The 125,303-nt window shown below is 50.5% G+C and overlaps 1 protein-coding gene across 6 annotated transcripts; it reads left to right on the top strand.

The window, feature by feature from the left end:
* Positions 1-58,715: 58,715 nt before the first annotated feature.
* KCNJ12 (potassium inwardly rectifying channel subfamily J member 12) lies at positions 58,716-111,753 on the top strand. 6 transcript variants are annotated; one of them, XM_081030179.1, is made up of 4 exons: positions 58,716-59,247; positions 92,423-92,544; positions 99,565-100,945; positions 107,906-111,753. In XM_081030179.1, the coding sequence occupies exon 3, from the start codon at positions 99,621-99,623 to the stop codon at positions 100,905-100,907; it is 1,287 nt and encodes a 428-aa protein (XP_080886305.1). In that variant the 5' UTR covers positions 58,716-59,247; positions 92,423-92,544; positions 99,565-99,620; the 3' UTR covers positions 100,908-100,945; positions 107,906-111,753. The 6 variants fall into 6 exon arrangements, with proteins under 6 accessions (XP_080886305.1, XP_080886308.1, XP_080886303.1 ...); XM_081030182.1 differs by lacking the exon at positions 92,423-92,544; XM_081030177.1 differs by lacking the exon at positions 107,906-111,753 and having other exon boundaries at positions 99,565-104,496.
* The last annotated feature ends 13,550 nt before the right edge of the window (positions 111,754-125,303 follow it).

Below are 125,303 nucleotides of genomic sequence, written 5' to 3'. Positions count from 1 at the left end.
CAAACAGCCCTCAATCTGGGACAGGCCTCTGCCTGTTAACACTTCTGCAGCACAGCATTTAACAATTTCAAGGCGCTTTTCTGCCCGCCCCTTCCTCCACGATGACGACTTGTTCTCTCCTCCGGGCCTTTGCACCGACTGTACCGTGTGCGTGGAAACCCCTTCCGCACCATTCCTGGTCTCCCATGGCACCTTCTCAGGGAGGCCACCCCCGCACACCTGGGCCAGCCAGTCTAGCCAGTCTATCAGCTTTATCTGGGCAGATTTCATCTGCCACTATTGTGTCCCCAATGCCGACACCTAGTAAGTGCTCAGTCAACATTTGGTCAATGAAAACACGAATGAATGAATCCCGAAGCCGCCTGTGTGTGTGGGTGTGCGCGTGCGCGGATTGGCGCGCGTGCGAGTGTGTGTGCGCGCGCGCGCGCGGGGCTGTCCTCGAGCTCGCGCGCTCAGGGCAGGCGGAACCTGAGCCCCGGGGCGCGGCCCCAGTCGTGCCTCGTGCAGCCACCAGGCGGCGGCAGAATCCCGACTTTGACCCTCTGGCCCGAGGCTGTGGCCTTCGAGGGCTCCCTCCGCCAGCTCTCTGCCCCCAGGACCCCAGAGCGGGCAGGGTCCCCAGGTGAGCCAGGGGCCTGCGCTGGGATTCCGACCCGCTCAGCTCAGCTCAGCTCTCTGCCCTTGCACCGTCAGCTGACTGGCCCACCTGTGCGCGTCCTCCCCACCCCACGTCCATGCGTAGGCCCTGTTGGGCTGATGCAGGGTGACAGGGCGGGAGTTCTCATGCACAGATTTTCATGGGTGCACAGCCTTCTAGAGCTGGCAAATAACTCTACAGTGTACAAAAGACTGCAGTTTGCAAAGCCCTCTACAGAATACAAAGCACGTTATCGTTTACCAAATAGTTTACTTTGCCAAGCAATGGCCAGATTAGAAAGCACCTTAGGGTTTGCAGATTCTTCACATTAGTTCAAACACTAGTTGTTTGCAGGTTCAGTGACTATTTCATAGACCCTTACAGCTATTTACAAAGGTTGTCCAGACATCCAAGTCGGGGAAGCAGTGCGCAGATTGCTTTGACGTTTACACAGTACCTGTTCAGTCCTGTCCCTTGACAGTTTATGCAACTAATGACCTCAGTGAAGGCTCCCCACCATGCGCCTTGTCCAAGTAGCAGGGCCCTCTTACCTGTCCCCAGGCTGTGAGGTGGAAGTCACAGGCACAGGGGCTGGACCGAGCCCTTTGCCAAGGCCAGGTGTCTCCATTGCCCTCCTGGCAGCAGGAGTTAGGCAGCCACATGGCCCAGACCAGGGCTAAGGAGTCTTTTCTGGACTAACAACGGGGCAGGGGCACGTGGACTTTCTGTTTCAGTTACGGTTGTGAGAACCTCCTCATCAGGCAACGTAAACAATGCAACATTCAGGCCCAGTCTTGAGTTGGGAGGCAGCCCCTACGGGAGGATTTGGTGAATTGCCTTCTGGGGGCCAGGGAATGCAGCCTCCTTGTTAAACATCAGCTCAGTCTCTCCTCTCCTCAGGATTGTGCTGTGGCTCCTAGCTTCCCCAGTCCACGCCTCCCAATGGCCCATAATGCCCACACCAGCGGGCCCACCTGGACTGCCCTCCCAGTCCTCTCCTAGTTGCTCCCTGAGCTTCAGCCCCTCGTGCTCCAACACATCAAGCCCAGACCCGCCTCAGGGCCTTTACACTTGCTGTCCTCTCTGCCCAGAATGTCTCCCCTGGGATGTTCTGCTGTCTGGTTCAGACATCTGTGCTCAGACACCACCTCCTCACAGAGGCCTCCCTCACCTCCCATCACTCTATCCCCTCACTGTGCTGTATTTCCTTCAGATTTATTTTGTAAACAATAATATAAATGGAGCCACTTCAAAATGGGGACAGCGCTGCCATGCCAGAGGAACCGCCTTGCATGTCTTATGCCTCAAATTTTGGAATGTTAAAAACAGGGCAAAATAACCTTTGGACTGGGCCGAAGCAGCCTTGCTTCCCAAAAAACTGCAAAGATAACAAAAAAGCAGATATGACTATAGGACTGATGACTACCGGAATGAAAATTAAAAACATTGTTTAGAATTAGCATCACTATGTTATGTTGTCTGCTCCAATAGAAATGCCTTATTTCTAGTGATGTAATTGTTCCTTTTCCCTTTCTCATATATACCCACTGCTTTTTCTCCTAATCAGAACATTAGTTGGGCTTCTGCCTGAATCAGTGCTTCCTGAATAGCTATTCTTATTGATCTCAATAAATGCTTGTTGCCTCTCACTTTGAAAGGCCCCTTTTATTTTTAGGTTAGCAATTTATTCACACTGTTGTCCGCTGTCCACCTCCCCCACTAGATTGGGAGCTCTTCTAGGATCAGGATAAGTCTGTTTTGCTCAGAGCCTGACACAGAGGGTGCCATACTTGGGAAATGGCAAGCACAGGGAAGGTGCCCTCCAGCCCCAAGACCAAGTCCTGAACCAGGGCAGTGGGGTCCAGGGAGCTGGGTCTGCTTACCGTGCCAAGGTTTGGGCCACATTAAAGTGTATTCCCCAGCTCCCTTTTTAAAGCCTGTCCAGTAATTCTGGCCCAGGGAAGGGGAAGGGGCCAGCAAGTGTCTTCACCGGCTTTATCTCCGGCTGTGTGAGTAGGGGCAGTGACTGAACTGGCAGGGCTGGTGTCATCTCCTCTCCCAGCAGAGACTTAACAGCACCTGGCTCGGCCTCCATCTAATGCACAGATCCCTTCCCAGCCACCAGGGGCTGCAGAGTTTACACATGAGGCGCTCACGTCACAGGCCTCAGGGAGTAGAACCAGGACAAGAAGAATCTCTGATTCCTCCAGGAATCGCGTCTCAACGGAAATGAGCTCCCCATCGGGGTAGGTGTGCAAGCAGAGGCTGCAGCCCCTGGTGGGGTGTGGCTGGGAAGGGATCTGTGCATTAGATGGAGGCCGAGCCAGATGCTGTTAAGTCTCTGCTGGGAGAGGAGATGACACCAGCCCTGCCAGTTCAGTCACTGAACTGGCCCCTTCCCCCTTCCCTGGGCCAGAATTACTGGACAGGCTTTAAAAAGGGAGCTGGGAAGTAAACATTAATCTCAGTTCCTGGGACTGCTGTGAAATCTGCAGGCACACAAGTGAGCCTTGCCCTCAGACACAGAGCAAGGCTACCCCACGTCTGGGAGATTAGAGCACGTAGTCATTCAGTTCCTGGCTTTGGTGCTGCTCGCTGTGTGGCCTTGAGCTGGTCGCCTCCCTTCTCTGAGTGCACAGTCCCTAGTCAGTACAATGAGGGGTTTGCCTTGTTCCTGGAGAATCTTCCCAGGACTGTTGCTGAGTAAACATAACTGCAGCCCCCCACCTGCCCTCTTGGAATGTTCTAAATGCTCATTTCTTTGCCTCTTGTGAAAGCCATTGTGAATCCTTTTGGAAACCAGGTGTACACAAACATCAGCTGTCTTGTGTTTGTCATAGCTTGTCTATCCTCGTGCCCAGGGAAGTCAGGCTCTCCTGGAAGTTGCAAAGGCTCGGCCAGGGTCCAGCCCTGCCCAAGTGTCATGCAGGGTCTCAGCTCCCGCTCCCTGCACAAGAACGCAGGACATGGTGAGGCCAAAAAGGAACACCCACGGAGCCATAGATGGGGGAGTCATACCACTATATTCTCGAGGCGGCTGCGTTGAAGACACAGGAAGCAGGAGCCACACGATCCACAATCCACTGTCCGTTTCTCTGCCTGCCAACCAACCAGCGCAGCCACAGCAGTTACATCAGTGGCTAGTTGGCTCACTGGTTACAGCTGATGACCATCTACTACCCGAGCCAGCACCTTTCCACATGAGGCCGAGAGCCTGGAAACTGCTTTCTGGGACTCCGTCCCCACACCAAGGCAACCCAGACAGTGAGGCAGAGCCAAGTGAGCCCAGGAGTCCCAGGAGTCCTGCCACACTCCCCACCCCCCGCCCAGGCTTCACCCACCCCAGTGAGCCACCTGCTAAGCCTGGTTTAGCGGCATCCACCCCCTCCAGCCTTGCAGAAGCTGTGGACTGCTCTATTCCTGTCCTGGACCGGCCTTGTGGTGGGTCTTGTGTGGGAGGAGGCTTGGGAGGCAGCAGCAACTGTGATCTCTGGTTGGGGAACCCAGGAAGCTCTTCCTTCCCCAGCTCCCTAAACTTCCACAGTTCCCGATGCCCAGGGATCCAGGGAAAGGAGAGCCAGCATGGATTCTCTACAGCAGAGCCTTGTCTAGATTGTTCTCTACGAGGCGTGGCACGTGGGAGCACCTACTGTGTGCCGGGCAGCTTCTAGAACTGGAGCTCCAGCAGGAGTGACACAGACCGGGGCCTGCCCTGGCAGGTGTGAGGGCATCAGGCGCAGCAGCAGCAGACTCACAGATGCTTCAGGAAGCGTCCTCTACTTTTTTTCATTACCACTCCCTAAGGAGAAACATTGAATTAAATCAGCGAATTAATTAAATTATTTCAATTAATTAAACTTAATTACACTTATTTAAATTTAATTTCTTCTTAGTGAGAGTTACAATACAAAGGGATACGATTTTGTCGTGTAGTGCCACAAATAATTGTACCATCTACGTTTTTTTCACTCTCCCGAGAACCCACTTTTGCCTCCCTTGAATATGGATGGCTAAGAAAATTATAAACGACTCAGTGCTGTGAAAGAAAAGGGGGCATATGAGAGTGGGATCCTTACTGGATGCTGGTCATGGGAGACAGCCCATAGCTCCAGAAGGTTTCATGTAAGGGGGGAGGGCAGCAGCTGGAAGAGTAGAAATTAAGTAGATGAGGAGTGGAGAGCATGCCAGGGACCGCCTATGCAAAGGCCCTGAGGCAGGAGGGGAATTGGTGCCACTGAAGAGAATATCAGGGTTTGGGGGGCACATCACACGGGGCCCTGCAGGCCATGTAAAGACTCTGGACTTTATTTTCAGGGCAAAAGAGACATCACTGGAGGGTAGATGTAATCTGATTTACATTAACAACGGCAGTAACAGGATCACCTTTCTGAAATGTTCTTGCTCTGCCAGGTTGCCTTGCTGCTTCAAAGCCCCGTTCCACACCCCCACCTACATGAAGGTTTATTTACCCCCACCTCAGCTCTTGGGTCAGACAGCTTTGATTGAACTCTGTCACCCTTTGAAGATGTCACACCACCTCTCTGACACTGTTTCCTCATCTGCACATCAGGGGTACTACCACCGAACTTGCAGGACCACGGCTGATTTCAATAAAACCCTGGAGGGCACAAAGGCCTATTATAAGCCTGGTACACAGTAGGTGCTCAGTTAATAAACATGTCCCTCTGGTTCCTGTCCTCCACCCCCACCTCCTCTTGGGATGCCCAGTACCAGAGAGTGATGGGTGAGCATTAGGCACTGTGTTCCTCAGGTTCCAAAGTCATTCTCCTTCTTAGACAGTTATCTTTTTTTTAAATGTGTTTTTTTAAATTGGGGAACAGTGTGTTTCTCCAGGGCCCATCAGCTCCAAGTCGCTGTCCTTCAGTCCAGTTGTGGAGGGCGCAGCTCAGCTCCAGGTCCAGTCACTGGTTTCAATCTTTAGTTGCAGGGGCACAGCCCACCATTCACGTGGGAATCAAACCGGCAACACTGTTATTCATAGCTCCGCTCTAACCAACTGAGCCATCTGGCCGCCCCAAAGACAGTATCTTGAAACCCAAACCTCACTACCTGTGTCCCCCTAGGAGGCACATCTGTGGCAGAGATAGGCTTGCCTTTTAAACCTGCCCTGGGACTAAGATTTCACGGGCTGCTGGGGCAGGTGGGAACAGGCCTGCCCATCTTGGGGTCCCGGGACCCCGGACTAGAGCAAGGGCAGAGCCGGTACCCGACCCTCTGTTGAAGTACACTTGGTCCCCTCTGTCTGTGGGTGACCTTCAGAAAGTCACCAGTTCTTTCAGGGCTCAGTTTGGTTAGCTGTGAAATGGAGTGGAGAGCCACCGCTCACCCCAGCCTGCCTCCTTGATTGATCTCAGTGACTCTCAATGAGAAAAGCTTGGGGAAGGGGGACAATTGGGCTCAGAACTACTAGAGCAGTCACTAACAGATACTATATACAATGTCAGAGGGGTAGATTGGGGGGCGTCACTTTGTGAGGGGTGTAAATGCATAACTATTACGTTGTTTTATCCACCTGAAACTAATAAAAAACATATTGATAACCTAAAAAAATAAAATAAAATCAAAGGGCCTTTCAAAGTGAGAGGCAACAAGACTTTATTTGAAATCAAAAAATGCTATTCGGGAGGCACTGATTCAGGTAGAAGCCCACACAGTTGCGATGGGTATTTGTGAGTAATGGAAGGGGAACAACTACATCAATCGAAGGAAAGCATTTCCATTGAGGCAGATAACATAACAGTGATATTAATTCTAAACAATGTTTTAACATTTCAGTCTGGTAGTCATCAGTCCAGTAGTCATAATAACTACTTTCTTGTTATCTTTGCAGCTTTTTGGGAAACAAGGCTGCTTAGGCCCAGTCCAAAGGTTATTTTGCCCTGTTTTTAACATTCCAAGGTTTGAGGCATAAGACATGCAAGGCGGTTCCTCTAGCATGGCAGCTCCGCCTCCATTTTGAGGTGGCTCCTTTTATATTATTATTTAGAATGTCTTGCGCTTTCTGGTCTTTCTGCCAGAAATTCCCTCTAGAATTTTTGGTTGCAAGCAACAGAAGTGACTGTGTCCATTGTAGGTGAAAGGGGGATTTCTTGGCTCACTCTCAGGGCTTACACAGTGGACAGGAGAACTCTCAGGGGCTGAGGAGGCTAGAGAGGCCTGGGCATCCCCGCTAATCTGGTCAGGACTTGGCTGTGGCCCGTGCCCCAGATCTTAGGTTTAAGAGTCCCAGGCAGGAGTGGCCTGTTGACCAAACCAAAGTCTGGTTCGTTCAGCATCTTTAGTGGGAAATAGGACCATCCATCTGGGATTCTACACAGGACACTGGCTCCCAAATAAGAAGAGGTTTGGGTGTTGTGCAGACACCCTATGTGGGGACAGAGCCAGGAGAGCAGTTTCCAGGCTCTCGGCCTCACATAGAAAGGTGCTGGCTCGGGTAGTAAATGGCCATTAACTGTGATCAGATGGCCATCAGCTGTGGCTAGTTGGCCGTCAGCTGTAACCCGTAAGCCATTGCCAGGGTTACAGGAGTGAAACGTGGAGTTGGAGGCTATATCCAACAACAGGGAATTCTCTTGGTGAAGAATAGCACATTATGACAATTGAATGCTAAGCAGCCATCAAAATGGTGATTATTGGACAGACTTAATGTGTGGGAACCGAGGATGTACGTCTGTATGTTTGGCACGATTCCAGTTTTGCAAACATGTGGAAAGTGAGTGGAACCCAGTTATCAGCCTCGTGGGACACCCATTAATATTTTAAATTCAAATGTCCTGACCCGTTATGGGGGAAATATGACTTTCTCAAAGTCCCTCCGGACACCCGCAGGAGGCTGATGGTCCCTGAAGCCCCACTTGCTCCAGTGCCCTGTGCCTCTCACATTCTGTTTGGCTTTGTCTTTTGCAGCCATCCCCACTGCCTACCTGGCCAGCCTCCCGTGGACACACGGCTCCTTTTCCTTGATCTGCAACCCTCTCCACGTTGTGTTTCATAGTAAGGGTCTCCTCATTACAGGCCTCCCTGGCCACGTTTTGTCTCTTCCTCCCTAGCTTCTTTCTCCAGAATGCTCTGGTGTACCGCACGTCTCCAGAAAACTCCACAGCGTCCCACAGCTCCCCGACTGGAGGCCCCTTACACACTCAGAATCCTCAGCATATCTGCTTAAACAAAGACCGTTCTCTCTGGAAGAAGAATTTTGTTCCAGCTTTAAAGTACTATTTTGCCCTTATTTTGGGTCGGAATTGGTAGATTTCTCCCATTTCCACCTCAACCCACCTACAATCATAAAGCCTCTGGCATTTAGGCAGGCACCTGGCTGCCTGTATAAACACTACATTTTCCAGCCTCCCTTGCAGCTGTGGATGACCATGTGACTGAAGCATGGCCAGTGGGATGTGAACCCAGACTGCTTCTGGGTTATGCCCTTTATGGGAACCTCACACCTAATGCCCCTCCTCTGTGTTCTCGGCTGACATCTTAAGCCTATTTCAGAGGACCTCCCTTAGGCCTGCTTCACCCCGTACAACAGAGTTGGAGTGCCTGGGAGATGATACCCGTATCCCTGGGCACTGCCAGCCACTCTGCGATAGCACAAAAGCCCAGCTCCTTGCCTTAAGAGCACAAGTTCAGAGGTGTAATCTCCACACTGGAGCTCCCAGGGGTCCAGCCTCGGCCAGGACCAAAATGCATGCTTGCTGGGCTTCTGTTGCTGTCTCCTGTTTCTCTTGCTTCCTTACTGGTTGCTGCCAGGGAACTTCCTTCCTGAAGCACCCATACTTCGATCCTTGCCTCAGGCTCTGCTTGTGGGAGAATCTGACGTAAGACAACTTGCTGGCACTGGACGTCATGGGTGCATTTTAATAGAGCAAGTTTAGTGGGTAGGATCTTAGGTTTGGCTGCTTATTAAAAACAACGACAAAAAGAAAACAAGTTGATGATTGTTTAAACCAGACTGATGACTATTTCTCTCTCTCCTGTAACCATTTGAGGCTCAGTGGTCTATAGCAACTTGAAAGTCAGTTTAGTTAGATATACCATTCTTGGCTCATGCTGTCCTCCCTTAGAATGTAAACATGCTTCTGTTCCTTCTGGCAGGAAGTGTTGATGCAGATAAGTCTGATGCCAGCCTGATGTTCCGGTTAAGTGCCTTTGTCTTTTTTGCCCGGATTCCCAAAGGCATCCACAGACTATGTCTTAGAATATGTCTATGTGATGGATATTCTGGGTCAGTTTTTCCAAGAACCCAACATTGTTTCCAGTTATTTATTTCAGGGAAGTGTTTTTTTTCTTTTTTGTTTTTTTCATTTATAGTGGTTAGCTTCTGACTGATTCCCTAGATTGGTTTCCTTCTTCAGTGACTTCTGTTATACATATTTAGCTCTTTTTGCCTGCTCTCTACATAGTGACTTTTTCTTGAATCTTATTTATCGCTTTCATTTCTTCGTTTGTTTATAAATCTCCCACCATTTTATCTTCTGATTCTCTTAGGCATCATCTGTTGTGATTATTTGCTCTTGTGTTCCTTCTAGTTTAGTCTTCAATCTTTAGTGAGTTTTTTCTTTTATTTCTGATTCTTTCCTAAGTTCTAGCACACCTATTCTGAGGTCTCTCATTTTAATTTGTTATTCTTTTGTATCTTTTATTGCTTTCTTAATTTCTGTTGAGGGATTTTTGAATATTAGGATACAGGTTTTATGTTTTGGGGCATGATTCTGTAGGCATATATTTCTGGAATGCCTTCATTATCTGTAGGGACATTGCTCCTTATTCTAATTTTTTCCTATGATACCTTTGTATGGGATTTTAACTACAATCTCTTTCTGATGCTCTTTTTTTTTCCAACAAGACTTTATTGGGGAACAGTGTGTACTTCCAGGACTTTATTCCAACTCAAGTTGTTGTCCTTTCAATCTCAGTTGTGGAGGGTGCCATTCAGCTTCAAGTTGTTGTCCTTTCAGTCTTAGTTGTGGAGGGCGCAACTCAGCTGCAGGTCCAGGTCCAGTTGCCGTTGCTAGTTACAGGGGGCACAGCCCACCATCCCTTGCGGGAGTCGAACTGGCAACCTTGTGGTTGAGAGGATGTGCTCCAACCAACTGAGCCATCCCGGAGCTCAGCGGCAGCTCAACTCAAGGTGCTGTGTTCAATCTTAGTTGCAAGGGGCGCTGCCCACCATCCCTTGCGGGACTCAAGGAATTGAACTGGCAACCTTGTGGTTGAGAGCCCACTGGCCCATGTGAGAATGGAACCGGCAACCTTCGGAGTTAGGAGCGTGGAGCTCTAACCGCCTAAGCCACAGGGCCGGCCCCTGATGCTCATTTTTATACAAAATGAATTTTCTGAACTTTCAAGAGGAGGGGTGGGTCAGAATCACTTTTTAAGCTTCATGGCTCGAGAGTTCCTTCTTCTGTTGTTTTTAATGAAATGTTAAAAGAAAAATACAAGGTCTTGTATCACCTCTTCCGTTTTATCTAGACCCTCTCGTCTTTCCCTCTTTTCCCTTTCCTGTTCCTCCTTCTCTTCCTCCTTCTTCTCATTCTTCTTCTCCTTCTCTCTCTCTGTGCTCTTTCTTTTGTTTCTCTTTTTTGATCCCTATAGTCAATTTGGATTTTACTCTGAGCAAATCCTCGACAGTGTGGGGACCTGCCCTGGAAGGGAGCTTTCTTTGATGAGTATTGAGAGTTCATAGGGCCAGCACTGTTCCCACCCCTTCAGACCTTTCCATGGGCCCCTTGCAATCACCTACACCTGGGAGTGTATAGTAAGTCCTTCCAGTTTCCACAATAAATGTCACTTCCAGGCTGAAGCAGCTAAAACCTGGTGTGTGCGCTTCCTCCAGCTTTCTTTCATAGCTGTGGTCACCTTGAATGACATAGCTGCATCTGAGATGGAGGGGCCTGGACCCCCGAATCCTGGATTCCCCATCAATCCGTATCAGACTTAATGTGAGCAAACAGTAAACTTCTAGAGTGTAAGCCATTGAATTTTGGGGGCTTATTAACACAGCCTGTCCTACTTTGACTCATACAGAAATTGGTATGAAAGAGAAATTCTGCCATTACTAAGCCCTGAAATAGGTGACACTGGCTTAGTAGTATAGGGACAGGTGGCAAGGAAACCAATATGAGAGACTGGAAAGACAGAGATCATGTAACACAGAGGCAAACCATTTTGCAAACCTGTCTCCCATGACAATTTGGATGACAAACCAAGTGACTCCTTAATTTATCATTCTAGAGGAGGAAGTTGGAAAAGAATGTTACCAGAGAGTGGGCTGTTCTCGGAGTTGTGTCCATGTTCTTGGTGTCTCAAGCAAAGAATTGAACCAGACACAGAAATAAAGTGATGAAAGAATAGTTTTTTAGAAGAGATCGTGCACTCCAAAGAAATAGGAGCAGACCCAAGCAGCAGAGAATGGCTCAAGGGCCATTATTAGAAGAGAGCGTGCACTCCAAAGGGTTTGGAGCGGGCCCTGAGCCAAGGCAAGGCTCAAGAGGCTCAAAAGGCCCAGACTTGAGAGGACTTGGAGTTTTTACCTTTTTTCTCTAGAATGGGTTGTTCCTTTCTGGGCGTGAGACCACTTGATTGACACCTGTAATTGACAAGCGGCTATTTACAGTGCAGGTGTGAATGGCCGGTTTAATCTAATTGAGTATTTTGTACCCATTTATTCCTCATAGGGGTAGATAATTACAATGAAAAGGGGAAGTTTTGGGCAGTGGCATTCTGTGGATTATGCAGGAATGCAGAGACCTGATGCCTATCTCTAACTGCCTGCTTTGTTTTCCCCTTGAGAGACATGATCCCCATAAAATCTCTATGGGAAGTTGAGGGACAGGAGGTCTTTTCTTCTGTATCTGCTTCCTGCTGGACAGGGGCGTAGAGCTGTCCCTACCTATTGGGAGATTCATGGAACTCTCGCCCTATCTGATCTCAGATGAGAGGACGGGGTCTCGAGATCCGCCTGGAAAATCGCATTGGCTTCTTTGGTTGCGACTGGCAATCTTGCTGGGGTATCCTCTGCATCCCCAAGGGCCTTGAATGAGAAAAAATAGATTTTAATTAATAAATCCATTAGCTCTGTAGAGCCTGTGGCCATTCAACCAGTCATTCAGGTGTTGTTAATTGTCCAGGAGTTAGGCCTGGAATGGATAGGAGAGAACATTAGGCTTCAATGACTACAATCAACAAGTTTGAATCACAAGTTTTAGGGTAATTATCTAAAGCAGGGGTCGGAGATTTCTATGATTTAGGTTAAAAATAATCTGTTATTTATGATTAAGAAACTAATGGAGTTAAAACACTAAAAGAAAACTTAGAGTTTCTGTAGCAAGAAGCCCTTTCATTTGGCCCCTATCAAGATGTTGGTAATGTGTCTTCACTACGGTTGGCTGCATTTGTGAAGGATTACAAGACAGAAATCAGCTCAAAAGAATGGAAAGGAGTTCAGATAAGTCAGAAGTTCAAGACAGAGCAGGGCTGAAACACTCAGCTGCTTCTGGATTCCTAACAGCTTGAGATGATATTTAAAAAGCTTTGGGCCAGAAACTGAGCAACAGCTCTCACGGGAGTAAGGTGCCTGAAGATAGATATAAGGTTAAGGGCGTGGCTTCCCACCTATTGTTTCAGTTAGTTTCCATCATTAAATTGAGAGAAAGCGGCCCACCCGTGATAAAGCAAAGGCAAATAGTAAGAACGCTCTCTTGTAAAGAAATTTGAATGCAGTAACCGGTGAATAAAACAGACCTGAGGCAAATAGATCAGATGCCTGCTAGGTTATTAAAGAGAATGTAATTCCAATGAAATCCACGCCTGGCCTACAAAATCCTTTGATGATTTGAGACTTTAAATGGAATGAAATGACATTCAAGGCTTCACCCCTTCTAGGAGACAGGAAATGGGCTGAGAAAGTGAGTAGGCTCACTTGAGATATGGCCCAGAAGGAAAATAAAAGGGGGAGGGGAAAAAGCACACCTACAAAAGGCCGTGTGAGGGGCCGTAGAGGACACTGTTCTGGGAGTTTTGATTAGAGAGAGTACTCAGGGCCGAATTCAAATCCCTTCTTACCCTCCAAGTGGGGGCGGCGCAAAGTGTACCTGGTGGGTTCTCAAGATTGCTATGAATTTTGAAATTCTAGATGTTTTTTATTTGGAAATCTAGATAAATTTGAAGTGTCTTGATGGGTTCCAAATGGGAATCCTTCTTATGGTTATCTCTGTTCTTTCACCATCTCACTGAACTCCTCTGGGGATACAGTCGGCTGCTTCTCTGCTGCCTGGCTCCGCCCCCAGCTCAACGCCACTACAGCAACAGCAGAGGCGGAAAAGCCTCAAGAGGGCAGCTCCTCCGGAGCACCAGGCCGCCAGGACTCCGTGAGCGGCGCTCAAGCTCCTGTCTCCGCCTCGACACCCTCTTTTACGTCATCTCTTCTTTTGCCTAACCTGATGGTCCAGCAGTCAATGTAAGAAAGAAGGCCTCCACTGACCTTACACCATGTGACATCCCACAGGCAGGCTCCCTCCCTCCAGATCGGGGCCATTTGCTCCCTTGTCCCCACTCCTAGTTGGCGCCATCAATTTTCGAGAAGCCCAGAGTGGAGCCATACATCCCTCAACTTTAAAGCACCTCATTATGGGCCACAGCCTTTATCCGCCTGTGGGCCAGCGCTAAACAACCAGGCGGTTCGCCCACGGATTTGGGTAGATGCCCACCAGAGGCCCGGGCTGGGCAGCCCAGGTAAGCGCAACTAACCCTGGCACGCCGTGTCCCCTTACTCACCCGGAACCGGTGGCACAGTCTCCGTGGCCCAAGATTTCTAAGGGACGCCCTGGACCAAGTTGTGGGAGATGAATTGCAAGGGGACGCCTTTCTGTTGTTCTTCCTCCGTTCCACATGGGCAATCAGCCCCATGCGCCTTCACCCCGCTGGATTACATCTTGAAACAAATTTGACCCTCAGACTCTGAAAAAACGGCACCTGGTCTTTTGTTCTGAGGTTTGGCCGCAATACAAGTTAGAAGATAGGGAAACTTGGCCTCCTGAGGGAAATGACAACTATGATACTATCTTACAGTTAGATTTATTTTATAAAAGGCATGGCCAGATGTGCCAGGTTTTCTAGAAACCTTCTTTGGGGACATAAAAAAGGGAACTAATTCAGGGGGCGGAAAAAGGAGCTCCACCCATCTCCTAATCCACCTATAAACAGAAATGTCTGAGGCTGAAGTAACAGAAGGAAAAAAAGTGGCACTTTTAAAACCAAGCCTAATTCTCAAGCCACACCCCTCCCCCTTACTCCACTGCTCTAAATCCTGCAGGGACCACCCGCCGTGGGATTCATTGTTTAAGAGAAATAACCTTCAGACTGCAGTTCCAGACTTATTCTAAATAAGCCTACTTTTTAAAATCCTATTAACAGATAAATTTTTTTCAGTAATAATATAGTGTGGAGGTTTGGACGAGGTTTCTCACCATCTGTTGGTAACTCAAAATTTCAATTTTACTAAGTTGTGTTAAATGATAAAAATTATTAAATATGTAGGTATTTCAAAATAAAATGCTGAGATGTTAATTATTAGGTAGGTCTAAGTTCATCTATTTCTGGCTTCTTTTTACAGGAATGTTAAGAGATAAATTAAGATCTGTTAGTAAATATATCTTGTATTTTATTACAAAAGCCTACGCTTTTGAAGGTTGCCAAATATATTCCTGGATTTGCCCCAGGCATATCACTTCTTTAGTGAAAGTTTTTAAGCAAGGTCTGCTCACTGTTTCTGTGCTTCTAGGTTAGCACACTTTGAAATAAGCATAACCACCCTTAAAAGAGCACGTAATCTTGTTAATTATCCTGTAATCCAATCCCTGCCTTGTTCTCCCACCTCCGTGTAATCTTTTTTACCTTCCCTCTTTAATTTCAGATGCATAAAAGAAACTGCAAAACTGTTGTTCTCCAGAGCATTTGAGATCTTGCTCCCAGGAATATGTCATCAGTTTGGCTCAAATAAACTTTTATAAAAATTCTCTACAGGTTTGGATGTTTCTTAAATTGACAACTGTAAAATAAAGCAAGGAAATGATGAACACAGCATTCTGAAAGGTAGTTTCTTCTACAGGAGGAATAGGATGAAAGTGAGCAGGGACATTTAGAATTTCAAATATATTGTATGCTCTATTTCTGCAGGTGAGTGGCGGGCCTAGCATTCTGGTTTAAACTCTCACACAATCATTTTATACACACTTTTGTACGTATATACTCCATATAGCATTTAAAATATTTTTAATTGTGGTAAAATATACATAACCAAGTTTACCTTCATAACAATTTTTAAGTGTATGGTTCAGTGATGTTGAATACATTCACCTTGTTGTGCTATCATCACCACCATCCATCTCCAGATATTTTTTCTTTGTAAATCTGAAAGCCTGCGCCCATTCAACACTAACTCCCCGTTTCACACCCCTTCCCAGCCCCTGGCAACCACTATTCTACTTTCTGTCTTGATAAACATGAACTGACATCTTAAAATGCTTAACCATAGAGTTGGAAGGACTGTGGGTGGAGCTGGGCCCCTTGTTAATTCTAGTCTTGACTTCCTGTTGAACGTTATGGTAACTTCCAGGGGAGGGATGCAAATACAGGGGGAAGCCATATTGGTCGCCAGCGAGTATGTGTACACACACACCTTGGTAGCTTTGTTTCTTTTTCTTCTCAAAACCACTCTTTTGGTGGATTACCTAGAGAATTATTTGTCCAATCGACAGTCTCCATAAGTGTAATCATTTTGTGACTAGTTTATTTCACTTAGCATAATGTTCTTAAGGTTCATCCATATTGTAACATGTCAATGTTACAGAATTTCCTTCCTTTTTAAGGCTGAATAATATTCCATTGTACGTGTATGCCCTATTTTGTTTACCCATTTAACCATGCATGAACTCCACATAGAATTTTTTTTTAAATAAATTAAAATGTCAACTCTTTGCTTCTACATTTGACTCTAATTTACTAGGATGTCTTTGGTTTTATGGTGTGAGGTAGGAGTAGGCAGCCTACTTGGAATTTTGGAATTTCTCCACTTCTGAGAACTGTGAGAAACTCACTCCTTCATTTCATAACCTGTAGTGTAAACTTACACGTGTGTAGGGCATGGTGGGGATGCTAAAATGAAGCATCTATTCTTTATATATTCACCAACGATAACTTGAGTACCTGCTACTTATCAAGCACTTTTGTAGGGTCTGGGAGTACAGCTCCATGACAATGGATACGGACTCTGCCCTCACTTTGCCAGTGACTGCTGCCAAGTGCTAGAAGGCAGGGATCAATTTGGAATTACAGGAGGGAGTGGTCACTTCTGGCTTTGTAGGGGATCTTAAGAGAAGCCTTCTAAGGGAAGGTGGCCCTTGATCGGTGCCCTAAAACATGGATGGAATTTTGAAAGAGGTGAGAAGAGAGACATTTCACTTAGAGGGAGCAATTTACTCAGAGCCCTGAAAGTTGCATGCAGGTGTCAATTAGAAAGCGTGCAGCTGTAGGTGACAGAAATTCCCAACGACAGTGGTTTGAATAATAAAGACATTGAATTAACTCATATAAAGAAAAGTTCAGAGTCAGCTAGTTCCACAGCTCAATGGAGTCCCAGGTTCCTTCCATTCTTCTGTTTTGCCTCCTTCAGTGTGCGGGCTTTTGTTCTTAGGCTTATTGCCTTGTAGCTACGGGATGGCTGAGTCAGCTCCAACCATCACATCCTTTTACTACCGCCTTCAAAGACTGGAGGCAAGTGAGGTAGCCACTGTGTAAAAAGTTTACTCCTCCCATGTCTATCTCTTTACACCAGGAAGAGCATCTTTCTCAGCTTTCCCTATGTCTCACTGTTCAGAAGTCACATGACAACAACAGACTAATGTGAATAGCAATAGGGAATGAAATTCCATGACTGGTTTACACCAATCAGGATTGTGGGGACAGAGCCAGGAGTGCAGTTTCCAGGCTCTCGCGCTCACGTGGAAAAGTACTGGCTCAGGTAGTACATGGCCATCAACCGTGATTGGATGGCCATCAGCTGTGGCTAGTTGGCCGTCAGATGTAACGAGGGAGCCATTGGCCACTAATATAACTGCTGTGGCTACGCTAGCAGCAAATGGGGGCTAGCAAGAAGATGGTGGCCGCCAAGCGCTAATTGCAGTTCGCACAGCAGAGTGCGGGTTGCGGATTGCAGAGAAGTGGACAGCAACTTGTGGGTAGTGTAGCTCCTGCTTCCTGTGTCTCCAACCCAGCCACCAGCAAGACTATAGTAGTCTGACTCCCCTACCTATGGCTCTGTGGGTGTTCCTTTTTGGCCTCACCATGTCCTGCATTCTTATGTTGGGAGTGGGACCAGAGACCCCGCATGACATCCTGCATAACAAGGATTTATGCTCTAGAGCTGAGCTGTTAAGAAAACTTTCTACACTGATGGAAAATGTCTAGATCTGTGCTGTCCAATATGTTAGCCACTAGCCACGTGTGGCTATTGAGCACTTGAACTTTACATAGCCAGCAAGACTGCGGTACTGAATTTGTATGGAATTTAACATTAATTCATTTACATTTAAATAGTTACATGTGGCTGGAGCCTACTGTAATGAATAGCACAGCTCCAGAGGCTGGGCACTTTGCTTTTGGATGAATAAGGTCTGGCTTTGGTGCTTTGGGGAGAAGGGAGATGGCTGGTGAGAGGGTAACCAAGAGGCCTGCCGGGGGCGGCGCCTGTAAATAGATGAAGATCCAGGTATGTGGCGGGGGAAGGGAGGGCAGGTGGGAAAGAGGCATTAAGGGGGCCTTTTGACCTCAGACATTTCTGGTTCTTTCCCTGGGTGGGCAGCTGGAGGGAACTCACCGCATGAGTGGACTGGTGTGCTGAGCTCACCACTTCCAAGGCTTTCAGCCCCACCTGGAGCTCTGGGAAGCATAGCTTCTCCAGCATCTCCGAGGACTCTCTGGCTTTGATTTCTGCTTCTGCTAAGTGTTCCAACTCCTCTTCAGGTCTCTCCAGCTGAAGGCCCCCTACTCCAGAGCATGGAGGAACTGACACAGAGCACAATTCCTAGTGTCCTTTATCCTCTCCTGAATCACACTCTTAACTTGCCCTCACCCCTCAGACCAGGGTGTTGGTACTGGAGGAGCCAATTACAGATGTGTCATCATGGAAAATCGCACATGAGCCTTCAGGGAGGGGTGCCGCTAGCCCATTTCACAGTTGAGAAAAGTGAGGGCGTCCTGCTGGGCGGGAAGATGGGATGTGCCTCTGGTCTGGCTCACCCCGAGCAGCACCGTCTCCTGTGAGGCCTCTGGAGTCAGAGCTGGCAGCAGCTGCAGCCATAACTCAGGAAAAGTCAATGGAAACATCATTTGGGTGTATTTTTAACCTTGTTGGCTGTGAGTTGAGAGGAAGGCACTGGTCTGTGCCGTTAGTGAGGATAGATGGGCAAGGTAGGGGGCAGAGCATCTGGGTGACCAGGTCTTTTGGAGGTGTTGGGGTGGGCAATGTGCCAGGACTTGAGGATGGGAAACAGGCTCAGAGGACACTGACGTGGCCAAGATCATACAGTGTGTGTTCAAGCAGAGGAGGGCAGGGCTGGGAGTCGAAGGACCACCAGACTCCAGTGCCCTCCTGCCTTGCTGGGGGAAGCACTTGGGCTCAAGAGCGAGGACTCGTCTCAAATCCTGGCTTCACTCTGCCCAATGGTATGACTCGGCACCTCTCTGCCTCCGTTTCCTTATCTATAAAATGGTATCACAACACTACCTCATGTAGTGGGCATGAGCCCCGCCACTGCCCACGGCAAACCTCAGAAACAATTGTAACATTTGTGTGGCCTGCTCTGTTCTAAGTATAATCCGTACCAGCCCACAATGAATCTCTGCAGCGATTGCATAGGCAGCAGCTATCTGAGCAGTGAGTACCCTGCACAAGGTCTCACACACTGGAATGGTGCAGAGTAAAGACCTGAACCCAGGCAGTCTTGCTCCATGGCTTAGGCTCAGAACTGTTGCCCTTCAGACAAGGCTGGTTCTATGGCTGTTACTGGCAGTGCCGTTTTTCTTATCCCCCAATGACGGCTCATTCATGGCTACCACTCTCTGCTGAGGCCCCAACTCCCCACCCCCTCATCCTGGTGGTCTCTGCCTCTGCTCCTTGTAGACTTCCTTTCCTGCTTATAATCTCGGGAGGGTCTGAGTTTGGCTATCCATTCGTTTGTTCACTTACTTATCTGAGATATACTGGCCAGCCCCACTGTGAGCAGACCCCCTGTGGACGCAGCACTGAACACGATCTGCCTCTGAGGAGCTCAATCTGTCGGGGCGAACAGACATCCAAGAAGCAAACAAGCATAATTACAGTCATAAGAGGCGCTCATGGAGAAGAATGAGGGCAGGCGTTAGCTTTTCCAACATTTGGCTGAGCTGACAGGAAGCCGCTCAGAGGAGGTGACATAAAGTTGAAACTTGAATAATGAGAAGGAGCCAGACGTGCAGGGAGCTGGGGGGACAGCGATCCTGATAGGAAAATGTGCAAAGGGATTGTGGGGAGGTACAAGTGAGGTCTGTTGGAGGAATGGAGAGAGAGCAGGGTGGCTGGCGAGAGCAGGCCACTGGGACATCCAGGCCAGCAGGGCTACCCGGCTTGGCTGTGCACTGGGGGAGCAGCACAGAGCTTTGTGTTCTGGCCAGAGGAAGCACTGATGCCCGCTTTCCAATTGCTCATTTGGCTGGACCTGGCCCTCCCTGCACAGTCTTTATGGGGTCAGAGGGAGGCCCGGGCCTTTACAAATCCCCACGTGGAGTGTCAGAGACCCCTCATCCCCAGTAGCCCTGACATTGGGGAAGTCTTCCCCCACGCCCTCCTGTGGTTCAGAGTCACCACGTGAACCCAGAATGGTGACGGGTCTTGCCCAAGGCAACATGACTAGTGAGGGGCAAAGCCAGGATTCAACCAGGACCTGAAAATCTCTGAGCCCAGTGTTTCTTCCTTGACACCAGTGATTGTTAAATGAACTAATTTGTCAACTTTCCCCCCCAAGATTCAGCTTACACAAAGTGCATGTACCTAAATACAGCTCAACTCATGTTGACATGTGTGCCCCCATGTGGTTACTACCCAGCTCAGGAAATAGAGCAACACCTCCACGGGCAGCACCATTTGGGCCACTATCACCCAGAATCGTGTGGCCTGTCCTTGAACTTCACGTCGGTGGACTTGGACAGTATGTGCCCTTTTGCATATGGCTTCCCTCACTGAGAATAATATCTGCGTGGTTCATCCGCAGTACGGCTTCCTCTGCAGCTTGTCCTCTTCCTAGCTGTGTTGTATTCCATGGCACAAATGAACACAATGTGTTTATCGTTTCTCCTTTTAATGGCTTGCTCCAGTTTAGAACTATCCTAAGTAAAGCTGCAAGAACACTCTGTTATCTTCTGGGGGACACGTATCCTTTGAGTTCACACCCAGGGCTGAACTTGCTTAGTCATAGTTTCTGTGTATCTCTAGTAGATACTATTAGACTGCTTTCCAAAGTGGTTGTCCTACTTATACTCTTACATGGAAGTTAACAAGCCCTTTGAAAGGAAAAAAACAAAACAAAACAAAAATTTGCCCATGAGTCCTGATATATAGAACAGATTGGAAGCTAGGTTCCAGATTCAAAGCAGGGAGAGAGCCTACACCTCACCCCCCACTCACCCTGTGCCACTGTAGATCCTAGAGTGCTCTGGAACCAAGTTTAAAAACCCTTGTTCTACCCCAGCCAATCCGAGCCCTGCTGGCCAGTGGGAAGCTAAGCCAGTTCTGAGTCCTCCTCCTCGCCTCCTTTTCATTACCATTCAGAGCACAGCCAACTTTGGGACAGAGCAGAAGCCTCCTCATGGCCCCCAAAGCTGGTAAGGAGGAGGCTGATGCGGGCCCTCTCACTCCCTCTGGCAGGGGCCTGGCTGCCCGCTTGATCAATGAGCAGCCAGTGCAAAAATGTCAGGAGCACTTAGAAGGCACCCTCGGCATGAGCTTTATCTGCAACAATATATCTTTATTAATGGTGCTTTTAATAACGCAAGCCAAACTGCTGGCAGAGACCGTCACGGCCACCCATCTCTTAGCTGTGCACTCACTGCTGCTGCATCCCTGGATTTCCTCTGGAGGGGAGAGTGGGGAGGATGGCCCTTTGCAGATGGAGATGAGGCCCGTTGAAACTTCAATCTCCTCACCTGTAAAATGGTGTGTATTCATTAGCTATTGCACTGTAACAAACATCCCTGAAACTCAAGGATATAAAACAATAAATTTTACTTAGCTCACAATTCTTTGAGTTGGTGCCTTGGGTTGGGCTCAGCCTTTCTCTACTGGACTTGCTCACTGTCTGCGACCTCAGCTGGGATAGGTGGGCCTTGCTCTCCAAGAGGTCTCTCACTCTCCAGCAGGCCAGCCATGTTAGTTGTCAGGCAGGGTCTCTGGTCCCGCTCCCCGCATAAGAACGCAGGACATGGTGAGGCCAAAAAGGAACACCCACGGAGCCATGGATGGGGGAGTCACACCACTATAGTCTCACTGGCGGCTGGGTTGGAGACACAGGAAGCAGGCTCCACACGATGCACAATCTGCCGTCAGCTTCTCTGCCAACCAACCCACCAACCAACCCCAGTAGCGTAGCCATGGCAGTTATATCAGTGGCTAATGGCTAACCGGTAACAGCTGATGGCCATCTAGTCACAGCTGATGGCCATCTACTACCCGAGCCAGCACCTTTCCACATGAGGCCCAGAGCCTGGAAACTGCTCCCTGGGGCTTTGTCCCCACATTACTCCATGTGGCAGTTGGATGGGTCTGCAGCACAACAGTGGAAGCTGCAAGGCTTCTTGAGACCTAGTCTCAGGCCTGGCCCAGTGTGGGGACAGAGCCCCTGAAAGCAGTTTCCAGGCTCTCGGCTTCACATAAAACGGTGCTGGCTCGGGTAGTAAATGGCCATCAACTGTGATCAGATGGCCATCAGCTGTGGCTAGTTGGCCGTCAGCTGTAACCCGTAAGCCTTTGGCCACTAATATAACGGCCGTGGCTACGCTAGCAAGAAATGGGGGCTGGAAAGAAGATGGTGGCAGAGCCTGCAAGTGGAGCAGTGAGGGTTGTGAACAGTGTGGCTCCTGCTTCCTGTGTCTCCAACCCAGCCGCCCGCGAGACCATAGTGGTGTGACTCCCCTCCTTATGGCTCCGTGGGTGTTCCTTTTTGGCCTCACTATGTCCTGCATTCTTATGTGGGGAACAGGACTAGAGACCCCACAGGAGACCACGCATGACACATGGCATAGTCAGCAGGATACGGTGCTGGCCAGAGCTCCCCGAAGGGCCGTGGAGCAGTTTGTGCATGAGTCTGAGGAAGACCAGGAGGAGCAGCTCCCGGAGAGCTGGACCCCCGTAGAGGGGTGGGAAGACATGGACGGTTCCCCAACCAGCAGAGGCCGGAGAAAGTGAAGGTCGTTGCGGCCCTGTGGGCTGGGAAGTGCTTGCTGAGGCAGCCCGGATGCAGGACTTGTAGTCCCAGGAGGAAACACTTGCTGAGTCCTCCGTGGGAGCTGAGGGTGAGGTCAAGGTCGTCCCTCACCCCCAGGACAGCCCTGGAGAATGACTATGGACTATGGGGAATTGCCTTCTATCCCTGATTTAATGGACCGCTTGACAGTTTGCTTGGGAACATACCACCAGGTAGTGGGACTGGCGGATGTTTGCTTTTGTGTCTTGACCGGCCACCATCGAGAATATGTAAGCACCTTGACTGTGAGCCACTGTTGTTCCAGCAGGGTACTCTGAGAGGCCCAGAGAGAGAGTGGCAGTGCCCTGAGAGGCCCTGGCTGAGTCCAGGAAGTCTGGCTGTGTCCAGAGAGAGTGGCAGTGCCCTGAGAGGCCCTGGCTGTGTCCAGGAAGTCTGGCTGTGTCCAGAGAGAGTGGCAGTGCCCTGAGAGGCCCTGGCTGTGTCCAGGAAGTCTGGCTGTGTCCAGAGAGAGTGGCAGTGCCCTGAGAGGCCCTGGCTGTGTCCAGGAAGTCTGGCTGTGTCCAGAGAGAGTGGCAGTGCCCTGAGAGGCCTTGGCTGTGTCCAGGAAGTCTGGCTGTGTCCAGAGAGAGTGGCAGTGCCCTGAGAGGCCCTGGCTGTGCCCAGAGAGATTGGTGGTACCCTAAGAAGCCCAGGAAGTCTGGCTGTGCCCAGAAGTACTGGTGGTGCCCTGAGAAACAGTGGCTGTGCCCGGGGAGACAGGTGGTACCCTAAGAAGTCCAGGAAGTCTGACTGTGCCCAGAAGTACTGGTGGTGCCCTGAGAAACTCTGGCTGTGCCCAAAGAACCTGGCTGTGTCCAGGATATTGCATTCACCTCCAGGCTCCTCGCACAGAGCCCCTCGCGGAAGACGCTTGTGGCATAGATTGTGAGGCGAGACCCTGTAGGGGTGAAGTGTGGGGATAGAGCCCCAGAAAGCAGTTTCCAGGCTCTCGGCCTCACATAGAAAGATGCTGGCTCAGGTAGTAAATGGCCATCAACTATGATCGGATGGCCATCAGCTGTAACCTGTAAGCCATTGGCCACTAATATAACTGCCGTGGCTACGCTAGCAGAAAAAATGGGTCTAGCAAGAGCGGATTGCAGAGAGGCAGATGCCGCCGGTGAGAATACAGTGAGATGACTCCCCTTCTTATGGCTCCGTGGGTGTTTTTTTTTGGCCTCACCATGTCCTGCGTTCTTATGTGGAGAGCGGGAGCAGAGACCCTGCAGGAAACCCCGCAGGAAACCCTGCACAACAAATGGTGCAGCAAGCAGGGTCTCCCGCATGACACCCAGCACTGCTTTTGCCTTATCCCATTGGCATCGCAAATCACTTTTTTCACCTATCCTAGACCAACTGGCTTTGAACTGGTGATTCGGTAGGTAAGACATTCCCAGGTGAGCCCATGATGCTCCCAGGTCCCAACATGTAGGTGTGTGCGCAGATGTGCTTAGGGAGGCAGAAGGCAGGGGCTCGGGCATGGAGGCTGGGCCAGACCCACTTGGAGCCTCCAAAATACAGGCAGTAAGAGGGTCTGTAGGAGGCACAATGGCCTGGGGCCCTGGCCAGCCCCTACCCTGCCTGCTTTGCTGCTGAGCTCTCTGGCTGCCTCACAACCTTCCTTTCCTTTCTGATGTGTTTGTCGTGTGTCAGTCAGAAAAAAGGGAGGCGCACCCGTCAATTGCTCCTTGTCACCTGGGGAGGAAAGTTCAATCTAAGGAGAAATACAAGGCCCTGTTTCCCAGGCTGGGGCCTGCCCCAGGGGCAGCCTTGGATTCCTGCTGACATCTCCTGGATGGTGGGGACCATGACAGCACCAGCAGCAATAATAGTAACAACATTGTTTGCTAGGCACTATCCTGGGCTTACCTCCTTTCATTCTCACGACAACATCCCAGGGTTGGTGCTATTAAGCCTGTTTTACGGATGAGGAAGTGGAGGCACAGAAAGGTGAGCGGCTTGCCCAAGGTCGCACAATGAGTCAAGGCAGGGAGCTGGAAATTCTGACTGCAGAGACCCGGATTGTTCCCGCTAAGCTGACCAGCCTCAAGAGCTCAGACGTCGGCCTCTGTGGGTCCCAGCCAGCTTCTTTGTCTGTGGCATGGCACAGAATATCCACAACCACCTCTGATGTGGGGCTGCTGTCACCTGCCATCTCAGAGATGGGGGAACTGGGGCACAGAGAGGTGCAGCAACCCACACAAGGTCACATAGATGGTAAGTGGCAGAGCCCAGGAATCAGTCCTTAGCAGTTGGAACTCTGTATAGTCCTGAATCTGAGCTGCCATGCTGGGAACGTTCCAGGTTCCAGGGCATGTGGCCAGATGCTGCTTGAGGAGTAGGGCTCCAAGGGACAAGTGAGGCCATCTTTCCTTTTAGGGAAGGTCCACTCTCCAAATCTTTGCTTCCTGGGGGTCCCCTTTGACCTGGCTATGGTAAATGCTTTGGCACATAGGAAACTGTGGGCAAGAACAGAGGAGCCTGACCTGGCTCTAATCCATCTGCTCTGAGGGGCCCTGGCTGTCTGGAAATCCTGTCCTCCAGTCTGGGGTCTCTAGGTAATGTGGGGTCTTAGAGACCCCTTAATTTATAGCAACAGCAGAAACAATAACATGGTTCTCATTTCTTGAGACTTTCCTAATCGCCAGGTGCTGCCCTAAGAGTTTTGCACATGTGCCTCACTTCATCCTAGAAGCAAAAGCTGTGACTGCTCTCACTTTATAGAGGAGTAAACAGAGGCACAGAGAGGGTTAAGGACTCACCTACCCAGTTAGCTAGGGAAGGGGCCAAGGATTACTCTAGAATCTTGCTCTCTTCACCTCAGACCCTGCTGGGTAAACTGAGGCCGCTGGTGTCCCACCACTTGAAGAGAAGAGAGAGAACCCAAGAACCGCAGGTGACAACGATGATCAAGGGATGAGGAAGGGGACCCCACGTCACGGGCAGTTCCTTTGTCTCCCCAGGCCTCAGTCTCCCCATCTGAAAGACGAGGTGTTAACAGCAGCCATGTCAGAGGAACAGATTGAGAATGAAGTGAGTTGCCGTGGAAGAAGTAAGCACTCAGGACAGCCGGATGGCCTGGTTTTAAGAATAACTGCCATGGCCGGGGTGCAAGGCGTGTGAATTCTCCCTGCAGCCTGGTGAGCTGTCTGGTACACTCTCCTCAGGTTACAGCCCTTCTCACAGAGGCATGGGGTTAAGGAGATGTCCTGAGGTTCCTGAGTGGGGACCACGGGCTGTAGGTGCAGGTGGTGGTGCCCAGCAGAGTTCCATGGGGACATGGACTGGTCCCCCCACTGCAGCCTTGCCATAGGGGACAGCCAGGACTGGGTGTCCGGCACTCATCCACTGGGGCCATCACCAGTGTCTGAGTATCCTGTCACCACACTTCCTGGCCTCAGCCAGATCTGGCCAGCCTGGTGGGGAGTGGACGTTTTGCCTTGGACACTTTAGGGTGCCTCCCTGGTGGCAAGTGTGTCTGCCCAGCAGTGACTTGCTCTGTTTCCAGATGAAGGGGCCCCCTTCATGTTTCACTGACCAAAAACTTTACAACGATGATAAATGCTTGCATGGCCCTTACATTGTGCTGGGATTGATCTAAATGCTATGTCTACTCACAACCATGTGGAGCAGGAAAAGGTCAACCCATTCTGCAGATGGGAAAATTGAGCTGGGAGGCAAAGTTCCACAGCTGGTGAGAAGCAGGGCTGGGCCTTGAACCTGGGTAGGGGTCACAGAGGTCGCACCTTAACCCCCACCCTACGGGGTGGGCAATTTTATTATGCATTTATTATTGGGGAAACTGAGGTTGTGTGTGTGTGTGTGTCTATCTGTCTTCCCCAAGGCCACCCAGCCAGGAAGGGGTAAAGCTGTGATTTGAACCCAGGCTTTCTAGCCACAGAAGCTGTGGAAGTCAGCATGACAACATAAGTCTCACCATGGTCTCTCGGAGACCCTTGCCTACACCCTGCTGAACCCACTCTCTGGTGCCCAGCCAGTCCCTCTCTAGTAGGTCCCCTCCATCTCAGCTCTACTGGCCACTTCGCACATTTATCTCAGGCCCAGGCCAGTGTGTGTGACTTTTGGTGGAGGGTGACGAGGCCTTGGTGTGCCCATCAGGGAAATGGCCTTGCAGCCCCTATCTTGCAGCCTCACTAGGGGAAGGGCTAGGGGAAGATGGGGATGTCCAGGTAGGCTCACGTGGCACTCCAGGCTCCTAGACCCCTCCACGGCCCCTGCCTAATGCTCTTGGGCCGATCTTGGAAATCTTCATGGGGCTGCCAGGGCTCTCTGGGGACCCCGGCACAGCCTCGCACCCTGGATTTGGAAACTCACCTGGCCCTTATGGGATGTAGTGAGAGGCCCTTCCCATCTTCCAACACCCTTGTCTGCAGAACCTGCTCCCCACCTCAGGTCCTTCTCTTCCCTTTGAACTGTCTGTCGTGCTGTGGAGGAAGCTATTCATAGCCAAGATGATGCAAAATTTATAAAGTGTGGCTGGTTGGGCTGAATCCACCCCTGGCATAGGCCACGCTACCCACCCCTCCTCCCACTCCGGGCAGCTCTTCCTGTGTGTGCGCATGTGCACGTGTATGTGTGTGAGGACCAGCTCCCTCCCCTGCCCTCTCCCTCAGCCTCCTTTCTTCCTGTCCTCCCCTCTTCCTGCCTACCAGCCTGAGTTTCCACTCCTGGGGGGACCTGGGCTTAGCACAGCCAGTCTATTTAGGATGGAGGGGCCATGGCCTGTGGCATCACATTCCAGCCCGCAGCACTCATGACCCCTCTGTTCCTTCACCTGAAGGAAGGGTTGTTGTCGGAATTAGACCCGACGAGAATCCACTCTGTAGAGCCAGGCACTGCTCTAATTGACTCATTCAGTCCTCACAACACCCTGCTTATTATCCGTAGTGTATAGATGGGGAAATTGAGGCACAGAGAGGCCAGCTGAAGCAACCAAATCCTGAGGGGGGAGTTGGGAAGTGGTGAAGCTGGGATTTGAAGCCTGTGCTGTGGCTTAATCTCCACTGCTGATCCAGTGCGCAGCGCTGCCTCCCTCTCCAGCACGCCCCTTGACTGCCTTCCCTTGGACATCCCAGACGCAGAAAGGCTCTGCGGCTAGAAGCTTCATAGAAGATTGATGTCCATCCCCTCCCCAGATGGGTGGGCAAAGCCCAGGGAAAAGAGCCAAGGACACAAAGAGACGGCCGGCCACTCTGGTTCAGCTCTGGGCCGTGGGGGTGGAGGCCATGGCCGCAGAGGTGGTGTAGGACAGCTCCGGAGCCTCAGCCCCCCTGGCAGCCAGGCTTCCCATCTCGACTTCCTGCGCTTCCCGTGGCTCCTGTTCGTGGTGGCTGCAGATTCTTCAAGAGAAGAAGACTGACAATGCCTGGTGTTTCGTTCGGCCAGGCGAGCCTGCTTCTGGCCCCCTCACACACTCGCTCAGTCTCAGGAGCCCCAGAGCCGGCACTCTCTTTATCCCCACTTCATAGATGGGAAAACCGGGGTTCAGAGAAGGAAAGGGATGTGCTCTAGATCCCACGTCAGGCAGGTGGCCGAGGAGGCATTTGCACCCAGGCGGCTGGCTCACTATGTCAGCTGCTGTGTTTGCCATGGTCCTGCTGTGTCCCCGTGCTTCATACCCGCTTTTATTGGGGTAAAATTCGCATACCATAAAATGACCCGTTTTAAAGTGTACAATTCAGTGGCATTGAATTCGTTTGCAGTGTTGTGTAAATATCTCTGCTCTTTAGTTCCAGAACATTTTCATCACCCCAGAGGAACACTTTGCACTCATTTGCAGTCGCTCCCCTTCCCCTCCCCCAGCAGCCCCTGGCAACCTGTAGTCTACTTTCTGTTTTTGTGAATTTGCCTCGTCTGGACATTCCATATGAGTGGCGTCATATGGTGTTTGGCTTTTTGTGTCTCACTTATTTCACCGAGCACGATGTCCTCAAAGTTCATCCATGTTGGAGCGTGTGTCATAACTTCATTTCTTTTTATGGCTGAGTAATACTCCATGTGTGAATGGACCCCAGCTGTTTATCCATCATCTGTGGATCCACACTGGGTTGTTCTTCCTCTGGCCATTATGAATAGTGCAGTTATCACCTTTCATGCACTACTTTTATGTAAACACCGGTTTCAGTTCTTTTGGCAGAGACTTTGGAGGGGAATTACTGGGCCATATACAGGCCCTGGTGTTTCAAGGATTTGTTTCCTTGCTGGTGAGGCATTGATCATAGTCTTCATGATTAGCACCCCTCCTTTGTCAGATGGAAGCATTCTCCTCCCCTCTGCTCCCCTCAGTGATCTGACCTGCATGTGTCTTCCCTTCTGGGCACGAGCCCTCTGTCTGTCCCCTCAAGGCTACACTTTGCTCCTTCCCTCCCTTATTTCTGGGGGCTCTGGCCAGGGGCCCAAGACGGGGAAATCAAGACCCACAAGGGAAAGGGGCCGGGCCCAGAGAGAAGGAGCTGAGACTGCACTTGAGCCCAGGCCCATGGGACCTTGCACTGTTTCTGCCTGTGTCGTATGGAACATTACCCCTGGAGAAAGCCAAGCAACAGGGCACTCATATCCCATCGTCTTGGGGTTTCAGCTTTCCAGGAAGATCTTGGGCAGGATGTGACACTTTTATGTGAAAACAAACCTCAGCTAGATTCTGCATCAGAATGGTAACCTCACATGAATTTTTCACCCTCAGTCAGAGGTGTCCAAGAGATGTCCTGGCTTGGATGGGCATGGACGCGCCAGGGACCCACTCCTCTGGAGCTCCTGGATGTTCAATGGTGGGGATGTGATCGAAACTCCCAGACAGCCTCCTCAGGACATGCATTTGGGAGGGGGCTTTGCTGTCCCCCTGCTCTCCCAAAGAGAGGCAGCAACCTCCCGCTGCTACCAGGCTGCCTCTCTGAAGTCCCAAGGCAGCAGGGAAAGGAACCTGCCAGGCAAGAGCACAGCCCTTCTGCAGCCGGCTCTGGCATTGAGTGGGACTGTGGCATGTATTTTAGTTCCTTCAGGGGCCCTGACTCCACTCATTTTGCAGCCCTCTGCCTCCCCTTCTGAGCAGCAGTGGACACTTCATAAATATTGAAATGATCCATGGATATGTCCCCCGTGGGCTCCCACAAGTGCTCCTGAAACAGTGGTGTTTGCCACTCGGCTCACTGTGCAAGTGAGGAAAACTGAGGCCTCCAGTGGAATTGGGCTTATCCCAAGTTACCCACTGAGTCTGTGGGGGTTGGGAATGGGTCAGGAACCAGCTCCTCTGACTCCTGCCCCAGGCATAAGTTGGCCTCCTTACAGTAGCCCTGGGCCTGATGCCAACATGTGCTCAGGTTCTGGGCCCTCAATGTCCCTTTGGCCATGAGCACCTGCCCCCAAGTCAGTCCTCTCTGAGTGCCTCAGAATTCTGGGGAGGAGATGAACCACCCATTCCCCAATGTTTCCTGTATGTCTACCCCATGCTAGGTAGTCCTGGTGCACCCAGGGATGTATGAGACAGGGACCCTGACCTCATGGAGCTGAAGTTCCCATCAGGGAAACAGACTCTGCTAAAATGCCAGGTGGAAGGAAGCGCTGTGAAGAAAAAAGAATGCAGGGAAATGGGAAGGAAAACGTCAGGGAAGGCCTCTTGGAGGGGATAATATTTGAGCAGACACCTGAATACAGTGAGGGAGTAAGCTGTGAAATGTCTGGAGGAAGAACTTTCCAGGCAGAAGAGCAGCAAGTGCAAAGGCCCTGAGGTCTGCATGTGCTTGGCACAGTTGAGGAAGTTGCCTAAGAACTGGCAGGGATCACAGACTTGGTCCAGCCTGCAGACACCTTCAGTCTGGCCTTCATAGAATTAGTTCTCCTGATGGTTTTAAAATTTTGAATCAGTGGCTAACATTTTAAAATCTGATATTTTTTGTACCCATGAACAATCCAGATTTCCAGCCTCTCAAGAAATCAAAGCTCTGACAACAATGAGCCCTCGTTTTGGAAATCTGGAGTCAGACAGCATCCACCCCTTTGCCTCGCATTTCTTCTCACTACGAGTCCTACAGGATTTGCATTGGTGGCCCCTGCCAAGGGTCATTTGTGCATACCACAGGATAGCGGCACAGATCACTTGGGCATCTTTGCTTCTCTATATTTTATCTGGAGAAAAAAACTGGTAACTGAAGAATTGCAGCACTGCTGCCACCAAATAAGGCAGGACTGAGAGGTCACACAATGTCATTTTCCTAGTTCTCTCCAGTTCTGGCAGTTCACAGCAATTTTCCCACCTGTGGAAAGTCAGGAGGTACACTTGCTCCTTACTGTGTCTGTGCTGCCCTAACTGTAAAATCTTGGGCAGGTCATCTTGTCACTTAGTTAAGTTATTCCACTTCTCTGTACCGGTTTCCTTGCCTGGGAAATGGAGGGAGATAAACACTGACCTGTCTAGCTCAGGACAGAAATAGGAGAAGTCAGGGTCTTTGATCCTTTAGGGCCAACGATCTTATATATTTTCCATTTAGTGTCAAAGAGAGAAGATTTGGGGATATGCCGACCTTTAGGTTTAAGCCAAAGCCCTGGTATTCATGGTCCAGAGATCTGGAATCAAATACACCCTGTATGCTTCCTTTCCTTCTTCCCTTCCAGCCTGGCCTTTATCTCCCATTTATTGTTCAACACATATCTTTGAGCACCTGTTACATGTCATGGCCCTGATGGAAGTCGAGCTGTGGCCCCCTCTCTCACCCGCCTGGAGCTTGCAGGCTGGGAAGGGGGTGTGCGCCCCCTCCCGCTCTATCTTGGGTGACATCTCCAGCTGCCCTTTTCCATGGCCTCAGCTGGGGCGGTTTCCTACTGGTGTCGATCGCTGGTACTCACCCTGCGCCTTTACCCCCCACATAACCAGTTCCCTAGCATCAATTCTCTCTGAGAGACCTGGAAGGGCTCTGTTTCCTGGCTGGATCCTGCCCGCTTCACCTGGCCTACATCCTGGCCACACAAACTAGAACAGTCTGGCTCTGAGTCTCTTTCCTCACCAGAATCGTGAGTGTACCGAGGATGAGGAATGGCTGCTTCCTTCCTAGGTCAGCAGAGTCCAGGAATGACATGGAGTAACACTTACACGTTGTAACCATTTCCATCTCACAGTTACCTCAGGAGTCGGGCACTTTATAAGCCCTTGCTGCGTTTTAATAGGTAAGTAAACTGAGGCACATGCTCTTTGCCTGCACACTTAGCTCTTAGTGTGCAGGCTTACTACGCTGCTTGCACAGCTGGGCATGGAGGAGGCATTGGCACAGGATTTCTTGCATGGATGGATGGATGGATGGATGGATGGATGGATGGATGGATGGATAAAGGAAGGAAGGAAGGAAGGAAGGAAGGAAGGAAGGAAGGAAGGAAGGAAGGAAGGAAGGAAGGAAGGAGAGAAGCAGGACTGTGTGTCTGTTTGGAGAGTGAGTGGGAGCAAGGCTCAAGTCCCTGGCTTGCTGGGGATTTGCCCACTATTGCCCGGCCCCTGATCCATGGCAGAGCACCCTGCACGGCCTAGGTTAGGCTGGAGCCTTTGGATTGGGACAGAGATCAGGAGCAGCCAGAGAACTGAGCCGGGTGCATGTGCTTGAGGCTTGTCCTCGCAGCTCCCACCTGGAGCAGCGGGGGCCCAGAGACAGGCGTGAGCTGGTCCCACAGAGAGACGGTGTTGTGCGGGGGACCCTGCTCGCTGCGCCATTTGTCGTGTGAGGCAGCCTGTGTGGTCTCTGCTCCCGCTCCCCACATAAGAACGCAGGATGTGGTGAGGCCAAAAAGGAACACCCACGGAGCCATAGGTAGGGGAGTCACATCACTATAGTCTCACTGGAGGCTGGAGCCACACGACGTGTGACCTGCTGTCCGCTTCTCTGCCTGCCAACCCACCGACTGACCAACCAGCGCAGCCGTGGCAGTTATACCAGTGGCTGATTGGCTCACTGGCTACAGCTGATGGCCATCTACTACCGGAGCCAGCACCTTTCCTTGTGAGGCCAACAGCCTGGAAACTGCTCTCTGGGGCTCTGTCCCCACAGACGGTGACAGGGCTGGGACAAGGGCAGGTTTCCACCTCCTTTCCACCAACCTGCTGGGAAAGGCTTGTTTCTGTCCTAAGGATGAAGATTGGTACCCCTCAGACTGCCTGCCACTGCCATCTCCCCAGCCCAGAACCCCTCTGCCCTTGCTCCACTGCGGCCTTCTCCCCTCCTTGAATACCCCTGCCTCCTTCTAGCAACAGGCTTTTGCCCTTGCTCTTTGGCCCAGGTTGGGACACCCCTCTCCCAACTCCTACTCAAGCTTTAGGTTTCAGGACAGATGTTACCTCTTTGAGGGGGTCCTCCCCGATCCCTCAGTGTGCTTAAGGCACTCACCTTCGGGGGCTCACCCATCAGCACTCTTGCCACCGAATGTGATTATACACCTGCACCCGTCCTGGGACCAGGCCCCCTTGTTCACCACAGTGCCTGACGCAGGGGCCTTGACTTGACGTACGTTAGGTGCTCAGTAAGTATTGAGGAATGAATGAAACCTACCAGGTACTAGGCACTGGGACAAACAGCTCCTAAGTGCTCTAATTAATCCCATTTTGCAGATGAGGTGACCGAGGTTCAGGGAGGCTCACAGACCTGCCTAAGGAAGTACAGCTGGAAAGTGGTAGAGGTCAAGGTGGAGCTGCTGCATTGCCATGACACCACAGGCCACTGAAGGGGGAGGGTGAGAATGAAGACTCTGTGGTGGTTTGGGGCCCAACTTCCAGGCCTGAGGGCTGGGTTTTCTCTCTTTCTGTCCTGTTGGCATCTCCTATCTGGTGATGTCACCACAGTGCCAGAGCCCTGCATGTTGGAGCAGAGAGGGGCCTTCAATGGTCCTACCATTTGAGGGGTGACCCCACCTTAGAGAGGAGAGAACCCAGGTTCCAGGAGGACACCTGACTGTCTCAAGGCTGACAAGTGAGAAGGTCAGGGCTACAGACATCAGCTGCGAGGGCTTGGGCTTCGAAAGACCTCTGATGATGTCACATCTGATGATGTCATTTCATGTCACTTCTGGAGTGGGTGGAGCCAGGGTAAGTCCGTTTTGAAGAGCCAGCCCCCGCCACCCCCCACCCTGCTCTGAGCATGGCCCCCGAGCCTGGGCCTGGCCTCCTGGTGGCCACTCAGTGCTACACCATGTGAGCAGGGCACATCCTGCTCAAGAAGATGCGCTTGCATGTTGAGGCCCAGCAGACATCTCTTCAGGTCCTAGTGTCTAGAACTGGAGTATGTGCCCACCTAGCAGCAAGAGAGGCTGGGAGGGGTTCCGTGACCCTCCAGTCTCTGGAGCAGAGAAAACTGGCTCTGCCACCAGGGCCTGCTTCGATCTCTTTCTCTTGTTCCCTCGGTAGCAGATGTGATGGGCTCTGGTCCCAGACCTAGGACTCATCTTAATTCTTGTTCATAGAGACTCAGAGCCCTTATACCACTCAGGCCTGACTTATTTAAGAACCAGGCTGTTCTTAGGGCCCGGGCTTTGGGGGAGTTCAGAGGTCTGTTTTGTAGCTTAATCTCTGCATCCCAGGGCCTGTGGGTGAGTCTGGCAGGGCCTTCTCACAAAGGCAGCTCCAGGAATCTGGAAAGGTCCCGGCCTGTGGGCTCTTGGGGTCCCGTTACTCACTCAGAGAAAGCTGCCAACAGGCTGAGCCACTGGCCTGCAGTCACACAAGACCTGTCCTTGCTGTGCATCGTTTCCAGGCCCCTCCCAGGCCCTTGCTCCTTTTCTTTCCTCCTCTTTTCCCAGAAGCTTGGAACTTGGGGACTAAATGGGGACCTGAGGGCTCAAATTAAATGTGCCATTCTGCCTGTGGTCATATGGGATCTTGCCCGAGGTCACACAGCAATGAGCAGCAGGTGGGACTCCAAGCCAATGAGCCCATTGCCTCCGCTGGGCTGAGTCCTCAAGGGCTCCGTGCAGCGCCCTGTCTGTGGAAGGAGGGGTGCAGTGCAGTGTGTGGGGTGACTAGCTTTTCAAAGCCCCTGGTTCTATCCCTCATCGGTCTCCTGCTGTGGGTGTGAGACTGGGAAATCTGACGGGCCTGTGAGGGGGCAGCGAATGAGTCGACTGGATGGCTCCAGGCTTGGCAGCCTGGAGGGTGGGCCGTAGTAGGGCCTGAGCTGGCTCCATCCCCGATGCCGAGTCCCATGGTGGGCACTGGGATGATCAGACGACCTTGTCCTGGAGTAGCCAGTAGGGAGGATCCTCGCAGGACCGCACACAGACACTCCTAACCACAGCACACGTCGCCTGGGCTGTGTGGGGGCAATCTTAGGGCTGCCATTGGGTCTCCAGTACAACCTGGCAGGTCAGTGACGTAGGGTAGGGTAGAGACGTAGGGTATACGTCTCTTCATCCCACCAGTAATATACATTCTCAAAAACACAGAGAAAGCAAAGAGATCAAAAACCTGGCCCAGGGATAAGCTTTGCTAACATCTGAGATGTTGCTCTTCACACACTTGTCTACACATTAAACACATCCTACGATTCTTCTTCTGCAATACCTGCCATCTGCTTTCCTGGTCACTGGCTGTGTGGGGCGCCTTGTGAGCCATTGGGTCCTTCTGTGTGGATGGCTGTCTCACCGCACACGTTGCTGGACACTACCTACTCTTGCTGGGCATTGGGCCCTTTCCACCACTTAGACATTAAAACAGTGCTGCTGCGGCAGCCCTGAGGTTACAGTCTCCATGTACCCTAATTATTTCTGGAGGGTTTGTGCACTGCTGTAAATTTCCTGGGTCAGTGGGTCAGCAGGCTTCATTTTTATATTGAATTTGTAATGGACACACTGTGCACAGAGCATTAGGGTATAGCGTGGATATCTCTTGCTCTTCTCTGTCCCCCAGGTACTGGGTTTCTTGTGTGTCCTTCCAGAGGCTTCCAGACATACACAGCATTGGAACAAAATCTTTTGTGTACGTGGTTCTTGTTTTGCACAGAAAATGTAGCATGTGTGAATGCTGTTCTATGCATGTCTCCTTTTTTTTTTTAAACTCGATAACCTTGGAAGTTCTTATGTCAGGGGAGATTGAGCTACTTTATTCTTTTTCTCCCCTCTGTAACACCCTATGGTAGGATACCACTGAGGTTCACTGCAGCAGTGCCCCACGGGAGGCGTCCTGGAATCTGCACTTTTGCTCTTGCGAACAGTGAGTGTCCTTGCTCAGGTGTCACTTCATGTGCACGCAAGGATATCCAGGAGCTAAAGTCTTCAGTGGACCTGAGGATCAGTAATTTCTGACAAGTTTGCCCAAATGGTGCTCCGTTGTGGTTGTCAGGCACGTGACAGTGTGCTAGGCTGGGGTCTTTGACAGTCTGATGCTGAAAATGGCAGGTATATCGAATTTGGTTTGCACTTTTTAGAGCTGGCAAAGGGAGGGAGGCAGTCAGCCGTCAGGAGCAGGATAGTGACCATGCTCAGGGTGGGTAAGGGACCCCGTATGTCCCACGTACATGTCGAGGGACAATCTTTCAGGCAAAACTTCCTGAAAGATTGACTTCAGTGGCGCCGTGAGATGGGTGAAGAATTTCCTCAGGTGAGAAAGAGAAGGAAGGGCACTCAGGCAGGTGAAACAGGACAGGCAAAGGCAAGGAGGTGTGAACGTCAGGGTGGGTTCAGAAAGCACTAAGGGTCATCGGCTGGGCAAGAGGGGACAAGAACAGGCCATCTTGCCAAGATCCTCAGTTTGTCCTCTGGGTGATGGGGAGCCAAGTCAGGAGAAGGAGAAGGGAGGACTTGGGGAGAAGGTGAGCAAGGGTGACCCTAACAAGCGAGGCCTATCCCCCTTAGCAAATAATGAACCCAAAATGGAGCGAAGGCCGATATTTTATTCATGGCCACGCAGAGCCATCAATTACCGGTTCCTGCCACCCAGCCCAGCACCGCCTCCATCATCCTGCCATCCCAGGCTATTTTGGGCTTGGGCTTGGCCTCGACTCCCTGTCATCCAGCTCCCTCTCCCTGCCTGGGGTGGGGGGCACTTGTCCTGGCTTGGAGCGACAGGCCAGAAGCCACAGGTCCATTCCCGCTGAGGTCCAGAGAGGTGCAATGGCATGATGAGCCTCCCACCACTGAGACCAGGGCTTTCATTCCCCCCACGCAGCCCCTACGGCAGGTAGGGGGATGTCATTCCCACTTGACCCATGGAGGACCACAGGTGCCAGGTGACAGCCCAGATCACACAGTGAGCCAAGACCAAGCCAAAGCTGGAGCTGCTTCCCAGCTGTCAGCGCTTTTCCTAGGCTCTCTGTGCACACCAAGCTGCTTCTGGGAAATGGGCATTCCAGGTCCCCACTCGAGCCCATCTTCAGTGCTATTCTCTCACTCATTCCACAAACACCCTGGAGGTCTCCTCTGTGCCCGCCCCAGGCTAGCCACTGAGGCCACTGAGAGGGGCAGCTCCAGGGCCCTGCTGGGACCTGAGAATGTCCCACCCGTCCCTTGCTGCTCACCACAGTTGGTGTATCCTAGGACCCCCAAGGGAGGGGTGAGCAGCCCCCAAGCCCCAGAACCTCAGGGGTCCTGGCAGAGCTCCCTCAGAGGACTAATTAGAAGCCCCAGGCTCAGAGAAAAAGGAAATCCACCCAAGGTCACACAGCACGGCACTGATGGAGGGGGGAGCAGTAGAGGGAAGGAACACATATTAATTTAATATTACTCTGTGCCTGTGGCTTTCCTGCTGCTCGATTTGCCGCACCTCAGTTAATCCTCAAGACAACTCCAGGTAGTCTTGGTGATGAGACTGAGCCAGCTCCCCAAAGGAGCGAGACCCCACCTGGGGATCCTTCCCTAAGACCAGGGCACCCCAGCCCCCAAGCCATGGGCTGAGGGGAGCCAGAAAATCAAGGAAACACATGCCCGTGGTACCAAGCATCTCCTCCTGCTGCTTGGAGAGGCGGAGTGGGCACAGCAGCAGCGGGAGTGCATGGAGCCACTGCATCACTCGGGCCTGCAGGCTCCTCAAAGGGGGGTCCCCGGGGCTCCCAGGGTGGCTGGGGCACTTACTACACACCAGGGGTAGGCCCATCACATCCCCACTTTTCTGAGGAGAAGCCCGAGGCTTGAGCTGTGGGCTTCCTGGCAAGCCCTCCCCAGGTGGTCTCAGAGATGGCGGCAAGCACTGAGCTGCCTCATTGGTCCCGGAGCTGTGCTCCAGAAGGCCAGTGTGGCTGGAGTGCAGTGGACGACGGACAGGGCTGCGAGGTAGCCAAAGGGCTCGGCTGGATCGTCAGGGTCTTATTGCAGGGCCCCAGCTGTACACAAGCTCCTGTGTGACCCCAGGTAGAGGGCAGGAAGGGTCCACCTCCTGCTGACGCCCCCTTATCATACTAGTCCAGAGGTAGCATGGGTGGCCAGGAACTTAGACGAGCCCCTCAAGACTCCATGCCCTCTGAACTTGTTCCATGAGGATGTGTCACTGTGTCATTTGGGTGAACAGCACTGAAGCTCCCTGCTAGGCTCTGCAGGGCTGTGCCGGGTACCCAGTGGGCTCCTATCTTCAGTCCCAGGAATCTGAGAGGAGACTCAGGGTGTCTGGGGGAGAATAGGGGTGCAAATTCCTCTCTGTTTCAGTCATCAAAATCCTCCCTAAAGGGCTTAGGGGGAGGGCCCTCAGGGATGCCCCTGCCTCCATGCCCCTATCAAAGCACACTCTGCTTTCTGCACCCCTACTCACTCCATGTGCCACTGGCCCAAGGTGACTCTTCGTGTAGCACTGCCTCATCCCGGCCTTCTGGGCTTAGGATCGCGAAGGAGCAGTCCTGTCTCCCCCCACCCATCTCCTGCTCCAGAAGGTGATGAGCCAGCCAGCAGAGGTTAAAAGCTGGAGTCACATCTGACACACTGTTTTGGCCCTGCCACCCACTAGCAGAGGGACAACCTCTCTAAGCCTGTTTCCTCATCTTTAAAGTGGAGCTGGGGCGTTGACTGGGGTGAGGAGCTGTGTGTGAGGCATGTGCTGGGCACCTGTGTCCTCTCCCTGGGTTCCATCTGCCAGGGCCCCACGCTGGTCAGGCAGGCTCACGTCCCTGGGCCTCCAGTGGTGCCCTCTCCACACTGGCCGGGCTGGAGGCCTCCGCCTCCAACCCCACTCGTCTTCTCTGACCCCTGGCCACCTGGCAGCCAGGACAGCCTTGGCCAGTGGCCTGGTCCCTATCTAGTCACTGGGCAGCCTGGGTCCTGGCCACCCTCCGCAGAGACCCTCCTGGATTTTCAGGACCTTCTGATCCCCTACACTCACCCAAGTCTAGACCTGGAGGGCCGGATTCTCCCCATGGGATGCCTGGATCTCTGTGGGGCCCCTGGGGAACAGTTGTCATGTCTCTGCTTGCACTCATCCGCCAACAGGGAGCCCGCTGCCACAACATAAGCAAACAGCACGTTTTGGGGCCAAGTTCTGTTCCAAGCCCTTTGCTCACAGCCAGTCTGAGCCAGTGCGGCCTCACATGCTGGAGATTATATCTAGACCCTTGTGTGTTGGTGGGTCCTTCCCTCCACCAGCCCCCTCCCTCAACCACAGCCTCCACGACCTGTCACAGGGCTCCGCTCCCACTGGAGGTGCCCATGTTGTGGTTTGGGTTGTCACAGAAACCCCACGGGGGCCCCATTTTCCAGATATGAGCCTGGAGGCCAAGACCTGGCTCAAGGTCTCCTGACTGGGGGGACCTGCTTGGGGCCAGGTGTGTGAGACTTAAGTCCACCCTGGGCTCTCCAGGGGCTGTGCAACCCCAACCTCCACTCCCTCCACACTCAACCTTATGGATGCATTTACAGATGACAAAGCTGAGGTTCAGAAGGTGAAGAGGGAGCCTGAGGGCCAAGGAAGAAAAAGCAAAGCTGGCGGAGTGACCGCTGTGTCTCTTCCACAGTCCAGGGGCTTGGGCTATTCCTCCTACCTAGACTGTCCTGGCTTTGTGACTGTGGGCGGGCCCACTGCCCCACCCTCTCTGGACAGCAGGGACTAGAGGGGGCCTTGCAGGGGCTGTTGAGAAAGCCAAGTGTCATACAGAGAGAGCAGACCATAGGCCCAGCACACGTGTGTGCAGATGGACCCTGATGCCCAGGAGCAGCTGATGGATGATGTCATGGTCTCCACCACCACTTCCACTGACCAGGGAAAATGGGGAGATCACCAGGGACAGGCTTGTAGGCAGGAGGTCAACGCCAATGCTGAGGCTCTACCCTGAGGCTTCCCCCTCTGAGCCTCAGTCTTCCCATCTGTGAAAGGAGTATATTCTCACAGCTGATATGGGGTGAGCATGCCAGGCCTACGTGATCACCCCAGCACCCTGTGTCCTGCTTCTTTCCTTCCTGACCCTGAGCACTGCCTGAGTCGTCCCACTTTCCATGGATGCACTGGCACATTTATCAGTTGTCTTCCCTACTGGAATGTCACCTCAAGGAGAACAGGAACATCACCTGACTTGGCTCACCTTTCCAGTGCCCATAATATCTGCTGGCACATGGTAGGTGCTTAAGGGGAGAAGACGAAGGAAGAGCATTATTGAATGAATGAATTTGATGAATGAATGATTGTCAGTTCCCCACTCACTGACTTTTGTCCCCCTAAACCCATTCTGTGTCAGTCTTCCCTATTCTATGACACTTATTGGGCACCCACGGTGTGCCAGGCCCTGTGTAAGGAGCTCGGGACCTAGTGCTGACAGAACAATGACCCTGCCCTTATGGAGTTGACATTCGAGGTGGGAGATTGGTAAATATCAGGCAGCAATAGGTGCATTGGAAAAATAAGGTGGGGAAGAGGGGCCCGTACTGCTGGGGGACAGGGGCTGCACTTTTAAATCCAGTGGTCCAAGCATGCCTCCCTGAGAAGGTGAGAACTGAGCGAAGACTTGAAATGGGTGAAGGATTAAACAAGAAGTCATTTGAGAAAGAGCGTTCCTGGCAGAGGGAACAGCAAGTGCAAAGACCCCGAGGTGGGACTGTTTCTGGCATTTTTTCCTCAGGAAGTGGCAATTCCTTACTTTCCCTCATTCCCACACCCAGCCCCTCCAGTAAATCCTGCAGCGCATACCTGCTGAATTCCTAATCCGACCACTTCCTCTGCCTCCACTGTGACCATCATTGCTCAACTGGACTAGAGTAGTGGCTGCTTCATGGCCTCCCTGGGCCACATTTTCCCATCTAACATCCACCGTGCATAGCAACTGGGGGATAGTTTAAAGCACGGAACAGACCATATCTGCAGGTACTGTGGAAAAGTGTTTTGGTTACACTTGGAGTTACAATAGGACCCAGCAATCTCACTCCTGGGTATAGTCCCAAGAGAAATGAAAAGAGCCGTCCAAAAAAGCAGAGGGTCACATGCTCGTATAGCAATATTCAGTCACCACAAGTAGGAAACAACCCTAATGTCTACCAATGGATGTGTGGATAAACAAACTATGGTTTTTTATTCTAATACAATAGAATACTATTCAGCCATAAAAGTGAATAAAGTTCTGACACATGCTACCACATGGGCAAACCTTAAAGACATTATGCGAAGCCAAGACAGCCAGACACAAAAGATCACATACCATATGATTTCATTTATACATAATGTGCAGAATAGGCAAATTCACAGAGACAGAAATTAGATCAGTAGTTGCCACGGGCTGGGATGGAGGGGAGTTGGGAGTGACTAATGGGAGTGGGTTTTATTTTGAGATGATGAAAACATTTCAGTTCACTCGTTCACACATCCATCCATCCATCCATCCAACTATCCATTCATCCATCCAAATATCCATCCATCCATCCAACTATCCATCCATCCATCCATCCACCTATCTATTCTTCCACAAACATATCCATCATCAATCATTCATCCACCCATTCATTCATCCCTCTCAACCCACCTGCTTACCCATCCAATTGTCCGTCCTTCCCATACGTACTCTCACCTGTCTGTTTACTCATCCATCTGTCCACACATCCATCTGTTTTCTTTCTTCATCATGCACTGCATCTGTCTCTGCATTCATCTCTCATCTCCAGAGATTTTTCTAGCATCTGACTCCAACCTGCTTGGCACAAATACCCTCTTCACCTCCTAATGCTGACTGATCCAAACCTAAATTTCAAATTCAGTGGGGTTTCAAGGCCCTGCAAAGCGCTTGTTTCTCCTCTTACTTTTTCCACTGTTGATCCTAGAAGTTAGTGGGCCCTGTGCCTACTGTGCCCAGTGGGTGAGCTATCCCCAGCTTTCCCCCTCTGGCCTGGGTTGGAAGCTGTTCCTGAGGGTGTGTGACTGGAGTCTTATAGCCCAGAGAGGAGAGGGAAGCATGATCACAGGGTCTGTAAGGGAGGAGATGAATAGGAACAGATTGATGCGCTGGGCCTCAGTTTCCCTACCTGTGATGAGGGGATGAAGGGTGATGACCTCCCTCAACATTCTTAGGCACTCCCTCCGCTGCCTAAGTGCCATCGTGGAGAGGGATTGCTTTGCTCTTCCCTTCCTTCCCTGACACTTATCCACTTAACAGCCCTGAGGACCTTGGTCCAGGAAGGGAAGGCCTGCTGCAGGAGGGGCATCCGTTAACAGCCCTTGGGGAATCAGGGGTCACCAGATTGCAGCTGTAAGGCCATTAGCAGTCCATTAGCCACACACCCCCTCCCCCCAACCCCCCACTTTACCTCAGGACCTGTCCTGTACTTCCTGGCAGAGCTTCTGGCCCCTCACACCAATCCCAGCGGCCTCAGAGGCCCCCATCAATTGTCAAGTCAGCTGGTACCTCATCAGAGCTGTGGAGGACAAAGGTGAGGCAGAGCCTGGCATGTGGGACGCCATTGCTGGACCCACTAAGCAGGTGGTGAGGGCAGGTAGAGAGGTATGTCCCGTGGGGCAGCAACTTAGCATGAAGTTCCCTCTGTCCCTTTGTCAAATAGGAGTAGTGAACCGTTTTCTGCTTTCTCGCCCCAGCTTCTGTGAAGTACGTTTCACTCAAGAGGAGCTGTGCCAGGTCAGTCAGCCAATGAACAAAGATCCATTGAGCTAACAAACATCAGAACTTGGGCAGGAGGGCACAGATTTAGACTCTCCTACCTGGAGAATTCATTCGCTCACCAACAAATATTTACTGAGCACCCACTCTGTGCCATGCCCTGGGACACAGCAGTGAAAGAGGCAAGCATCCAGTGGGGGAGATGGAAAACGAATATGTGAAGAAATTAATTTGACAATTTCCTAAAGGATAGTACCATGCAAGGGATAAAGCCCAGTTATGTGAGGCGAAGGTGGGGTTGCCACTGGAGAGCGGGAGAGAGAGCTGGGAGAGGGTATGGGGAGGGAATAGGGGACCCAAGGAGTTTGGATTCTTCTTGTTATGCAAAGGACAGCTGTTGGAGGGACATGACTTGGCTCAAATTTCACAGAATTCCTCTAGCTGTGCTTGGGGTGGAAAGGGGGCAGCAGGGAGGCCGGTGAAGAGGCTACTACATGTGTCCAGGCGAGCCAGATGATGGCTCTAACCCGGCTAGGAGAGTGGAGAGTTGGGGATGAATGTGGATTTGCTTGGAGTCTGAGTCACCAGGAATTAGAATCCTCATGAATCTTAGAATTAGACTCCCCTAATTAGAACTAGACTGAGAAGAATTGGAATCCTGGCATGAGAAGCTGGCAGGAAGCTCAGGGGAACCTGATCCATCTCCAATGGTCTCAACAAACCAGCCCCACCTCAGCCTCTGCCTGAAAGAGCGCCTGCCCCCCCAAATATACCAGTGGTCCTAAAAGGCCAGCTGCTGAAAGACTACATCCTCCAGCGTCCCTCCAAGCAAGGGCAGCCACGTGACCTAGTCTGTCCCTTGCTAAGGGTTTCACAATATTACTTCATTTGCTTCTCAAGACCTGATGAAACATATGCCATTATTCTCCCCATTTCACAGATGAAGAAACTGAGGCTCAGAGAGGGACGAGATCCTACCTCCCCTCAGGGCCTGGCCTTGGGGTGGATAGAGCCGTAGAGGAGGGGGAAGGTCTAGCAGAAAGAGCAGCGCCTGGTACAGTATTTTCAGCTGGCTGCCTGCCCTGCCTACCAGGGGAGGGGAATCAAAGACGGTCTTCATGGGAGGATGATCGTAAAGGGATGTCTTAATTGGAATTCTCAAGGAGAAAAACTGTTACAAGTGCTCAATGATTGTATAATGAGCTCACCAGTGTGAGGAGAGTCACAAACATTTGCAAAGCTGAAATGTGTGTGTGTGGTGCTGACGTTGGGGGTAGGCGGAGGGTTGGAGGTTCTTTTTCCTGGTTGTGAGGAGTCTGTTCAATGTCTGTGCCAGGAAGGTCCTTTTGCCTCACAATTCACTCACCTGATGAGCCACTGCTGGAGGAATTTCAGGCATTGTGCAGGACTCTTTGGTGAGGATTCGGAAGCTCCTTGCCCCTACTAGATGGAAAAGGGGCACAGATGTAGGGAGTTGGGCTATTGCAAGTGGGGAAAGAGAGACACCTTGGAAGGACAGACCCACATTTATCTGTCTGGGTCACTACCAACTCAACACCCTCTGTGTCTCCTCATCACCCTCCCATAACTTCCCAGCTCTGCTGGCCTAGGCGGTCCTCTGTGACTTGCCCTGCTGACCCCCCTCAGGCCCACTCTCATTCTAAACCAGGTTTGACAGGTTCCTGCCTGCAGGCCTTTGCACGTGCAGATGTTGTTGCCTGGACCACCACCTGTGTTTTGTTCACCGCTGAAGAACTTTATGTGGTCTTTCAGGGCCTGGATCGACTTTCTCCTCGGTAAACCATCTAGTGTATCTCACCTGCCTCAGGCAGTCCCTAGTCTGTCCTTAGTTACCTTGGTCAAATCAGCCCCAGTTAGCTCAACTATTCAATGGGGGTCGGAGTGAAATTTAGGAATTTTGAACTGCCAGAGCTGGGAGGGACCAGGATCCCCCCCACACAGAGAAAAGCCATAGGCCTGGAGAATTTTTCCACAGAGGGTCTGACAGAGATGAGACACTCCCACAGAGTCTGGCCCTTGGCAGGTGTGTGGGCCAGCGAGCAAAGCAGACATTACTGTTACCATTTGACATTTAAGAATTTTAATTTCAAACTAATTTTTTTAAACATGATTTTGTCTTCACAAGTATATCTGAAAATGGACAGTGGCTGGGAAATGGGAACCAGATTGCTGGGGGCTCTCAGGAGCTGGCCCCAGAGGCCCCCACCACCCCATCTGTGAAATGGAGATGCTGATTGTCCTGGTGGATCTGGGCTGTGCTCCCATCTCAGAGACCCAGTGATCCTGACAGTGGCTGTAATGGCCTGGGGGAGGGGGTGGCTGGAAGCAGTCTTTCCTGGGGCCCTTCCTAACATCCCACCCTGGCCCAGGATCAGGAGTCTGGACGCGCTGTGTAGCAGTAGGAAAGGAGCAGGCACAGGAGCCTGCAGAGGTAGGAAGGCTGTCCTGAGCCCCACGTTAGCTAAGGGCTGCAGTGGGAGGCTGCCGGGGGCCCCCACAGCCTGAAGCCCTGGGACAGTGTCCCAGACTACAGGTGGGCAGTGGTGACCTTAGAGGTCAGGGAAGAAAGGAAGGGAGAGGAGGAAGAGCAGAGACTCCTAGCCTCTGTCCTCATTCATTCATTTACTCATTTATTCATTTATTCCTTTGTTCATTTATTCTCTTGTTCACATCACCCTCTTCTTCCCTCCCTTCTTTAATTCAATAAAAAGGCTCCCAGCTCCTACTATGTGCCAGACTGCACGTTGAATGCTGGGGACAACGGGACAGACATGGGCTCTGCACTTAGGCTCTTCCAGTCAGGATGGGGAGGCAGACACCTTCCAGGATCTGTGCGTGAGAAGCCACCATTACAGCCATCAGCCATCCTGAGGGGCTTGGGGGAAGAGTAGCTTTGCCAGTCAGGCTCACTTATCTGCTCCAGAGGCCTCTTCTGCCTCCCTTTTGAAACTTAAGTCAGCTTAGGTCACCCTACTGCTCTAAACCTTCCCTTGGCTCCCCGCTCCCTCGGAGACCAAGGCAAAGGTTTCCTAAGGCCTCAAGGCTCCGTATTGACCAAAGCCCCCATGCCCTTGCCCATACTCCCTCTGCTGAGCCAAATGGGCTTCAGCTGGAACTCACCAGACAAGTCCTACCTCAGGACCTTTGCACATGCTATTCTCTCTGCCTGAGCTGCTCGTCCTCCAGATGTCCTCATGGCTCCTCCAGCACCTCCTTCAGGCCTTTCTCAATGAAAACTTCTGTGGCCCAACCTAAAATTGCAAAGCCCCCAACTCTGCTTTATTTTTCTCCGTAACACTTGGCATTCTGATTCCTCACTCAGCTTGTTTATTCCCTGCCTCCTGACAAGGGCAGGGATTCTGTCTTTCTTGTTCATTGCTTTGTTCCCAGCAGCTGGCACAATACCTGGCACACAGTGGGTATCCAACAAATATTACTTGAATGATTCATTTATTGATTGATCGGTTGGTTGGATGTCTACAGTTACCCTGCTCCAGTCTGGAGTTGGCTGGAGAGGAGAGTAAAGGCTGAGGATGGGCGGCTCTCCTTCCTCCTCCTCTGCACTACTCCTCCACCATGTAAGCCCCAAGGCCTCTGCAGGGTCCGATATAAAGGATGAAGAATGAGCTAAGTTTGAAGTTTGGGTCTGACTCTGTCAGCAGTGGTAGGAAGAGAGGGTTTGTACTGGGAAGGTTGGGGTGAGATGCTAGAAAAATCTCTGGCTATGAGAGATGAGTGAGAAAGCTGATGCTATAAATGATGAAGAAAGGAAACAGATGGATACACAGATGAATGAGAGGGCAGTTGCATGGAAGGAAGACGGATGGATGGATGGATGGATGGATGGATGGATGGATGGATGGATAGATGAATGAGTGGGTGGTTGGATGACTAGATGAGTAAGTGGATGAATAGACAGATGGGTAGATGAATAAATGGGTTGATGGATAGATGGATAGATGGGTAAATGAATGAATGGTCAATTAATGGGTGCTCAGATGGGTGGACGGATGGCCAGGATGATGATGATGATGATGATGATGATGATGATTAAAAGCACCTATTATTTATTGAATTTATCCCGTGTGCTCTGCCTGCACTTCACATACTCAACCTAATTTAATTCCCATTATAATCTTATGAGGGAGGGATTTATGTCCCCATTGTACAGATGGAAAAACTGAGTCTCAGATATGAAATGACTTACTAAGGCCCACAGCTGAGGAGAGGTTGAGACCAGATTTGTACCCCAGTAAACTTAGCCTTCAAGGTTGCCTTGCTCTTCAGGACTGAGTGCCCACCACATGAGTGGTCACCTTTTGGGGGCAGGCAATCTATTTTGGCATCTCCAAAGCTCCCACCAGTTGGCCTCTGCAGGAGGAGGTCTCTGTCAACATCTATTGGCTCCAACCTGATGTTTATGGCTACATTCAGCCCCAGAGTCGTGAGACTGTGGGAGCAGCTCACCCATAATCCTCCACACTACACTGTTACCGGGTGGCCCCCCCCACGGGGGAGGGGGTGTGGGTGGGAGAGCAGCTGACATGATTCACTGCAGACAAAGAGAGCCCCATGATTCTCAGGGTTTGTGCTCTAGCCGTCCCCTCAGACCTGGGGCTCACTGCTCTGAGCCTCGGTGCCCAAACGGTAAACGGGTGTCCTGATGTCCAGCTGGCCCACTGGATGCTGGGAAGGCACAGAGAGATGATGAATGCAAAGCGCTTGACATGTAGTAAGTACTCAGCTTCTACTGACGATGACTCCAACCAGCTCTGCCATGTCCTCGCAGGAGGTCCTGGGCAAATCGATTCTCTCTGAACCTTAGTCCTCTCCTCTTAGAAATTGGGAAATGCACACGGGCCAGCCAGTGAGCTGCGCCCTCCACCACTAGATTAAAGACAACGAGCTGCCACTGGGTGGCTGGTAGGTGGCCGGATGGCTCAGTTGGTTAGACCACGAGCTCTTGTCAACAGGGTTGCCGGTTTGATTCCCGCATGGGATGGTGGGCTGTGCCCCCTGCAACTAAGGTCAAGGGACGGAGACTTGACTTGGATCTGATGGGCCCTGGAGGGGCAATATTCCCCAATATTCCCTAATGAAAAAATTTAAAATGGGGGGGGAAATAAAATTGGGAAATGGATGCCTACCTTGAAGTTTTGTTAAGATTCTATTCTTTAAACAAAGCCTTATTTTTTCCCAGGCATATTCTAGGTGCTAGGGATACAGCAGTGAATAAAACAGACAAGCATTCCTGCCTTTGGGAAAGACAATAAACATAAATGAATAAATTACACACCATATTATGTGAGGATAAGTGATATAGAAAAAAATAAAGCAGAGGAAGGGATGATGGAGTAGGGAGGGGTACTATTTTAAATACAGTATCCAAAAAGGCATATCCCCAAGAAGAGACATTGACAGAGACTTGAGGTTGGCGAAAAGTGAGCCATGCAGAAGAGGGCGGAAGAGCATTGTGGCAAAGGGAGTAGCAAGTGCAAAGGCCCTGGTGTGGGCAGGACCTGGTGTTCTAGAGGAATAGCAAGGAAGTGTGAGGAGAGGGATAGGAAATAAGATCAGAGAGGTAATGAAGGCCTTGAGTCTGTGACTGAGCTGGGAGTCATGGATGGGTTCGGAGCAGAGGGTTTTCACAAATGCTTAAGTTGTGATGTAAGAGGAAAGGGCTGCATCTCTCCAGTGGAGCAGCCTTTCTCCTTGGCCCTTCAGGGGCTCAGCCCTTGCCTTCCCCGCCCTCTGCTCCTCTCTGTGGAGGCTCCAGGGAGCTGGTGGCTGCCCCAGACCAAGCCCCAAGCACAGGCCGGAATTAGGAACACAACGGCTTGGGGGTCCAGGCTGGGAGACAGCCCCAGACCTGAGACTCCAAACCAGGGCTCCCGGCTCCAAACATAGGAAGCTGTAGTTGGGAAGGAAGGCATGTGCCAGAAAATGGCACCAAGCCCACATTATCGCCAATGTCACCTCTAGAAACTTTATCTTTTCTATTTGGAAAGTTTGTGGTCCAAGTCTTCCCATGGCAGAAACCCCTAAGGATGTTTGTAGCACAGCCAGACATAAACTGAACTTGTTTCAAAAGCAAAATGATAAATATCCTAGTCAACCTTCCCCAAATGATGCTGGGGGGTGGGAGTGTGTTTCTGAATTTCAGAGTCCCTGAGATTGGTGAGGCTGAAAGGGGCCCCTCCCTGGGTCAGGGAGCCCAGTGTTAAGGGCAGTACCGGCCGTGCCCTTCATGAGCTATGTGATGACAGCCCTAAATTCCCCATCTTCCTTCCCTCCCTGCACCCATTTTGTGGCTAAGCCCTGGCTCTGCCAAAGGCCCAGGAGCGATCCCAGGACAGTGTGCCCCGGCTCTGGCACTGACCTTGTGGCTGTTCCTGGAGGGGCCTGATCTCTGCACACTCCCTCCATCCCCCCAACACACCACACAAGCTGACTAGAGTCCCCATCCAGACATTCCAGGCCTGCTGCTCTGGGACGGAAGGGTCTTGGCTATTTGCACATCTCTTGTGATATGGCGCTCACTGCCTCCCAGGGCAGCCATGTCTGGGTTTGAGCTGCTCGAATCTTAGGAAAGGTCGTTCTTTCTTCTGCACTAGTGCAGAGAGACTGAGCTTTGGCCTCCAAGAGTCCTCAGTTCCATTGGCCACACACACCCCAGTTCTCAACACCAGCCTGTGTGCTCACTGCCCTTTCTGCTCCCATTCTGACTGTAGTGCTGGACCCTTATGCACCAGAGAACTTGGGGGAACTTAAATTCTGAAAGTACTTTCCTCTGCAAAGGGAGCACCATGCAGTGGTTAGGAGTATTACTCAGGAGTTGACCACTTCATGGCTGTGTGCCCTTGGACTTAACGTCTCCGTGCCTCTATTTCCCTCATCTGTCAAACAGCAAAACGTTCTAATTAGGGGAATGGAGATGTGGGTGGAGAGGCTGCCTGAGGAATTGGGTGCATTGGTCCCAGGGATGATCTAAAACACCCTGAGGTCTTCAGCCTTCGCCAAGAAGCAGGATATTCTGTGGCCCCGTTTCTGCCAAGCTGCCAACTTTGGAGCTTTGAGGAGGGGCTACTTTCTTCATGTGTCCCCCATTTGAGAGCCCCTTATTGAGAACAATCCTGCACCCTCAGCTCTCACCTCCTGTCTTGTACTCCCAGCTCTTCTTGTCACTCCTCCCCTTCCTCATCTTTCGAGCGCCAGTGTCAGGGGTTGGAGATGTGGGCTTGCAGGGGCGTCTGGATTGGCCAGAGGCTTAGCCAGGGTGCTGGAGAGGGATTGACCTGCAGCTGGTGGTGAGAGGTCTCTCCAGGCAGACTTGGAAATCAATGCTCCTGGAGTGAAGGCATAAAGCCTCCCCAGGGTACGAGGGGGGCAAAGGCACCCCCAACCACAACGCCTTGCCTGGCTGCCCCCGGCAAGGGCTCAGACCTCCCCATCTTGGTGTGATGCCTCTGAAGGGTCATAGACCTCCTGGAGCTTGTGCAGATGGATGTGCAAGATCCAGAGCAAGGCAGGTGCTGTGGAGACAGGCCCAGGACTGGAGCTGTGCGTCTTGGCAGGAGGGGACCGACCGTAGGTCAGTGGGTCCGGCACCGTCATGGTGCCATCCTACTGGCCCTTTCCTGTGCCTCAGACCCCTCCTTAGAATTCTGATCTTGTATGCATCGAATAGCACATAGGACTCCAAAGGGGTCAGTTATCACAATTGTTAAAAAACACATTTGTGATAAGGTGGAATACATGCTTCTCTATGGATGCATTGGTGATAAGGTTGAATGACAGATTTAATCCCAATCATAACTTCAGGCCAGAAATGAATACAAATGACATTTGGAGAGCGGCTGCAACTATAGGAGTGGGATATGAGCACATTTGTGACTTTTCTTGGCGCCAAAGTCCCAGGAACTACTGATGATACCAGGGTTTGCTGCCTCGATTCACAATTGAAGGAAACACTAAATTCCAGCTGGAAGTTAGTGAAAATAATGATATTATCCCCATTCAAATATGTGGACCCTGAGTCTCATTCCACATTTCCCCTGCTCTTGCGCTCCCTGACAAGAACAGCAAGAGCAGGGACACTAGTAACGCCACATTCCATGACTAATGGTGACAAAGAATGGTTGCTGGTCTTTGTGGAGGTCTTGCATTGTGCCAGACACTGGGTGAGTGCTTTTCCCCTACCTGAGCCTCACCACAGCCCTGCAGTGTAGGTACCAGGGTAGTCCCCATTGTGCACAGGAATAAACTGAGGCACAGAGAGATTAAGTAACTTGCCCCAGGCACACAGCTTGGGTGTTGGTGTCAGGGTTTGAACCCAAGTCTGTCTGACCCCAGATCCTGTGTTCTTACCCTTCCTCCCACTAGAATGCCTGGCACACAAATGGGGTTTAATAGATATATGGCCCATTTAAAGGGTCATTGCTGAATCCTCTTCATTCACAAAGGGACATTCTCTGGGGCTGGGCTGGGTTCTGTGGATTTGCAATTGATTCTATATTTATCATCCCCTTCCTTAGGCAGGTTAATGGATTTTAAATGGAGTCAATACTAATTGCCCCTGTGCTGTAGATGGGCCATCCTGAGGGTAGAGTTTGCTTCAGCTCTGGGACCCAATTCCTTACCACAGACGAGCACTGAACCTGGGGTGAGGACTGAAATAGGCAGAGATGCAAATAGGGAGGGCGCTCTGGCTGGCTAAGGGAACAGACCAGGCAAAGCCATGGTCATATGGACCGTATAGCCCTACTGAGGGAGCTGCAGGGCCCCTCCTGCCCGTGAGTTCTCCTGGTCCGCAGCACAGAGCTACGCTCGCCCCGAGGAGCTTCTGTGAGAGTCAGGTCACCACAGAGTGTTTATTAATCACCACAGGCAGGATGGGGGTGGGCAGCTCCACAGGGAGTCCAGAGCGGGAGGGGAAGCTCCGGACAGGCAGTGGGGGCTGGGGCTTTCTGGACCAGCCTCCCAGTCTCCCTCTTCTGTCAGCTTTGGGTTATTTTAAAAATTAATTAATGTTGGGGACACGTGGAATCCTTGAACACGGTATAAAGATACAAACAGCTCACCTCCCTCCTGCTTCCCCCAACCTTCCAGTTCTCCTCCTGGTAGCAAGTGTCCATTGTCTCTTTCCAGAACATTCTACCAAAAGCACATAGATGCGTGCTTATGCATATCCCACTTTATAAAAAAAAAATCCCAGTGATGGCCTCCAGTACCCTCTCTTCATTCAACAAATATTTATTGACCACCTACTAAGTGTTATCACGTGCCCAGCCAGATCAGACCCCTGTTCTCAGGGAGTGTGGGTCCTCACTGTCTCACAGATGCACTGGCGTATGTAGGTGCTGCGCTCACCTTCCCCGGGAATGCTGGGCAGGTTGTTACTATTACAAAGTGAGTAGCTGGATGTATGTCTTGCTCCCAGTGTGCGAGCATCTCGTGGGGTAAATTCCTAGACCTAGAATCCCCAGGGTAAAGAGACGAGTCTTCTTAACTTGGCCAGCTGTCACCAGATTGTGGTTGAAAGTTCAGCATTTAGATGTGGCCAGGGAGGTGATCCAGGCTGGGGGTGGCACGTGCTTGGGGAGGGGGACCAGAGATGCCACCTTAGCCCTACAGGAGCCCTTAGTCTGAGGAAAGGCAGGGTTGGAGAGGGACAGTGACTCCGGAGAGCTGTGATGGGGCAGTGCGGGAGGCTGTGGTGCCCCGAGTAGTGCACCCAGCCTGGGAGCGGGGACATTCAGGGAGGTTCCAGAAGCAGGCTTCTTCATTGAGCGCCCGCTGCGCATCTGTCCCGCGCCCGGCCCACATGCCAGCCGTTCCTCTGTGCAATGTCCACGCCCAGGGCCTCCTAGGAAATGGCCACTGTATTAGGGGAGCAGCATACCTGTTCTACAGCTGATGAAACTGAGGCCTGGGCAGAAAGCAAGAGCCGAGGCTTCTGAAATCTAGTCTTCTTCCTCCCTGCTCCAGTCCCTGAGAATGGCCCAGTCTGTGGGCATTCCTATAAATAGGAGTTTCTGCCATGATTCCTAGGAATGGGCCTCAGGAAACCAGGAAGCCTTGTCCACCCTGTCTCCAGGCTGTTACGCTTTATTACATTGACAGGATAACTTGACTTAAAAAATTGCTTTATTGTGCAAACTTCAAAAGCCATGAAGCTGTAGGACGCGCCCAAGTGTAACATGCGCCCATACTCTCATTCCTCACAACCCATCAAGCAGAGGACTAGGAGGAAGCCTGAGCTCCTACCGAAGTCTCCATTGGCTGGGTGAGTGAAGGGTCGGGGATCTGACCGGGTGCGCCTAGTTCAGAGCACTCAGGAAGCAGATGTAGACATTCGCCTACACACAACAGTGATTGAGGAGAAAGGTCCCCTCCCAGGAGGACCACTAGCAGTTCCATCTCCAAACTTCCAGATCTTTTGCTTTGCTAATGCAAATAGATCAGTAGTTTTTCTTAACATAAATAAGATCATGCACTAGGCCCTATTCTGCCTCTTGATTCTTTTTTGGCGGGTGGGAAGGGAAGACAGTGTGTCTTGGCCAATGAACTCACCATTATCAGGCTTTAGAGACCTACCTCATTCTGTTTCAGAGTCAAGTCCACTCCAGAGAAGAGGAGACTGAGATTGAGGGCTCTAGCCCTGCCCCCTTGTGAGGAAGAAAGGGCGAGGGGTTGGTCGTGGGGCAGGGGCTGGGGACAGAGGCCGCATCCCTGGAGTGATGGTCCCACAGAGGGATCTCAGTGGGGGTCGCAGGGAGGAGGCAGGCAGCGCCCACTGGAGTGGAGGGGGGCTGGGGAATTGGCCCGATTATCCCAGCTGGGAGGCCTCCTTCGTGGAAGCTATTTTTAACCGTGAGAGAGGCTGAAGTGACTTCCCTCCCTCCCTTTACTGCCCTTTATTCCTATCATCCTGGTGCCTGCAGGCCCTGCCCGCCTTCCTGGAAGCTCTGTCCCTTTAGAGGAAGGGAAAATGTGAAAAGGAAGGGAGGCAGAAGATGCCCTTGGCCTGTGTCATGCCACAGCATTTATCCCCCACGCAGTTCTGCCAGGCAGCTCTCATGCACTCCCTGTTAGAGAGGGGTTTAGAAGAGGTTCAGGAGGTCTGAGAGACATTTTTCAGTCCTTGCTGTTCTTTTTACATCCATCAGCTCCACCAGCAGCCCCTTGAGGGCGTGGAGAGTAGTATTAGAACCCATCTCAAAAATCTCTGAAGTTACTTAGACAAGGGATTCTTTAGGTTGCCGAACTCAAAAGTCCAGGCGTAGGTCTAAGGGTCCCAAAGGAGCATGTCTAGACTGTTGTTTCTCTCAACACCTCAGCTCTCCTCTCCTCTGGACGGGTCTTGTCTCAGGTGGGTTCAGCCCATGTAGGGGTAAGGAGATCCCCAGCAGCCCTTGAGAAATAGAGCTCCTTTTCCAGATGATCCAGCCAAAGTTCTAGGGCTGGTCCTCATTGGTTGGCTTCAATCACATGTCCATCCCTCAAGCACTCACAGTAAAGCTCACAGCTAGGCCTGCGTCACTTGCCCACTGCTAGGCTCTGGGGATGGTCCCAGCCCCCAAGGAAGCAAGTGGTAGAGAGTATGGGAAACAGGTGATGAGTCCCCCAAAAGCAAGGTTCCCAAAAGAAGGGCCTAAACACAGGGAGGACATGGACCACTGATGCCTCTGAAGTTGTGCAGCCAGGACAGAAAACTCCAGATACCCAGGACAGGACAGGTGGCCTGGGGCCTAAAGTCTTGGCCTTCAGTCCCATTGCTGGCCCCTGGCTGCCATCAGCCCATCCTCCTAACAGATGAAGCAGCAGGGGAGTCAGAGAGGAGGGGGGAAGGCAGTGTGGCGGGTGTCAGAGCCTGTGCATGAGGGAAATAAGTCAGCTGGCCAGCTCCAGGCTGCGTGATCAATGCCTACTTCCTGACAGGGTGGGGGTGACTCAGTGTCCTGTTTCCAGGGCCGACAGCCATGGAGCCTAAAGTTCTGCTCTCCTCAGATCAATGCCACAGTGTCAGCCAGGGACCTGCGGGAGGGGTATGTGGCCTTGAAGGAGCAAGGCAGTCACTTTGTTGTCCTCTCTGTCCCTTTACCCCTTCACAGCACCCATGACGAAGGGCCACCAGGGTTGGGCAGCTCATGTCCTCCCAGGCCATCCCTGTCACTGCAGGAGCTCAGCCCCATCTGGGCATCGTTTCTTCATCTACCAACAGGGCTGGTATCTATGTGCCTGTCAACTGGAGCAATTACATCATCCTGCATCATGAGTTCATGCGGTGGGCATGTAACCTGTAGGCTGGCACAGGCCAAATGTAAAATTAGCGGCATCCATTGTTACTATCATTGTCGTTATTCTTGGGGAAAATGGGGTTGAGGGAAGGGACAGGGCTAGGAGCAGGACTCCCAGGCCCAAGCTCTGCTCTGTCACTCACGGCCTGAGTGATCAGGGGCCTCTCCTTCTTCCTTGGCCCTGGTGGAATGCAGTCCAGCACCTTTTGACTTCTGGCCAGGGTTTTGCTCATCCCACCAGAAATCATATACTGGACCACCCAGGTACAGGCTCTGAACACCTTGTGGGGGTGGAGGTAAGAGGCAGGGTAAGTCCCAAATCCTGGACACCTGCCTGGAGGAGGATGCAAGGCTTCTGCTGAGAGCCGACTTGTGATCTTGGTCTCTCCATCCTGTGCCCCTTTGTTTTCATTCTGCAGATTCCCAGCAGGCTCAGTGCGTGCTGGGCCCTGGCTATGTACACTCCGGACAGATGTGTCCCTGCCCTTACAGAGCCAACATACCTTGGCTCTGTGCCAGGCCCAGATACAGTAAATGAGATGCTTCAGAGAGTGGCCAGTGTGGGAAGGAAGTCAAAAAAGCTATGGGAGATGCCAGTGGGCCTTTACAAAAGGTGCTGTCTGAGCTGTCCCTGAATGAAGAGCAGTTTTGGGAAAGAGCCCCACGCTAGAATTAAGGTGGTGGCCTGTGAGGGCATGGATGGTGGGCCAGTATGTCTGGAAAAGGAATGCCAAGAGAGCTGGGCGAGGTGAAGTCAGGCAGGTCCTGGGACTCAGGGACTGTGGGTCTCACATCTGCCCTGGGAGAGTTTGAAGTGGGCATGCCATGAGCCCATGTTATGTTTCAAGGGTCTCCTGACTCAGGGGCCAGAGCTGGGGTGAAGTGTAGGTGGGACAGGAGAAACCTGGGTGGGCTCCTGGGAGGAGGTGGCCCTCGAAGCACTGGGAGGATTCTGGGGCAAACTGGCATAGCTGCCTGTGGGGCCAGACAAAGAGACACCAGTGAGGGACTATCTGGTTTTCGCATCTCAATCAATGATTAATTTATGACAGAAACAAATGCATCGGCTTTGTCATATTAAAACACGAATATTATAAGAGCCAGCCGCTTTGAGCCAGCTGCCCACTTGGACCAGCAAACCCCATCTAGCAGGATGTCCTCTCCACACCCTGACAGCTTTGTGGCCTTGGAAGCAACTCCCCTGACTGGGCTTTTCTTTCCTCAAATGAGTGGTTCCATTTGAGAAGTGGTTCCAAATGGTCTGAGGTGCTATTTGGTCTCCCAGCCTGTGGCTCTGAGGATACCCAGGTCAGCAAATGTTTTCTGAGTAGCTATTATGTGCCAGGCCCAGGGCTGAGAGGGACTGGGCCCCACCCTGGAGGAGAAGAAAGATAATTTTAGATTAAGAGGAAGTCAGGTACAGGGGCACAGTGAGAAGGGGTTGGGAATGTATGTATGTGCTAGAATCCCTACTGCGTGGGGGACACTGAACTCCCTTTCGTCTCATTGGCTTCTCCAGGGGCCTCCAGAGGGGCATTATTTTTCTCATTGTTGTGGCTATTACTATAACCCCCATTTGACAGAGTGGGACCTCAGCTAGAGATCTGTCCAGAGTCCCCTCCCACCTCACCTAGCTCCGCCTCCCTTCAACACTAGAGGGTGGAGTGATGCCCTGGGAGGGTGGTGGGTCCCCCTGTTCACAGACAGGAAGCCTTGGGGTAGGTGTGTGAACTGGTTAGACAGACAGCAGTGCACGTCCCTGCCCCTCTGTGCCTCAGTCCCTGAATCTGGAACATGGGCGTGCTCCCTGTAGAGAGGCTGGCACCCCACGTAGTCCTGCAAAAGGCCATGTGTCCAGGGCCCATACCAGCTGCTCATGGGATGTGATTATGGTTGAGAATTCCACGTAGTAGGTGGGTCAGGAGGGTGGGATGTGGAGCCTAAGGGCAGTGGCCTGGGGGGTCAGACCTGAACCTCTGCAGGGACGTTCTTTGCTGGGTGACCTTGGGCAAGACACTTGCTGTTTCTGTCAAAGGGGTCTGATAATGGCTCTAGGGAAGGCCTGGGGCTCAGGGAGAAGATCTGGCTTACCTTCCACTGGTCCTCCTGGTGAGCAGCAGGGTGGGGGCTGTGTGTGGAGGGGGTTCAGGGTTGAGGATGCCCTGGACCCACCCGCTTGTCCCAAGAGCTGGCAGACTACTAGACACAGAAGTACCCCGGGAGCTCCTGTCCTTTCCCCAACCAGGACCTGGGCTCCCAGCTGAGGGGGTGCAGCTGCTCCTCTGGGGGCCCATGATAGGTCGTCACAGGAGGGGTGTCTTGGGGCCCATTCCTTCTGGGGTGGAACTGGGGCCTCCATGTTCTGGAAAACGGGGCAAGGGAGGGTGGGAAGCTGAGTCACTTCCCTCCTTGGTCACTTTGAGGGAGAAGGAGGAAAAGTTTCCTGAGAGCTTTTGGTCCCCTGGGAGGTGGGTCTCGAAGGAGGAGGAAGAAACCAGGACACTGTGTGCCAGTCAGGGGCAACGTGGGGTGTTGGGCTGGAATCTCTTGGGATACCCTTCTCTCCACTGCAGCCCTGGGTAGCTGTCCCTGGCAAGGGGGCAGGTCTCTCGTTTGGGAGTCCAGACCTGGCTCTAAGCCCTGGCTCCCCCTTCAATAGCTCTGTGACAGGCAAGACCCCTCTCTGTGTCTCAGCTATTTTACCTATAAAACAGGGCCAGTGACCAGAGGGTCATAATGATGATGAAACAATTCTAGCCAGCTCCTTAGCCCAGAGCCTTGCGAGCGTTGAGTGCTTCCCCCACCCCCCAGCCCCAATCAAAGCTGTGCTAGGCACTCTGGGTAGACTCTGCACTCACTGAATCCTCACTGCAGCTCTAGGAGGTAGGAAATCTCACTCACTATCCCCACATGATGTGAAAGTGTGGCCTTGATAGCTGAAGTTACCTGCCTCCACAGCCTGTCAGTGGAGGTGGTGGGATTCAAACCCTAGACAGCATGAGGCCGGTGAACTCTCTGGGTGGCCTAGGCCAGGTGGCATCTACTAGTTAGCTGCCTGGGGCCAGGTGCCTGGGGCAGGAGCCTGGGGCTGGAGGTCCTGCAGACAGCTCCGTCTGAGCTGCCAGCAATCTGGGCGTTGGCCAGAGAGCCATCCTCCTCAGTTAGAATCCTGCAGCCAGTCTCCCTGCTGTGCAGACACATAATTATATTTCACATTAAAGGGGGAACTGGAGGCTGAGGGGGCCTGGTAGCCCTTTCAGGCTTGTGCTCCAAGCACAGACCTGCCTCCTTAGTTCAATGCTGTGACCCCAAGGCTGAGCAAGGGGTCAGACTGGTGATAAAATGGGGTCTCCCTGGGCTAAGGCCCAGCTAGGCAGGTCTGTCTGCTAGGATGAAAGGCCTGGGCCCTGCAGGAGGCTGAGAGATCTGAGACCGAGACAATAGGCCCCAGGAAGCTGGGAGGGCAGGGCTGGTGGGGACAGGCTGGGAAAAACGCCTGAACCTCCAGAGGCAGGGGTGGCAGGAGAAGAGGGTCACACGGGGGTCAGGTCTGCAAAGAGGGAGAGCAGGGGGAGGAGCACAGAGGAGAAAGCAGGAGATGGGAGAAGCCAAACAGAGCACAAGATGGGAGGGGAAAATGCTGTTAAAGAGGGGGAGATGATGTGTGTATATAAGTGTGCATGCCTGGTGTGCAAGGAGAAAAGATCCCGTTGGAATGTACAAGCCAAGATCTGTGTGCACATGCGTATATGTGCAAATACTACCCTGCATGTGCACTTCTGAGTATGTGTGCACCTGTGCACCTGCAACCATCATGGACGTCAGGGCACTCATTTTGCGCATATAAGTACCGACGCCTGAACTTGTGTGCTGGCTGTGTGCAAGATTCCTTTGCCTGTGCGTGCACTCTCCATGCACCTGTGTGTGCTTGTGTCTCTGGAGGACATGCCTGTGTGTGTGTGTGTGTGTGTGTGTGTGTGTGTGTGTGCGCGCGCGCGGCCGCGCGCAGTGGCGCGCGGTCGCGCGCCAGTGCTCAAGTGGCTGGTGGTTGTGTGTGTGTGTCGGGGGGGGCCATCCCTGGGCTGGGGAGGCGCATAGCTAGGCCAGCGCCCGTGAGGGCGGGGGCAGCAGCCGCGCGGCGCGGGGCGGGCGTGCTCTCGGCGGAGAGTTAGAGGAGTTGCGGAGCTGGGTTCTGGTGGCAGCGGGGCGCGGAGCTGGGTGCGAGCCGAGCCTCAGACTCCCGCCGCCACCTCGCCCTCCATCCTTCTCTCGCCGCCTTCTCTGGGCCCGGCTGCTGCCACCGCCTCCTTGGGAACTGCAGCCAGGGGCGAGGGGGCTGGTGCGGCCGTTGCCGGCAAGGAGGCGCGGGGCGGCGCGGAGCGCCGGGGCGTGGGGAGCGCGCCTGGCCTGCCCGGGATCAGATAACAGCCGGCGGGGGAGGGGGTGCGCCGGCCGTGCTCACAGCCCAACCGAAGGACGGGCTCTAGCCGCGCGGGCCGGACCGAGCTCCCCGCACCCGGGGCGCCGTCCAGGCGCGCTCCCCCGACCCGTGGCTGCACCGGGGCGATCGGCTCCCGGAACCAACGCGCCCCTCAACATGGAGCGCTCCCGGGTGTTGCCCTGAGGCGGCGGCGGCGATGCAGCCAGCGCGGCGGCGGCCGTGGCCAGGAACGGCCGCCCGGAGCTCGGAGGACGCGGAGCGCGCCGCGCCCGGAGGACTGACCGAGGTAAGTGCGCGGCCGCCCGGCGCACGGACTCCGCGGGCCCGGCTCCAGCTCCCCGCAGGCCCTCTCCCGGCCCGGAGTGAGCGTGAGGTGGTGCAGCAACAGGGAAGGTGGCGCGGGAGGGTTTTCTTCCCTCTGGTTTTCAGGGCTTTTTTTCCTCTCTTGGTGAGCCATCGGAGGAAATGCTGACTGCAAGCTTTTTCTTCCTCTGCCATGTCTCCGGCTACACCACCAAGGAACTTTGCTCGCTGCTAACCTTCGTCCTGGGGGCGCTCCGGGAAACTTTGAGGCTCCTTCGGCCCCTTCTGGCAGACTTGCACGAGGGGGCTCGGGAGGGAGCGTGGGGAAACACTTTCCCGCGCGGCATCAGCCCTAAGCGTGACCTTCCGGGAGATCCCGGGATCAGGGTGGGGGCGGATGAGGGTGCCGTCTACCAGCCGCCCCCAGGCCCGACTTCTGCGGGTCCTTGGTGTCGTTTCAGTTTCTCACTTTCTGTGCTCTAATGGAGTAAAAATATTCTGGAAATGGTGTTCTCCGCTAGCGAGCGAGCCGACGACTCGCTCGAGAGAGTCGAGCTTCTTGCTTTTAAAAATGGGCCTTGACTGCGGAGGGGATGGCCCTGCAGCTAAGAAGCCCCCCGGCGTTCCAAGGCCGGGTCCCTCCCACCGAGTGTTCTTGTCGGCTCTGGATGTCCTGGGGAGGTGGGAGGGAGGGCAGGCGGATGGGGAAGGCAGAGCTCCCTGGAAGGCAACTGGGGTGGGGAGCTTTTGCGGGGGGGGGGGGGTTCAAAGGGGGAGCTGAGGCCCTACCGGGTGTCTGTGCTGCCTATTTGGATGGAATGTGCACAAGTCATGTGAATACCTTAAAACCTGTGTTCGGAAGGGGAGCGAGGTCACAGGAAAGTGTTTCTTTGGAGGTGGTCTTCAGTCCTGGGAGGTTCTTCTGCCTCCCTATAGTCTGCACTTGCTGGGACCTGGGGCATTTGCTCCCCGTTTCCTAGGGGGCTTGCCCATCCTGGAGTGCTGTGCTACCTGTGACCATATCTACTTTCTCGTTTGCTCCATGTGCCCAGGCCAGAGCCCTGGAACAAAGTGGTGGGGACATCCTGCCCCCCAGAATCACATCCCAGAGCCTGGGTTCTCAGGAGCACAGAGGCGCCCTCCTGCCTCTGAAATCAGCAGCTGCCTCCTCAATGATGCGAAGCCAGAAGGCTTAGCCCTCCATCCTACCCCTCACCCCCTCCTTGAAGTGCCAGAGGAAGGCTGTCCTGCCCCAACCCCAGCCTCACCTTGTGCTAGGTTGCTCCAGACCCTGGACCGCCACCATGTGGCCAGAGTCTGGGAGAAGACCCCAGCCGCCCAGCCCCGGCACTGCCACAGGAAGCTTGTAGTGTTTTTGCGGAGTGTTACCTCTTCTGTCCTGAGAACAGCATCCCTGTCCCATGCTGGGACTCTAAGCGACTCCTCAGCGAAGTCGACCCTATGGCTTTCTGATGGCCCCTCCGCTTCAGCCAGGGTGCTGCAGTTTGGCAGTTCCAAGAGGAGGACTTCAGAAGGTCCTCAGGTGGGTCCAGGACCCCTGAGGGAGAGCAGGGTGCAGAGGGGTAGCGGCTTGCTTCAGCGCACCTGGGGACGAAAGGGGGGCTCCACTGTGCTTTACAACAGAGAAGGTCCTTCTCCTCCACTGGAGCACTGCTGAGTGTGTACAATGGACACTAAATACGGGGTGTGGACGCAGACCTGGCAGGCACGAACTGCAAGTCCCCGACCGCCTCCTTGTCCCCCTCTCCAGGGGAGGGCACAGCAGAGCTCCCTCCCCAACCCTGAAGGGAACGGCCCTTCTCTTGGGAGAAACAGAGCCTGAGTTTGTCAGCCATTCTCTAAACCCCCCATGCCCAGCTGCCAGGTCAGACCCCCATAGGGCTTCCAGGTTGCTCAGGAGGGAAGCCCTCTAGATGAGTGCCTCCTGGAGGGATGTCCAGTGGGCTGTGCTGTGCTGGGAGGAAAAGGTGCTCTTGTCCAAAGCTCAGCAGCAAGTCAGGGCTTTGAGCAGAAGCCTCCACCTAGCTCTCCCCTGCCAGGCTCCTGTTCCAGGGCCATGATACCCCTTTCCTCAAATTCACCCAACGCAGGAGAAGGTAACATCGGTAGCCCCGTGGCAGTGAAATGATAATAACAGCAATGACAATAGTTATAATAGTGACAGGAGTGCTCTGCAGCACTGGGACTGGTTCTGCCCGGAGGCAGTTCCTTCTGGCCAGACTAGGCCTCGGATGCCCTGGGCCGTAGCATGGCATGCAGAGGTCTTGGCACACGTCTAGGGCGGGAGCAACTACGTCGTCACACCCGGCAACTTCTGTGGCCCTTGCCTGGTCCCAAGGTTGAAGGGTGCTGGTGCCCCCTCAGAGGCCACCTTATGCCCACCCTCAGTTCTGCTGCTCCCACGCCTGGCTCTGGGCTGGGCCACCCTCTGACAGGTGCAGCTGGTGTTTGTTGCTGGGTTCCCGTCAGGGCTTTGCTGTGCACGACACATGGGCACACCTGCCCCTCCCCTGGGGCCTGCAACTGGAGCACTGCCACGGGCTGGCACGGAGGAGAGGCTGGGAGGGAGGCAGCTTGTGGGCAGTAGGAGGGGTGGAAGCTGGGTCCGCCACTTGGAGTGTGGTGGGTGTGTGGGCTTAGTCCCAAGGAACGGCCGCACCAGGGGAATTGGCAGCATGATAGGGAGACAGAAAAGGCTGAAGATGAAAGCCAGCCTAGAACTGGGCAATGGGCCGGGCAGGGAGGCTGGAGGCTTCAGAGGAGCCTCGGGGTGGGATGGGGGGTGCTGGGCCAAAGCAGGCAGGTTTTCCAGAGGAGCTGGGGCCGAGAGCAGGAGTGGAGCCCTTGCTGGGCACTGGCTGAGGGCCCAGCGCCCTGCCAGCTGGTTTAATTTCCTAATGGTCTGCCAGTACAGAGGGTGGCTTTAGCTCCATTGTACACATGGGAGATTCGAGGCCCTGGGAGCGACTAGAACCTGTGCCCCTCAGTTCCAGAACCCTGGCACTCTCCCAGATACAGCTCTATCTTCCCTCATGCCACAGATAGCCTGCCAGGTGTATCTGTGTGCCAGGCTGGCTGTGGGACCGCCAGAATGGCACAGCATCCCCTCCTGACACCCCTCACCCCCAGGCTGGTTCTACACAGGCCCTGGTGCAGCTCCCAGGTTGCTGTATCCCTGGGACCCAGTGAGGCCTGAGATGCAGTAGGTGCTCAGAAAATGTTAGGTGGGTGCATGTCTGGCTGCTTTCTCTGGTCACAGCGGCCTCAGTGGGGCCTTGCTGTGCTGGCTGGTTGTGAACTCAGGGGTGGCTGTGAGCTCTGAGGGTGGGGCCCTGGCACTCCAGTGTTCAGCTGGGCCCCAGTGCAGTGTCTGGTGTACAGAAGATGTTTAATAAACTGGTGTTGAATAAATGGAGACCTGGCTCCTGCCCTCGAGGATCTTAGCATTTGGGAGGAGACAGCTAGGCTGGGCAAGGCCTGTGGTGTGACTGTGGCTGACTCACTTCTCCTCTTGGGCTTCAGTTTCTCATCTGCGAAGTGGGACTGCTGAGAGCACACAGGATTGAAGAGTAGAAATGTGAGCCCCTGTGTGTGCCTCTGGGCAAGGGGTCTCAACGGAAATGGGGGTGTGAATAGGGGGCTCCAGGAAGGAGCGAGATATGAGCATTGGTGATGCCAGAGCCTTGGGAATTCGTTGGGAATTCCGGGGCTTACTCCAGCCTTCCCTTTGACATGTGGGGAAACTGAGACCCACAGAGGGTAGGTGATTTGCTGCAGCAAAAGAGGACTTCAAACGCAGGCCTCCTGCTCCTGCTGTGTCCGCTATAACCACTTCGTTACCCCCTCCCTCCACCCACTCCCACTGATGTGCCGTGGCTCAGGTCTTCCTGCCTGGCTGCAGAAATGGCAGCTGTAGAGGCAGTGCGAGGCTGTGGGGACTTACGGGACCTCTGATCCAGCTCCTAATTGGCCTTCTGTAGCACTAGACACAGTTCTGTTTGCATGGCCAGATAGGAGTGGAAGCCCCCTTTTCGGTGGCCTCAGGGAGCAGGTCTGCTGTGGCTGTGATTAGTGCTGCTATAGAGTCACTGGAAGGGGCCTCCTGAATCCTGCTGGGGTCACCTCCCTACTAGCCTGGACTGAGCTCTCCTACCACCTTGGGTAACTGAAGCCTCTCCCTTCTCTTCTCACCAGTGGTCTGGCCTCTCTGGAGAACTCAGGCTTGGAGAGGGGTCAGGGAGCAAAAATTAAAGCCCTCATGGTGCACGCTTTTGCCAGTGCCAGCCCTGGCCGTGATCGCATAAGCACCAAATGAGCTGGATACACTCTGGGTGTTTTAGTCTCGGGACACCTCTGGGCTCGGGACCCTCCCATGGTTCCCCTCTCACACAGAATAAAAAGTACACTCCTCACTGCGGTCGGTCCACAAAGCTCTGCACAGCCTGTCCTCATTACTGCCCTCACTCCCACCTCTCTTTCCTTCCCCTCAGGCCACCCCTCACCTCCCTCCTTACTGTGCCCACAACACACCAGGCCTGCTCCTGCCCCAGGGCGTTTGCACTTGCTGCTCCCTTTGCCTGGAGCATTCTCCCCCAGATCTCCATACAGCCCCCTCCCTCACCACCTTCAGGTCCTACCCAAATGCCACCTTCTCCATGAGGCTTCTCCTAGCTTTCCTGCATAACAAGGTGATGCTTTATCCCTCTCCTGCTTTATTCCTCTGTAGAACTTAATGCCACCTGCCATGTTATGCTTTATTTGCTTATCTTGTTTACTGCCTGTTCCCCCTGGAACGTAAGCTTCCTGGGTGTAGGATTTTGGGTCTGCTTTGCTCATAGCTATGCCCACAGTGCTACAGCAGCGCCCAGTGTATACAGGTGCTCAGTTTCCATACATGGTGCCCAACACATAGTGAGTGCTCAGTTGCCAGAATTATTGTCCCATTCTGCAGATGAGAAAACTGAGCCTCAGAGAGGTGACATCACTATGCCTGAATCATAGAGTTTGTTGGGGCTGGCACTCAGATCTTTGCTCTGAGCTCTTGGCCTGCCATCTGCCTGTGTCACGGGGAGAGAGTTGGCATTATTTAAGGGGCCCCTCCTCTGTGTTGAGTTTTTTCTGTGACTTCGCCTGCTTCAAGCTCTGAACCTGCTATGTCCCTGGCACTTGGCCTACCTCCAGCTTAGAATGTACCCACCACATCCCTTTGAGGGGCAGAAGCTGTTCCCATTGCAGATCTGAGCAAACTGAGGCACAAGGATTTGCGCCTCTCAGCTGTCATCTGCCTCCCACCCTGGGGACCTGGGGTGGCCCAGGGCTCAGTGTCCCCACTTCTTGCCCATTAAGCATTTTCAGGTGTCCATTGGCCATTTGTGTTGTGTGTCAATGTGTTTCACCCCCCCTGCCCACTCTCTTTTAGAACATAGCACCCAAATTAATTTTTTTTTTTACATTTGCCATTTTCAACAATAGCAACTTTCCACTTTAAAAAGAACCTACATGCTTCCCCCTTCCGTTCTCTCCTGATCTTCCTGTCGCCTGTTACAAGCCGGGGCTTACTTGAGCAGACAGGTTCCAAGAGGCCGGGCCCTGGCCAGGGCTGTGGGGCTCCACCACGTGCTGTCTGGGCCTCTCTGGTGGATGCACCTGGGCAGGGCACTGTCTCTTGAGGCTCACCTCTGGGGCAGAAAAGGGACCAGGTCTTAATGAGAACCAGAATCGTGCCCAATTCACCCACGGCTATTGCCAGCCTTTGACCTGTCCCCACCCTGCGAGGGGGTGTGGTAGGGGGAGGGTACAACATGAATATCTCACTGTGGGAGTGGGCAGCCTGAGGCCCAGAGAGGGACAGTCACAGCCAGAGGTGGCACAACTCCTTAGAAGCAAGGTGGCAGGCAGCAGAGGAGACCCTCTGCCTCCTCAAAGCCTGCCAGAAACTCTGGAGACTTACTTAGGAAGCTGGGACTCGGAGGAAGGAGCCTATGGAGATGGGGAGGTGCTGAGCTGTGTGTGTGTGTGTGTGTGTGTGTGTGTGTGTGTGTGTGTGTGTGTGTGTGTGATAGAAAGGCTGAACAGCCAAGGGCAGGAAATGTCGGAGGTGGGGGTTGTATGGCTCCCACCCCCTGTCCACCTCCCTCTCCTTCCAGCTGCAGCCTGAGCCCCCTGAGCTGGCCGCTCCAGCCCTGCAATTCTCCAACACTTAAACCAAAAATTAATCGCTGCCAGCAGCTGGTGTTCTGGGTGGTAGCTGCTGTGCTGCACCCCCACCCCACCCCTGACTCTATGCCTCTGGGCTCTTGGTTCCAAGCCAAGGCCAGGCCTGTGGGGGTTCAAGGAGGACTAAGGAGGGCCGCAGGAGGCTGGCCCCATCCCTTCCCAGGACTAAAACTTGGCAAGACCCAGTGTGTGGAGCCTGGCTGGGTCACATGGAGGGCAGAGGCAGTTGGATTCCTGAGGCTCCTGAGGGTGCTGGGATTCCAGGGCAGGTGGGGGGCCAAAAAGTGGGATTTGTGGAAGCAGGGTGTGGACACGGCCTGGGAAACCCCCTTACACACCCCCCTCGGGACCAGCCCCTGGGAATCTCTGTCTTGCTAGCTTCTCCCTTCCCTTCTCAGAGAGGTCTCACTTGTCCATCACGCTTTCAACAATTAGCTTCTGAGCACATGTGCTGTGCCCATTGCCAGAGCTAAGGGCTCACGTCTAGGTAGGTGGGGAGGAGGAAGGACACAAGTGAACAAATTCATAAGGAAGTACAGACTTTGTCATATGCTTTTGTTAATTATTACAATTTTTAATTATGAGTGTTACATGTTCATGGCAAGCCATTAAACAATTGTAAGGGTGGAAAGTGAATTTCTCTTTCTCAAACCCTGTATCAACTTCACCCCCACCCCAAAGCTTTATGTTCTTGAAGTAGCCATCATTAGAGAACCTTCTGGATTGACTGCTTATGCAAACATGTGAATGTAGCTATGTAAACATGCCAACATCTATAGCTCCCTTTCTCCTCTCTGCCTTTCTTTTTTTCTGCTTTTCCCCCCATGGGATCACTCCATACGTGCTGCCCCCGTTGGTGCCCCAGCAGTCTGGACCTGGGGACTTCATCCTTTCTTCGTTGGTGGGCACTGGGTTGAGGCCGCACCACAGAATCTCCAGTTCATAGACTTTCAGCCATGGAGCCTTTGAATGGACAGAGCCACCAAAGTGCACAGGTTTGAGACAGAGAAACTGGAATTGCAGAATTGGTTTATCTTAGCACCTGGAGAGGTGCTGAATTGTTGCCAGGGTACCTCCTTCCTCAGACCCCTGATGTGGATAATCCAGATCTCTTGTCCTCATCCCCGGAAAGTCTAGTTTGGACAGTCTGGGATAGAGACTAGGAATCTACATTTTTTTAAATTGGGGAATATTGGGGAACAGTGTGCCTCTCCAGGACCCATCAGCTCCAAGTCATTGTCTTTCAATCTAGTTGGGCGCAGCTCAGCTCCAAGTCCAGTCACCGTTTTTAATCTTAGTTGCAGGGGGCACAGCCCACTATCCCATGCAGGAATTATACCGGCAACCTTGTTGTTGAGAGCTCGCACTCTAACCAGCTGAGCCATCTGGCTGCCCCACCAGCAGCTCAGCAGCAGCTTGTTGCTTCAATCTAGTTGTGGAGGGCGCAGCTCACTGGCCCATGTGGGAATCAAACTGGCAACCCTGTTGTTCAGAGCTCACGTTCTAACCAACTGAGCCATTCAGCTGCCTGGAATCTACAGTTTCTTAATCTCCCCAATAGCACAGCCCGCAGCCCAGCCCCCTGTTGGGGTAGCCACCCTGCTGCAGTTAAGCTCCCTGACCTTGGAGCAGTCCCACTCTCTCTGGGCCTCAGGGACCACTAAGCCAATACATCTGCCACTCAGCACAGTGTAGACACATAGGGGCTGCCGCGAAGGCACTCGTCTCCCTTACTTGCTCAGATGGGGAGAAGGCCTCTGTTTGGGGGAACTGGTCACCTCTGATTCATCTCTGGGCTTCTCCATCTCAGGTGCCCACCACCCTGTCATTCCTGTAACGTGGTTTGAGCCAAATCAGAAGAATAGTCTCTGCTTTGCTCCACCAAGGGGCCGTGTTTGAAAGGATATGATTGACTAAATCCAAGAGAGATGTTAATCAGCCCTGGTGCTCTTCCTCCCCGAGCCTCAGTTTCCCCATTTGTGAAATGGGCATTAACACCAAGCTCCCATCTGAGTATCCATTTTCTCATTGCCTTTTGGTTTTGGCTCTGCGGGCAGGGCAGGGCAGGAAGCTTCCTCTCTCCCTGCTCCCCCACCCTCTGCCTTGTGTGCTGGAGGCTCGGCCATGTCCATCACCTTGGCCTGCTGGGCCTCAAGCTGTCGGCAGCACCTGTGCGGCCGGGGCAGCCAGACCCCCCTGTCCTGGGCCCTGGGAGCCTTCAGAACCAATGGAGGGGGTGCCCTCGGAAGTCCCTGGGGCAGCCACATAGTGACCCAGCCCCTCCTTGGGGGCTGAATAACGGAATAGACCCTGGCTGCCCTCTTTCTTTCCTCTGCTGGCCCTGCCAGCCATAGCCTCAGAGGCAGCCTTGAGACCTGGCTGTCATCCTACGGCAGATGCCATGGCCCTGGAGCTCCAGGGCCAGGTGACCTGGCTCTGGGCCCTGTCCTGACCCAGATGCCCCTTTGGCGGCCTCAGGACCAGCTGCAGCTGGGTGGGCCCCAGGGGTTCTCCACTTATTCTGCCACAGATCAAGGGCAGGTGGACGGGGTGTGGTTGGGGAGTAGCACCCCTGGGAACTGTGACCTGATGAGCCTGTGGTCTCAGTTTCCTCATCTGTGAAATGGGAACTCCCGGGAAAATGGGTTGAATGAATCCATATCCTTGACGTTTTGTCTAGGGTGTGGAAGAAGCACTGGGCCAGCATTCTGGAGGGACAATCAGTTAGGTCCAGACAGGAAACAGAAGCAGGACAGTGAGGAGCAAATTGGGCCATGCATTAGTTTCTCGTGTATGCCATAATAAATAACCACAAACTGGATGGCTCAAAACAGTACCGATGTAGTATTTCCCAATTCTGGAGGCCAGATGTCTGAAATCAAGATGTCGGCAAGGTTGCTTCCTACTGGAGACTCTGAGGGAGAATTGTTCCATGCCTTTCTCTTGGTTTCTGTGGCTGCTGGTCATCCTTGGGGTTCCTTGGCTTGTAGCCACATCCTTCTAATCTCTGTCTCTGTCTTCACATAGCCTGCTTCTCCCTTTGTGTCTCCCTCTTGTCTCTCTCTTTTTTTTTAAGATTTTATTGGGGAAGGGAAACAGGACTTTATGGGGAACAGTGTGTATTTACAGGACTTTATTGGGGAACCGTGTGTTCTTTCCAGTCCCTCTTCTCTTATAGAGACATTTGTCATTGGATTTGGGGCCCATCCCAATCCAGAATGATCTCATCTGCAGATCCTTAAGTTAATTATATCTGCAAAAAACCTTTATCTACCCTATCTTGCTGTGTATAATGCACACCCACGTTTTCGGTCCAAACTTTCAGGGGGAAAAAAAATCTTTCATTTTAATTTTTTTAATTCAAATTTTTATTTGTTTACATTTAGGTACTTGTTTTTTGTATTATAAAGGAATTTTAGCATTTATTTTTAACATAAGGAATTTTACAAGAAATTTTATGTAACAAATTGTCATGCGGGATGACAGGCGGGGTCTCTAGTCCCGCTCCCCACATAAGAACGCAGGATATGGTGAGGCCCAAAAGGAACACCCACGGAGCCATAGATGGGGAGTCATACAACTATAGTCTCGCTGGTGGTCGGGTTGGAGACACAGGAAGCAGGAGGTACGTACGCGATCCGCAACCTGCCATCCACTTGTCTGTACCAACCAACCTCACTTGCTAACTGTAATCCTCCTGTCTGCAATCCGCAATCCACACTCTGCCACGCCATGCCACACCAGGACACCACACTACCACGCCACACTTTGCCATGCTAACTGCGATCCACGCTTGCTAGCCACCATCTTCTTGCTAGCCCCCATTTGCAGCTAGCGTAGCCACGGCAGTTATATTACTGGCCAATGGCTCACTGGTCACAGCTGACGGCCATTTAATCACGGTTGATGGCCATGTACTACCCGAGTGAGCACCTTTCCGCGTGAGGCCGAGAGCCTGGACACGGCACTCCTGGCTCTGTCCCCACACAAATAGTTACAAAACACAAGGACAGATACGAGGTACAAGAAATTATATGTCCCAGTAACAAATTTACGATATTTACGCATCATAAAGGCCAAGAACTCTTCGTCGTTGCAAGTTTGTTGTAAGTTCAACAAAACTGGTCATGGTATCCCAGGGTATTATGTTGTATACAGATATCATTATTGATTTCTAGAGTCACACTTATAACTCATAAGCATAAATAAAAGAATTAAAAACATTTATATAGATACAGAATTGGTACTACCCATACCCATATAATGCGCATCCTTATTTTTCCCTCACAAATTTGGGCCAAAAAAATGTGCATTATACACAGCAAAATACGGTAAATAAAGTCACATTCACAGGTTCCAGGTGGATAATGTTTGGAGGGCCATTATTCAACCCATTATACATGATCAAGCTGAATATGTTGCCCTGTACCTTGACTTTTTCTTTTTTGAAGAAAAACATTCTATTTTAGCAGCCCAGGCTGACGATAGGCTCCTCAGGTGTCTGGGTTTCCCTGAAAGCTCACTGTGGTTGGAGGGAGGGAGCTGGGTTTCACTCCTGCTAGCCTACCCGCCCCGGCCCCCTCCCTGGGCTGCCAGGCAATGTCCCTCTGCAGATGGCTGGTGCATTGATGAACCACTGTCATGCCCTGGCCTGATGCTGTGTGGCCTGAGGAGCCTGCGTGTCCTTGGCCCCCTCCCGTGGCTCCTGACAGCCATCAGAATATTTTGGGGGCTTCAGCAAAATGCATACCCTGGTGGTGAATTCAGCTGCCCATGGTGTCACCGGGTGCCTTTCTCTGGAAGTGGCGTGACATTTTGCTAAGACTTGGCACTCAAAAATAATAATGAAAATGACTGTTTATCCGGTGCTTTCTGGTGCCAGGTGCTGTGCTCAGTGATTTTCCAAACATCATCTCATTTAATTCTCAAAACATCCTGACCGTGTGGGGAGCAGGGCTTGAGAGAAGAGGCCACTGAAGGAGGCAGGAGGCCAAACCGCCTTTGAGCAGTCGCATCCCTGGGACTGTGATGCTATCATTCCCTGGCCTGACTGAGAAGCCTCATGAATGGGCCTGAGTTCCTCTCCAAAGGCGCGAGGTCTTTAAAGAATGCCATGAGTTTTTGTTTTTTTGTTTGTCTTGTTCCTTTGTTGCTTTCAGTTTTATATCCCACATATCAGTGAAATCATATGATTCTCGACTTTTTCTGTGTGACTTATTTCACTTAGCATAATAATCTCAAGATCCATTCATTTTCTCACAAATGGCACTATTTCAGTTACCAGAGCGGGGAGAGGGGTAGTAGATGAGGGTAAATGGGGTCAAATATATGGTGATGGAAGGAGAACCGACGCTGGGCAGTGAACACACAATGTGAGATATAGATGATGTAATACAGAATTGTACACCTGAAACCTATGTAATTTTACTAACCATTGTCACCCCAATAAATTATAATTTTTTAAAAAAAGAATGCCATGGGCCCTGCTGGGCTCTCTCTTCAGGGGAGGTGGAGACGTCCTGCGCTGAGGATCCAGAGATGTCTTTGAAACATCTCTGTCTTGGAGTTGCAGTGTTGGGCATGAGCCAGGTTAGCCTGGCTTTAAATGTTCCTCTCTATTTGCTGTGTGACTCGAAACAAGCTGCTTTACCTCTCTCAGCCTCACTTCTCTACTCTGAGAAATGAGGCTATCTACTCCATTTAAGCTGTGATTGTGTGTGCCTGGCGCGAGAACTATTTCCAAATTCTCAATGACAGAGGGCTCTGAGGCCCTCAAATGGGGAGGGACTGGCACAGCTAATGCCTACACTGAATGGCCTGCAGCCCTCCATTTCCTGTGCCAGAACAGGGGTCTGGTTCAGTCTCCTTCATTCTTACCCTCACAAGACTAGGCTAGAAAGACAGACCTTTGCTTGAGCACCTACTGTATGCTGGAAGGCTCATGCAGAGGGAAGATTTAAGCTAAGGTCTTGCTAAAGCTCTCAGAATGGGGATCCTGCCCCCTTTGTCCATTTCTTAGAGATGGAGCTCATGTCTCCCCATCTGCCCCGTGTCCTAAGAGCCCCCACGTTCCCATGACTGAGTTCTGTGCTTCTGTGGATGTGGAGGCAGGTGTGTCAGGCTGTCCACGAACCTGTCCATAAATATTGTCTGATGCCCCAGGATGTAATGGCGATGGCTTTGCTGTTTGGGGAAAGAACGGAGCTGTTGATCACTAATTTATTCATGCACTTATGCTTTTAACTTTGGATCCAGAGTAAATGAATCCATGTGGCCTGAGTAGAGGTCTTTGAAGAGAGCAGGATGCTGGAGGTGGCAGAGCAGAGAAAGCGCCCAGGGGAGAGGGCTGTGGCACCAGTGCCTCCCAGGGGGCGTGTCCAGCCAGCAGAAACTGTAGAGAGCCCTTCAGAGCCATCCCTGGGGCCTTAGGCAGGTGCTAGGGCAGAGAGGATACTTGCCACTTGCCTCATGAGCCCGCCCTAGTCCTCCTAGACACACAGGGAAAGAGTTAAAGGACCCCTGAGTCGAGTCACAGCACTCTGCTGCTCAGCCCTCTGCCAGTTGGCTTTACAGACCTTTCACTCCAGGTCATGCTTCCGAGCTTGGGGCACTGATCCCAGAACCACCCCCTTTCTCTCCATTCCAGAACCTGCCCCCCGAAGGTAGGGCACTCCAAGGTTCTAGATTCTCAGCCAACAGTGTGGCCTCCTCTGTCACAGAGAAAATCAAAGAAGAGAACTTCCACTTGGTGCCACCACAGCTACCCAACGCCCTTACACCTGCGCCCCTCACTATGTCTTCCTCCCTTTCCTTTGGATAGATTTTTATCCCTGCTTTCTGTCCTGGGATCCCACTCCTCTTGCCTACCCAAGAGCATCGCTGTGGCAAGTCCCTGTCTATGCTGGACCCTCCTTTACACCCTGCACCTGTTTCTTCCTAAGGTGATTGGTAAAGCCCTGCGCTTTCTCTGAGCACCGGGACATTCCAGGGGACAAAACAAAGTCCTACCAACACACATTAGTGATTAAAAACTCTCAGCAAAGTAGAAATAGAGGGGGACTTTCCCAACTTGATAAAGATCATCAACAAAAAACCTACAGCTAACATCATAATTAATAGTGAGAAACTCAAAGCTTCCCCACAAAGATCCGGAAGTAGGCAAGGATGTCCCATCAGATTACTCCTTTTCAGCATCGTACTGGAAGTCCTTCACAGCGCAGTTAAGAAAAGGAAATAAAAGGTATACATATTAGGAAGGAAGATATAAAATTGTCTTTCTTTATAGGTGATGTGATTATCTATATAGAAAATATGAAAGAATTGACACCCCCCCCAAAAAAAAGTCTTGGAACAAATAAGCTATTTTAGCAAGGTTGCAGGATACAAGGTTAATACACAAAAGTCAATTGCTTTCCTATATGCTAGCAATGAACAAATAGAATTTGAGATTAAAAATAATACTATTTACATTAGTCCTCCCAAAATGAAGTACTTAGGTATAAATGTAACAAAATATGTGCAAGGCCTATATGAGGAAAACTACAACAGTCTGATGAAGGAAATAAAAAAAAAACAACACTAAATAAATAGAATACATGGAGAGGTATTCCACGTTCACAGACAGGAAGACTCAATATTGTCAAGATGTCAGTTCTTCCCAACTAGATGCACAGGTGTAATGCATCCCTAATCAAAATCCTATTGACTTACAGCGTGGATATCAATAAATGGATTCTAAAGTGTATAGAGAGGCAAAAGACGCAGGGCAGCCAACACGGTATTGAAGGAGAAGAGCAAATTTGGAAGGCTGCTAGTACCTGACTTACTGTAATCAAGACAGTGTGGTCCTGGCAAAAGAATAGAGTGCAGAAATAGGTCTACGTAAGTAGAGTCAATGGATCTGTGGATCTTTGACAAAGGAACAGGGCAATACAATGAAGCAAAGAGAGTTTTTTCAACAAGTAGTCCAGGAACAACTGTACGTCCACATGCAAAAAATGAATCTAGACACAGACATTACACTCTTCACAAAAATGTCCTCAAATGGATCACAGACCTAACTGTAAAATGCAAAACTATCAAACTTCTGGAAGATAACATAGGAAAAAATGTAGATGACCTTGAGTATAGCAATGACTTTTTAGATAGAATACCAAGGCACAATCCATGAAAGAAATAATTGATAAGTTGGACTTTTTAAAAATTAAACACTTCTGCTCTGTGAAAGTCATTGTCAAGAGAATGAGAAGCCACAGACTGGGAGACAATATTTGCAAAAGACACATGTAATAAAGGGCTGTTATTCAAAATACACAAAGAATTCTTAAAACTCAAGCAATAGGAAACAAACGGCCTGATTATAAAAAATGGGCCAAAGACCTGAGCAGATACCTTAGCAAAGAAGATATGCAGATGGTAAGTAAGCATGAAAAGATGCTCTATGCTATATATCATTAGGGAAAGAAATGAAAGTTTAAAGGAGATACCACTATACACCTATTAGAATGGTCAAAAGCCGGAGTACTGACATAAGCAAATGAAGCTGAGGTTGTAGAGCAACAGGAACTTTAATTCCTGGTGGGGATGCAGACTGGTGCAGCCATTTTGGAAGACAGTTTGGAGTTTCTTGCAAAACTAAACATATTATTACCACCCAGCAATCATATTCCCTGGTATTTACCCAGAGAAGCTGAAAACTTACGTTCACACGGATGTTTATAGCCTCTTTTATTCATACTTGACAAAACTTGGAAGCAACTCAGACATCCCCAGTAGGTGAATGAATGAATGAGTGAATGAACTGGTCCATCCAGACAGTGGACTATTATTCAGCAATAAAAAGGCATGAACTGTCAAGCCATGAAAAGACATGGAGGGACCTTAAATTCAGATCATTGTATGACAGAAGCCAATGTGAAAAGGCTACACATGTATGATTCCAACTGTATGACATTCTGGAAAAGGCAAAACTGTGGACAGACAGTGAAAAGATCAGTAGCTGCTGGGGCTGGAAAAGGGGAGATGAATAGGCAGAGCACAGAGGGTTTTGAGGGCAGTGAAAGTCCTCTGCATGACACTATCATGGTGGTTACAAGTCATTATGCATTGTCCGAACCCATAGAAAGGACAGCCCCAAGAGTGAACCCTAAGGTAAACTGTGGACTTTGGGTGATGATGGTATGTCAATATGGGTTCGCAGGCTGTAACAAATGTTCCTCTCTAGTGAGTGACACTGATAAGAGGGGAGCCTGTGTGTGTGGCAGCAGGAGGTATGTGGGACATCTCTGTACCTTCCCCTCAATTTTGTTGTAAACCTAAAACGGGTCTAAAAAATAGTCTTGGAGACAAAAATGAATCCTTGCCCTCACATGTCAATAGGTAACTGAGCACAGACTCCTGAATGAGTGGCCCTAGAACATGTGAGAGGCAAGGGGACATCTAAGGAGGGACCTGCATGGAATCAGGGAGGAGCCAGGCGGATATCTGAGCTGGGGAGCCAAGGGAGAGGCCAAGGGTGGACGGTGCTCCTTGGGTTCAGGGACCAACCTGGAGAACAGAACATCGGGGCTGGAGTGGAGTGAGCAAGGAGGGAGCCTTGCGTAGGGCCCGCAGGCAGTGCAGCGTTCCCCTTTTGTTTCTTACAGCAACAAGCATTTCTGTCCCACTCCTTGGTAGGTGGCTGTGTCTGTACTGAGTGGGTGTCAGCAGTTAAGCTTGGATCTGTCAGGGTGCAGTTGGGTTCAATCTCTTTTATGTGTCTCCTAAAAAAAAAAAAATGTTTTTTAGGTGAAATTCACGTAACATAAAATTAACCATTTTAAAGTGAACCTTTCACTGGCATTTCGCACAGTCACAATGCAAGCAGTGCCTCTTATCTAGCTCCTCGCCCCACACGAAGCCCCATGCCATCCGGAGTCACTCCCCAACCCTTGGAAACCACCAGTCTGCTTTCTGTCTTCATGGATTTGCCTCTTCTGGACGTTTGTGGTTTTTGGGTTTTTTTTGTTTTAATGACCTTTTTTTAAAAAAAAGATTTTATTGGGGACTATTGGGGAACAGTGTTTCTCCAGGGCCCATCAGCTCTAAGTGGTTGTCCTTCAGTCTAGTTGTGGAGGGCGCAGCTCAGCTCCAAGTCCAGTCGCCGTTTTCAATCTTTAGTTGCAGGAGACACAGCCCACCATCCCATGCAGGAATCGAACTGGCAACCCTGTTGTTCAGAGCTCGCGCTCTAACCAATTGCGCCCTCCGGGCCTCCCATGGACGTTTGTATACATGGATCACACGGTATGCGCTCATTTGTATGTGTCTGGCTTCTCTCACTTAGCAGAATATTTGTGAGGCGCGTCCATGTTGTAGCATGGATCAGCGCTCGAGTCCTTTTTATGGCTGTGATGTTCCACTGTGTCACATTTTGTTTATCCGTCAGCAGTTGATGGATGTTTGGGCTGTTTCCACCTTTGGCTGCTGTGAACAATAATGCTGCCGTGGACATTCGTGCCCAGTTTTGATTGAACACCTGTTTTCAATTCTCTTGGGTGTACACCTAGGAGTGAGTAGAATTGCTGGGTGCTGTGGTAGCTGTCTGTTTAAGCTTCTGAGGACATACTATCTTTGAAAGGCGTCTTCCAACAATGGAACACCTCCCTTGACCCCTCTCCAGCTTCTGCCTCACTTCTCTGCTCTCAGGAACCACAAAACTCACAGGTGGCAACCCGCTTGCTTTCCCCAATTTCTGCTTTTGGCCTTCAGCTCTGCGATGCCAGTGAAGCTATTCAGGTCCATGGTCACCTTGTCTTCGTCCTGCTCGCCCTCGCGCCCTCCGGGAACGACCTGTGTGGCTTGGCACCCATTCCGCCTCCTGGCCCTTGGGCTCTGCCTCCTCCCCAACGCCCGCTCACTGGGGCGCCCCTTTCCCTGCAGACCTCAGTCCGTCACTCACCCAACTCCCAGCTTTCATCCCTAGTCCAGACCTTTCTCCTACCTTCAGGCTCAGCCACCCACCTGCCCAGGGTCTCCCCAGGGTGTCTGCAGGCACCTCAAGACTCTCTGGGCAAGAGCTAAGCTCCCACCTTCTGCCAGGCTTCTGCCCTCTTGTACCTGTGCTCCTCTCCAAGAGAAGCTGAGGCTGCAACCTGCGTGCTGCGATGACCTCTGAGACATTCTCAGGGTAGCCAGCAGGGGGGACGCTGGGATGGGGGCACTGCCTTCCAGGAGGGCTGCTTCCTGACTCCACCGCTGTAGTTCCTGGGCTCCTCATCTGAACTGTGAATGTGAAAATGCAGTCTCCATCTTCTAGGGCTGTCCTAACGGTGAATCCCAGTGATTTGTACTGAAGGCCACGTGCCCGGCCTGCACAGGGGACTTTCTGACAGGGCTTCTCCTCCGGTCTCACGTTCTGAGCTGTAGCAACTTTTGCAGGAAACAGTCCAGGCGTGCCACAGAGCTTTTCTGAGCCTCAGTTTCCCCTAGGTGTAAAATGGGAATAATCTACTTACTAGAGGTCCTAGCAGGGCTTGCTGTCCATGGGTTCCCATAGACCTGGCACACAGCGTGTGCTCACATGGGGGGTCCTGGGTCACCAACATGGATGCGTGTGTGTGTGTGTGTGCTCAGTGGTGCCCAGTCCAGCAGGTGGGTCTGCCCAGGGAAGGGTGGATCTGCTGGCTGTGATGGGTTTAGAAAGCCAGGCAGGGGACAGGTGTCTCCTCCCAACAAGACCCCCACCCCTCACCAGCCCAGGCTGCAGCTACTTGAGTTGCAGAGGACTTGGCCCAGCTGACCGCCCCCTCCCCTGATTAGCCTGTCAGCACTGAGGAGCGGGCAAGAGCCCCCCATTAGGGCTGTGCCCAGCAGCTGGATTTGGAGGGGATTCAAGCCACGTGGCTTCCTTTGGCCTGGGGAGGCAAGTGCTGTTGGGAGTGGGAGTTTCCTGGAAACTCCCCTCCGTTCTCCCTGCTCATAACCAGTGGAGCCCGGGCAAGTGGGTTCAGAAGGTGGGGCCTGGGACCAGTTGTGTAGACAGCGTCCGGCGGTCTGAATGGCTGACAGTATAGAGAGTTTGTGGCCCATGGTCATGGGTAGGGCTTTGGGGCAGTGTAGACAGGTGTGCACTGTGGAGGCAGACGGGCGGCCTGAAGGCTGGTGTGGGCAGTGGAGATGGGCGCCTTCGCTGTGTCAGTGCTGTGAGCAGTGCAGTGGGTGTGGCCCGATGACATAGGTGGGGGTGGGCAGGGGCATACATGGGTTGGATCTCCACTCCCCCATGCTCTGACCCTCAGTAACTTCTGACCCCTCTTGCCCAACCCACCACTCTCTGAGGAGGGGCCCAGGCTGCTTCCAGGCCAGGACTGGATTTTTAAGTCCACATGTGTTCGAGTCTTCCATTGTCTCCCTGTACTATGGTGCCTACCTCTCCCCAACCCCCAGGTTCTCTGGCTCATCTATCCTCCCACCCCCAATGCCTCTCACCCCTCCACCCCTGCTCAGCTGGAGGAAGACTGCAGCCTCCTCGGTCTTGGTCTCAGTCTCGGGAAAGGACCTGGAAGCTGCCTTTCTTTTGTTGTCCCCATTTACAGATGAGGATGTGAGGATCAGAGAGGTTTAAGGGATTTTCTGGCGCCCAGGTGCTCCTCTGAGCTCTGGTGTAGGGGTCAGGCTCTGGCTGACAGGTAGCCCTCAGAAGCCCAGCATCAGGGCCCCACAAGTGTGTCCCTAACTGCTGGCTGCCGCAGGGCTGGCCCCGCTCACGCCTGCTCCTAGGCTTTCCTTCCTGGTGCGCACAGAGCCTGTGTGGGTCCTCGCCTTTGCCCCAGGCCTCAGGTGCCTTTTCTGTCTTGCTCACAGGGCCAACGCTGTCTGCAGGCCATTGATCTGGTGCTGGGCCCTTTAATGCCCCTCTGAGGACCGAGGACCTACCACGAGGGGATGGAGGCCCACACGCCCACGGGCCCCTCCACGCCTTTCTGTCAGGACGGATAGCCCCCACTCTGCACGAGGCACTACGGGCTGACTCATCTCAGTCCCCCCACTTTCCAGATGAGCCCACGGAGGCCTTGGAATGCACAGTGCAGTCCCACAAATCTGAAGCCAGACCCATGCTTTCACTCTTCTTTTGTCCTGCTCCCACACTGAGCATTGGGGGCTTCTCATATGGGCTGGTAGGTGACAGTACAGGGCTCCTCCAAGCTTAGGCCTTGGGGGTACCACTGAGGGGTGAAGGGACCATCCCCACAGTAGGGTACAGCTGATCACTAGTGCTGGCCTCTCCTGCCCACCCCACAGGCTGGAGCAGAGAGACGATTCTGAGTTCGTGCTTCAAGCCATGTGAAATCTCCAGTGTTCTCAGGCCACCTCCCCGTGCCTCACTTTCCTTGTCTGTAAAATTATAACATGCATTTCATAGGACTCTTCTGAGGCTTAAATGAGAGAATCTAGGTAGAGTACTTGGGGATAAGATGTGGTGTACGTACCCGCTCAGTAAACACGAGCTCTCGTTATAGATTGTTGTTGCTTTGAACGTAGACGCAGAGCCCTTGCTCTGTGCCTGGCCGTGTCCTGGGAGACTCCAGACATGAATCAGGATCAAAGCTGGGGGTGGGGGTGGGGGTGCGCAGGGTGCCTGGTGTGGTCAGGGCTGTGACAGAGAGAAACCCGGGAGACCTCACACTCAAGCTAGGGGCCTGAAAGACATGCTAGAGGTTAGCCAGGAGGTGGGCATCCCGGGGGTAGGGGAATGGGGATAGCCTTGGCAAAAGTATGGAGATGGGAACTGCTGGGAGTTCGGTGTTGTCAGAGGTAAACCGTCAGAAAATGTCACTTCATTTTCTTTTCAGAAGCTCTTTCCAGGCCCTGCTGAAGCCACAGAAAAGGGGTGCCTGAAAGTGCATGAGGACCTCTGGAGCTGGCAGGGCTGGATACCGACCATGAACACAGTGTATTCAATGCTGGGCCCCGTGGGCCTCTTCCTGCTGTGCCGCCAGTGCCTGGCACAGAAATGCTGATGATGCTAATCATAGTGATAGTGATAATGTTTCTCAATGCCAGGCACCGTTCTAAGTGATTTATGAACTCACTAATCCTTACTACAATCACATCTTATTAACCCCGTGTTACAGATGGGAAAACTGAGGCCCAGAGCGGTAAAGGGACCTCCCCAAGATCTCATCACATCTGAGCGGCAGAGCTGCAATTTGAACATGGTTGGTGTTCAGGCAGGCGTTGTGCACTGGTCCAGGGAGAGGGGAAGGGTGTTCTGAGGCAGGGTGAGTGGGTGGGGCTGTTCCTGGTGGGAGCCCACCCTGCCCTGCCCTGTCCTACTGTGTGGCCCAGGCAGAGCGGGCCCTCTCTGGGTCCCTGGGCCTGAACCTTCCACTTCCAGATGGGCCACACTTCTGCTGTCCCGAGGTCCCTGCCAGGCCTGGCACAGTGGCCACTTTGGGTCCCCGATCAGCAGGCATTGGTGGGGACCACTGAGAGTTTCAGCTGCCCTGGTTTTACAGTTGGAATGGGAGAGGGGCAGTCAGTTGTTAGCGGTTGCTGAGACTGGAGATGAGTGCTGCACGTGCCTGGACCCACTATGTCCCCACATCCCTGTGGGGAAGGAGTGACATCCTTAGCTGACAGGCCAGGAAACTGAGGCTCAGAGAGGGGCAGCTGGGTGCCTGAGATACACAAGCAGGGAGTCACAGAGCTGGAATGTGAACCCAGAGCCTGCCCACAGCAAAGCCTATGCAGTCTATATTTAAGCAGATGTGCTGCCTCAGGCTTTGCAGGTGGTGTGAATGCCAACCACAGTGGGCACTTGCTGAGCAATTACTGCCTGCAAGCCCTGTGCTGGCCATCAAGTCCTCACATGCCCAACCCCACCCTTGGAAGGGCTGTCAGTGCCCATCTTACAGACGAGGACACTGAGACCCAAAGAGGGGACTAACCTGTCTGGCAGGATTTGGGATTCTAGATAGCTCTGTTTGGAGGGGTCCTGGGAGAAGCTAGGGGTTATAAGATGCCCTGGGGATGGGCAGGGGCTTCGCAGCATTCCCAGCCCAGTACTGACATGGCTGGGCCTGTTCAGCTGGGCAAGGGGCCCCTTTTCTGTGATGACGAGTGGGTGATGGTGAGAGGTCAGCGCTGTGATTTGAGGGCCCTTCACACTTGTCACTGTGCTGAGAGCTGTGTCCTTGGAGCTACCAAAGCTGGCCAACCTGGGCCTCCATTCAGCGCCTGGGAGGTGGGGCTGGCCATTGAAGTATTGAAGAAGTCAGGGGAGGGGACTCCACGTGGCTGCGGCTTCAGGTAGCAGTGGGAACTGACTGCACTGAGCCATTCTCATCCTCCCTGGACACAGCCACGGGATCACCCAGGGAACGGAGTGGAGCACATTATCAATCAAGGTCACCTGTCTGGCTTCCATTCCTGGTTGTGTTACCCTGGGCAAGTTACTTCACTTCTCTGAGCCTCAGTTTTCTTATCTGTAAAACAGGCATCATAATGGGGCTTACCTCACAGGGCTGCTCAGTTAGGGAGGCCAAATGATGTGAGGACAGGCACAGGCTCTGGGGCCCCTGCCTGGCTTTAGTTCCCCACCTCTTCCTCTTATAGGCTGTTAGTCTTGGGTAAGTCACTTCCCCTCTCTGAAGCTCAGTTTCCTCATCTGGAAAATGTGGATAATAGTAGACTCTTTCCTGCAGGGCTTTCTCAGGATACAATGAGGCACTCAAGGTGAAGCCGAGTAAACCTAAGTGGAGCACCTGTCCCAGGCTCTCAAGCAAGGGCTGTCCCAAAAGAATGGGAGAATCCACAGACTTGCCTGGAAAGCCACAGTCCGCTTCCCAGAAGCCCCCGACCGTGTGGTAGTTCACCTCCTGGCTGCCTGGGGGTTTCATCCTCGTGCATGCTGACTGATGACATCACATGCAGTGTTTCCAGGCGAAGGTAGGGGAGTGTCTATGGGTCAGGCCCTCCCGGCGTAAGCGGTGAAGCCGATGAGCTGGGCGTGGGGACAAGAAAGAGATAAGAACTAGTGAAAAAATCGTTGCACAATCTGGGCTAATGGACTGCCGTGGGACAGCATATGCAATTAGTGCATTAATTGTCCAGAGAGGGTGACTTCTGTGCTGGGCGACCCGCCATCCCATGGTTTACCAAGTGCCTGGTATCTGGGGCTCCCTCTTCCGGTGCTTCGTGAATCTGTGAGCCATCCCTCCCCAGATCCTGCAGTGTCGGGGGGGCTCGGGAGGGCCCACATCATCCCGGCTTGCTCTGAGGGGCACTCCCCAGGAGGCACAGCGGGCCCTGCTGACAGAGGGCCTTGGACCTGCTTTCCAGCTTCCAGCAGCCCTTAGCTGGGGGAGGGGGAGGGCAGTCTCCGGTGCAGGCGGGGCAGCTGGGAGCAGAGCCTTTTCCCTCTCCCATCCCTCCAGCTCCTTTTCTTTCCCCAGCCTCTTTGGGTTTCATGGTTTGAACCAAAGCTGTCCCAGCTTAGCCAGCTCCTGCCCCGTTGCACAGGTGGCCAGACCACCTCCGCTGACGGGGACTCCGCTGGGCAAGGGACTCTGATGCACTTGCATGTGTGCGCCATGTGTGTGTATGCACAAAGCTTGAACATGTGCAGGCATGAGTGCAAAAGCAGACACACGGTGACCTAGCCCAGGGTGTCCAGCACCAGCACTAACGTTGTGACAGATCCATCCTCGTGAGGACACATGTCCGTGTCCGTGTGCATCCTGCACACGCACCATTGTGTTCCCACAAAGGAGCAGGGGCGAGCAGCTGACACACACTACACACAGACACACTCTGCTGCATGTGAGACGGGAGCTGTCAGGTTGCCCACTGCATCCCTGGAACTTCCATCCGCACCCTTGTCTCTGCATGAGCACCTCCTCTGGTCACTGGAACTGTCCCCACCCTGCTGCCCTTGATGGATGACACCAGGCTACTGTAGTCCCTGCCTCCCACAGCACCATGGGCCACTCCTGCGACTGTCTTGCCCCTGAGGGGATAATGAATGTGCAAGGTTAGGCACCCGTGGGCCGGAGCCCCGCTGCCGGCTGCATTAAGGCACTTATCAGCACACCCATTAAGGGCTGCTGTCCTTCCCTGTATCGCTTTCCTCGGGGTCACCTTCCACACTACCTGCTTCTGCGGAAATGCAAAGTGGGGCTAGGTGTACGCACATCCATGACACTCCTAGAACAGCAAGCACCGTGCTGTACGCTGCGTGTCCATGAAAGGACGGTGCATACGTGAACACCTGTTGTGTACTGGGCACTTTTCATCCAATAACTCCATTAACTCCCAACAGTTATACCCGGGAGGCAATGGAATTGATTTACCCAATGTGGAAATTGAGGCAAGGATTAATCATACAAATGAGTGACTTAAGAGGCGGATGCAGGGCAAGCTAGAGCAGGTAAAGGCCAGGACCTGGCACAGGAGGAATCCATGCCTCCCCCACCCTAACCCTCTCCCACCCCCCAGCAGATGCTGGTGTGAGGATGGAGGGGGGAAGCACCCTTATTTACCCTCCCAGCCCTGGCCATGTGCCCCAGCTACCAGGTGCACCTGGCCTCTTCAGAATGCCTAGCTCGAGGAAGGCCACCACCCCTCCCCCAGGCACTGACTGGCCTGTTGCTTTGGGCCACTGGATTCTCTCTGACCCTGTTTCTTCCTCTTGGGGCAGGGAGAGACCCAGGCAGTGTTTCATAGGCTTGTTGAGAGGCACACAACAGTAGATGCTAAATAAAAGGTTGAGAGCACTTTTTTCTGGGATTTTCAGTGGCTGCCATCCTGCTCTCGAGGAAGAGATCTGCTGGTAAGACCCATTGCTCTAGGACAAATGCCCCTAAACCTACCTCATTCTCCTGGGCACAGGCTCAGAGAGGGCCAGTGGCTCAGAGTCACAAAGCACAGCAAGGGCTAGACAAGGTCCAGACACCAGGCCCTTGCCCCACCAGCCCCGGGCTTTCTGCAGCCCCTGCCTCTACACAGCACCAGTTAGCCATGAGGAAGAGGTGGTGGGAGTCATGCAGCTAGGGAAGGTTTCCTGTAGGAGGTGGTCCTGAGTCACCTGGAGAGACTGTTTTCCTCCTAGAGACATTAGGGCCAGGTATATGTGATTAATTCCAGGGTCTCTGTTCCCACAGCCCCGGAAGTCCTGGGTTCCCATCCCAGCTCTGCTGTGGACTGGCTGTGTGGCCCTGGGCAAGATGCTCACCCTCTCTGAGCCCCAGTCTCTTTCCTCAATTGAAAGGAACGGTTGCATGAACTGAAGTAGCATGTGTTAAGTGTCGGACATGATGGGTGTACAGTTCCAGTTTCCTGGAGTTAGAAAGACTTGCGTGGTAGTGAGGTCAGTGTGAGCCAGTGTGGGGTGAGAATGTCAGTTGCCCTGTAGCTGTGGGTGCTTTCTTTCCCACCCTGAGCCTCATTCTCCTCATTGAAATTATGCCAAGAACAGCCTGCATCTCACCCAGGACTAGATGAGGTATTGCATGGAAGGGTGATACTGTCGCTGTGTTCCAGAAAATTCCTCAGGTTGATGTTCCTCCCCAGGGCCTTCGGAAGATTCCCAAGGGACTTTGGGTCTCACCTGGGACATCATAGATGGGTCACAGGTGAGACCCTGACCTGTTCCCCCCCTCCACAGTAGACCTCCTCTCTCCCTTACTCTCTTGCTGACCTCCTCCCGCAGATTGTATGCAGCTCCTTCTTGCCTCATGACCTTTGCCTGGAGCTGTTTCCTGGTCCAAGCCCTGGCTCTCTCCCAACCAGCAGGAGGCAGTCACACAGCACCTCCTGCAGCCTGAATCATTGACTCATTTTTTTCTCAAATGTCCGTCAGCCTCCTATCTGTTCTGAGCACCAAGGGGCAGGACCTTTCCATCCTGTTCACACTATGCCTTGCACAGGACCTCTCGTGGACTCAGTTCTTAGTGAAGACATGCTTGTGGAATGAACGAATGGACGAATGGACGAACGAGATGGCCCAGACAACCACCCTCACCATTTCATAGGTGAGGCTCCAGTCCCAGTCTGGTTGGCTGTGGATACTTGTGATGTCCACTTGCTCAGGATAACATTTTTGAACACATGAGAGAACCCACATAGGACCACAAAGGAAACCAGAAATGTGAGTTATCAAAACATGATTTTAGAGTATGTGATACAGTGATTATAGCATGCTGTTGCTTAATAATGCCTTTGACAGCAAGACCTAGCGAAGGCCCCTGTACCTGCTGTACAGAGTGTGAAGCTTCAGGGCTTTGCTGTCTCCATTTGCCACAGAGGGAACACATTTTGCAGAGAGAAAAGGGAAGTTCACGTGTTTTCCCCAATCAAGATCATAGAGCCTTGGATTCCATCCTTGGGCCCTTGGAAAGAGTCCTGAAATGTGCTGAGTTGTGGCAGGGACCACAGAACCCTTCCCTGCCCCATGCAGCCTTCCAGACCCCTCCACGTACCCCCAGGCTCCCTCAGTTTCCCTCCATTCTTCTTGGGCAGCCCTCCTGGGGGCCTGGGGACCAACACAGGCATCATGGGCTATGATCTGCGGTTCAGTTTCCTGGACACGACCTGGAAAAGCTGCTCTCTCAGGCCCACCAAATTGGCTGTTCTAGGTGAAATGCCCAAGGCAGGCATTGGGTTGTCTCTCAGCAGGGTTCTATTATGGGTGGGAGGGCCCCCCAACGCCTTGAGGCTTGGCCTGGAACCCCTGGCTGACCTGGCAGAAAGCTGACATTTCCTGCCCTGTAGGCTCATCCAGAGCTCCAAGGGGGCTCAGCTGGTGCCAACCATACCCCGCTCCCTACTGTGAGCAGTTAATAAGGGAAGGAGGGATGGGAGACTCGCCATCCCTCAGGCCACAGACTTTTTCCTGCAACAAGTTGAAGAGGACCAAGGGGAGCCTCTCATTTGATAGATGGGGAAAGTTAGGCCCAGACAGAGCAAGGTTCCGTGTCAAGTTGAGGCTGGAGTGGTCTTGAGACAGCATACAGCCCTGCCTGCCATCTTGCAATGCAGACCTCAAGGGCACTCCTGGGTTACCGGGGCAGATCATGAGTGGCTTCTGCACTCTGGTTCCCACTGCCCTCCTTAGCCTCCTCCTGGAACCTGGCCCCATGCTCGAGGCAGTCAGACCTAGGCCCTGGCCTCAGGGGGCTTCTGGTGGGAAGACTCGGTAGGACAGTTAACTACCACCCAGAATGGTCTGGTCTAGGACTGAGGGAAGTACAAGGATTGGGGGCTTGCAAGGGGGTGTTGAAGGGTGCATGGGAGCTTGAGGGAGAATGAGAAAGAAAAGGCATTGGGCAGAGGGTCTGGCAAGGAGGTGGAGAGCATTTCCTCTGGGCGCCATTTCTGGGACATAGATTATTATTGTCACTGGCAGATAAGGAAGAGGACGCCCAGGTGTTCCCATCTGCCTTGCTGGCTATGTGTCCCCAGCTAAGTCATCTCTCTGAGCTGTCCCTTCTCCTTCTCACCTATTCTCCCCTCTCCGTGGCACACTCAGCCCCAGCTCCTTTGCCTTCCCTCCCGTTTCTTAAACACATAGAGCAACATTCCAGCCTCAGGGCCTTTGTCCTTGCTGTTCCAGGAACGTGGTTCCCATAGTCTCTCAGAGAGTTCTTCCCTGACCTCTGGAATAGTGCCCGCCCTGCCTCCGGACTTGCTTGGGTTCTTTTCTTCTCACCACGTTTTCTGCCTTGCCCCATTCGAGCGTTGGCCCCAGGCACTCTGCTTGCATGTGGTAGAGTCTCAGTCGGCATCTGGTGAGTGAGTGAGTAAGGGCTGAGTGTGATTCTGGTGAGCAGATGGAGGGAGACCCATGGCCTTGGCAGTGATCCCAGGTGTGAGCTGTAACTGGGGTCCTGGGGGGAGTGATAGGCCCTCTGAAAAGCCCAGCCTATTTTCCTGGACTCCTGGTCTCAGAACTCAGCCTCCTGCTCATGCCAGGTGAACCCCAGTGCCCTCAGAGGTCTGTCACACCCTCCCAGTGAATTTTTTGGTCCCAAGATAAAGCCAAATTTATAAAAGGAGGAAAAGGAAAGGGAAGCTGAGAAAACAACTGTCCCTGTGTTCCCCCAGCAGAGCGTCTGGGTCGCTGGGGACTGAGGCCGGGTCTCACGCCCTGAGCCTGCCTGGACTCTGCCTAGTCAGGACTCGTATTGGGCACAGCCCATTATGAAGATATGAGGCCCCCGAGGTGGGGCCTTTTCCCTGATGGGAGCAAGGTGGGCCTGGAGGAATCATTAGGGCAGAGTTGGCTGGAGCACACAGGGACCAGAGGCAGGACACCTGGGTGCGAGGCTCAGCAATGTGGCTCATAGACCATGACTTATCACATGGCTGTACACCTCTCTGCCTTCTTTCCTCCTCTGTCAAAGGCCATTCCACCTGGAACAATCTCTGATGAAGTGCCACACACTCAGCTGAAGCCAGGCAGTGGTTCCAGGGGGCCAAGAAACATGTTGTGTGGACTTGGCAAGGAGCAGCAGGGAACCCAGGGAAATCTTGGATGGCTTCATAGAGGAGGCATCCTTTGAGCTTGAAGAATGCATCAAGTTCTGGAAGGCGGAGCAAGACATTGCATGATGAGGAACCAGCTTATACTGAGGCTTTGAGGCGTGAGCATTCCTGAGACACAGCTCACTGAGGATCACATGACCCTCCTCACTGGGGAGTCCAACCCTAGCCCTCTGTTCATTCCTAGTGTGTCTTGTTGATTTAAAAGAATTCTTTATGTATTAAGTACATCGGTCCTGTTTTATAGCATACATCAAACAAACAAAACATTTATACTTTTTGTTTTGCTTTGGCGAGTTTTGGTAAACATAATAATTATTTATATGTTGGCAAATTTCCCAGCCTATTTATTCACGGTCTATTTTGTTACAGGATGTTTCTTGTTACTTAACCTCTGGTCTTTGCTCTCCCATGCACTTGCTGAGCACTTAGGAAATGCCTGAGACTCAACTTAGGTTGAAACTTGAAAAATTACTGCTGTAAGAAAAATAGAAGCCAGGGTGCCTTTGCTCACTGGGTCCCTCCCCCTGGAGTTCCTTCCCATTCTGTCCTTTTGCTCATTCCTTCCTGCATTGCATTGAGTGAGGTCCAGCTGTGGCCTTCCAGGGGCCTGTGACCCCTCCCCAGCGTCAGTTGGGCTCAGACATGTCATGACGGGAGTGGGTGGAGGCCAGGAGGTTCCGGCTGGGCAACCTCCACGTATTAACTTGCTGATACCCCATCACCACCCCAGAGTTAGATACTATTATTAATCCCATTTTACAGGTGAGAAAACGGGCTCAGAGAGGTTATATGACTTGCCAAAGGTCACATGGAAAGAGAAAAGACAAGATTGAACCCACGACATATTGACCCAGAACTCACACCTTCAAGGTCTCCTTTGGGATCAAGTCCAAGCTCATAAATATGCATCCAGAGGCCTCTGAGAACCTCAGTCTCTTCATCTGTCAGTGTAACGCCTCGGCTTCAGCACCCGCACACCTGGGCACTCCAAACACCTTCGCCTTCCCTGTTATTAGGGTGACAGGGTGTGCCCCCACCTGGTTCTCTACACCTTTCTTAGCCCCAAATCCCTTAGGATCCTGGAATGTCAGGCTTGGAAGGGCCAGCTCCTTCATTGGCAGATCAGAATAGGGAGGGTCAGTGGCAGGGAGACCTTGCCCAAGGCCCAGTGTGTGAGGAATAGTGCCAGATGTGCACCCCGATCCGTGGAACTCTGAGTCCCCCTTACTGCACTGCGATTAGTCTCAGGCTAGGCTCTCTCCTCCCTCCAGGAAACCTCCGTTTCCCCCAACTGGGTTAGACACCTCCCTTGGGCTCTCAAGGCTCTGACCTTGTTGTGGTTGCTGGTTTACTTGCTATCTCCCCTGCTTGGCAGGAGGCCCCACACAGGCAGGTACTTGGTACCCAGCTGAGCCCAGCTTGAGCAGGGCCTTAGGGAAGGTTGACTGCAAGACGGAAGCCCTGAGTCGGACAGACACCTGCCACAGGTCACACAGCAAGTTGGAGCAGAGCTGGGAGCCCCATGAAACCCCCAAGACCCTCCAGGTTCCAACTGCTGCCAGGACCCAAAAAAACCCAGGGACGCAGCAGTGCCTGTAATGGCCACTCCAGCAGAGAGTGCCCAGGGGCCTCTGTCCTCTGCTGCTCCCAGAGGCCTGGGGCCAAGGACACCCTGTCTCCCTCCTGCCCCCGCCCCCTGTAGAAGGATGTTCTCAAGATAAAAATACCCTTGGAAACATTCTCTGGTGCCTGGCCTGACCGGAAACATTCCCTGGTGCCTGGCCTGACCTGTTGTCCACCCTGGGGACCAGAACCTCCTGCCCTGGATTCCCTTCAGGGCTCAAAGGATGGATGTCTGCCCCTCGTGGCCATTTGGCGCAGCCTATCCCTGGGGTCAATGTGTCCAGCCCCTGTCTCCAGACCACAGAAGGCGAGGGACCGGAGGGGTCAGGGGCAGCTGTGGACGCTGCGACCCCACGTCCCGAGCACTACGTGCCGGCCAGCACTACCCCGGGCACAGAGGAGCAAGGCAGCCAGAGTGCTGCCCCAGTGGAGCTCACAGCCCTCTTGCATCGTTGCCTGTTGGGGTACATTTGGAGAGCGTTACTCGTGGCATATAGGGTTAGGGATGTGCCAGTCTTGATCCGTTGGGGATCCCCATTTGTGCTCCAAGCTCTCTGTGCTGGTGGTTGTCAGAGCCAGAAAACCGCCATCAGAGAACACGGGAGGACCTGGCTTTTACTATGGCTCTGTGTGCCACATGGTGGAATATGGCCTCAGTTTACCCTCCTGGCAGGCTCCTGAGGTAGGTGGGGACCACCTGTTTTGTAGATGAGAAGGCTGAGGCCCAGGGAAGGGGTTACTGTGAGCTGGGGACTTGCTGGCCCCTTGGGCCCCACCCCTCCAGGGATGGCTGGTGTCATGATGATGATGATTGACAGCTGCCGCTTCCTGGAGTCCCGCCGTGCCAGGCCCTGTGCCCAGAGCATACCTCCCCCAGCACACTGAATTTCAGTCACGTCCCCTGGGAGGCCAGTCATCAGCCCATTTTGTAGAGGAGGAAGCTGGGCCTCAGGAAGGGGAAATGCCTTGCCCTGTGCCCTAGGCAGTTTCAGCTCCAGCCTTGGCTGGCTGCTTGGTGCTGGGGGGTAAAGGCACGTGGGGGCTCCAGTGTCAGTCCAGGCCCTGCCCTCACTTGCTGGGACACTGAGGGCCAGTCTGGCCTCTCTGGGCTCCAGCTGCCCTTCTGTTGTGTACAAACCTTGCCCCCCGACCTTGACTACCCTGTCCAGGACTGTTACCATGACTAGGAAGTTTCTGGTGAACTTCAGAGGGCTGAGCTCACATCATGGGCTGCTGCAGCCACTGCAGGGTGGCAGGGGAAGTGCTGGACAGGGCATCCAGAGACCTGTGTTCTTGTCTCCAAGCCACCACTCACTCAATGGCTTTGTGGTCTTGGGCACTTCTCTGTTCTGAGCCTCAGTTTCCCTGTAGAGGGGAGCTATTTTTGCCTCCCTCACAAGTGAGAACAAAGCTGACTCAGTGGATTTGTGGGTCTGGAGAAAGCCCCTTCCACAAAATAGGGAGTCGGGAATGAGGTTGAGATCGCCTGGTGCAGGCCAAGTGACCAACAGGAAGTGGGGAGGGGCAGGCTATGCATGCCTTTTACCGTCACCCCTTCTCCCTAACCTTCTTTGGATTCCTTGTCCTGTGACAGACACCTCTGCTCAGAGTTTCAGCTCTAGGTGACCCAGGGCAAGTGTCTTAACCTGTCTCAGCCTCAATTTCCCTGTCTGTCCAGTGGGGACACTCATCTTTCCTTCAGGTGGGGCTGTGAAGACTGGAATAACTGAAGGCAGGTGCTGAGCACACAAGGCCTGGCATAATGCGGGCTCCTCAAAGGGACGGGCATAAGAACAAAGACCTGGTCACAAGTCCTTGCCACGGAGAGTCCCAGCTGTGGGCAGTGATCTATGATGGAGCCTCCCTGAGCCTCAATTGCCCCATCATTTTTGACAGTGAATGACCTAAGAGAGACACTGCAGGACCTACGGGAGCTGATCAGGGAATTATGAGGGATGGGAAAGTAGGGGAAGAAGACCGGGAGTCTTGAGGTAAGAGCCCAGAGGGTGAAGAGGGAGCAGCCAGGCCAACCCTGTACAGAGTACGCAGAGGCCTAGAAAGGGGAAGTGACTCACCCAAGGTCACACAGCTTGGGAGGGGCGGAGCTGGATCTTGAACCCAGCTCTGTGTGCTTCTAAACCTATTGCTGTTGCCTACCCCAGGAGACATGATGTGAGGGTGACTCACCGAGTTACCTTCATTCCAGCCAGAAATGCCAGTGTGACAGTGGATTATAGCCATCCTTAGCTATGAAAGGGTGGGGCTCCACGGGCTCAGTGGCTAATAGGTGGGGGAAGATGAGGGCATTCCAAGTCAGCTTGCCTCTGGAAATTTGTAGAACCCCTTCCCAACACACTCTCCCCTGATCCTCACAGCACGAGAAGAAAGCAGGGGCCCCCTTTGACAGATGGGAAAACTGAGGCTTGAGGGTTGCGGGGACCACATAGGATGTGTGGCTGCTCAAGGTAAATCTCTGACAGGTCACTGACGTGCATCCATGTACACGAGGTGTGGTCACAAACACGGTGCCCGCCGCTGCCGAGCGCCGTCCGATGGAAAGGCAGGGCCTTCCATACGGGAAGCGGCGTGCCAAACCTTAGGAACAGTGTGGGACAAGTTTCAGCTTGCTCGGTGCAGACAATCGGGTGTGAGCTACACTTGAGAGAAGTTGTGTTTTAAAGTGTGCCATCTGGAAATCACTAAATTATTTGTAGATTAGGGTAAAGGGGATCAAATATATGGTGATTGAAGGAGAACAGACTGGGTGGTGAACACACAATGTGATATAAAGATGATATATTACAGAATTATAATATAACCTATGTAATTTTACTAACCATTGTCACCCCAATAAATTTTAACTAAAAAAAAAGTGTGGGGTGGATGGTTAGCTCAGTTGATTAGAGTGCGGTGCTCTTAACAACAGGGTTGCCGGTTCGATCCCCACACAGGCCAGTGTGAGCTGCGCCCTCCACAACTAGGCTGAAACAACTACTTGACTTGGAGCTGATGGGTCCTGGAAAAACACACTTAAATAAAAGTTTTTAAAAAAAGAAAAGAAAAGATGTGCTGTAAATCATCCTCCATCACGACAGCACTCCGTGTCACACATTGCTTCTGGTATACAGCAATTTCTGTCAAACGAAAATATTATGGAGTGTCCTCATCCACCTTATTCACTGGATCAGGCTCTGTGCAACTTCTGGCTCTTCCCCAAAGTCAAAATGATTCAGGACATCAATGCAGCCACGACAGCGCAACTAAAGACACTCACAAAAGAGGACTTCCAGAACTGCTTCAGAAAGTGGCAAGAATGATGGGATAAGTGTGTTCGAAGAGAGGGGGAGTATTTTGAGGACGATTAATGGCAATGTGTGTTTTACTGCAATGAATTTTCCCATAGTACCCACCTCTCTGGAATGGGAACAGCAATAGTTCCAATCCTGTATGGTTGTTGTGAGCATTACATGAGTTGACGTCTGGACACCTACCACAGTATCTGGAATGTAGTAGGCACTCACTAAATATCAGCTGTTATTTTCTCCGGGAACCCATATTCTATTGCCCTTCTCTGGTTCTGAAAGTTTGTGTGGACAGGCTCACATGCTGTGAAGATGAGGGGCTTCAGAAGTGTGGGAGGCCTCTGCACCTCCCTTGGGACCCTGGGGGAAGCAAGCAGAAGTATGGGTTCACGTGGAAATTTCTGACTTCTGAGCCCCTCTGAGGAAAGTGGCACTGTCTGCAGTAATTTGGCTTTGCTTTGTTAACTTTAGGGTCTTCTAGCAACTGATTTGTCTCCAACTGGTGCCTGGGAAATGGCAGCTGCTACTAATGCAGCCTTGAAGTCAGCCACTTGCCCACTCAGCACCGTTACTTAGAAGATAGGATTCAAGAGGTAAGATTAATGTCACTGGTGTGCACCTGTCCATCTAGTCATCCATTCAACCAAACACTCATCTATGCACCTACCCCCCTACTCATCTATTCATCTACCTATTCACCTATCCACCCACCTATTTAACTTCTCATTTACCCATTATCTATCCACTAGTTCCACACATTTCCCCATCCATCTACTCATCTACCCAACCCATCCAGTCATCTTTCCATCCATGTCTTCACCAATCTCCCAAGTATTCATCTGCCTTCCCCAGCCATTCATCTACTCACCCAACCATCCCATCCATCCTTCTATCCACTGATTCATCTAGGTATTATCTCTACTAATCTATCCAATTATTTTCCACTTACCTAATCCATACGTCCATTTCTCTGGTCACCACCAATCCCCATCTGTCCACCCATCTGTCAGTCACATTTGTCTATCCATATGCTTGACCATATAGATATATGCTTGTACATATATCTGTCTCCTCATTCATTGATCCATCCATCTCCTCATCCATTTCTCTATTCAGCGTCTTACTCCCTCATTCTTTTGTCTGGTGAGTGAGCATTTCCTGGATTCCCTCTCTGTGCCAGGCCTGCGTCAGTCCTTGTGGGCCTCTGAGGTTGGCCAGAGATGGGGCCTGGGAAAGGTCAACTCTCACACAAGGTAGAGAATAGTTTCTGACCCTAACAGGAGAAACCCAGAGCCAGAGAATCCAAAAGGGCGTCATGGAAGTAATGGCCTTCAGCTGATCCCTAATGGATGGAAACATTTTAAACATTCCCTTTGGCTCTGATTCAGAGGTTGGGCCACGTGGTGCAGAGGGGCAGTACAGTGAAATCCATCAAAAGCCTCTTGCCGTGTCCAGACAGGAGAGGCCTGGACAAGAGGGTAGCTGTGGGCAAGGAGAGTGTATGGCTTTGAGAATTCAGGAGGTAAAATACACAGGACCTGGTGAGGGAGTAAATATAGGGGCTGAAGGAGAGGAAGGAGGCCAGGCTTCTGGCTGGGGTGAATGGAGAAGCGGTCAGGCTGCCAACTGACCATGGAGAGGGGAAAGGTGATAATGAGAAGTAGGGAAGGGGAGGGGAGGGGAGGTGGGGGAGAAGAAGGAGACGGAATTTTAGAAGAAGAATCATATTGGCCCTGTGGCGCTATGGGGCATCCAAGAGGGGACGCTCAGGTTCCAGAGCCTCTGCCACAGAGGGGCCACCCTGAGGCCTGTGAGGGAGGCCTAGGGGACAAGGTTCCATGCAGACAGTTTAGTGGTGATCCCAGGAAGTACTAGAGGGGAGAGACCAGGTAGGGAAGGAGCCACCGTGGGGTGTATTTTCAACAGAGTCACTGCTGGGGGCAACTGGAGTTCAGTCTGCTGAGGAACCTGGGGAGGCAGCATAGAGCAGGCACCCCAGAGTGCCCGTGGGGGACAGAGAGCTGACCACTGACCGAAGGCTTCTTCTGGGGCATTCATTCCCTAGCCTGCCAGATGCATGGGCAGAGTGTGCTCCAGTTGCCGGAGAGATCTTTCAGGCAAAATGATTGGTATTGGTGGTTGGATTTTGCGCATTGGCCCTGGAGTGGTGAGGGCCCAGGGAATGGGTGGCAAACCAACCACCCCCTACCCCCAGCACATACCGTGTTTCCCTGAAAATAAGACCTAGCTGGACCAGCAGCTCTATTGCATCTTTTGGAGCAAAAATTAATATAAGACCCAGTATTATATTAATTACATTATATTAAAATAAGACCAGGTCTTATATTAATTTTTGCTTCAAAAAATGCATTAGTGCTGATGGTCTGACTAGGTCTTATTTGGGGGGAAACACGATACCAATGTATCATTGCTGTTTCTCTCCTTAGGCCTAGCATGGCCTTGGCACAGAAAGCCCGCGCTGTGTTGACCCCAAATGTTTGCAGTCCGTGGGTGTGCACTGTGGGCAGAAGCTGTCTGTGAATTGGCCTGCAAAGTTGATCCTACACACAAGCTTGTCATCTTTTCTCCAGATTGTGAGAATGGAAGTGGTCCCCCTCCCAACCCTCCATCTCCTTCAGTGCCAACTCTTTGCTCTCCCTACACCAGGCTCAGCCTCCTCTCTGGCTCCCCCTGAGTGTGCCAGGATGTTCCCTCTCCTGCTTGCTCTACAGTGCCCCCACTAGAAATGCCTCTGCACTCCCAGCCCTCGGTAACTGTCACCATTGAGCTACCCTGACTCGCTGTACCTCCAGGTCTGGCCCTGTCTCTCACTTCCCGTGTGACTGAGTAAGGGAGCTCCTCTTGGAGCTTCAGTCTCCCCTTCCGCAAATGAAAGATTGGATTTTTAAAGCTCTTGTGCTAAGTCTGATGGGCAGTGAATGAATTAAGAAAGATTCTGAGACTGTCCCAGGACACACTGAAAAAGTTCTATGATGGATTAGTGATGTCTGCCACCGGCACAGGCTGTAGAAGGAAGTGCGTGTAGACCACACAGTAACTTTCCCTGAACGAAGTGACCTCTAAGGGTTTCTCCAATTGTAGGACTTGATCATGAAGTTGTGAGTGCCCCTTCCCTGGACATTCTAAGTAAGGCCTAAATGGCTGTAAGCCAAGGGTGCTGGTACACGTCTTACCTCTGTTTTCGAGTGCTGAGATTCAGGCTGCGTGTATGTCTTATCAGTACATGGGATTGCCTTGAGGACCGAGACTAGAATACAGTGCAATGCCCACAGTCTGGCCTTAGAGTTAGGGACATGGGGGGTTGACTTTTCTCCTACCTCCAGATTGGGTGCTCACTCTTTAAAGGCTGTGTGACCCTGGGCAAGTGATTCAATCTTAGCTTCAGTTTCCTCATCTGAAAATAGGGTGATGATCATAATGTCGTTATAGGGATTAAGTGCATTAATTAAGACTCTCAGAACAGTTCCTGTCAGGTAGTAAGCACTGGATAAGCATTGATTACAATGGTCAGACCTCTGAAGGGGTCCCTGCCAGCAGAGAGGCCCCTGAGGGAAGAGGACCTTGAGCCCGGCCCCCTTAAGAACCCTTCCATTTGGCCCTTCTAGTCACTGCTTTCTTGGCATCTGAGAATGTGGGCCCAGGCTTTGCCCCAGTGTCCTCCCGGATGTCCCTGAAACCTGAGGTGTCCAGAGCCTCAGGGGACTGGGCGTAGGGTGTCTTCCTCCATCCAGAGGCCCCTCCCACTCACTTTTGGCCCCTCCCACTGGTCATGTGGTAACTGCCTCTCTAAAAGCTTGCAGCCCAGGCCCACCTGGTGTTCTGAGCATGCTGGATGCTGGAAAGCTGTGTCCACAGCTGCTGGGGCTGGCCGGGACAGCCTTGTCACTTCTCAAGGGTTCCAGGTCCACGTTCTCCACTGCCTGTTTTCTGCCTGCTGGGCTCGCTTCACGGCTGTCTGTGGAAGTCACCTTGTCTAGCTCAGGTAGTGCACCCCAGTGCCTTTCTCCCATTCCTCCCAGAAATGCCCAGAACCCTCGTTGGCCAACCTGGGCATCTGCTGGGGATGGTCCTGTTATCTACCGTCTCATCCCTGCTCACAAGTCGTTTTGTGACCTGGGATTAGTCTCAGCCGCAGTTCTCATTTAGTAGGGAGCTGGCCTCATTGCTTGCTAAGGCCTCTTGTAGCAGAACAAATCTAATTCCATTTCTTATCTGATTTAATCATACACACCCACTTAGCAGGAGCCAAACAGGCCCGCAAATCCCTGGTTGAGGATACCATCCCACATTTCTTAAATTGAGTCCTTAAAGAACGCACAGCTGCGTGACCTACTTGCCATGCCTGTGTGTGTGAGGAGTGTCGTTTTGGGGACGTTTGGCAAGTTTGTGGTGCTGGGGTTTCTACTCATGGTTCCCCTTCTGGATCTTTCCTTGTGGTGCTGTATTCAAAAAAAGCCTGTGAGGGGCTCCCACACCCCAAGTGTCTCACACAACCATACACGCATGCACACATGCACATGCCTACACACACACAAGTGTGCACACACACACAGCACAATGGAGGCAGGAAGGCATGAAAGACTGAGGACTGGACCGACACATGGGGCTCCAGCTCTGTCTTTGTTCTTTAGTTTCGAGGTGACTTTGGACAAGTGACTTTGTTCTGAGTCTCAGTTTCCAGCTCTGAGAAAAGGCGGAGTGGATGTGAACATGACCTTGTTGATTTTCTCTGTGTGGTTTTAGGAGGAACGTCAACAGAAGAGGGGATTCCCAGGCCTGTGTGACACGGTCTCGGTGGGGCCCAGGTACCCAGCCCGGCAGATATGGTGGGTGTCAGTGCAGCAGCCACATATGCCTGGGAGCTGGCCAGGCGTAAATCTGCCCGACTGTCAGGAGCAGTGCACCAGGCTGGGCCTCCGGCCTTTGATTCTTGTAATTCTGTTCCACACAGGCCTTGACCCATTGGACATCTCCCACACAAACTTACCCCTTGTGATCGGGGTACCCGGCACCTGAGTACCCTGACTCTAGCCACCTCCCCCTGGATGGTGCAGAAATCGGGGGCTGCGCCATTTTCCCAGCACAGTCCCTGGGGTCCCCACCAACTCCCTGCCTCATGGCCCAGGCAGAAGCAGAATCCACCAGTATGGCCTCTGGCCTCAACTCCTCAGACCCATGGTGAGGTGGTCAGCTGGAACACCTGTGGGAGAGGGGGGATGGAAGCGTGAGATGCCCCTGCAGAGCCGGGACCCCATGATGGGAGATCTTGCGTTAGACAAAAATGGTTCGAATCTCAGCTCTCCTGCTCATTGCTCTGCGGATTTGGGGAAGTCAATTTACCTCTCTGAATCTCCATTCAGGGAATGGAAATCAGAATAGCCCTACCTCATTGGGCTGTTACTGGATGACTTAAGAGCATTTGCTGATGTGTCTGGCCTGCTCTCTCTGTGGTTTGAGGAGCTGGCTCGCTCAGGCATCGTGTGCACATCACATATGTGCCAGCACTGGGATCCAGCAGCACCTGGCAACAGAGACAGACTCTGGGAGAGGTCTGCAGCCTTGTAACCTGAGGGCTCCCCCCTCACCTATCTCCTAGATATTTGGAGCAGAGGTCTGAGTTTGTTGCTCCTCTGAAGCTCCGGCTGCACTTTGTCACACAGACCAGGGCTGAATCCCAGCACTGCCACCTCCTGGCTGTCACTTCTAGTTTCCGAGCCTCTGGTGGATGCCCAGTCATCTGCCTCCCTGTTCCTGGCCTTGCCACCCTGGGACCTTCTCTCTGGGGCTTCCTTGTCTTCTGGGCACTCAAGGGCTCCTAGCCTTGTCTAGCTCTGACCTCGTAGTGAAACCAGATGGGAATTGGGGGTGCATGGGGTCCCCACTGGGGGGGAGGAGCATGCCCAACTCCTCAGCACCTTAGCCAGGCCAGCTGGACAGGAATTTCTACCTCCTTCCAGTGCAGCCCAGTCCTGCTGAGACAGGCTGAGGTCCCGAGCACCCGCAGCCCCAATGCTAATGGCCAGATGGCATCAGTGCGCACAGGGCCAGCCTGCGGATGCCTCAGCCTGGCACCAACAGGCTGTCCTGGAGCCTGCAGGGCACTGGGGGAGGGGTGGCCCCTGGCCTTTGTGTCTGGGGGCTGGACACGTACTGTCAGCCATGGGAAGTGTTTATCCGGTGTGGGTACATGACATGGGGCATGCCCTGAGACCACCCAGTGTGTTTGAGTGTGTGCACACCGCGGGCTGACTAGGCACTTCTCTGAGTGGTCCCAGGATAGTGACACTACTGAGTGCTCCCCGTGTGCTCTGTCGACCTGAGGAAGATGGAGATGAGGGAGGCCCCTGGGCTGCGGTCAGCCATCAGTAATCCCTCTGGGTGCTGACTTAGGGTCCCCTCCCTAGCTACTGCTACCATGTTTCCCCAAAAATAAGACCTAGCCAGACCATCAATTCTAATGCGTCTTTTGAAGCAAAAATTGATATAAGACCGGTCTTATTTTACTATAAGACTGGATCTTATATAATATAATGATATGATATGATATGATGTAATATAATAATATACTATAATACTGGGTTTTATATTAATTTTTGCTCCAAAAGACTCAGTAGAGCTGATGGTCCAGCCAGGTCTGATTTTTGGGGACACACGGTGCTTATAAGGAGGCAGAGAGTGTGGCATGTGAGTGCGGAGAGTTTGCGCCTGGGGTGGAATGCGTGAACATCAGGAGGTTGGGTGGGGCCCAACTTTGGGTTTCCTTGGAAGCAAGACCTTTTCTAGGTCCTGGAGGTGAGACAGCACTGAATGAAAGTACTCAAGTGGCCGACGGTCTCAGGGAAGGGATGGTGGCCAAGTGCAACCCCATGGGCATCATTGCTGTTACCTTTATTACCATTATTAGGTCAGAGATCAGAGCTGGGGGGTTACAGTGGAGACCTGGGTGAGGTGTACCATCTTCTGAGGTTTCAGGGAGACTTCTGGAGATGTTCTTGTGTCATTAAAGCCAAGGCCTGAAAGAGAGAGGTGTTGGGAAAAAGTCTGGGAAGAGAGAGTGGGGAACAGCAGATTGCAGCGGGGTAAATGAGGGGGAGGCTGGGAGGCGAGATCCAAAGAGTTCCGGGTTCTGCTTATGCAGGCCCTGCAGGTGCTAGGGGGGCTCTGGCTTGGAGCAAATGATGGAGCAGGTGATGATGGACAGGCTCCCCCTGGCTGCCACTGGCCTGAGGTTGGGCAGGAGCAGGGAGGCTGGTGAGGTGGCTGCCAAGCTGGTCCAGGTGGGGGATGATGGGGACTCAGGCCATGAGGGTGAGGGAAGGGGTTGGATAGTGAATATAGTTTGAAAGCAGAGCCTTTGGTGTGGGAGTAAGAGAAGTTGAGGATGAATGCAAGGTTTTTGGCTGGAGTACTAGAAGGATGGAGTGTCAGTCTCCAAGCTGAGAAGGAGGGTGAAGAGCTTCCTTAAGGTGGGAAGGAAGATCAGGAGCTTGGTTGTGGGTAAATTAGGGTCAAATGTCTGCCACTTCTGAGGGCCCTGGGTGGGGGCAGAGGCATGGGCAGGTGTAAGACACATGCTGTTCTATCTGTTGCAGGAGCCACCCCGCCCGGAGCCAGCCTGGGAGCGAGCGAGGGTCACCCCATCCCCGGGATGACCACAGCTGGCCGGGCCAACCCCTACAGCATTGTGTCATCGGAGGAGGCCGGGCTGCACCTGGTCACCATGTCGGGTGCCAATGGCTTTGGCAACGGCAAGGTGCACACACGGCGCAGGTGCCGAAACCGTTTCGTCAAGAAGAACGGCCAGTGCAACATTGAGTTTGCCAACATGGACGAGAAGTCACAGCGCTACCTGGCCGACATGTTCACCACCTGCGTGGATATCCGCTGGCGCTACATGCTACTCATCTTCTCGCTGGCTTTCCTTGCTTCCTGGCTACTGTTTGGCGTCATCTTTTGGGTCATTGCAGTGGCCCATGGTGACCTGGAGCCAGCTAAGGACCATGGCCACACGCCCTGTGTGATGCAGGTCCATGGCTTCATGGCAGCCTTCCTCTTTTCCATTGAGACGCAGACTACCATTGGCTACGGGCTGCGCTGTGTGACGGAGGAGTGCCCAGTAGCCGTCTTCATGGTGGTGGCACAGTCCATTGTGGGCTGCATCATCGACTCCTTCATGATCGGTGCCATCATGGCCAAGATGGCCCGGCCCAAGAAGCGGGCACAGACACTGCTGTTCAGCCACAATGCCGTTGTGGCACTGCGCGATGGCAAGCTCTGCCTCATGTGGCGTGTGGGCAACCTACGTAAGAGCCACATTGTGGAGGCCCATGTAAGGGCTCAGCTCATCAAGCCGAGGGTCACGGAGGAGGGTGAGTACATCCCACTGGACCAGATTGACATCGATGTTGGCTTTGACAAGGGCCTCGACCGCATCTTCCTGGTGTCACCCATCACCATCCTGCACGAGATTGATGAGGCCAGCCCACTGTTCGGCATCAGCCGGCAGGACCTGGAGACAGACGACTTCGAGATTGTGGTCATCTTGGAGGGCATGGTGGAGGCCACGGCCATGACGACACAGGCCCGAAGCTCCTACCTGGCCAACGAGATCCTGTGGGGCCACCGCTTTGAGCCCGTCCTCTTTGAGGAGAAGAACCAGTACAAGATCGACTACTCGCACTTCCACAAGACTTACGAGGTGCCCTCCACGCCCCGCTGCAGCGCCAAGGACCTGGTGGAGAACAAGTTTCTGTTGCCCAGCGCCAACTCCTTCTGTTATGAGAATGAGCTGGCCTTCTTGAGCCGCGATGAAGAGGATGAAGTGGACGAAGACCAGGACAGCAGTAGCCCTCAGGCCAGGCACAGCTTTGACAGACTCCAGGCCAGTGGCGGCACCCTTGAGCAGCGGCCCTACAGACGGGAGTCAGAGATCTGAGCCACTGTTAGCCAAGATGCAGCGTCTGCCCAGCCAGGGTGAGGCCCGCATCCTGAGAGGGCCCTGGGTTTGAGCAGAACGGGCCAGGAGCCCCAGTTGCAGACTCAGTAGCGTTTTAGATGTTTTACGCTTCTTCACAATGGCCTCGGAAGGTTGGTGAAGGAGTGGGAGGCTGGAGTGGGTGCCTCACCCCCACCTCAGAGGCCTGGGCTCAGGGGCAAGTAGGTGGCCTCCTAGGGGTTAAGGGTTTTTGCCTGAGGAAAGAGATGTAGCCTGTCCAGAAATGGCTTGACAGCCGCCCAGCCTTTGGGCAAAAGTTGGCATGCTGCAGGGCACCTCACTGGCTTTTAACTTGAGGAGAAACAAAGAGTTACGGCTTTCTCAATCTTAGTTTGGGTATGACTGTTTACAAAAAAATACGTAGCAAATGATTTGAAATGTTTTTAATTCATGGGGGTACCAAAGAAAAGGGCAATTAGAATGCCATTGGTCTGCCAGGATACAAGCAGCTGGGTGAAGGCTCCAGAAGGTCATCTGACGCTGGGCAGGCCATGTGTGAGTAGTTGGCTCCCAGGCAGCAAGCACAGGGCTCACAGTGGCTCTTTATGCTCATGGGCCAATTAGATTCCATTTGTGATAGAAAAACCAAGACCATGTTAAGGATCATAATAAAAACTTTCCAATGTCATAGAGGTGGGGATAGAGGCCAGAGGAGAAAACTAGTTTGGGCTGTCTGAGCTTGACTTTGTACCTTAGAGGTATCTCTCAGAGCCAGATATGAGACCCGCCCGCTGTGGAGAGTCCCCTCTCCTCCAACATACCGGATTCTCCTTTGTTTCTCTCTCCTTTTCTGTACATTGGCCTCTACCCCATCTACAGTGAGAGGCAGTTGGGAAATGTAGGACTGGATGGCTCTGTGGGAAGGGAAATCAAGTGGAAGGTTCCCAGACTAGAAGGAAGGAGATCAGCCCCATCCTGAATGCGGCCATTGGGTGAGTCGTGCCTTAGAGACACTGGGTGATATGGCTCCAGCTGTTTCTGTTTTTATTGGACTCCCCTGTCCTCCTTGCTGCCATGACTCTATTGCAGAGTCCCTGCCAGCAAGCCCTTCTGTCTGCAGAAGCTGGGCTGACCTGGTTCTCCCCCTACACCTGGAGCAGCACCACCTGTGAGCCCAGGTCGGTGGCAGCCAGGTTGTACCCTGTCAGAATGGCAGAGGAATAATTTTAGGGAAGGCGTGGAATTGTCAGTCAAGGTGACTGGGAGGGCCACATGCATCCAGGCACCCCATTCAGGAAGAGGTTTGGGGCTGTTAGGGCTCTACTGGCCCAGAAGCAGGCCCGGAGACCCAGAGCTGCCTAATGTGGGCTTGTTCTTGGCAGAGAAGACAGCTGGTGGGGGCTGGACCCTTCCCAGGACAGCTAAGAATGCTGTGCTCCCAAATGACCAGGCCCATAAGGAAGTCAGTGTTAGAAATCTGGGGTCTCCTCAGCCTGCCTTTCCAGGCCTCTCCAACCTGCGCCCCAAAGACAGCTCTCAACATGAAGCCATCAGGGCCTCTGAGAGGCAGAGTGCAAAGTCATGCAAATAAGGATGGGACTTGGGAGACTAGCAAAGGCTGGGCCCTGGGTAGGGTCTCTTGCCTCTTCCCTCCTTCAACCCTGGAGACCTGACCTGAGGTCGGGGGCTGTGGAGGACCTGGGCACAGGCTATCAGCCCCCACTCAGAGACATCCCGGCAGCCTCTGCCCTTAGGTAGGCCTGACTCCCAACACCCTGTCCTAGCCTAGACTTCACCCCAACTTCTGGCCAAGAAGGTTCAGCCCAAGATACTGGAGGCAGCTCTTTCATCTTATAGTCTGCTGGAGGGATCTCCGCTCCTTTCAGCCCTGAGCGCCCTCCTTTCTCAGCCTTAGCCCTGGTGGTGAGGGTGGAGTTGATGTAGGAGCACTTATCCACCACCCACACCCAGATTGTCAGGCTGAGGTAACCCCAGTTAGGGAAGCATAGTGGCCAGTGCTCCTATCTGCTCAGCAGCCCGAGATCTTCCCAGGGCCAGGTAGGCCAGCCTTCCACTCACCCGATCCAGAGCAGAGCCCAGGGACCCCGGAACCCCAAGGCCCTGGCAATCTCAGGTGGCCTGGTGCGCCTCCTCTCAGACCTATCCCCTCCCTGTTCAGCCGCCAGATCCTGTGGGAGAGCAGCCCCAAGCTGCCTTTCATCTCTCGCCAAAAGTAGATGCTGCGTTTTCAAACTCTTCTGCCCTTTTCTTTTCCTCTCCTGTATTTATTTATTTATTGCTTGTGCTAAAGACCAAAATAGTCTTCCTCTTTAATGCACTTGAAATGGGAGGATGGATGGGAGCAGGAGCTGTGTGTGTGCAGAGCCAGAATCACTGGGCCCTTGGGATGCATGCGGGGTCGTGTGTGTCCGTGTGGTGTGTGGAGAGGATGTTAACCCACTGAATGTGCTGCGCACAGGTGAGTGGGGCACACTTGTGCACATGTGAGTGTGTGTGTACATGTGTATGTACGTGGTATGTGACCTGTGTGACGTGCAGGTGTGTGTTCCAACCTGCTCCCTCCCTCACCCTCCCAGGATGTGAGATTTACAAGAAGTTTCTCAACAGCCTGAACCAGGAGGTCCAGAGGTGGGAGTGCACTAAGGACGTGGCCTCTGCACTCTGCCCTGAGACACTGAGCTGCTTATGTGGGAAAGGGCCGTGCTGACAGAAGGGTGTGTGTGACTGTGACAGTGTGAGCACCAAGTGTGTGGATTTATGTGTGGAATTGTCTCATCTGTGTTCGAATGAAACAGGCAATTATGGCTTTGCCTGTAAGTTCATGAGAGTGTAGAATCATGATATGTGTGACTGTTGTTCCGATGTGTGCACATGATGATATCCATATATACATGGCGTGTGAGTACGTATACACACACATAGTTATGTGTATATTTACCCATAGGTGTTTGTGTGTGTGTGTATTTTATATGCGGACGTTAAATGTTCGCCTGGCTGTGAGGCTGGGCACACACAGCACTCAGGATACTCACAGGCCTTGGTCATCAGCAGAGCTGCACTCAGTAGGCCCACTGGCCCGCTGCCCTGCTCGTGTCCATATGGGCTGTGTGGAGTATGTGTGCCAGGGTGAGGCTCCTGTGTGCCTGGGCATGAGGTGATATGTAGACATGAATGTGAGTCCTTGGCATGCAGCAGTGAGCGATTACATGTAGGCTTGTGAACATGGTACGTGCATGTGGTGCGTTTGTGTAGCAGCAGGTGCCTGCCTGCAGGGGGCAGTGTGTATGTGTGTGAGTGTCTGCAGGTCCTGGGAGCTGTGCACACAAATGTCAAGGGGTGGTGTATCCATGTGTGCACCCTTGCATGCCGCCCCCTGTGTCCCACTGGTGCTGTGCCACCCAGTCCCTGCCTGCCTAAAGGTTCCAGTGGGGCTGCGGGGGGAGGCCTGGTAGGAAGGAGGGCCCTGTCTGCCCTGCGTGAGATCACAGAATGTGAAATATATTTTAAATGGTGAAACTGGAGAATGTTCATGTTATTTTCAATAACAAAGACATAGGCCACGAGACTAGACCACATTTGACTGCATTTTGATCTCTGAGTGCCACCATGTGGAGATGTGTGTTTGAAAGGCTCTGCCTGGCTCCAGAACAAGCTGCCATTCTTGTGCTCCCTCAGCCCCATGTGTCCTGCAGTGATGGGGCTTCCCAGGGACCTTTGAAGGTGGGGGTGGGACATGGCAGCCGCTCAGGGACAAGGGACAGAACACAGCGTCCTCGCAGACCCTGGCATGCTCTTCCAGCTGGCGCACACGCCCTCATTCCCCCATGACTGCACACCTTCTCCCACACGGCCCTGAGAGTGTCAGACCACCCACTCAGACCGGATATCACACGTCCCCAGCTGTGTGACGTCGGCCACTGCCTTGTCCTCCCTGGGCCTGCACCTCCCACCTTTCCCTTCCTTCTGCAAAGATGTGATGAGTGCAGGAGACCAGAGGCCGACTGTGGGACCCATAGTGCTGGGAACACGACAACAGCTCTGTTTCTCACTGCTGTGACAGCAGAGGAACCCAGAATGGGTGGAGGGCTGAAAGACTCCTGCTTCGATGTGACAGGGGGACAGAGGGCAGACAGGTGCTGCTGGCAGGAGGAACAGTACGTGCAAGGAGGGAAATGCGCAAGGCCTACTTTGAGGAAAAGAATTTTATCTGTACAAACGGCTCAGTCTCTGGGATTTCACTGGCCTTCTGGCAGAGGCCCACAGGGAGAGAATTCTTTCCTTTGCTCAAACTATTTTCACGTGAATTACTGCACATCAGCAAAGGACCTGGGGGATGTTCCCTTGGGTTGAACCTGGGGTTCTTACCCCACGACCCTAATGGGTCCATTGGGGCACTACATGGAGGGTGCTTTGGCAGGACAAAAAGGAGCAAATCAGCGACCCAGTGTCTGGTTCCATGCTCCCTGCCTGTCAGCTGCAGTCCCTCCCTGGGCCTGAGTTTCCCCACATGCAGTCTTACACACAAGGAATGATGCTCTTTGAGGGCCCTGAGTGTGGCCCAGATGTTAGCTCTTCCTTTCTGTATCAGAGTCAATGCTGAGGCCTGGGCCTGCTCTTCCTCTCTACCGAGGCTTGGTGCAGAGGCTGACCTAGAGCTCTGAGACCATGGCCTTCAGCCAGGGTAGGGCCCCCAGACCAGGCTCTGGAGCAGTGCGGTGGCATAAGTTGTATACTGCACAACCCCAGGGTTGTCACTCACAGCCCAAACAATCTTGCACAGCAATGGTAACCTCTGAAGCATCTCGCCTTTCCTCACTGCCTTAAGGCTCCAGAGAGGAGCTGCTCATGGGCTCACTGGGGAGGGATCACGGCATGCATGGGACATGCAGTGTGGGATGGCAGGAATGGGGACACAGATGGGCTCTGCTTCTCCAGGCACCAATAACTTTTGTGAATCAACTGGGTGGCTAGAAAATGTTTGAAAGGGTGGTATAGGCTTATACTAACACACACACTCCGCACACACACACACAACCCCCTCTACGTAAACATGTACACGCACCCAAAATGCACACAAATGCATACGAACACATACAAATTGTATGGAATATTACACAGCCATGAAAATAGCAGCCTGATACATGCAACAATGTGGATGAGTCTCACAGACACAATGTTGAATGAAAGAATCCAGACACAACGGGGTACATGCTGTTCATCCATATGAAGTTGTAGAACAGACATTAATCTGTGATAGAAATCAGGACAGTGGAGAGCAGGTGAGCCAGTGACTGGGTGTCAAGGGACAGCACTTTGCTGTTAGAGCAAGTGGCTGGATTTCGGCTCAGAGAATAGGCAGCATCTGGATAGGACCAGGGCTTGAAGAAGGATGGTCCCAGGTCCACGTGTCCTGCCCAGCAGAGACTGGAAGTGAGTGACTTGTCTGAGGCCACAATGTCCTGCCCTTCTAGCCAGCCAGCCCTGGGAGCTATCACTGCCCGCAGAGCCTTCTAGGGGCAGGCATAGAAGGTGGGGAGGCTGGGTTGACTGAGAAGGAGGAAGGTGAACTGGTGACTGGAGGTGTGAGTTGAGGGGGGACCTGGTGTGTGGTGGGGCCCTCCTGGTGGCAGACAGAGGGCACAAGACATCAAGACCCTCCCTATTTAGAGACACTAATAAGGTTCTGGGCCTCCCAGAAATCCCTCAGCACAAGCAGGTACCCCCACTCCCATCTTAGCCCCTGAGAACGAGGACCACACGTCCCTCCCCCTTGGAAGAACAGCTGAGCTCAGCCTGTAGAGCCAGATGGGCAGGTGTTAAAGTGAACTCTGTTAACCAGCCTTGTGTTCGTGGAGGTCAGTGAGCCAAGCTCCTCTCAGGAGGGGAGTCCCAGCCTGAGAAAAGTGTCCTGAGTGACCATGAGGTCTCTTCCCATGGAGTTATAACCACAGAGGGGCCATTTCTTGAACCTTCTGCTGAATTTCAGAAACAGAGTATTCCTCTGTCTGCCCATGGAGCACTGGGAAGGTCCAGAGGGCTATGACCTTTACCCAGCACCTAATGAGAGGCAGGGATAGTGAGGTGTGGCTTTTATTCATTCAGTAGTTGAACGCTTCCTCTGTGCCTGGCCCAGAAGTGATAAATGCCACAGATCTACAAACCAAGTGGGTGGCAGAGAACAAGGGCAGTCAGAAGGGCCCTTACGGAGCAGACCCTCATGCCAGCCCTGAAAGTTCCCAGATCGTGAGAATCGCCTCTTGAAGACCAACTCTTTGGGTGTGAACCTGGCTCCACCTCTCCCTGATTCTGTGTCCTGGCCCAGGGAGCTAATTTCTTTGTGCCTCCATTTTCTTTTCTGTAAAATGGAGCTGATGATCACAAAGCAGTGCATGAAGAATGAATAAGAAACAGGGAAATAGAGGGGCAACATAAGTACAAGCTCTTTTCTCTTGTCACCTATCTGGGGACAATTATCCCAGGTGGGGGCAGCCTTGAGCTGGTGCTCAGAAGGAAGGCTGGACCCCTTAGAGCCAGAGACAGAGTCCAAACGAGAGGGATAGGCTTCAGCCGAGGTTTGCTCACTCCAGGTGTGGTGGGAGCAAGAAAGACCCATGAAATGGTTGATTTCTTAAGATCACTCTGATTGCTATGTAGGAAGTGGCACAGCGAGGCTAACGTGGTTTCCAAGAAGAGAGGAGGGTACTTGAGCCAGGCAGGCAAGTGAGGGTGTGGGCCAGTTAGGAGGCTGCATGTGCAGCTGAGCTGAGGGGCACCCTGGCTGACCTTGTTGATTTTAGTGTGAGCCCCTGGATGGATGGGGAGGAGTGGATGGCATCTCTGGACATTTTAAGATGCCAACAAATGGTACTTCATTTTGGGAGTCAGCTTGGCAGTTTCTTATAAAGTTACACATACATTTACTGTAAGATCAGACTCCTTTGTGGTGCTCAAGAGAAATGAAAATTCTTTTTTTGCAGAAAAACCTGTAAGTGGATGTTTACAACAGCTTTATGTGTAATTACCCAAAACAGGAAGAGACAGAAATGTCCCTTGCCTATAAGCGGGCAACCAGGCTGTGGCCTGTCGCCATGATGGAATCCTCTGGAGCAACGAGAAGGAATGAATGTTGATCCATGGATGGATAATAAAGGCACGACGCCCAGTGAAAGAAGCCAGACTCAGAAAGATCCCATTTATATGGCATTCTGGAAAAGCCAAAATTATATGGATGAAGAGCACATCAGTGATCACCAGGGTCCAGGGTGGAGGAAGGGGTGACTACAAAGGGACAGGAAGGGATTTCGGAGGGGAGGGGTGATGAACACATCTATATCCTGACCATAATGATGGTCACACAGATATGTCCATTTTGTCAAGACTCCCAGGACTCTATGCCACAAAGGATAAACACAGATCAATTATACTTTTTTTTTTTTGAGAAAGGAAAGAAAAAGCAGCTGCCAACAAAACTCACATGTAGTCAATGTGTCTGGAGTTTGGAGGAGAGTCAGGTCTGAAGGCTGAGACTAGGGAGTCACTGAGGTGAGGCTAGAACTAAATGACCACGAGAAGGTAGAAATAACGTGATAAAACAAAGGAGAGGTCGGGGAGATGTTGAGAATGACGGGCTTCTGCTGAGCAGACAAGGCACCAGGTGACACCATCTTGTGGCATCCCAAAGTTAGGAGACGTGGTGCTTCTGGGGCTTCCTCCCCTGCCTTCAGGTGATGCTTCAAGGGCAAAACGGGTCCCAGAACCTCAGTCAGAGCCAAGACCCTCCAGGGCATCTGGGGTCTGGGAAGAGAAGACGAGGAGCAAGAGCTCCACTCCAGCGTCCCTGAGACACTTTGAAAGTGACTAAAACCCAAGGGTGGCCTATAATTTATTGTCCAAGCCAGGACCTTTTTGGAAATGGAAGGAGGCATAATTAATAATAATTACCTGGGGAACAGTGGTGAAATGGGACAGTCCAGGGCAGACCAACTGGATCCTCCCCTCAACTTCTCTTCTCCCATCCCTTCCAGGTACCTCAAGGGGCCTGGACGTGAGTATGAAAGGAGAGGAGGTTCATATCACCTCAGCTCAGGGCCCCAGGACAGCCCCTGTGGCCCATCTATACACTGGGGTCATTGGTATCAAAGAACTCAGAAGCCTCCGTGGGCTTGGAGAGGCACAAGGAAGACTTCTTTAAGGTGCCATCACACACAGGGCAGGCACCCAGGTAAGGTACTCACACATGTACCTCGACACGTGGCATCTCGTGAACCCACTCAGCTAAACAGTGTCTCTCACATGCAGTACTGAACACAATGCCACATGCATGTCAGTGAACATGGTTCACTACACTTGCACTAGTGACACAGCTGTCACATACACACACACACATATATGTGCACACACAGTGAAATCAGCAAATGTGGTGTCTCAATCAAACACATCATTAAACAGTTCCTCAAACTGCATTTTCCACTTGGCGGGCAGACACCAGAGAACCCCCAGTAGTGCGAGACAAAAACAGTGTGCTGCAGTGCCACCTACTGGAAAACAAGAGGAAGACTCTTCTTATAACCTGCTAAATAGAGAAGTGCTAGACACTTTTAGAAAGCAGATTTCATCACTTTTAGAAAGCAGATTTCATTCCCATAAATGCATAGGCAGAGAAATAATCCATCAAATACCATGAATAAGCAAGGTAACAAAGCAGTTCAGAAAGAAAATGAAAAATCTCCAGAAAATAAACTTGAAAGGCATGGAAATATGTGATTTAAGGGACAGAAAATTCAAGATTGCAGTTCTGAAAGAATTCCATGAGATACAAGAAAACTCAGATAGGCAGTTTAATGAACTCAGAAATAAAATCAATGAACAAAAGTTGTACTTTGCCAAAGAGGTTGAAACTTTAAAATAAGACCAAACAGAAATTCCGGAGCTGAAGAAATCAATAAAAAAAAAAATGAAGAGTGAACTAGTGAGTGTAGGAGGTAGAACTGATGATATAGAGAAAAGAATTTGTGATATCAAAGATAGAAATCTCAAAGTGACACATGAAAGAAGAGACAGATTTGAGAATAAAAAGATAAATAAAAGAACTATCTGACTCCAACAGAAAGAGCAATATAAGAATAATGGCTATACTAGAAGAGAAAAGAGGGAGAAGGGAACAGAGAGCCTATTCAAGTGGTTGATGAGAATTTCCCAAAACTAGGTAAAAAATCTGTATCCTCAAAACCAAGAAGCAAAGAGAACATGTATTTATCTCAACCCAAAAGTCCTTCTCCAAGGCATATTATACTAAAACTTTCAAAAATCAGTGACAAAGAAAGAATTCACAAGGTAGTCAGGGAAAAGAAGATGGTTAACCTATAAAGAAAATTCCATTAGATTATGATGGGATTTTTAAGCAGAAAAAATACAAGCTTGGAGAGAGCAGAATAGAATATTCAAAGTATTGAAAAAGAGAAATTATCAGCCAAGAATAATATATCCTTTATATATGAAGAAGTAAAGCATTTTCCAGACATACAAAAGCTGAGGGAATTTACCATCACAAGACCTGCATTATAGGAAATAACTTAGGAGGTTATTCTACTGAAACAAAAAGACAAACGATACAAAACTATGAGTAAGATGATGACCACACACAAAGAAGGAGGAAATTGTAACCCCTATTCAGAATAGGGTATTATACACTTAAACATAAAATAAAGGTTAAAGGAGGTAAAATTATCTTTTAAAAAAGAAGAATGCAATAGTGACTGCAGTTTGGAAATGAATTCACAGTATAAAGACAGATAATTTGTGACAACAAACACATGAAAAGGGAAAGGATAAAGGTCTGAATTTGCATAGGGGAATGGAAATAAGTTGCATTCAACAAGAAAGAAAAGGATTGCTGTGTATATGAAAATTTTCTTGCATACACCTAATGATAACCACACAAAAAATCTAGAACTGAGACACAGAAGATAAAAAAGAGGAAAGCATAGAATACCACTAAACCAATAAGAGACAGAAACACGGGGGGAAAATGTAGACTCAAAGTGAAAGGGTGGAAAATGATATTCCAAGCACATGGCATCCAGAGAAAAAGCAGATATTATCATAATTATATCTGTCTAAATAGATTTCAAGATAAAAAAAGGTAATGAGACAAAATGGACATTTTATAATGATAAAAGGGATGATACAACAAGAAGACATAATACTTATCAATATATATGCCCCCAATCAGGGAGCACCAAAATATACAAAGCAAGTACTAACAGAGCTAAAGAGAGAAACTGACAAAAACACAATAATACCCCTACTATATGAATATGGATAAATGATCCAAAGAAAAAAACGGATAAGGAAATATGGGCCTTAAATGTCACATTAGACCAAATGGACATAATCAACATTTATAGAACTTTTCATCCCAGAACAACAGATCATACACTCTTCTCTAGTGCACGTGCAACCTTCTCATGAGTAGACCACATACTGGGACACAAAACTATCCTCAACAAATTTAAGAACATTGAAATCATACCAAGCATGTTCTCTGACCCCAAAGCTTTGAAATTGGAAATCAACTGGGAAAAGAAAGTGGGAAAAACCACAAATATGTGCAGATTGAACAACATGCTACTAAACAACGCCCTAGTCAAAGAAGAAATAAAAGGAGAGATCAAAAGATACATAGACACAAAAGAGAATGACAATACAACATATCCAAACTTTTGCGATAAGCAAAAGCGGTAATAAGAGAGAAGTTTATATCATTACCAGCCTATTCAAGAAATAAGAAAAATACCAAACTAACAATGTAACATTACGCTTTAAGAAACTAAGAAGAAAAACAACAAATGAAGCTCCAAGTCACAGAAGGAAGTAAATAATAAAAAACACAGCATAACTAAATGAAACAGAGAACAAAACGACGATAGGAAAAATTAATGCAATGAAGAGCTGGTACTTTTAAAAGATTAATAAAATTGACAAAACTCTGGCTAGACTCACTAAGGAAAAGGCAGGACTCAAAAAACAAAATCAGAAATGAAATAGAAGTTACCACAGATACCACAGAAATACAAAGGACCATAAAATAATATTATGAAAGACTATATACTACCAAACCTAGAAGAAATAGACAAATTCTTATATATATATATATATATATATATATATATATATATATATATATATACATATACATGTATATGTATATGTATATGTATATGTATATGTATATGTATATGTATATATATATATATGTATATGTATATATATATATAACCTTGACTGAATCACAAAGAACTGGAAAATCTAAATAGACTGATCAACAGTAAGGAAATTGAAACAATTATTTTAAAAACCTCCCAAAAAGTCCAAGACCAGATGGCTTCAATAGTGAATTCTAACATTCAAAGTAGATTTAATACCTATCTTTCTCAAACTCCTCCAAAAAATTTGAAGAAGAGACAATACTTCCTAACTCATTTAATGAGCTCAACATTACCCAGTTACCAAAACCTGGCAAGGATAACACAAAAAAAAGAAAAGTACAGATCAATATCTCTGATGAATACAGATGCAAAAATCCTACATAAAATACTAGCAAATAGAATACAACATAAGATATTACGTCACATTCAAGTGGGGTTCGTTCCAAGGGCACAAGGAATGGTTCAACACACACAAATTGATCAGTGTGATACAGCACATTAACAGAATAAAAATCATGATCATATCAATAAATGCAGAAAAAGCACTTGACAATATACAACATCTGGGGTGGCCGGATGGTTCACTTGTTTAGAGCACAAACTCTTGGCAACCGGATTGCCGGTTCAATTCCCACATGGGATGGTGGGCTGCGCCCCCTGCAACTAAGATTGAAAACGGCGGCTGGACTGGTAGCTGAGCTGCGCCCTCAACATCTAGATTGAAGTACAACGACTTGACTTGGAACTGATGGTCCCTGGAAGCACACTGTTCCCCAATTTAAAAAAAAAGGGGGGGGGGTGAGAAATGGCGGCGTGAGGTGAGCCTCTGTAGCGCTGCCCTGGAATTTACAACGAATCGGACAACAATAACTCCACAAAGGACTCCCTGCACAGCAGACAGGCAAGACGAAGAGGCCGACTACTGAATTCACCTCCAGGTGGGTGAATCGCGCGAGCGGGGGAGGAGGGAGAGGAGAAGTGCGAAGACGGAGCCGCCCGGGCGCAGGACGCAGACCTAGCTCAGTGCTCAGAGCTCTCTGCTCTCGAACTGCCGAAGCTGCGGGAGAGGGAAGGACTCGGACTGCTAGGGCTCTGCTTACAGCCCACAGGGCTGAGGGGGCAGCATATAGCACGGCTGAACCCAACGCTCGCTCACGGCAGACCTCGGAGCGAAGACTGAGGGAGGAAGGCTGAAATCGTTGGTTTGAGCCCTCACTGCCGAGCAGAAAACGGAAGCCTTAGGCACGGAGACTAGCCACTCCTCCCTACCCTCCCAGAGCTCGCCCCGCCCCCACCTGCCCGGTGCTAGAAGCGATAAAGTAGCAGTGTCAGATCAAAGGACAGAATATTTGCTGCTCTGAGAACTGTGGACCGCAGACACAGATTCGCAGCTCAACTAGTTCCGGCAAAGGGGAGAGAGCTGTGGGAGCAGGACTGGCGGTGGTGGTGGTCGCCACCATTGCTCTGGGCCACCTCTCACAACTCACCCCGCCCCTGGCCCCACCTATCTGGGCAGATCCCTGCAGGAGTAAACAGAACTGAAACATTCGGGCTCTGAATCTGGTGCAGAAAGAGCTTTGGAACTTCAAAAGCTCTTCGCATACCTATCAACCTGTTGCAGAAGCCACTCCTGTAGATGTCTAGGAAGAGAAATAGTAAATCAGTGATTCCCATGAATAACCAAGGCAACAAGATAGCTCAGAAAGAAAGTGAAAAGTCTCCAGAAAAGGAACTTAGAGATATGGAAATATGTGATTTAAATGACAGATAATTCAAGATTGCAATTCTGACAAAACTGAACGAGATGCAAGAAAACACAGAAAGGCAGTTTAATGAACTCAGAAACACAATCAAAGAACACCATGAGCATTTTACAAAAGACATTAAAATCTTGAAAAAGAACCAAATAGAATTTCTGGAGATTAAGAACTCAATAGAAGAAATTAACAATAAAATATCCAGCTTAGGTAGTAGAGTTGACCAGATGGAGGAAAGAATCAGTGACATCGAAGATAGGAACCTGGAATTTACACAGATGGAAGAAGAGAGAGACTTGAGACTTAAAAGAAATGAAAGAACTCTACAAGAACTTTCTGACTCCATCAGAAAGAGCAATATAAGAATAATGGGCATACCAGAAGGAGAAGAAAGCGAGAAGGGAACAGAGAATATATTCAAGCAAATCGTCGATGAGAATTTCCCAAACTTGTGGAAAGAACTGGATCCTCGAATCCAAGAAGCAAATAGAACACCTAATTACCTCAATCCCAACAGGCCTTCACCAAGGCACATTGTATTGAAGCTGTCTAAAATCAATGACAAAGAAAGAATCCTCAAGGCAGCCAGGGAAAAGAAGACGGTAACTTACAAAGGAAAGCCCATTAGATTATCATCAGATTTTTCAGCAGAATCTCTACAAGCTAAGAGGGAATGGAACCAAATATTCAAACTATTGAAAGAGAGAAATTATGAGCCAAGAATAATATATCCAGCAAAGATCTCCTTTAGATATGAAGGAGGAATAAAGACCTTTCCAGACATCCAAATGCTGAGGGAATTTTCTAATACACAACCTGCACTACAAGAAATACTAAAGGAGGCTATTAGACCACCATCAACAGGGACAACTTGTGGCAACCAAAACATAAAAAGGGGGAGCGTAAAGGCCTGAACTGGAATATGGGAATAGAGAAAGTAAGCGTGCTGAAGAAACTGGAATACTCTAAATATCAAACTTTCTTTTACATAAACTTAAGGGTAACCACTCAGAAAACATCCAGAACTGAAATATATACTGTAATAAAAGAAGAAACAGAGGGAAACATCATAGAATACCACCACACAGAAATAATAGACAACAACAAAAAGGCAAAGAAACAATGGAGACACAGCCTTACCAGAAAACTAAAGATAGAATGACAGGAAATCCTCACATATCAATAATCACCCTAAATGTAAATGGACTGAACTCACCAATAAAGAGACACAGAGTAGCAGATTGGATCAAAAAACTAAACCCAACCACATGCTGTCTACAAGAGACACATCTCAGCTACAAGAACAAGCATAGACTCAAAGTGAAAGGGTGGAAATTGGCACTCCAAGCAAATGGTACCCAGAGAAAATCAGGTGTAGCCATAATGATATCAGATGAAACAGACTTCAGGGTGAAAAAGATAACAAGAGACAAAGATGGACATTTCATAATGGTAAAGGGGACTATACAACAAGAAGACATGACAGTCATCAATATTTATGCCCCCAATCAGGGAGCACCGAAATATACCAAGCAACTACTAACAGAACTAAAGGGAGAAATTGACCAAAACACAATTATACTCGGGGACTTAAATACATCATTGACAGCTATGGATAGATCATCCAAACAGAAGATAAATAACGAAATAGCAGCCCTAAATGACACATTAGATGAAATGGATATAATTGACATATATAGAGCACTTCATCCTAAAACATCAGACTATACATTCTTTTCTAGTGTACATGGAACATTCTCAAGGATAGACCATATATTAGGGCATAAAATCAGCCTCAGCAAATTTAAGAAGATTGAAATCATACCAAGCATATTCTCTGATCACAATGCTTTGAAACTGGATATCAACTGCAAAAAAGAAAGCAGGAAAAAACACAAATACATGGAGATTAAACAACATACTTTTAAAGAACGACTGGGTCAAAGAAGAAATTAAAGGAGAGATCAAAAGATACATAGAAACAAATGACAATGAAAATACATCCTACCAAAATTTTGGGGATGCCACGAAAGCAGTTTTAAGAGGGAAATTTATATTATTACAGGCCTATCTCAAGAAACAAGAAAAATCCCAAATAAATAACCTCATGTTACACCTTAAAGAACTAGAAAAAGAAGAACAAGCGAAACCCAAGGTCAGCAGAAGAAAGGAGATAACAAAAATCAGAGCAGAACTAAATGAAATAGAGAACAAAAAGACAATAGAAAAAATTAATGTAAAGATTAACAAAATTGACAAACCCTTGGCTAGACTCACTAAGATAAAAAGAGAGAAGACACTAATTCACAAAATCAGAAATGAAAAAGGGGAAGTTATCACGGACACCACAGAAATACAAAGGATTATACAAGAATACTATGAAGGACTATATGCCACCAAATTCAACAACTTAGAAGAAATGGACAAGTTCTTAGAAACATATAGCCTTCCAAGGCTGAATCATGAAGAACTGGAAAATCTAAACAGGCCGAAATTGAATCAGTCATCAAAAACCTTCCCACAGTGAAAAGTCCTGGACCAGATGGCTTCACTAGTGAATTCTACCAGACCTTCAAAGAGGATCTAATACCAATCCTGCTCAAACTCTTCCAAAAAATTGAAGAAGAGTCAGTACTCCCTAACTCATTTTATGAGGCCAACATTATCCTGATACCAAAACCTGGTAAGGACAACACTAAAAAACAAAACTACAGACCAATATCTCTGATGAATACAGATGCTAAAATCCTAAACAAAATTCTAGCAAATCGAATACAACAATGCATTAAAAAGATTATTCATCACGACCAAGTGGGGTTCATCCCTGGGGCACAAGGATGGGTCAACATTCGCAAATCCATCAATGTTATACATCACATAAACAAAATAAAGGACAAAAATCATATGATTCTATCAATTGATGCAGAACAAGCATTTGATAAGATACAACATCCATTTATGATTAAAACACTTGATAAAATTGGTATAGAAGGAAAATACCTGAACATAATAAAGGCCATATACGACAAGCCCTCAGCTAATCTCATAATTAATGGTGAAAAGCTGAAGCCCTTTGCTCTACGTTCAGGAACACGACAAAGTTGTCCCCTATCACCTCTGCTGTTCAACATAGTGTTGGAAGTCCTTGCCAGAGCAATCAGGCAAGAGAAAGAAATAAAAGGCATCCAAATTGGGATTGAAGAAGTTAAATTGTCACTCTTTGCAGATGACATGATGCTATATATAGAAAACCCTAAAGACTCCACCAAAAAGCTATTAGAAACAATCAATGAATACAGTCAAGTTGCTGGCTACAAAATCAACGTACAAAAGTCCATTGCTTTCCTATATACCAACAATGAAATCTCAGAAAAAGAAATAGAAAAAACAATTCCCTTTGCAATAGCAGCAAAAAGAATAAAATACCTAGGAATAAACTTAACCAAGGATGTGAAGGACCTATATGCTGAAAACTATAAGACATTTTTGAAAGAAATTGAAGAAGACACAAAGAAATGGAAAGATATTCCGTGCTCATGGATTGGAAGAATCAACATAGTTAAAATGGCCATATTACCCAAAGCCATATACAGATTTAATGCAATCCCCATCAAAATCCCAATGGCATTTTTTAAAGAAATAGAACAAAAAATCATCCGATTTGTTTGGAATCACAAAAGACCCCGAATAGCCAAAGCAATACTAAAAAAAAAAGAACAATACTGGAGATATCACACTCCCTGATTTTTGCTTGTACTACAGGGCTACAATAATCAAAACAGCTTGGTATTGGCGGAAAAACAGACACATAGACCAATGGAATGGAATTGAGAACCCAGAAATAAAACCACATAAATGTGGACAGAATTTTTGACAATGGAGGAAAGACAACCTCTTCAATAAATGGTGCTGGCAGAATTTGATAGCCACGTGCAAAAGAATGAAACTGGACTGCTATCTGTCACCATGTACCAAAATTAATTCAAAATAGATCAAAGACTTAAGCATTGAAGAAAACATAGGTACTAAACTTCACTCCAAAGGCAATGGAAGTAAAAACTAAAATAAACGAATGGGATTATATGAAACTGAAAAGCTTCTGCACGCAAAAGAAACTATTGACAAAATAATGAGGCAACCAACTGAATGGGAGAAGATTTTTGCAAACAGTGCCTCTGATAAGGGTCTAATATCCAAAATATACAAGGAACTCATGAAACTCAACAACAAAAAAACAAACAACCCAATTGAAAAATGGACAGAGGACCTGAAGAGACATTTCTCCAAAGAGGATATACAAACAGCAAATAGACATATGAAAAAATGCTCAACATCGCTAATCATCAGAGAAATGCAAATGAAAACCACAATGAGATATCACCTCACCCCAGTCAGATTGGCTTTCATCAACAAGACAAATAGTAACAAGTGTTGGAGAGGCTGTGGAGAAAAAGTAACTCTCATACACTGTCGGTGGGAATGCAGACTGGTGCAACCGCTATGGAAGGCAGTGTGGAGGTTCCTCAAGAAATTATGAATAGAATTACCATATGACCCAGCAACCTCTCTCCTGGGTATCTACCAAAAAAATCTGAAAACATTTCTCTATAAAGACACGTGTACTCCAATGTTCATTGCAGCTTTGTTTACGGTGGCCAAGACATGGAAACAACCAAAATGTCCTTCGATAGATGAATGGATAAAGAAGTTGTGGTATATATACACAATGGAATACTATTCGGTGTTAAGGAAAGATGATATAGGAGCATTTGTGACAACATGGATGGATCTTGAGAGTATAACGCTGAGTGAAATAAGTCAGACAGAAAAAGCAGAGAACCCTATGATTTCACTGATATGTGGTATATAAACCAAAAACAACAAAGGAACAAGACAAACAAATGAGAAAGAAAAACTCATAGACACAGACAATAGTTTAGTGGTTACCAGGGGGTGAGGGGGGTGGGGGTGGGTGATGAGGGTAAGGGGGATCAAAGATATGGTGATGGAAGGAGAACTGACTCTGGGTGGTGAACACACAATGGGATTTATAGATGATGTAATACAGAATGGTACACCTGAAATCTATGTAAATTTACTAACAATTGTCACCCCAATAAATTTAATTTAAAAATATGTATATATATATACACCATCCATTTGTGGTTACAACACTCAATGAAATGAGTACAGAAGGAAAGTACCTCAACATTATAAAGGCCATATATGACAAAGCCTCAGCTAGTATACTAAATAGTGAAAAACTGAAAGCTTTTTCTGTAAGATCAGGAACAAGACTAGGATGCCCACTCTTACTACTGTCATTCATCATAGTACTGGATGTCCTAGCCAGAGCAAGCAGTCAAAAACAAAAAAAAGAGAAAGGAATCCAAGTTAGGAATAAAGAAGTGAAATTGTCACTTTTTACAGTTGACATGATTCTTTATGTAGAAAACCCTAAAGACTCCCATAAAAACTACTAGAAACAATAAACAAATACAGTAAAGTTGCAGCATGGAAAATTGATATAAAAAATCCACTGCATCCCTATATATAACAATGAAATTTGAGGGGAAAAATGAAGTAAATAATTCCCTTTGCTATTGCAACTAAAAGAATAAAATACCTAAGAATAAACTTAACAAAGGATGTGAAGGACCTATATCTAAAAATTACAAGACAATATTAAAATAAATTGAAGAAGACACAAAGAAAGGAAGACATTCAGTGCTCATCGATTGGAAAAATAAACATATTTAAAATGGCCATATTATCCAAAGCAATAAACAGATTTCATGAAATCTCCATGAAAATCCCAATGACATTTTTTAAAAAAGAAATAGAACAAAAAACTGTCAGATTAGTATGGAACCAAAAAAGACCCCAAATAGCCAAGGTGATGCTAAGAAAAAAGAACAAAGCTAGAGGTATCACACTCCCTGACTTCAAATTATACTACAAATTGACAATAATCAAAACAAGATGGTATTGGCAGAAAAACACACACAGCACAATGGAACAGAATCAAGAGCCCAGAAAGCCACATTTATATGGGCAGATAATTTTTTTACAAAAATATACAATAGAGAAAAGAAAGCCTCTTCACTACATGGGGTTGGGAAAATTGGAAAACTACATGCAGACTGTGGTCTATAACTAGACCACTATGTGTCACCACACACACACACACAAATGAACTCAAAATGGATCAAAGACCTAAATATAAGACCTGAAGTAATAAAAAACATACACACCAAACTTATGGTTTTACAGAGGATTATATGAATTCAATGTTAAAATTGAAGAAAGTGAAAGCAAAAAGAAATAAATGGGACTATATCAAAGTAAAAAGCTTATGCACAGAAAAATAAACAATTAGCGAAACAAAAAGGCACCCAACCAAATGGGAGAAGATATTTGCAAACAACAGGTTTGATAAGGGTTTAATATCTAAAATATATACAGAAATCATACAACTCAGAGAAGGATCTGAGATGGTGCAGTAGAGACTCCACTTAGCACCGAAACTGTGCTTACCTCCTTCAGTAACCACATTAAAATTACAACTAAATTATAGAACAATATACCTGGGGAACCATCTGAATTCTACCTAAACAGAGAGCTCCCATAAGGTTGTCATCTGATTTCACAACAGAAACTTTGCAGGTGAGATGGGATTGGCATGAAATATTAAAAGTGATGAAAAACAAGGACCTACAACCATGAGTACTTTATCCAGCAAAGCTATCATTTAGAATTGAAGGACAGATAAATCTTAGATAAGAAAAAGCTGAATGAGTTCACCACCGCCAAACCAGTACTACAGGAAATGTTATACGGACTTCTTTATGGAGAACATAAAGGTGAATAATAAAATGGCAATAACTATCAATAATCACTTTAAATGTAAATGGAGTAAATGCTCCAATGAAAAAAGACATAGGGTAGGGGTGCCCAGTTAACTCAGTTCATTAGAGTGTGGTGCTAATAACACCAAGGTTGCTGGTTCAAACCCTGCATGGGCCACAGTGAGCTGTGCCCTTTTTAAAAGTAAAAAAATAAAAAAAGACATAGGATCACTGAATGGAAAGAAAACAAAACCCATATTTATGCCATCTACAAGAGACCTACTTCAGATAGAAAGACATACATCGATGGAAATGAAAGAAAAGCTAGAATAGTAATACTTATAGACAAAATATACTTTAAAACAGGTATGATAAGAGAAAAGAGGGACATTACATAATGATAAAGGGATCAATCCAACAAGAGGATATATACATATATTTACAAGAAGCACAGTACAGTATTAGGAATAGAGAGAGTGGAAATGTAATGGCTTTGTGCGATGTCAGAGGGGTAGTGGATGGGGGGAGGGGGGTTGTCACCGTGTGAGGGATATAAATGATAAATGTCTAACTATTACATTGTTTTGTGCAACTGAAACTAATTTTAAAAAGTGTTATTATACACCTAACATATGAGCACCTAAATATATAAAACAAACACTGGTTGACTTAAAGGGAAAGAGTGACGGTAATACAATCATGGTAGTGGGCTTTAACACCCCATTGACACCAATGGATAGATTTACCAGACAGAAAATCAAAAGGAAACAGTGGCCCTAAATGACATGCTAGACCCAGTGTATGTAATTGATATTTTTAGAGCATTTTACCCCAAAGCAGCAGAATATACATTCTTTTTAAGTGCACATGGAATATTGGACAAGAGAGAACACATGTTAGATCACAAAACAAGTCTCAATAAATTTAAGAAGATTGAAATCACATCAAGCCTCTGCTCTGACCACAGTGGTATAAAACTAGAAATCAATTGCAAGACAAAAACTGGAAAACAGGGGCAGACGGGCAGCTCAGTTGGTTAGAGGACGAGCTCTAGGTATCACGGTGCCAGTTCAATTCCCACATGGGTCAACGAATTGCACCCTCCACAACTAGAATGAAGTCAATGAGTTGCCGCTCAGCTCCCGGGTGGCCAAATAACTCAGCTGTTTGGAGCACTGGCTCTCAACCACAAGGTTGCCACTTCAACTCCTTGACTCCCACAAAGGATTATGGGCTCTGTCCCCCGCAACTAAGATTGAACACGGCACCTTGTTGGTTGGAACGTGTCCTCTCAACCATAAGGTTGCCAGTTGGACTCCCACAAGGGACGGTGGGCTGCGCTCCCTGCAACTAACAACAGCAACTGGACCTGGAACTGACCTGCACCCTCTACAACTAAGATAGAAAGGACAACAACTTGACTTGGAAAAGTCCCAGAAGTACACACTGCTTCCCCAATAGAGTCCTGTTCCCCTTCCTCAAAAAAAACAACAACACTGAAAACATACAAACATATGGAAGCTAAATAACATTCTAGTAAATAATGAATAGGTCAACAATGAGATCAAGGAGGAAATCAAAAGATATTTTGAGACGAATAAAAATGAAAACACAATGACCCCAAATTTATAGGACACAGCAAAAGCAGTCCTAAGAGAAAAATTCATATCAATACAGGCCTACCTCAAAAAAATAAAAATATCAAGAAAACAATCTAATATTACACCTAAAGGAACTAGAAGATGAACATCAAACAAAGCTCAAAGTGAGTAGAAGGAAGGAAATAATAAATAACAGAGCGGAAAAAATGAAATAGAGTCCAAAACAACAATACAAAACATCAATGAAACCAAGAGCTGGTTCTTTGAAAAAATAAACAAAATTGATAAACCTGTAAGCAGATCATCAAGAATAAAAGAGGGAGGACCAAATGAATAAAATCAGAAATGAAAAAGAAGTGACAACTAACACCACAGCAACACAAAGGATTATGAGAAAATATAATGAACAATTATATGCCAACAATTTTGAGAATCCAAAAGAAATGGATAAATTCCTGGAAATATACAGTTTTCCAAGACTGAATCAAGAAGAAAGAGAAAATCTGAACTAACCAATAACTACTTGCGCCATTTGTCGTGCGGGGCGTCCGGCGGGGTTTCTGCTCCCGCTCCCCATATAAGAACGCAGGACACGGTGAGGCCAAAAAGGAACACCCACGGAGCCATAACATAAGTAGGGGAGTCATATCACTATATTCTCGCCGGCGGCATTCGCCTCTGCAATCCGCTCTTGCTAGCCCCCAATCCTTTTCTGGTAGCGTAGCCACGGCAGTTATATTAGTGGCCAATGGCTTACGGGTTACAGCTGATGGCCAACTAGCCACAGCTGATGGCCATCAGATCACAGTTGATGGCCATTTACTACCCGAGCCAGCACCTTTCTATGTGAGGCCGAGAGCCTGGAAACTGCTTTTTGGGGCTTTGTCCCCACAGTAGTAATAAAATAAAATCAGTAATAAAAAAATTCCTAACAAAAAAGTTGTGGGCCAGATGGCTTCACAGGTGACTTTTACCAAGCAGTCAAATGCCTGTCTTTGTCAAATACCTATTCAAAAAAATTCACGAAAAAGAAAAGCTTCCAAGTTTATTTTTATGAAGCCACCATTACCCTGATTTCAAAACCAGACAGACATTACACACACAAAAAAAAAAACTGTAGGCTGATATCCCTGATGAACCTTGATGCAAAAATCCTCAACAAAGTATCAGCAGAGCGAACTCGGCAATACATGATGAAGTGTGAATTATTCCTGGGATGCAAGTTTGGTTCAATATCCACAAATTAATTAAAATTATACACCACAGAAGCAAAATGAAAGATAAAAACCATATTGATAGAGGCAGAAGAAGCTTTTGACAGAATTCAGCATTGATTTATGATTAAAACTCTTAGCAAAGTTGGAATAGAGGGAACATATGTCAACATAATAAAAGCATCGTATGACAAACCTACAACTAACATCATTCTCAACAGGGAAAAGCTAAAAGCATTCTCCTTGAGATCAGGAATAAAACAAGGATGCCCAGTGTCACCACTTTTATTCAACATAGTATTGTAACTCCTAGCCACAGCAATCAGACAAGAAAATGAAATAAAAGACATCCAAATGGGAAAGGAAGAAATAAAACTGTCATTATTTGTAGGTGATATAATGCTATATAGAGAAAACCTGAACAATTCTACAAAAAAAAAAAAAACTATTAGAACTATTAGAACATGAATTCAGTAAAGTAGCAGGACACAAACTTAATATCCAGAAATTGGTTGCATTTTATTACACGAAGAATGAACTGTCAGATAGAGTAATTAAGTAATCACAATCCCCAGACATTAGTTTAGTCCCTTCTCTCACCTTATGCGTTCCACTTTTCATTATCTTTGGGCTAACCCTATTTGGACGTTGCCATTTTAACATTCTTGTCCAATTTATCTCTTCCAAAATCAAGTCTATTAAAGCTACAGACGACTACTGTGCAAGGCTTCCAGCCCCTCTCTGTGACTGACTCTGTAACCACTTTCTCCCCTTGGGTCAGAAATTAAGTTCCAGTTCAACGCCACTAACTTAGTTCAGTCCATAAACGTGAACTCTCAAATTTTTGGGACCCAGGCGTTCCACCATGCCCCATTCCTCAAGAGGAACCAAACTTAAACTTAGTAGTCTTCCTGTCTTTCACATAGAGGACAGGACCCCATCTCCCTTGAATCACAATGGAGGAACCCAGGGAAACACCTCAGGTGGCAAGGAAGCCAATCTCTTTCTTAAAAGATGTGGAGGCCTAGGAATAAGTTTAACCAAAGTGTTAAAAGACCTGTACTTGGAAAACTATCAGACACTGAAGAAATGAAAGTAGATACAAATAAATGGAAATGTGTACCATACTTATGAATAGGATGAATTATCATGATTAAAATTCCACACTACCCGTCAAATATATAATGATGGAAGGAGAACTGACTCTAGATGATGTATTACAGAATTGTACACATGAAACCTATGTAACTTTACTAACCATTGTCACCCCAATACACTTTAATTTGAAAAAATAACTGCTGCCATGAGCAAACAGTGGCCAATGTGAGTGGCCGGCAGCCAGTATGAGAGTCCGGCAGCCAGCCAGAGCTGCCGTGAGTGGCCGACTGACGACCGATGACCAACTGCCTCAGCCAGAGGGATTGCAAAGCTCATAACACCAGCACGGGCCAGGAATCTTTCCTACACAACTAGACTGAGAAACAACGGCTTGAACCTCAGGGGGTGGGGGGGAAACAGAAGAAGGGGGGAGAAACCCTAATTTTGGAACACCAAATTTTGGGATACATCCAAACATTTTATAGTCTCAAAATCTATTTTAAGTACATGAAGTGTTTCTGAAAAGTCATAGGAGGGAAGAGTGAAGTCATATGCACCCTATATTCATAATTCAGGTGCCCTAACCCAAGGTGTGGGGAATAAAAAGCAAAGCCTGGATTAGGATGTTTCTCTTCACTCCTCTTTTCAAA

Source organism: Rhinolophus hipposideros (genome assembly GCF_964194185.1).
Source record: "Rhinolophus hipposideros genome assembly, chromosome: 20".
In the NCBI taxonomy this organism is placed as follows: Eukaryota; Metazoa; Chordata; class Mammalia; order Chiroptera; family Rhinolophidae; genus Rhinolophus; species Rhinolophus hipposideros.
This window is presented reverse-complemented; position numbering and strand designations above follow the sequence as displayed.

Excerpts from the sequence above, each read along its gene's own strand:
- KCNJ12 (XM_081030182.1), top strand. The coding sequence starts at position 99,621 with ATGACCACAGCTGGCCGGGCCAACCCCTACAGCATTGTGTCATCGGAG.